Source organism: Coloeus monedula (assembly GCF_965178545.1).
Source record: "Coloeus monedula genome assembly, chromosome: 37".
Lineage (NCBI taxonomy): Eukaryota > Metazoa > Chordata > Aves > Passeriformes > Corvidae > Coloeus > Coloeus monedula.
This window is the reverse complement of record NC_138817.1, coordinates 1804974-1909782: the sequence shown is the minus strand read 5'-3', so window position 1 is coordinate 1909782 and position 104809 is coordinate 1804974. Positions and strand designations below refer to the sequence as shown.

Below are 104809 nucleotides of genomic sequence, written 5' to 3'. Positions count from 1 at the left end.
GCTGTCCGTCTGTCCGTCTGTCCACCTGTCCATCCATCCCTACTGTCCACCTGTCCATCCATCCACCTGTCCGTCTGTCCGTCTGTCTGTCTGTCCACCTGTCCGTCCCTGCTGTCCGTCTGTCTGTCTGTCCACCTGTCCATCCATCCCTACTGTCCACCTGTCCATCCATCCACCTATCCGTCTGTCCACCTGTCCACCTGTCCGTCTGTCCATCTGTCCGTCTGTCCGTCCCTGCTGTCCACCTGTCCGTCTGTCCGTCTGTCCGTCCGTCCGTCCCTGCTGTCCACCTGTCCGTCTGTCCGTCTGTCCGTCCGTCTGTCCGTCTGTCCACCTGTCCGTCTGTCCATCTGTCCGTCCCTGCTGTCCACCTGTCCGTCTGTCCACCTGTCCGTCTGTCCATCTGTCCGTCCCTGTTGTCCACCTGTCCGTCTGTCCATCTGTCCATCCATCCCTCCTTACTGTCCATCTGTCCATCCGTCCGTCCCTGCTGTCCACCTGTCCGTCTGTCCACCTGTCCATCCGTCCCTACTGTCCACCTGTCCATCCGTCCCTACTGTCCATCTGTCCATCCGTCCCTACTGTCCACCCATCCGCCTGTCCGTCCGTCCATCTGTCCATCTGTCCACCCATCCCTACTGTCCGTCTGTCCATCCCTACTGTCCACCCGTCCATCCCTCCATTCTCCCGTCCACGTGTCCATCTGTCCATCTGTCCACCCCTCCCCCTGTCCACCCGTCCCTCTGTCCATCCCATCCCCCACCCCCCCCGCGCTGCTGACCGGACACTGCGGCCGGACACGGGACGGTCACCGGCCCGCCCCTCCCCCACCCACTGACCCGGGACCCCTCCCCCCCCAACCGGGACCCCTCCCCCACCTGATCCAGATGTTCCCATCCCCCCCATCCAGATGTTCCCCCCACCTGATCCAGATGTCCCCCCCTCACCTGATCCAGATGTTCCCATCCCCCTCCCCCGCCTGATCCAGGTGTTCCCACCGCCCCTCGATCCAGATGTTGCCCCCTCACCTGATCCAGGTGTTCTGATCCCCCCCCACCTGATCCAGGTGTTCCCATCCCCCCTCGATCCAGATGTTGCCCCCTCACCTGATCCAGGTGTTCTGATCCCCCCTCACCTGATCCAGATGTTCCCACCCCCCCCACCTGATCCAGATGTTCCCATCCCCCCACCTGATCCAGATGTTCCCCTCCCCCACCTGATCCAGGTGTTCCCCCCCCACCTGATCCAGGTGTTCCCCCCTCACCTGATCCAGATGTTCCCATTCCCCCACCTGATCCAGATGTTCCCATCCCCCTCCCCCGCCTGATCCAGGTGTTCCGACCCCCCCTCGATCCAGATGTTGCCCCCTCACCTGATCCAGGTGTTCCCACCCCCCCTCACCTGATCCAGGTGTTCCCCCCTCACCTGATCCAGGTGTTCCCGCCCCCCCCATCCAGATGTTCCCCCTCACCTGATCCAGGTGTTCTGATCCCCCCCCCACCTGATCCAGGTGTTCTGATCCCCCCCCCACCTGATCCAGATGTTCCCCCCTCACCTGATCCAGGTGTTCCCCCCTCACCTGATCCAGGTGTTCCCATCCTCCTCCCTCACCTGATCCAGATGTTCCCCCCTCACCTGATCCAGATGTTCCCCCCTCACCTGATCCAGGTGTTCCCATCCCCCCTCACCTGATCCAGGTGTTCCCACCCCCCTCACCTGATCCAGATGTTCCCATCCCCCTCCCCCACCTGATCCAGGTGTTCCCACCGCCCCTCGATCCAGATGTTCCCCCCTCACCTGATCCAGATGTTCCCACCCCCCTCACCTGATCCAGATGTTCCCATCCCCCTCCCCCACCTGATCCAGGTGTTCCCACCCCCCCTCGATCCAGATGTTCCTCCCTCACCTGATCCAGGTGTTCCCACCCCCCCTCACCTGATCCAGGTGTTCCCCCCTCACCTGATCCAGGTGTTCCCGCCCCCCCCATCCAGATGTTCCCCCTCACCTGATCCAGGTGTTCTGATCCCCCCCCACCTGATCCAGGTGTTCCCCCCTCACCTGATCCAGGTGTTCCCCCCTCACCTGATCCAGGTGTTCCCGCCCCCCCCCATCCAGATGTTCCCCCCTCACCTGATCCAGATGTTCCCCCCTCACCTGATCCAGGTGTTCCCATCCTCCTCCCTCACCTGATCCAGATGTTCCCCCTCACCTGATCCAGGTGTTCCCACCCCCCCAAAGGGGCGTGGTTATGCAAACAACCCCCTCCCCAACCCCCCAATTTGCATAAAAGGGGCGTGACCACTCCGCCGAACCGATGACATCACCCCCGCCCGGCACCCCCCCCCCGAAGGGCGTGGCTATGCAAATCACGAGGCGTGACCACGCAAATCACGGGGCGTGGCCATGCAAATGAGGCGCGTTACCCAGCGTGCCCCGCGGCGCGGCGGAGGAGGCCGCTCGGGGCCATGGCGGCGGCCGCGCTGAGGGGACCCCGCTGGGCCCCGCTGGCCCTGGCGGCTCCCGGGGCTCCCCCGCCGCTCCCGGGGCTCCTCCCGGGGCTCCTCCGGAGGCTCCCGGGGCCACCCAGCCGGGCCATGGCCGGGCACAACCGCTGGTCCAAGGTGCGCAACGTGAAGGGCCCGCGGGACGCGGAGCGGAGCCGCCTCTTCCAGCGCCTGGCGCAGATGCTGAGGGCGGCCGCCAGAGGTGTCGCGACAGAGCGCGGTGTCGCGATAGGGGTGGGGAAGGGGGGCGGGGGGTGTAGAGGGCTGGTGGGGCGGCGCGGAGGAGCGGCGGGGCTGTCGCGATGTGGGGACACCGGAATGTCGCGATATGGGGACAGGCCGAGCCCACCCCTCCCCCAATCCCTCAGGATTTGGGGGTCCCCAGGGTGTCCCCAGGGTGTCCCTGATGTCCCCAGGGTGTCCCCAGGGTGTCCCCAGCCCATCCCAGGGTGTTCCCAGGGTGTCCCCAGGGTGTCCCCAGGGTGTCCCTGATGTCCCCAGGGTGTCCCCAGCCCATCCCAGGTGTCCCCAGGGTGTCCCCAGGATCCCCAGAGTGTCCCCAGGGTGTCCATGATGTCCTCAGGGTGTCCCCAGCCCATCCCAGGGTGTCCCCCGCTGTCCCCAGCCCCCCCAGATGTCCCCAGGGTGTCCCCAGGGTGTCCCCAGGTGTCCCCAGCCCATCCCAGGGTGTCCACAGGGTGTCCCCAGCTGTCCCCAGCCCATCCCAGGGTGTCCCCAGCCCATCCCAGGGTGTCCCCAGGGTGTCCCCAGCCCATCCCAGGGTGTCCCCAGGGTGTCCCCAGGTGTCCCCAGCCCATCCCAGGGTGTCCCCAGGTGTCCCCAGGGTGTCCCCAGGGTGTCCCCAGCCCCCCCAGATGTCCCCAGGGTGTCCCCAGCCCATCCCAGGGTGTCCCCAGGGTGTCCCCAGCTGTCCCCAGCCCATCCCAGAGTGTCCCCAGGGTGTCCCCAGGGTGTCCCCAGCCCATCCCAGGGTGTCCCCAGGGTGTCCCCAGCTGTCCCCAGGGTGTCCCCAGCCCATCCCAGGGTGTCCCCAGGGTGTCCCCAGGGTGTCCCTGATGTCCCCAGGGTGTCCCCAGCCCATCCCAGGGTGTCCCCAGGGTGTCTCTGATGTCCCCAGGGTGTCCCCAGCCCATCCCAGGGTGTCCCCAGGGTGTCCCCAGCTGTCCCCAGGGTGTCCCCAGCCCATCCCAGGGTGTCCCCAGGGTGTCCCCAGGGTGTCCCTGATGTCCCCAGGGTGTCCCCAGCCCATCCCAGGGTGTCCCCAGGGTGTCTCTGATGTCCCCAGGGTGTCCCCAGACCATCCCAGGGTGTCCCCAGGGTGTCCCCAGGGTGTCCCTGATGTCCCCAGGGTGTCCCCAGCCCATCCCAGGTGTCCCCAGGGTGTCCCCAGGATCCCCAGAGTGTCCCCAGGGTGTCCTCAGCCCATCCCAGGGTGTCCCCCGCTGTCCCCAGGGTGTCCCCAGGTGTCCCCAGGTGTCCCCAGGGTGTCCCCGGGATGTCCCCAGGTGTCCCCAGGGTGTCCCCGGGATGTCCCCAGGTGTCCCCAGCCCCCCCAGCGCCGCTGTCCCCGCAGAGGGGGGCCCGGACCCGGCTCTGAACGCGGCTCTGGCCGCAGCCGTCCAGCAGTGCCGCGCCCGCAACATGCCCAAGGCGTCCATCGAGGCTGCCCTGCGGCGGGCACAGGTGAGGGCACCTGGGGGAGGGGGCTGGGGACGCTTGGGGACACCTGGGAGGGGCTGGGGACGCTTGGGGACACCTGGGAAGGGGTTGGGGACACCTGGGATGGAGTTGGGGACACCTGGGATGGGTTGGGGACACTCTGGGAAGGGGTTGGGGACACCTGGGAAGGGGTTGGGGACACCTGGGATGGGTTGGGGACACCTGGGAAGGGGTTGGGGACACCTGGGAAGGGGTTGGGGACACCTGGGATGGGGTTGGGGACACTCTGGGATGGGTTGGGGACACCTGGGATGGGTTGGGGACACTCTGGGATGGGTTGGGGACCCCTGGGATGGGGTTGGAGACACCTGGGATGGGGTTGGGGACACTCTGGGAGGGGCTGGGGACGTTTGGGGACACCTGGGAAGGGGTTGGGGACCCCTGGGATGGGTTGGGGACACTCTGGGATGGGGTTGGGGACACCTGGGATGGGTTGGGGACACTCTGGGATGGGCTGGGGACACCTGGGATGGGTTGGGGACACCTGGGATGGGTTGGGGACACCTGGGATGGGTTGGGGACACCTGGGAAGGGGTTGGGGACACCTGGGATGGGTTGGGGACACTCTGGGATGGGGTTGGGGACACCTGGGATGGGGTTGGAGACCCCTGGGATGGGGTTGGGGACACTCTGGGATGGGGTTGGAGACCCCTGGGATGGGGTTGGAGACCCCTGGGATGGGGTTGGGGACACCTGGGAAGGGACTGGGGACACCTGGGATGGGTTGGGGACACCTGGGAAGGGGTTGGGGACACCTGGGATGGGTTGGGGACCCCTGGGATGGGTTGGGGACACTCTGGGATGGGGTTGGGGACCCCTGGGATGGGTTGGGGACACTCTGGGATGGGTTGGGGACACTCTGGGATGGGACTGGGGACGTTTGGGGACACTCTGGGATGGGTTGGGGACACTCTGGGAAGGGGTTGGGGACCCCTGGGATGGGGTTGGGGACACTCTGGGATGGGCTGGGGACACCTGGGATGGGTTGGGGACACCTGGGATGGGGTTGGGGACACCTGGGATGGGTTGGGGACACCTGGGATGGGGTTGGGGACACCTGGGATGGGGTTGGGGACATTTGGGGACACCTGGGATGGGTTGGGGACACCTGGGATGGGTTGGGGACACCTGGGAAGGGGTTGGGGACACCTGGGATGGGGTTGGGGACATTTGGGGACCCCCCTGGGGCCACTCGGGGTGGGTTGGGGACCCTCTGGGGACCCCCTGGGAGGGTTGGGGACCCCTGGGAAGGGGTTGGGGCCACTTGGGGACCCTCTGGGGCTACTCTGGGTGGGTTGGGGTCACTCTGGGGACACTTGGGGCCACTCTGGGGCCACTCTGGGAGGGTTGGGGACCCCCAGGAAGGGGTTGGGGACCCCCTGGGATGGGTTGGGGACCCTCTGGGATGGGGTTGGGGACATTTGGGGATCCCTGGGAGGGTTGGAGACACTCTGGGAAGGGGCTGTGGACCCTTGGGATGGGGTTGAGGACCCCTTGGGGCCACTCAGGGTGGGTTGGGGGCACTCTGGGGCCACCCTGGGAGGGTTGGGGACCCTCGGGAAGGGGTTGGGGACGCTCTGGGGCCACTTGGGGACCCTCTGGGGCCACTCAGGGTGGGTTGGGGCCACTCTGGGGACACTTGGGGCCACTCTGGGGCCACTCTGGGAGGGTTGGGGACCCCCTGGGATGGGGTTGGGGACATTTGGGGACCCCTGGGAGGGTTGGAGACACTCTGGGAAGGGGCTGTGGACCCTTGGGATGGGGTTGAGGACCCCTTGGGGCCACTCAGGGTGGGTTGGGGCCACTCTGGGGACACTTGGGGCCACTCTGGGGCCACTCTGGGAGGGTTGGGGACCCCCTGGGATGGGGTTGGGGACATTTGGGGACCCCCCTGGGGCCACTCGGGGTGGGTTGGGGACCCTCTGGGGACCCCCTGGGAGGGTTGGGGACCCCTGGGAAGGGATTGGGGCCACTTGGGGACCCTCTGGGGACCCCCTGGGATGGGTTGGGGCCACCTGGGGCCACTGGGGGCCCTGTGTGGCCACAGGAAGGCGCCGGGGGCTCGCGGCTGCTGCTGGGGGCTCGCGGCCCGGGGGGCTCGGAGCTGCTGCTGGACGTGGTCACCGGGGAGCCGCGGCGGTGCCAGCGCCAGCTCGGCCAGCTGCTGGGCCAGTGCGGGTCAGGGACGGTGCTGGGGACACAGAGGGGACAGTGCGGGTCAGGGACGGCGTGGGGACACTGCTGGGGACAGTGCGGGTCAGGGACGGTGCTGGGGACAGTGCTGGGGACAGTGCGGGTCAGGGACGGTGCTGGGGACAGTGCTGGGGACAGAGGGGACAGCGGTGTGGGGACAGTGCTGGGGACACTGCTGGGGACACTGCTGGGGACACTGCTGGGCCAGTGCGGGTCAGGGATGGTGCTGGGGACAGCGGGGACACAGTGGGGAGGGGACAGTGCTGGGGACAGCGGGGACAGAGGGGACAGCGGTGTGGGGACAGTGCTGGGGCCAGTGCGGGTCAGGGACGGTGCTGGGGACAGCGGGGTGGGGACAGCGGGATGGATCAGGGGACAGCGGGGTGGGGACACTGCTGGGGACACTGGGATGGGGACACTGCTGGGGACACTGGGATGGGGACACTGCTGGGGACACTGGGATGGGGTCACTGCTGGGGTCACTGGGATGGGGACACTGGGATGGGGTCACTGGGATGGGGACACTGCTGGGGACACTGGGATGGGGTCACTGCTGGGGTCACTGGGATGGGGACACTGGGATGGGGTCACTGGGATGGGGACACTGCTGGGGACACTGCTGGGGACACTGGGATGGGGACACTGCTGGGGACACTGGGATGAGGACACTGGGATGGGGTCACTGGGATGGGGACACTGCTGGGGTCACTGGGATGGGGTCACTGGGATGGGGTCACTGCTGGGGACACTGGGATGGGATCACTGGGATGGGGACAGTGCTGGGGACACTGGGATGGGGTTACTGGGATGGGGACACTGGGATGAGGACACTGGGATGGGGTCACTGGGATGGGGACACTGCTGGGGACACTGGGATGGGGACACTGGGATGGGGTCACTGGGATGGGGTCACTGCTGGGGTCACTGCTGGGGACACTGGGATGGGGACACTGGGATGGGGTCACTGGGATGGGGACACTGGGATGGGGTCACTGGGATGGGGTCACTGCTGGGGTCACTGCTGGGGACACTGGGGTGGCTCAGGGGACACCGGGGACGGGTCGGGGACACTCTGGGGACTCCCAGGAAGGGGCTGGGGACACCTGGGGACCCCCGGGATGGGTTGGGGACACGCAGGGGTCACTCTGGGGTCACTCTGGGGTCACTCAGGGTGGGTTGGGGTCACTTAGGGTGGGTTGGGGTCACTCAGGGGTCACTCAGGGGTCACTCGGGTCACTCAGGGTGGGTTGGGGACACTCTGGGGTCACTCAGGGGTCACTCAAGGTGGGTTGGGATCACTCAGGGGTCACTCGAGTCACTCAGGGTGGGTTGGGGTCACTCAGGGGTCACTCAGGGGTCACTCAGGGTCTGTGTCCGGCCTCCCGCAGGGGCTCTCTGGCCGAGGGTGTCCGGCACAGCTTTGAGGCCGTGGGCGTGGTGCGAGTGGCCGGCCAGGACGGGCGTGGCCGGGCCGTGTCCATGGAGGTGGCCCTGGAGCTGGCGCTGGTGGCCGGAGCCCGGGACGTGGCGGCCGAGGACGAGGCCGAGCTGAAGGTGGGAGCGGCCTGGGAGTGACCACAGCCCCCCCCCCCCCCCCCCCCGCTGGCCCTTGGGCCACTGCCGGGGGTCACTGACATCCCCGGCCACCACTGGCCACCCCTCGGCCACCCCCAATGACCTCTGACCACCCCAAATGATCCCTGGCCACCCCAATGACCCCTCGGCCATCCCCAGTGACCCCCAGCCACCCCAAGTGACCTCTGACCACCCCCAGTGACCCCTGGCCACCCCCAATGACCCCTGACCACCCCCAATGACCCCTGACCACCCCCAGTGACCTCTGACCACCCCAGTGACCCCTGACCACCCCAATGACCCCTGACCACCCCCAATGACCTCTGACCACCCCCAATGACCCCTGATCACCCCAAATGACTCCTGGCCATCCCCAATGACCCCTGACCACCCCAATGACCTCTGACCACCCCCAATGACCCCTGACCACCCCAATGACCTCTGACCATCTCCAGTGACCCCTGACCACCCCAAGTGACCTCTGACCACCCCCAGTGACCCCTGACCACCCCAAGTGACCTCTGACCACCCCCAATGACCCCTGACCACCCCCAATGACCCCTGACCACCCCAAGTGACCTCTGACCACCCCCAATGACCCCTGACCACCCCCAATGACCCCTGACCACCCCAAATGACCCCTGACCACCCCAATGACCCCTGACCACCCCAAATGACCCCTGACCACCCCCAATGACCCCTGACCACCCCAAGTGACCTCTGACCACCCCCAATGACCCCTGACCACCCCCAATGACCCCTGACCATCCCAAATGACCCCCGGCCACCCCAATGACCTCTGACCACCCCAAGTGACCCCTGACCACCCCAATGACCCCTGACCATCCCCAATGACCCCTGACCACCCCAAATGACCCCTGACCATCCCCAGTGACCTCTGACCACCCCAAATGACCCCTGGCCACCCCCAATGACCTCTGACCACCCCCAGTGACCCCTCGGCTACCCCAATGACCCCTGACCACCCCCAATGACCCCTGACCATCCCCAATGACCCCTGACCACCCCAAATGACCCCTGGCCACCCCAAGTGACCCCTGGCCACCCCCAGTGACCCCTGACCACCCCAATGACCCCTTGGCCACCCAAATGACCCCTGACCACCCCAATGACCCCTTGGCCACCCCAATGACCCCTGACCACCCCAATGACCCCTGACCACCCCAGTGACCTCTGACCACCCCCAATGACCCCTGACCACCCCAATGACCCCTGGCCATCCCCAATGACCCCTGACCACCCCCAATGACCCCTGACCACCTCCAATGACCCCTGACCACCCCAAATGACCCCTGACCACCCCCAATGACCCCTTGGCCACCCCAATGACCCCTGACCCCCCCCTCTCTGGCCTCTCCCCGCAGTTCCTGTGTGACCCCTCGTCCCTGGCGAGCGTCCGGCAGCAGCTGGAGGCCGCAGGGCTCCGGCCGCTCTCGGCCGCCGTCGAGTTCGTGCCGCGGGCGCTGCTGGCGCTGCCCGAGGGGCCGCGGGCTCAGGCCGAGCGGCTACTGCAGGCCCTGGGCGACTGCCCGGACGTCGTCCGGCTCTACCACAACATCCAGGAGGGGCCGGAGGGGGCCGAGGGTCAGTCCTCTCCGGCCACGGGTCACTCCCCTGACGGTCAATAAAGCCTCGGTTGGACGTGTCCCCGCCTGGCTCGGCCGCCTGGGTGGTCAAGTGGTCATCGGGGGGCGTTGGGAAAGGTCAGGGGTCACTGGGGGTGGTCAGTGATGGTCTGAGGGGCACTCGGAGTGGTCAGGGAATGTCCAAAGGTCACTGGGGGTGGTCAAGGATGGTCTGAGGGTCACTGGGGGTGGTCAGGGATGGTCTGAGGGTCACTGGGGGTGGTCAGGGATGGTCTGAGGGTCACTGGGAGTGGTCAGGGATGGTCTGAGGGTCATTGGGGTGGTCAGGGATGGTCTGAGGGGCACTTGGAGTGGTCAAGGATGGTCCAAGGGTCACTGGGAGTGGTCAGAGGGTCACTGGGGGTGGCCGAGGATGGTCTGAGGGGCACTGAGGGTGGTCAAGGATGGTCTGAGGGGCACTGGGGGTGGTCAGGGATGGTCCAAGGGTCACTGAGGGTGGTCAAGGATGGTCTGAGGGTCACTGGGGGTGGTCAGGGATGGTCTGAGGGGCACTCGGAGTGGTCAGGGATGGTCTGAGGGTCACTGGGGGTGGTCAGAGGGTCACTGGGGGTGGTCAGGGATGGTCCGAGGGTCACTGGGGGTGGTCAGTGATGGTCCGAGGGTCACTGGGGGTGGTTAAAAGCCACGCCGGTGCCGGGCAGGGTCATTTATTGGGGTTGGCCGCTGCTGTGGTCACTCGTCCGAGCCCGCGGGGCTGCCCAGGAAAAGGTCGGCGTAGCCGAAGGCCGGGGCGGCTCCTTCCTCCTCCTCCCCTTCCTCCTCTTCCTCCTCGTCCTCCTCCTCCTCTTCCTCCTCCTCCTCCTCGTTGTCCTCCTCCTCCTCCTCCTCCTCGTCCTCCCCTCGCCCCGAGGGCCGGCGCCGCTGGGCCGCCCGCTGCCCGCTGCCCGCTGGCCCCGTGGCTTCCTCGGCGCCTCTCGGGCCGGCCCCGTTGGGCCGGAGCTCCTCCCGCGCCGGCCGCGCCTCTTCGGCCGCTCGGACCCCGTTGGGCCTCGGCGCGGCGCCGTCCTGCGGCCGCGGTCCGGCCGGCCTGGGCCCGCTCGGCCACGTGGCATCGCCCGATCTCTGCCCGCTTGCCCACGTGGCATCGCCCGGCCTCTGCCCGCTCGGCCACGCTTCCTCCCTCGCCGCAGCCGCCCTGGGGCCGTCCTTGGCTGCGGCCTCTCGCTGCCCATCCCTGCCCGGCCTCGCTCTGCCCGCGGCCGTCCGGGCTCCGTCCCTGGCTCGCCGCGGCCTCCTCGGCGCCTCGGCGTTGTTGTTGGCGTCGTTGGCGTCGCTGGCGCGGAGCCGCAGCAGGCGGGCGAGCAGGAAGCGCCGCTCCTCGCGGGCCCGTAGCCACTTGGCCTCGAGCCGCGCCACCTCGTCGCAGAGCGCGCCGTTCTCCAGCACCAGCGCCCGCGCCGCGCGCCGCAGCCGCCGAAAACGCAGCCGGTACCGCTCGGCCGGACGCGCCCGCGCCGCCCTCGGCATCGTCCTGAGGAGGGGCACGGCGCTGGCGAGGCGGGGCTGGGGAGCGTGGACGGAGATCGGAGGGGAATCGGCCCAAATGGAGGCTGGAGCGAGCGAAATCGGCCCCAAATTGGCCTAAATTGAGCCCGGATTGACCCAAAATGAGCCTGGAGCGAGCGAAATCGGCCCCAAATTGGCCTAAATTGAGCCCGGATTGACCCAAAATGAGCTTGGAGCGAGCGAAATCGGCCCCAAATTGGCCTAAATTGAGCCCAGATTGACCCAAAATGAGCCTGGATTGACCTAAATTGAGCCCGGATTGACCAAAATCGGCCCAAATTGAGCTAAATTGACCCAAATTGACCTAAATTGACCCAAATTGAGCCCAGATTGACCCAAAATGAGCCTGGAGCGAGTGAAATCGGCCCCAAATTGGCCTAAATTGAGCCCGGATTGACCCAAAATGAGCCTGGAGCGAGCGAAATCGGCCCCAAATTGGCCTAAATTGAGCCCAGATTGACCCAAATTGACCCTAAATTGACCCAAAATGAGCCTGGATTGACTTAAATCGAGCCCGGATTGACCGAAATCGGCCCAAATTGACCCAAATTGACCTAAATTGAGCCCAGATTGACCCAAAATGAGCCTGGAGCGAGCGAAATCGGCCCCAAATTGGCCTAAATTGAGCCCAGATTGACCCAAAATGAGCCTGGATTGACTTAAGTCGAGCCCGGATTGACCAAAATCGGCCCAAATTGAGCTAAATTGACCCAAATTGACCTAAATTGACCCAAATTGAGCCCAGATTGACCCAAAATGAGCCTGGATTGACCTAAATCGAGCCCGGATTGACCAAAATCAGCCCAAATTGACCCTAAATTGACCCAAATTGAGCCCAGATTGACCCAAAATGAGCCTGGAGCGAGCGAAATCGGCCCCAAATTGGCCTAAATTGAGCCCAGATTGACCCAAAATGAGCCTGGAGCGAGCGAAATCGAGCCCGGATTGACCAAAATCAGCCCAAATTGACCCAAATTGACCCTAAATTGACCTAAATTGACCCAAATTGAGCCCAGATTGACCCAAAATGAGCCTGGAGCGAGCGAAATCGGCCCCAAATTGGCCTAAATTGAGCCCAGATTGACCCAAAATGAGCCTGGATTGACCTAAATCGAGCCCGGATTGACCAAAATCGGCCCAAATTGAGCTAAATTGACCCAAATTGGCCTAAATTGACCCAAATTGAGCCCAGATTGACCCAAAATGAGCCTGGAGCGAGCGAAATCGGCCCCAAATTGGCCTAAATTGAGCCCAGATTGACCCAAAATGAGCCTGGATTGACTTAAATCGAGCCCGGATTGACCAAAATCGGCCCAAATTGAGCTAAATTGACCCAAATTGACCTAAATTGACCCAAATTGAGCCCAGATTGACCCAAAATGAGCCTGGAGCGAGCGAAATCGGCCCCAAATTGGCCTAAATTGAGCCCAGATTGACCCAAAATGAGCCTGGATTGACTTAAATCGAGCCCGGATTGACCGAAATCGGCCCAAATTGACCCAAATTGACCTAAATTGACCCAAATTGAGCCCAGATTGACCGAAATCTGCCCAAATTGACCCAAATTGACCCTAAATTGACCCAAAATGAGCCTGGATTGACCTAAATCGAGCCCGGATTGACCGAAATCGGCCCAAATTGACCCAAATTGAGCCCAGATTGACCGAAATTGGCCCAAATTGACCCAAATTGACCCTAAATTGACCCAAATTGAGCCCAGATTGAGCCCAGATTGACTGAAATCGGCCCAAATTGACCCAAATTGATCTAAGTTGACCGAAATCGGCCCAAATTGACCCAAATCGAGCCTGGATTGACCTAAATCAGCCCAAATTGGCCCAAATTAACCCAAATCGGCCCAAATTGACCCAAACTGACCCGAATTGACCCAAACCGAGCCCGGTCTGACCCAAAGCAGCCTCGAGCTTGAGCCGCATCCGCCCCTTTTGGGGTGAAAAACGGGGAAAACGGGAAAAAGGCGCGCTCGGAACGATTTTGGGGGGAAAAGGGGGGAAATCGGGGCTGTGAGAGGGACCGGGACGAACGCGCCGGGCCCCGGCGAAGGGCGAAGCTCCCCTCCCCTCCCCCGTCGTGTTTTGGGGCGAAACGCGGCGATTTTGGGGCGAAACGCGGCGATTTTGGGGCAAAACGCGGCGATTTTGGGACTCACCGGGGCCGGAAGGGGAACGGATCGGACAGGAAGTGAGCGCGACGGAACGGAAAGGGGTGAGCACCGCCGGAAGTGAGTGCGCGCACCGGAAGTGGGCGGTGAAACCGGAAGTGGCCGTTCCGGCAGAAAGGAGCCGCCCGCTCCCGAAAAAACGGAATTTGGCCCCAAAAACGGGTCAAGGTTCCGGCACCGGGCGCCGGTTGCGTCAGGACGTTCCTTTTTGATGGCAAACCGCCTCTTTTTGGGTCCAAATACTCCCTTTTTGGTGCCGAACCGCCCGGGTTTTGTCCACCCAACTCTATGGTTGCTTCCGGCTCGGAGCCGCTCTAGCCCGCTGGGAGGACCGCCCCGCCCCCGTAACGCTCCGTCTCGATGGTTATTTCCGCTTCGGATCCGTCCAATAAACGCTCGGATTTGGGTTGATTCCCTTTTTTAACAAGAAAAACACCCGGAATTTCCGAAAAAAAACCCCCCACCCCGAACCGAGTTAAAAACCTGGAGACTCAAGCGAAGCCATGGGTCGGAAATGAGGGGAAATGAGGGGAAATGAGGGGAAATGAGGGAAAGGGCGAGGAGAGGCGGCGGCGGCGGCAGATTCGCCACGGCTCGCGGCGCCGCTCTTCCCTCGCCGCCCTCGGCGCGAGGAATTCCATCCCGAGCGATTCGTTCCGGGCTTTTTGCCGGCGGTTCGGGGCCGTTCCGGGCGTTTCTCGCGGCCCAGAGGAGAACGGGGGAAGCGCGTGTGCAAAGGGCGGCGCTCAGAAGCGATCCGCCTCAGCCCCGCCGTGGCTTCCGGGTTCGAGCCGCTCTGGCCCGCTCGGAGGACCGCGAGTTCCGTTATCCTTAAGGAGCCCTCGCGGCTCTATGGTCACTTCCGGTCCGTGCCGTTATCTCGCCGGATCAGCTCTATGGTTATTTCCGGCTCGGAGCCGCTCTGGCCACCTTGGAGGACCAACAGTCCCCATATCCTCCATGACCCCCTCTCAACTCTATGGTTGTTTCCCGGTGAGGGCCATTGGAGCCGCTCTGGCCCGCTTGGAGGACCGCGAGTTCCACTTTTCTAGGCCCAAACTGCCCCTTTTTGGGTGCAAATTCCACTTTTTTCGGGTCCAAATTCCCCTTTTTTGGGGTCCAAATCCCCCTTTTAGGCTGCAAATTCCATTTTTCCAGCCCAAACTTTCCTTTCCTCTCTCCAAACTCCTCCTTTTTTTTTTGCTCAAACCTCACATTTTCGGGGGCCAAACTCGCCCATTTTGGGCCCAAATTCCCTTTTTTGGTCAGAACTCCCCAGTTTTAGGATCTGAATTCCATTTTTTTGGCCTCAAACCGCCCCTTTTGGAATCAAACTCCCTCTTTTTTGGCCCAAACTCCCCCATTTTTGGACCAAATCCCCCTTTCCCCTCCAAATCCCAGCTTTCCAACCCAAATTCCCCTCTTTTTGTGCCAAACCTCCCCATTTTTCACCCAAAACTCCCCTCGTTTTATCTTTTTTTTGGTCCAAATCCCGGGTTTTTTCCTCCTCCAAAATTCCCTCTTTTTTTTTTTTCTTTCAATTTCTTTTTTGGTCCCAACTCCCAAATTTCACCCCAAATTCCCAATTTTTCACCCAAATTCCCAATTTTTCACCCCAAATTCCCGAATTTCAGCCCAATTTCCCCTTTTTCACCCCAAATTGCCTGTTTTCCACCCCAAATTCCCCAAATTTCACCCCAAATTCCAATTTTTCACCCAAATTCCCAAATTTTAACCCCAAATTCCCATTTTTAAATCCCAAATCCCCCAATTTCACCCCAAATTCCCAATTTTTAAGACCAAATTCCCAATTTTCCACCCCAAACTCCCCTTCTTAACCCCAAATTCCCCCTTTTTTACCCCAATTCCCCTTTTTAACCCCAATTTCCCCCTTTTCACCCCAAATTCCCGAATTTTCACCCAAATTCCCAATTTTTAACCCCAAATTTCGCCCCAAAATTCCCAGTTTTTCACCCCCAACTCCCACATTTTCCCCCCAAATCCCGAATTTTCACCCAAATTCCCAATTTTTCACCCCAAATTCCCCTTTTTTAACCCCAAAATCCCGAATTTTCCCCCCAAATTCCCGAATTTTCACCCAAATTCCCAATTTTCCCCCATATCCCCCAAATTTCGCCCCAAACTCCCCAAATTTCGCCCCAAATTCCCAATTTTTCACCCCAAATTCCCCTTTTTCCCCCCCAAAATCCCGAATTTTCCCCCCCAAATTCCCGAATTTTCACCCCAAATTTCGCCCCAAACTCCCAATTTTTCACCCAAAATTCCCCTTTCCCCCCCCCAAATTCCCGAATTTTCACCCCAAATTCCCAATTTTTCACCCCAAATCCCCCAAATTTCGCCCCAAATTCCCAATTTCACCCCAAACTCCCAATTTTTCACCCCAAAATTTCCTTTTTACCCCCCAAATCCCGAATTTTCACCCAAATTCCCGATTTTATCACCCCAAATCCCCCAAATTTCGCCCCAAATTCCCGAATTTTCCCCCCCAAATTCCCGATTTTCCCCCCCAAAATCCCAATTTTTCACCCCAAATCCCCCAAATTTCACCCCAAATTCCCAGTTTTCCTCCCAAATTCCCCTTTCCCCCCCAAATTCCCGAATTTTCACCCCAAATTCCCAATTTTTCACCCCAAATCCCCCAAATATCGCCCCAAAATCCCGATTTTTCACCCCAAATCCCCCAAATATCGCCCCAAATTCCCGACTTTTCCCCCCCAAATTCCCAATTTTTCACCCCAAATCCCCCAAATATCGCCCCAAATTCCCGATTTTTCACCCCAAATCCCCCAAATTTCGCCCCAAAATCCCGAGTTTTCACCCCAAATCCCCCAAATTTCGCCCCAAAATCCGGAATTTTTCACCCCAAATCCCCCAAATTTCGCCCCAAATTCCCGAATTTTCACCCAAATTCCCGATTTCCCCCCCCCAAAATCCCAATTTTTCACCCCAAATCCCCCAAATTTCACCCCAAATTCCCAGTTTTCCTCCCAAATTCCCCTTTCCCCCCCAAATTCCCGAATTTTCACCCCAAATTCCCAATTTTTCACCCCAAATCCCCCAAATATCGCCCCAAATTCCCGATTTTTCACCCCAAATCCCCCAAATATCGCCCCAAATTCCCGATTTTTCACCCCAAATCCCCCAAATTTCGCCCCAAATTCCCGGTTTTTCACCCCAAATCCCCCAAATTTCGCCCCAAATTCCCGATTTTTCACCCCAAATCCCCCAAATTTCGCCCCAAATTCCCGATTTTTCACCCCAAATCCCCCAAATTTCGCCCCAAATTCCCGATTTTTCACCCCAAATCCCCCAAATTTCGCCCCAAATTCCCGGTTTTTCACCCCAAATCCCCCAAATTTCGCCCCAAATTCCCGAATTTTCCACCCCAAATTCCCCTCCCCCCGCCCCTCCCCCCGCCCCTCCCCCCGCCCCTCCCCCACTTCCGGGTCCCGCCCCCAATCCCGGGAATTGGCGGGAAAAGGGGGGGGAGGGGCAGGAGCGGGGCCATGGAGGGACCCCCCGAGGGCGGCGCCCCCCAGGTAGGGGGGGGGGAGGGGGGGGAGGGGATTTGGGGGGAAATTCCCGCGGATTTGGGAAAGTTCGGAGCCTCTTCCGGGTGGGGGAGGGGCGGGGCCGGGCGGTTTTGGGGCGGTTTTGGGGCGGTTTTGGGGATTTTGGGGATTTTGGGGGGGGCCGAGCGGGGTTCGGGGGGGGCCCGGGGGGTTCCCAGTTCCCTCCCAGTGCTCCCAGTTCGATTTTCGGGGTTCCCAGTTCCCTCCCAGTGCTCCCAGTTCGATTTTCAGGGTTCCCAGTTCCCCCCCAGTGCTCCCAGTTCCCTCCCAGTGCTCCCAGTTCCCCCCCAGTGCTCCCAGTGGGATTTTCGGGGTTCCCAGTTCCCTCCCAGTGCTCCCAGTTCGATTTTCGGGGTTCCCAGTTCTCTCCCAGTGCTCCCAGTTCGATTTTCGGGGTTCCCAGTTCCCTCCCAGTGCTCCCAGTTCGATTTTCGGGGTTCCCAGTTCCCTCCCAGTGCTCCCAGTTCGATTTTCAGGGTTCCCAGTTCCCTCCCAGTGCTCCCAGTTCCCTCCCAGTGCTCCCAGTTCGATTTTCAGCGTTCCCAGTGCTCCCAGTTCCCTCCCAGTGCTCCCAGTTCGATTTTCGGGGTTCCCAGTTCCCTCCCAGTGCTCCCAGTTCCGCCCCAGTGCTCCCAGTGGGATTTTCGGGGTTCCCAGTTCCCTCCCAGTGCTCCCAGGTCCCCCCCAGTGCTCCCAGTGGGATTTTCGGGGTTCCCAGTTCCCTCCCAGTGCTCCCAGTTCCCTCCCAGTGCTCCCAGTTCGATTTTCAGGGTTCCCAGTTCCCTCCCAGTGCTCCCAGTTCCCTCCCAGTGCTCCCAGTTCGATTTTCGGGGTTCCCAGTTCCCTCCCAGTGCTCCCAGTTCCCTCCCATTGCTCCCAGTTCGATTTTCGGGGTTCCCAGTTCCCTCCCAGTGCTCCCAGTTCCCTCCCAGTGCTCCCAGTTCGATTTTCGGGGTTCCCAGTTCCCTCCCAGTGCTCCCAGTTCGATTTTCGGGGTTCCCAGTGCTCCCAGTTCCCTCCCAGTGCTCCCAGTTCGATTTTCAGGGTTCCCAGTTCCCTCCCAGTGCTCCCAGTGGGATTTTCGGGGTTCCCAGTTCCCCCCCAGTGCTCCCAGTTCCCTCCCAGTGCTCCCAGTTCGATTTTCGGGGTTCCCAGTTCCCTCCCAGTGCTCCCAGTTCCCTCCCAGTGCTCCCAGTTCGATTTTCAGGGTTCCCAGTGCTCCCAGTTCCCTCCCAGTGCTCCCAGTTCGATTTTCGGGGTTCCCAGTTCCCTCCCAGTGCTCCCAGTTCCCTCTCAGTGCTCCCAGTTCGATTTTCAGGGTTCCCAGTTCCCTCCCAGTGCTCCCAGTTCGATTTTCGGGGTTCCCAGTTCCCCCCCAGTGCTCCCAGTTCGATTTTCGGGGTTCCCAGTTCCCTCCCAGTGCTCCCAGTTCCCTCCCAGTGCTCCCAGTTCGATTTTCAGGGTTCCCAGTTCCCCCCCAGTGCTCCCAGTTCCCTCCCAGTGCTCCCAGTTCCCCCCCAGTGCTCCCAGTGGGATTTTCGGGGTTCCCAGTTCCCTCCCAGTGCTCCCAGTTCGATTTTCGGGGTTCCCAGTTCTCTCCCAGTGCTCCCAGTTCGATTTTCGGGGTTCCCAGTTCCCTCCCAGTGCTCCCAGTTCGATTTTCGGGGTTCCCAGTTCCCTCCCAGTGCTCCCAGTTCGATTTTCAGGGTTCCCAGTTCCCTCCCAGTGCTCCCAGTTCCCTCCCAGTGCTCCCAGTTCGATTTTCAGCGTTCCCAGTGCTCCCAGTTCCCTCCCAGTGCTCCCAGTTCGATTTTCGGGGTTCCCAGTTCCCTCCCAGTGCTCCCAGTTCCGCCCCAGTGCTCCCAGTGGGATTTTCGGGGTTCCCAGTTCCCTCCCAGTGCTCCCAGGTCCCCCCCAGTGCTCCCAGTGGGATTTTCGGGGTTCCCAGTTCCCTCCCAGTGCTCCCAGTTCCCTCCCAGTGCTCCCAGTTCGATTTTCAGGGTTCCCAGTTCCCTCCCAGTGCTCCCAGTTCCCTCCCAGTGCTCCCAGTTCGATTTTCGGGGTTCCCAGTTCCCTCCCAGTGCTCCCAGTTCCCTCCCATTGCTCCCAGTTCGATTTTCGGGGTTCCCAGTTCCCTCCCAGTGCTCCCAGTTCCCTCCCAGTGCTCCCAGTTCGATTTTCGGGGTTCCCAGTTCCCTCCCAGTGCTCCCAGTTCGATTTTCGGGGTTCCCAGTGCTCCCAGTTCCCTCCCAGTGCTCCCAGTTCGATTTTCAGGGTTCCCAGTTCCCTCCCAGTGCTCCCAGTGGGATTTTCGGGGTTCCCAGTTCCCCCCCAGTGCTCCCAGTTCCCTCCCAGTGCTCCCAGTTCGATTTTCGGGGTTCCCAGTTCCCTCCCAGTGCTCCCAGTTCCCTCCCAGTGCTCCCAGTTCGATTTTCAGGGTTCCCAGTGCTCCCAGTTCCCTCCCAGTGCTCCCAGTTCGATTTTCGGGGTTCCCAGTTCCCTCCCAGTGCTCCCAGTTCCCTCTCAGTGCTCCCAGTTCGATTTTCAGGGTTCCCAGTTCCCTCCCAGTGCTCCCAGTTCGATTTTCGGGGTTCCCAGTTCCCCCCCAGTGCTCCCAGTTCGATTTTCGGGGTTCCCAGTTCCCTCCCAGTGCTCCCAGTTCCCTCCCAGTGCTCCCAGTTCGATTTTCAGGGTTCCCAGTGCTCCCAGTTCCCTCCCAGTGCTCCCAGTTCGATTTTCGGGGTTCCCAGTTCCCTCCCAGTGCTCCCAGTTCCCTCTCAGTGCTCCCAGTTCGATTTTCAGGGTTCCCAGTTCCCTCCCAGTGCTCCCAGTTCGATTTTCGGGGTTCCCAGTTCCCCCCCAGTGCTCCCAGTTCGATTTTCGGGGTTCCCAGTTCCCCCCCAGTGCTCCCAGTTCCCCCCCAGTGCTCCCAGTTCGATTTTCGGGGTTCCCAGTTCCCTCCCAGTGCTCCCAGTTCCCTCCCAGTGCTCCCAGTTCGATTTTCGGGGTTCCCAATTCCCTCCCAGTGCTCCCAGTTCCCTCCCAGTGCTCCCAGTTCGATTTTGGGGGTTCCCAGTTCCCTCCCAGTGCTCCCAGTTCGATTTCGGGGGTTCCCAGTTCCCCCCCAATGCTCCCAGTTCCCTCCCAGTGCTCCCAGTTCGATTTTCGGGGTTCCCAGTTCCCCCCCAGTGCTCCCAGTTCCCTCCCAGTGCTCCCAGTTTGATTTTCGGGGTTCCCAGTTCCCTCCCAGTGCTCCCAGTTCCCTCCCAGTGCTCCCAGTTCGATTCTGGTGATTCCCAGTAGGATTTTCAGGGTTCCCAGTTCCTTCCCAGTTCCCTCCCAGTGCTCCCAGTTGGGTTCCCAGTGTTCCCAATGGGTTGTTCGGTGGTTCCCAGTTGGATCCCAGTTCCAGTCCCAGTTCAATCCCAGTTCAATCCCATTTCAATCCCAGTTCAATCCCAGTTCAGTCCCAGTTCAATCCCAGTTCAGTCCCAGTTCAGTCCCAGTTCAATCCCATTTCAGTCCCAGTTCAATCCCAGTTCAGTCCCAGTTCAATCCCATTTCAATCCCAGTTCAGTCCCAGTTCAGTCCCAGTTCAGTCCCAGTTCAATCCCAGTTCAATCCCAGTTCAGTCCCATTTCAATCCCAGTTCAATCCCATTTCAATCCCAGTTCAATCCCAGTTCAATCCCATTTCAATCCCAGTTCAGTCCCAGTTCAATCCCAGTTCAGTCCCATTTCAATCCCAGTTCAGTCCCAGTTCAATCCCAGTTCAGTCCCAGTTCAGTCCCAGTTCAATCCCATTTCAATCCCAGTTCAATCCCAGTTCAGTCCCAGTTCAATCCCAGTTCAGTCCCAGTGCTCCCAGTTCAATCCCAGTTCAGTCCCATTTCAATCCCAGTGCTCCCAGTTCAATCCCAGTTCAGTCCCAGTTCAGTCCCAGTTCAGTCCCAGTTCAGTCCCAGTTCAATCCCATTTCAATCCCAGTTCAGTCCCAGTTCAGTCCCAGTTCAGTCCCAGTTCAGTCCCATTTCAATCCCAGTTCAGTCCCAGTTCAGTCCCAGTTCAATCCCATTTCAATCCCAGTTCAGTCCCAGTTCAGTCCCAGTTCAATCCCAGTTCAGTCCCAGTTCAGTCCCAGTTCAGTCCCATTTCAATCCCAGTTCAGTCCCAGTTCAGTCCCAGTTCAGTCCCAGTGCTCCCAGTTCAATCCCATTTCAGTCCCAGTTCAATCCCAGTTCAGTCCCAGTTCAGTCCCAGTTCAGTCCCAGTACTCCCAGTCTGTCCCCAGGGCCTGGTTGCCGTGGTTACCGGCGGTTCCGGTTTCCTGGGCTCCCACCTGGCTCGGCTGCTGCTGGAGCGGCTCCCAGTGCTCCCAGTTCAGTCCCAGTTCAGTCCCAGTTCAGTCCCAGTTCAGTCCCAGTTCAGTCCCAGTTCAATCCCAGTTCAATCCCAGTTCAGTCCCATTTCAATCCCAGTTCAATCCCATTTCAATCCCAGTTCAATCCCAGTTCAATCCCAGTTCAGTCCCAGTTCAGTCCCAGTTCAGTCCCATTTCAATCCCAGTTCAATCCCAGTTCAGTCCCAGTTCAGTCCCAGTTCAGTCCCATTTCAGTCCCAGTTCAGTCCCAGTTCAATCCCAGTTCAATCCCAGTTCAATCCCATTTCAATCCCAGTTCAGTCCCAGTTCAGTCCCAGTTCAGTCCCAGTTCAGTCCCAGTTCAGTCCCATTTCAATCCCAGTTCAGTCCCAGTTCAGTCCCAGTTCACTCCCAGTTCAATCCCATTTCAATCCCAGTTCAATCCCAGTTCAGTCCCATTTCAGTCCCAGTTCAATCCCAGTTCAGTCCCCGTTCAATCCCAGTTCAATCCCAGTTCAGTCCCAGTTCAGTCCCAGTTCAGTCCCAGTTCAGTCCCAGTTCAGTCCCATTTCAATCCCAGTTCAGTCCCCGTTCAATCCCAGTTCAATCCCAGTTCAGTCCCAGTTCAGTCCCATTTCAGTCCCAGTTCAATCCCAGTTCAGTCCCCGTTCAATCCCAGTTCAATCCCAGTTCAGTCCCAGTTCAGTCCCAGTTCAGTCCCAGTACTCCCAGTCTGTCCCCAGGGCCTGGTTGCCGTGGTTACCGGCGGTTCCGGTTTCCTGGGCTCCCACCTGGCGCGGCTGCTCCTGGAGCGGCTCCCAGTGCTCCCAGTTCAGTCCCAGTTCAGTCCCAGTTCAGTCCCAGTACTCCCAGTCTGTCCCCAGGGCCTGGTTGCCGTGGTTACCGGCGGTTCCGGTTTCCTGGGCTCCCACCTGGCGCGGCTGCTGCTGGAGCGGCTCCCAGTGCTCCCAGTTCAGTCCCAGTTCAATCCGAGTTCAGTCCCAGTTCAGTCCCAGTTCAGTCCCAGTTCAGTCCCAGTTCAATCCCAGTTCAGTCCCATTTCAATCCCAGTTCAATCCCAGTTCAGTCCCATTTCAATCCCAGTTCAGCCCCAGTTCAATCCCATTTCAGTCCCAGTTCAATCCCAGTTCAATCCCATTTCAATCCCAGTTCAGTCCCAGTTCAATCCCAGTTCAATCCCAGTTCAATCCCAGTTCAGTCCCAGTTCAATCCCATTTCAATCCCAGTTCAATCCCAGTTCAATCCCATTTCAGTCCCATTTCAATCCCAGTTCAATCCCAGTTCAGTCCCAGTTCAATCCCATTTCAGTCCCAGTTCAGTCCCAGTTCAGTCCCAGTTCAGTCCCAGTACTCCCAGTCTGTCCCCAGGGCCTGGTTGCCGTGGTTACCGGCGGTTCCGGTTTCCTGGGCTCCCACCTGGCGCGGCTGCTGCTGGAGCGGCTCCCAGTGCTCCCAGTTCAGTCCCAGTTCAGTCCCAGTTCAGTCCCATTTCAATCCCAGTTCAGTCCCAGTTCAATCCCAGTTCAGTCCCAGTTCAGTCCCATTTCAATCCCATTTCAATCCCATTTCAATCCCATTTCAATCCCAGTTCAGTCCCAGTTCAATCCCAGTTCAGTCCCAGTTCAGTCCCAGTTCAGTCCCATTTCAATCCCAGTTCAGTCCCAGTTCAGTCCCAGTTCAATCCCAGTTCAATCCCAGTTCAGTCCCATTTCAATCCCAGTTCAATCCCATTTCAATCCCAGTTCAGTCCCAGTTCAGTCCCAGTTCAGTCCCAGTTCAGTCCCAGTTCAATCCCAGTTCAATCCCAGTTCAGTCCCATTTCAATCCCAGTTCAGTCCCAGTTCAGTCCCAGTTCAGTCCCAGTTCAGTCCCAGTACTCCCAGTCTGTCCCCAGGGCCTGGTTGCCGTGGTTACCGGCGGTTCCGGTTTCCTGGGCTCCCACCTGGCGCGGCTGCTGCTGGAGCGGCTCCCAGTGCTCCCAGTTCAGTCCCAGTTCAGTCCCAGTTCAGTCCCAGTTCAATCCCAGTTCAGTCCCATTTCAATCCCAGTTCAGTCCCCGTTCAATCCCAGTTCAATCCCAGTTCAGTCCCAGTTCAGTCCCAGTTCAATCCCAGTTCAGTCCCCGTTCAATCCCAGTTCAGTCCCAGTTCAGTCCCAGTTCAATCCCAGTTCAGTCCCAGTTCAGTCCCAGTTCAGTCCCAGTTCAATCCCAGTTCAGTCCCCGTTCAGTCCCATTTCAATCCCAGTTCAGTCCCAGTTCAATCCCAGTTCAGTCCCAGTTCAATCCCATTTCAATCCCAGTTCAATCCCATTTCAATCCCAGTTCAATCCCAGTTCAATCCCAGTTCAGTCCCATTTCAATCCCAGTTCAATCCCATTTCAATCCCAGTTCAGTCCCATTTCACTCCCAGTTCAGTCCCAGTTCAGTCCCAGTTCAGTCCCAGTACTCCCAGTCTGTCCCCAGGGCCTGGTTGCCGTGGTTACCGGCGGTTCCGGTTTCCTGGGCTCCCACCTGGCGCGGCTGCTCCTGGAGCGGCTCCCAGTGCTCCCAGTTCAGTCCCAGTTCAGTCCCAGTTCAATCCCAGTTCAGTCCCAGTTCAGTTCCAGTTCAGTCCCAGTTCAGTCCCATTTCAATCCCAGTTCAGTCCCAGTTCAGTCCCATTTCAATCCCATTTCAATCCCAGTTCAGTCCCAGTTCAGTCCCAGTTCAATCCCAGTTCAGTCCCAGTTCAGTCCCAGTTCAGTCCCATTTCAATCCCAGTTCAGTCCCAGTTCAGTCCCAGTTCAATCCCATTTCAATCCCAGTTCAATCCCATTTCAATCCCATTTCAATCCCAGTTCAGTCCCAGTTCAATCCCATTTCAGTCCCAGTTCAGTCCCATTTCAATCCCAGTTCAATCCCAGTTCAATCCCAGTTCAGTCCCAGTTCAGTCCCAGTTCAATCCCATTTCAATCCCAGTTCAATCCCAGTTCAGTCCCATTTCAGTCCCAGTTCAGTCCCAGTTCAGTCCCAGTTCAGTCCCAGTTCAGTCCCAGTTCAATCCCAGTTCAATCCCACTTCAATCCCATTTCAGTCCCAGTTCAGTCCCAGTTCAGTCCCATTTCAGTCCCAGTTCAGTCCCAGTTCAATCCCAGTTCAGTCCCAGTACTCCCAGTCTGTCCCCAGGGCCTGGTTGCCGTGGTTACCGGCGGTTCCGGTTTCCTGGGCTCCCACCTGGCTCGGCTGCTGCTGGAGCGGCTCCCAGTGCTCCCAGTTCAGTCCCAGTTCAGTCCCAGTTCAGTCCCAGTTCAGTCCCATTTCAGTCCCAGTTCAGTCCCAGTTCAGTCCCAGTTCAGCCCCAGTTCAATCCCAGTTCAATCCCATTTCAATCCCAGTTCAATCCCATTTCAGTCCCAGTTCAGTCCCAGTTCAGTCCCAGTACTCCCAGTCTGTCCCCAGGGCCTGGTTGCCGTGGTTACCGGCGGTTCCGGTTTCCTGGGCTCCCACCTGGCGCGGCTGCTGCTGGAGCGGCTCCCAGTGCTCCCAGTTCAGTCCCAGTTCAGTCCCAGTTCAATCCCAGTTCAGTCCCAGTTCAGTCCCAGTTCAGTCCCAGTTCAGTCCCAGTACTCCCAGTCTGTCCCCAGGGCCTGGTTGCCGTGGTTACCGGCGGTTCCGGTTTCCTGGGCTCCCACCTGGCGCGGCTGCTGCTGGAGCGGCTCCCAGTGCTCCCAGTTCAGTCCCAGTTCAGCCCCAGTTCAATCCCAGTTCAGTCCCATTTCAATCCCAGTTCAGTCCCATTTCAGTCCCAGTTCAATCCCAGTTCAATCCCAGTTCAGTCCCATTTCAATCCCAGTTCAATCCCATTTCAATCCCAGTTCAGTCCCAGTTCAGTCCCATTTCAATCCCAGTTCAGTCCCAGTTCAGTCCCAGTTCAGTCCCATTTCAATCCCAGTTCAGTCCCAGTTCAGTCCCAGTTCAGCCCCAGTTCAATCCCAGTTCAGTCCCATTTCAATCCCAGTTCAGTCCCAGTTCAGTCCCAGTTCAGTCCCAGTTCAGTCCCAGTTCAATCCCAGTTCAGTCCCAGTTCAGTCCCAGTTCAATCCCAGTTCAGTCCCAGTTCAATCCCAGTTCAATCCCAGTTCAGTCCCAGTTCAGTCCCAATTCAATCCCATTTCAATCCCAGTTCAATCCCAGTTCAGTCCCAGTTCAGTCCCAGTTCAATCCCAGTTCAGTCCCAGTTCAGTCCCAGTTCAGTCCCATTTCAATCCCAGTTCAGTCCCAGTTCAGTCCCAGTTCAATCCCAGTTCAGTCCCAGTTCAGTCCCAGTTCAGTCCCAGTTCAATCCCATTTCAATCCCAGTTCAGTCCCAGTTCAATCCCATTTCAATCCCAGTTCAATCCCAGTTCAGTCCCAGTTCAATCCCAGTTCAGTCCCATTTCAATCCCAGTTCAATCCCAGTTCAGTCCCATTTCAATCCCAGTTCAGTCCCAGTTCAGTCCCAGTTCAGTCCCAGTTCAGTCCCATTTCAATCCCAGTTCAGTCCCAGTTCAGTCCCAGTTCAATCCCAGTTCAATCCCATTTCAATCCCATTTCAATCCCAGTTCAGTCCCAGTTCAGTCCCAGTTCAGTCCCATTTCAATCCCAGTTCAGTCCCATTTCAATCCCAGTTCAGTCCCAGTTCAGTCCCAGTTCAGTCCCAGTTCAGTCCCATTTCAATCCCAGTTCAGTCCCAGTTCAGTCCCAGTTCAATCCCAGTTCAATCCCATTTCAATCCCATTTCAATCCCAGTTCAGTCCCAGTTCAGTCCCAGTTCAGTCCCATTTCAATCCCAGTTCAGTCCCATTTCAATCCCATTTCAGTCCCAGTTCAGTCCCATTTCAATCCCAGTTCAATCCCAGTTCAATCCCAGTTCAATCCCATTTCAGTCCCAGTTCAATCCCATTTCAGTCCCAGTTCAGTCCCAGTTCAGTCCCAGTTCAGTCCCAGTTCAGTCCCAGTACTCCCAGTCTGTCCCCAGGGCCTGGTTGCCGTGGTTACCGGCGGTTCCGGTTTCCTGGGCTCCCACCTGGCGCGGCTGCTCCTGGACCGGGAGCCGGAGCTTCGGGAGCTTCGTGTCCTCGACGTCCGCCCGGACCCGGCCGCGATCCCGGAGCGCCACCGTGAGCCCGGAATTCCCCAAATTCCCCAAATTCCCCAAATTCCCCCAAATTCCTGGCGTTCCCAAAATTCCCCAAATTCACGGAATTCCCAAAATTCCTGAAAATGCGCCCAAATTCCCCGGAATTCCTGAAATTTGGGGCTGTTCTGGGGGGGGGTGGGGGTGCGTTGGAGGGGCAGCGTGAGCCCGGAATTCCTGGAATTCCTGCAATTCCCCCAAAATTCACAGAATCGCCCAAATTCCCCTGAATTACCGAAATTCCCCAAATTCCCGAAATTCACGAAATTCCCCGGAATTCCTGAAATTTAGGGCTGTTCTGGGGGGGTTGGAGCTGCACTGTGAGCCCCGGAATTCCCCAAATTCCCCAAATTCCAAATTTTCCAAATATTCCCCAAATTCCTGAAATTCCAAAAATGCACGGAATTCCCCGGAATTCCCAACATTTGGTGCTGTTCGGGGGGGGGGGTTGGAGAGGCACCGTGAGCCCGGAATTCCCGAGATTCCTACAATTCCCCCAAATTCCCCCAAATTCCTGGCGTTCCCAAAATTCCCCAAATTCACGGAATTCCCAAAATTCCTGAAAATGCACCCAAATTCCCCAGAATTCCTGAAATTTGGGGCTGTTCTGGGGGGGGGGGTGCGTTGGAGGGGCAGTGTGAGCCCGGAATTCCTGGAATTCCTGGAATTCCCCCAAAATTCACAGAATCGCCCAAATTCCCCCGAATTACCGAAATTCCCCAAATTCCCAAAATTCACGAAATTCCCCAGAATTCCTGAAATTTAGGGCTGTTCTGGGGGGGTTGGAGCTGCACCGTGAGCCCCGGAATTCCCCAAATTCCCCAAATTTATGGAATTGCTGGAATTCCCCAAAACTGCCCAAAATTCATGGAATTCCCAAAATTCCTGAAATTCACAGAATTCCCCAGAATTCCCCAAATTAACGGAATTCCCAAAGATTCTCAAAATTCCCAAAATTGCCCGGAATTCCTGAAATTTGGGGCTGTTCTGGGGGGGGTTGGAGAAGCACCGTGAGCCCGGAATTCCTGGAATTCCCCAAATTCCCTAAAATTCCCCAAAATTCACAGAATTCCACAGAGTTCCCCGAATTCTTGAAATTCCGCGGAATTCCCCCAAATTCCCGAATTTCGCAGAATTCCCGACATTCCCGAAATTCCCCAAAATTCCTGGAATTCCCAAAATTTTTTGGGGACGTTTCCTGGGATTTTGGGGCCGTTTCCCGGGGGATTTTTGGGGCCGTTTCCCGGGATTTTGGGGCCATTTCCCGGTTTTTTTTGGGGCCGTTTCCCGGGGGATTTTTGGGGCCATTTCCCAGGTTTTTTTGGGGCCGTTTCCCGAGATTTTGGGGTCATTTCCTGGGATTTTGGGGCCGTTTCCCGGGTTTTTTTGGGGCCATTTCCCGGGGGATTTTTGGGGCCATTTCCCAGGGGTTTTTTGGGGCCGTTTCCCGGGTTTTTTTGGGGCCGTTTCCCGGGGGATTTCTGGGGCCATTTCCCGGGATTTTGGAGCCGTTTCCCGGGTTTTTTTGGGGCCATTTCCCGGGTTTTTTTGGAGCCGTTTCCCGGGTTTTTTTGGGGCCGTTTCCAGCCGGGATTTTGGGGCTGTTTCCCGGGTTTTTTTGGGGCCGTTTCCCAGGATTTTGGGGCCGTCTCCCAGGATTTTGGGGCCGTTTCCAGCCGGGGTTTTGGGGCCATTTCCCGGGTTTTTTTGGAGCCATTTCCAGCCGGGATTTTGGGGCCATTTCCTGGGATTTTGGGGCCATTTCCCAGGTTTTTTTGGGGCCATTTCCAGCCGGGATTTTGGGGCCATTTCCTGGGATTTTTGGGGCCGTTTCCCGGGATTTTGGAGCCGTTTCCTGGGGGATTTTTGGGGCCGTTTCCCGGGGGATTTTTGGGGCCGTTTCCCGGGGGATTTTTGGGGCCGTTTCCCGGGATTTTGGGGCCATTTCCCGTTTTTTTTTGGGGCCGTTTCCCGGGGGATTTTTGGGGCCATTTCCCAGGTTTTTTTGGGGCCGTTTCCCGAGATTTTGGGGTCATTTCCTGGGATTTTGGGGCCGTTTCCCGGGTTTTTTTGGGGACATTTCCCGGTTTTTTTTTGGGGCCATTTCCTGGGATTTTTGGAGCCATTTCCCGGGTTTTTTTGGGGCCGTTTCCCGGGAATTCCCCCCGTCTCCAGCCAGGGTTTTTTGGGGCCGTTTCCCGGGGGATTTCTGGGGCCATTTCCCGGGATTTTGGGGCCGTTTCCCGGGTTTTTTTGGGGCCATTTCCCGGGTTTTTTTGGAGCCGTTTCCCGGGGGATTTTTGGGGCCATTTCCCGGGGGATTTTTGGGGCCGTTTCCCGGGATTTTGGGGCCGTTTCCCGGGTTTTTTTGGGGCCATTTCCCGGGGGATTTTTGGGGCCATTTCCCGGGTTTTTTTGGGGCCATTTCCCGGGGGATTTTTGGGGCCATTTCCCGGGTTTTTTTGGGGCCGTTTCCCGGGGATTTTTGGGGCCGTTTCCCGGGGATTTTTGGGGCCATTTCCCGGGGATTTTTGGGGCCATTTCCCGGGTTTTTTTGGGGCCGTTTCCAGCCGGGATTTTGGGGCTGTTTCCCGGGTTTTTTTGGGGCCGTTTCCCAGGATTCTGGGGCCGTTTCCCAGGATTTTGGGGCCGTTTCCAGCCGGGGTTTTGGGGCCATTTCCCGGGTTTTTTTGGAGCCATTTCCAGCCGGGATTTTGGGGCCATTTCCTGGGATTTTGGGGCCATTTCCCAGGTTTTTTTGGGGCCATTTCCAGGCGGGATTTTGGGGCCATTTCCTGGGATTTTTGGGGCCATTTCCCGGGATTTTGGAGCCGTTTCCCGGGGGATTTTGGGGCTGTTTCCCGGGGGATTTTTGGGGCCGTTTCCCGGGGGATTTTTGGGGCCGTTTCCCGGCGGATTTTTGGAGCCATTTCCTGGGGTTTTTTGGGGCCGTTCCCGGGGGATTTTTGGGGCCGTTTCCCAGGATTTTGGGGCCGTTTCCAGCCGGGGTTTTGGAGCCATTTCCCGGGGGATTTCTGGGGCCATTTCCCGGGATTTTGGGGCCGTTTCCCGGGTTTTTTTGGGGCCATTTCCCGGGTTTTTTTGGAGCCGTTTCCCGGGGGATTTTTGGGGCCGTTTCCCGGGATTTTGGGGCCATTTCCCGGGATTTTGGAGCCGTTTCCCGGGGGATTTTTGGGGCCGTTTCCCGGGTTTTTTTGGAGCCGTTTCCCGGGGGATTTTGGGGCCGTTTCCCGGGATTTTGGGGCCGTTTCCCGGGGGTTTTTTGGGGTGACCCCGCTGTGCCCCCAGGCTCGCGGGTGCGGCTACTCCGGGGCGATGTTGGCGACCTGGGCGCGCTGCGGGCGGCGCTGGCCGGAGCCGCCGTCGTGTTCCACGCCGCCTCCCTCGTGGATGTCTGGGGCCGCAGCAGCCCCGAGGCCATCGCCAGGGTCAACGTGCTGGGTAAACTGGGAGGCACTGGGAGGGACTGGGACGGGACTGGGGATGGATTTGGGCGGTCTGGGATGGACTGGGAGGGACTGGGAAGAGACTGGGATGGACTGGGATGGACTGGGATGGACTGGGAGGCACTGGGAGGGACTGGGAGGGGCTGGGAAGGACTGGGAGGGGATTGGGATGGACTGGGAGGGCACTGGGAGGGGATTGGGGGGGACTGGGATGGACTGGGATGGACTGGGAGTGGACTGGGAGGGACTGGGAAGGACTGGGAGGGGATTGGGATGGACTGGGAGGGCACTGGGAGGGGATTGGGGGGGACTGGGATGGACTGGGATGGACTGGGAGGGCACTGGGAAGGACTGGGAGTGGACTGGGAGTGGACTGGGAGGGACTGGGATGGACTGGGATGGATTGGGGGGCACTGGGATGGACTGGGAGGGACTGGGTGGGACTGGGAGGGACTGGGATGGACTGGGAGGGGATTGGGAGGCACTGGGATGGACTGGGAAGGGACTGGGAAGGACTGGGAGGGGATTGGGAGGGATTGGGAGGGACTGGGATGGACTGGGAGGGGATTGGGGGGCACTGGGAGGGCACTGGGAAGGACTGGGAGTGGACTGGGAATGGACTGGGAGGGACTGGGAGGGGATTGGGGGGCACTGGGATGGACTGGGAAGGGACTGGGATGGACTGGGAGGGACTGGGATGGACTGGAAGGGACTGGGATGGACTGGGAAGGGACTGGGAGGGACTGGGAGGGACTGGGAGGGACTGGGAGGGACTGGGAGGGGATTGGGGGGGATTGGGAGGGGATTGGGAGGGACTGGGATGGACTGGGATGGACTGGGAGGGACTGGGAGGGGATTGGGGGGGACTGGGAGGGACTGGGAGGGGATTGAGGGGGACTGGGAGGGACTGGGATGAACTGGGAGGGGACTGGGAGGGACTGGGAGGGGATTGAGGGGGACTGGGAGGGACTGGGAGGGACTGGGATGGACTGGGAGGGGATTGGGGGGGACTGGGAGGGACTGGGAGGGGATTGAGGGGGACTGGGAGGGACTGGGATGAACTGGGAGGGGACTGGGAGGGACTGGGAGGGGATTGAGGGGGACTGGGAGGGACTGGGAGGGACTGGGAGGGCACTGGGAGGGGATTGGGGGGGACTGGGATGGACTGGGAGTGGACTGGGAGGGACTGGGAGGGACTGGGAGGGGATTGGGAGGCACTGGGATGGACTGGGAAGGGACTGGGAAGGACTGGGAGGGGATTGGGAGGGATTGGGAGGGACTGGGATGGACTGGGAGGGGATTGGGGGGCACTGGGAGGGCACTGGGAAGGGACTGGGATGGACTGGGATGGACTGGGAAGGGACTGGGAGGGGATTGGGGGGCACTGGGATGGACTGGGAAGGGACTGGGATGGACTGGGATGGACTGGGATGGACTGGAAGGGACTGGGATGGACTGGGAAGGGACTGGGAGGGACTGGGAGGGACTGGGACAAACTGGGACAAACTGGGAAGGGACTGGGAGGGGATTTTGGGGCTCTGAGGCTCTTTTTGGGGGCATTTTGGGGTCGGGATTTTTGGGGAGATTTTGGGGCTTTGGGGGTCGGGATTTTTCCGGGTGGGTTTTGGGGTCATTTTTGGGTCATTTGGGGAATTTTTGGGGTCATTTGGGGTCATTTTTGGGATCTTTATTTGGGGTATTTTTGGGGTCATTTGGGGTATTTTTGGGGTCATTTGGGGTATTTTTGGGATCTTTATTTGGGGTATTTTTGGGATCATTTGGGGTATTTTTGGGATCTTTATTTGGGGTATTTTTGGGACCATTATTTGGGTTATTTTTGGGATCATTTGGGGTCGTTTTTGGGATCATTTTTTGGGGTATTTTTGGGGTCATTTGGGGTATTTTTGGGACCATTATTTGGGGTATTTTTGGGATCATTTGGGGTCGTTTTTGGGATCATTTTTTGGGGTATTTTTGGGGTCATTTGGGGTATTTTTGGGACCATTATTTGGGGTATTTTTGGGATCATTTGGGGTATTTTTGGGATCTTTATTTGGGGTATTTTTGGGACCATTATTTGGGTTATTTTTGGGATCATTTGGGGTCGTTTTTGGGATCATTTTTTGGGGTATTTTTGGGGTCATTTGGGGTATTTTTGGGACCATTATTTGGGGTATTTTTGGGATCATTTGGGGTATTTTTGGGACCATTATTTGGGTTATTTTAGGGATCATTTGGGGTCGTTTTTGGGGTCATTTGGGGTGTTTTTGGGATCATTTTTTGGGGTATTTTTGGGGTCATTTGGGGTTATTTTTGGGATCTTTATTTGGGGTATTTTTGGGGTCATTTGGGGTATTTTTGGGACCATTATTTGGGTTATTTTTGGGGTCATTTGGGGTATTTTTGGGATCTTTATTTGGGGTATTTTTGGGGTCATTTGGGATATTTTTGGGATCATTTGGGGTATTTTTGGGGTCATTTGGGGTTATTTTTGGGACCATTATTTGGGGTATTTTGGGGGTCATTTGGGGTATTTTTGGGGTCATTTGGGGTTATTTTTGGGATCTTTATTTGGGGTATTTTTGGGGTCATTTGGGGTATTTTTGGGATCATTTTTTGGGGTATTTTTGGGGTCATTTTTAGGTATTTTTGGGGTCATTTGGGGTATTTTTGGGGCCCTTCTCAGGTACCAAGAACGTGATCAGGGGGTGCCAGGCCTGGGGGGTTCCGATCCTCGTCTACACCAGCAGCATGGAGGTCGTGGGGCCCAACACCCGCGGGGACCCTTTTGTCAGGTACCGACCCCAAAAACGCCCAAAATCACCCCAAAAACGGACTCGGCACCCCCAAAAACCCCCCCGGGACCCCCAAAAACCCCCCGGGACCCCCAAAAATCCGCAAAGTCACCCCAAAACCACACCCGGGATCCCCCCGGAAATTCCCTTTTGTCAGGTACCGACCCCCAAAATCGCCCGAAGTCACCCCAAAAATGAAGTCGGGACCCCCAAAATCCCCCCAAATACCTCAAAAAATCCCCCAAAACCCAAAAAATATCCCCAAAAAATCCCCCCCAAAAACCCCCAAAAAATCCCCCCCAAAACCCCCAAAAAACCAAAAAAAACCCCAAAAAAACCCAAAAAATCCCCAAAACATCCGCTAAAAAATCCCGCAAAAAAAAACCAAAAACCCCCGAAAGACCCCAAAAAATAATAAAAAAAAAACTCCTAAAAAACCAAAAAAACCCAAAAAACCATCCCAAAAACCCAAAAAAATCCCCCCAAAAAACCCCCCATAAAAACCCCCCCAAAACTCAAAAAAAAACCCAAAAAAATCCCCCCAAAAAACCCCAAAAAACCCAAAAACCCCAAAACACCCCAAAAATCATCCCGGGAACCCCTCCCCAAAATCCTCTCGGGAGCTCCTGACCCCAAAACACCCCAAAATCACCCCAAAATCACCCTGGAAATGGGGGAATTTCGGGAGGTTTTAGGGGGGATTTTGGGGGAAATTTTGGGGGATTTTTGGGGTTTTTTTTATTATTATTTTTGGGGAATTTTGGAGGGAATTTGGGGGGGTTTTTTTGGGATTTTTGGGGATTTTGGGGGGAATTTTTGGGGGGAATTTTGGGGGATTTTTGGAGGAATTTTGGTGGAATTTTGGGGGAATTTTGGGGGAATTTTGGTGGAATTCTGGTGGAATTTTGGTGGAATTTTGGTGGAATTTTGGGGGAATTTTGGGGGAATTTTGGTGGAATTCTGGTGGAATTTTGGTGGAATTTTGGGTGGAATTCTGGTGGAATTTTGGGTGGGATTTTGGGGGGAATTTTGGTGGCATTTTGGGGGGAATTTTGGGTGGGATTCTGGTGGAATTTTGGTGGAATTTTGGTGGAATTTTGGTGGAATTTTGGGGGAATTTTGGTGGAATTTTGGTGGAATTTTGGGGGAATTTTGGAGGAATTTTGGGGGGAATTCTGGTGGAATTCTGGTGGAATTTTGGGGGAATTTTGGGGGAATTTTGGGTGGAATTCTGGTGGAATTTTGTGGGAATTCTGGTGGAATTTTGGGTGGGATTCTGGTGGAATTTTGGGTGGAATTTTGGAGGAATTTTGGTGGAATTTTGGTGGAATTTTGGGGGGAATTTTGGTGGAATTTTGGGTGGAATTTTGGGGGAATTTTGGGGGAATTTTGGGGGAATTTTGGTGGAATTTGGGTGGAATTTTGGTGGAATTTTGGTGGAATTTTGGGTGGGATTTTGGTGGAATTTGGGTGGAATTTTGGAGGAATTTTGGGGGAATGTTGGTGGAATTTTGGGTGGAATTTGGGGGGAATTTTGGGGGAATTCTGGTGGAATTTTGGTGGAATTCTGGGTGGAATTTTGGGTGAAATTCTGGTGGAATTTTGGGTGGAATTTCAGGCTCTTCGGGGCAATTCCGGGACCCCCCAAATTTTGGGTGGGATTTTTAGGATTTTTACCATCCCCCTTGAGAATTTCAAGCTCCCCGGGTTGAATTTGGACTCCCCGAATCCCCGAAACTTGAGGAATCCGGGGAGGTTTTGGGGCGGGATTTCGGGGCAATTTCGGGGCAATTTCGAGCTCTTCGGGGCCATTTCGGGACCCCCCGAATTTTGGGGTCCCCCCTGAGGGTTTTGGGGTCGCAGGGGGGACGAGGACTCCCCGTACCCCACGCGCCACTCGGAGCCGTACCCCCTGAGCAAGGCGCAGGCCGAGCGCCTCGTCCTGGAGGCCAACGGGACCCCCGTGAGTGGCACCCCAAAAATTCGGGGGCATTTCGGGGGGATTTGGGGGGATTTTGGGGGGAAATTTGGGGATTTGGGGGGGAAATTTGGGGATTTGGGGGAGGGATTTGGGGATTTGGGGGGAAATTTGGGGATTTGGGGGAGGGATTTGGGGATTTTGGGGGGTCCTGGGGGGATTGTGGGGGAAATTTGGGGATTTGGGGGAGGGATTTGGGGATTTTGGGGGGAAATTTGGGGATTTTGGGGGGTTTGGGGGGATTTTGGGGAGGATTTGGGGATTTGGGGGAGGATTTGGGAAGGAATTTGGGGGATTTTGGGGGGTTTGGGGGGATTTTGGGGGAAATTTGGGGATTTTGGGGGGAAATTTGGGGATTTTGGGGGGGGATTTGGGGATTTTGGGGGGTCCCAGGGGGGGATTTTGGGAATTTTGGGGGGTTTGGGGGGGATTTGGGGATTTTGGGGGGTCCTGGGGGGATTTTGGGGGAAATTTGGGGATTTGGGGGGAAATTTGGGGATTTTGGGGAGGGATTTGGGGATTTTGGGGGGTCCTGGGGGGATTTTGGGGGAAATTTGGGGATTTTGGTGGGTTTGGGGGGAATTTGGGGATTTTGGGGTGGATTTGGGGATTTTGGGGAGGGATTTGGGGATTTTGGGGGGTGCTGGGGGGATTTTGGGGGGTCCTGGGGGGATTTTGGGGAGGATTTGGGGATTTTGGGGGGTCCTGGGGGGATTTGGGGGGAAATTTGGGGATTTGGGGGAGGGATTTGGGGATTTGGGGGGAAATTTGGGGATTTTGGGGGGTCCTGGGGGGATTTTGGGGGAAATTTGGGGATTTGGGGGAGGATTTGGGGATTTTGGGGAGGATTTGGGGATTTTGGGGAGGATTTGGGGAGGAATTTGGGGGATTTTGGGGGGTTTGGGGGGATTTTGGGGGAAATTTGGGGATTTGGGGGGAAATTTGGGGATTTTGGGGGGGGGATTTGGGGATTTTGGGGGGTCCCAGGGGGGGATTTTGGGAATTTTGGGGGGTTTGGGGGGGATTTTGGGGTGGATTTGGGGATTTGGGGGGAAATTTGGGGATTTTGGGGAGGGATTTGGGGATTTGGGGGGAAATTTGGGGATTTTGGGGTGGATTTGGGAATTTTGGGGTGGATTTGGGGATTTTGGGGGATCCTGGGGGGGAATTTTGGGGTGGATTTGGGGATTTTGGGGGGTCCTGGGGGGATTTTGGGAGAAATTTGGGGATTTTGGGGAGGGATTTGGGGATTTTGGGGGGTCCTGGGGGGATTTTGGGGGAAATTTGGGGATTTTGGGGAGGGATTTGGGGATTTTGGGGGAAATTTGGGGATTTTGGGGGAAATTTGGGGATTTTGGGGAGGGATTTGGGGATTTTGGGGGGTCCTGGGGGGGATTTTGGGGAGGATTTGGGGATTTTGGGGGGTCCCAGGGGGGGATTTTGGGAATTTTGGTGGGTTTGGGGGGGATTTTGGGGTGGATTTGGGGATTTGGGGGGAAATTTGGGGATTTTGGGGAGGGATTTGGGGATTTGGGGGGAAATTTGGGGATTTTGGGGTGGATTTGGGAATTTTGGGGTGGATTTGGGGATTTTGGGGGATCCTGGGGGGGAATTTTGGGGTGGATTTGGGGATTTTGGGGGGTCCTGGGGGGATTTTGGGAGAAATTTGGGGATTTTGGGGAGGGATTTGGGGATTTTGGGGGGTCCTGGGGGGATTTTGGGGGAAATTTGGGGATTTTGGGGAGGGATTTGGGGATTTTGGGGGGTCCTGGGGGGGATTTTGGGGAGGATTTGGGGATTTTGGGGAGGATTTGGGGATTTTGGGGGGTCCTGGGGGGGATTTTGGGGAGGATTTGGGGATTTTGGGGAGGATTTGGGGATTTTGGGGGGTCCTGGGGGGGATTTTGGGGAGGGATTTGGGGATTTTGGGGGGTCCTGGGGGGATTTTGGGGGAAATTTGGGGATTTTGGGGGGAATTTGGGGATTTGGGGGGAAATTTGGGGATTTTGGGGAGGGATTTGGGGATTTTGGGGGGTCCCAGGGGGGGATTTTGGGAATTTTGGGGGGTTTGGGGGGGATTTGGGGGTGGATTTGGGGATTTTGGGGGGTGCTGGGGGGATTTTGGGGAGGATTTGGGGAGGAATTTGGGGATTTTGGGGGAAATGTGGGGATTTTGGGGGGTGCTGGGGGGAATTTGGGGATTTTGGGGAGGATTTGGGGATTTTGGGGGGTGCTGGGGGGGATTTTGGGGAGGATTTGGGGATTTTGGGGAGGGATTTGGGGATTTTGGGGGGTCCTGGGGGGGATTTTGGGGAGGGATTTGGGGATTTGGGGGGAAATTTGGGGATTTTGGGGGGGATTTGGGGATTTTGGGGGGTCCTGGGGGGGGGATTTTGGGAATTTTGGGGGGTTTGGGGGGGATTTTGGGGTGGATTTGGGGATTTGGGGGGAAATTTGGGGATTTGGGGGAGGGATTTGGGGATTTGGGGGGAAATTTGGGGATTTTGGGGAGGATTTGGGAATTTTGGGGGGTCCTGGGGGGATTTTGGGGGAAATTTGGGGATTTTGGGGAGGGATTTGGGGATTTTGGGGGGTCCTGGGGGGGATTTTGGGGAGGATTTGGGGATTTTGGGGGGTCCTGGGGGGGAATTTTGGGGTGGATTTGGGGATTTTGGGGGGTCCCAGGGGGGGATTTTGGGAATTTTGGGGGGTTTGGGGGGGATTTTGGGGTGGATTTGGGGATTTTGGGGGGTCCTGGGGGGATTTTGGGAATTTTGGGGGTTTTGGGGGGGATTTTGGAATTTTGGGGGGATTGGGGGGAAATTTTGGGGGGAATTTGGGGATTTTGGGGAGGATTTGGGGATTTTGGGGGGTCCCGGGGGGGGGATTTTGGGAATTTTGGGGGTTTTGGGGGGGATTTTGGAATTTTGGGGGGATTGGGGGGAAATTTTGGGGGGAATTTGGGGATTTTGGGGAGGATTTGGGAATTTTGGGGGGTCCTGGGGGGGATTTTGGGGAGGATTTGGAGATTTTGGGAGGTTCAGGGGGGGAATTTTGGGGGGGGATTTGGGGATTTTAGGGGGATTCGAGGGGTCCCAGGTGGAATTTTGGGAGGGGTTGGGGTCCTGGGGTGGGTTTTGGGAATTTTGGGGGGATTTTGGGGGCAATTCTCGGGATTTTGGGTGGAATTCCCAGGATTTCGGGGTGAATCCCTCGAGATTTCGGGTGAAATACCCGGGATTTCGGGTGGAACCCTCGGGGTTTTGGGTAGAATCTCCGGCATTTTGGGGTGAATCTCTGGGATTTCAGGGTGGAATTTTTGGGATTTCAGGGTGAATTCTCGGGATTTTCGGGTGGAATTCCCAGGATTTTGGGTGGAATCCCCGGGGTTTCGGGGTGAATCTTTGGGATTTCGGGGTGGAATTTCTGGGATTTCAGGTGGAATGCTCAGGATTTTGGGTGGAATTCCCGGGATTTTGGGTGGAATTTTTGGGATTTCGGGCTAGAATCTCTGGGATTTTGGGGTGAATCCCTGGGATTTCAAGTACAACCCCCAGGATATTGGGGGGGAATCCCTGGGATTTTGGGTGGAACCCTCGGGGTTTTGGGTAGAATCTCCGGCATTTTGGGGTGAATCTCTGGGATTTCAGGGTGGAATTTTTGGGATTTCGGGTGAATTCTCGGGATTTTCGGGTGGAATTCCCAGGATTTCGGGTGGAATTTCTGGGATTTCGGGGTGAATCTTTGGGATTTTGGGGTGGAATGCTCGGGATTTTGGGTGGAATTCCCGGGATTTTGGGTGGAATTTTTGGGATTTCGGGCTAGAATCTCTGGGATTTTGGGGTGAATCCCTGGGATTTCAAGTACAACCCCCAGGATATTGGGGTGGAATCCCTGGGATTTTGGGTGGAACCCTCGGGATTTCGGGTGGAATCCCCGGGATTTCGGGGTGAATTTCTGGGATTTCGGGGTGGAATCCCTGGGATTTCGGGTGGAACCCTCGGGGTTTTGGGTAGAATCTCCGGCATTTTGGGGTGAATCTCTGGGATTTCAGGGTGGAATTTTTGGGATTTCGGGTGAATTCTCGGGATTTTCAGGTGGAATTCCCAGGATTTTGGGTGGAATCCCCGGGGTTTCGGGGTGAATCTTTGGGATTTCGGGGTGGAATTTCTGGGATTTCAGGTGGAATGCTCGGGATTTTGGGTGGAATTTTTGGGATTTTGGGTGGAATTCCCGGGATTTTGGGTGGAATTTTTGGGATTTCGGGCTAGAATCTCTGGGATTTCGGGGTGAATCCCTGGGATTTCAAGTACAACCCCCAGGATATTGGGGGGGAATCCCAGGGATTTTGGGTGGAACCCTCGGGGTTTTGGGTAGAATCTCCGGCATTTTGGGGTGAATCTCTGGGATTTCAGGGTGGAATTTTTGGGATTTCAGGGTGAATTCTCGGGATTTTCGGGTGGAATTCCCAGGATTTTGGGTGGAATCCCCGGGGTTTCGGGGTGAATCTTTGGGATTTCGGGGTGGAATTTCTGGGATTTCAGGTGGAATGCTCGGGATTTTGGGTGGAATTCCCGGGATTTTGGGTGGAATTCCCGGGATTTCGGGCTAGAATCTCTGGGATTTTGGGGTGAATCCCTGGGATTTCAAGTACAACCCCCAGGATATTGGGGGGGAATCCCTGGGATTTTGGGTGGAACCCTCGGGATTTCGGGTGGAATCCCCGGGATTTCGGGGTGAATTTCTGGGATTTCGGGGTGGAATCCCTGGGATTTTGGGTGGAATCCTCGGGGTTTTGGGTAGAATCCTCGGGGTTTTGGGTAGAATCTCCGGCATTTTGGGGTGGAATCCCTGGGATTTCGGGTGGAACCCTCGGGGTTTTGGGTGGAATCTCCGGCATTTTGGGGTGGAATCCCTGGGATTTCGGGTGGAACCCTCGGCATTTTGGGTGGAATCTCCGGCATTTTGGGGTGAAACCCCCGGAATTCCGGGCTCCCGCAGGTGGCCGGCGGCGGCCGTTTGGTGACGCTGTCCCTGCGCCCCACCGGGATTTTCGGGGAGCGCCACCCGCTCCTGGAGCTCTTCTACCGGCGGGGGAAGGGCCTGGGGGGGTGGGTGCCCCGGACCCTCCCCCCCCACGCTGAGCACGGGAGGGTCTACGCAGGTGAGGGGATGCACCTGGGGGAAAAATCCCCCCCCAAAATCCCCCCAAAATCCCTCCCATCCTCCCCAAAATAACCCCGGATTCTTCCCAAAATCCCCCCAAAAAATCCCCCCCGAAAATTCCTCTAAAATCCCCCCCAAAATCCCTCCCATCCTCCCCAAAGTGCCCCCGGATTTTTCCCAAAATCACCCCAAAAAATCCCCCCCAAAATCCCCCCAAAAATCACCCCAAATAACCCCCCAAAACCCCCAAAATGCCCCCCAAATTCCCCAAATCCCCCCCAACCCCCCAAAATCCCTTAAATCCTCCCAAACCCCCCAAATCCCCTCCTAATCCCCAAAAATCCCCCCAAAATCCCCCAAATCCCCCCAAAAATCCCCCAAACCCCCAAATCCCCCCCAATCCCCTTAAGCTCCCCCAATATTCCCCAAAAATTCCCCAAAATCCCCCCAATCCCCCAAAATCCCCCCAAAATCCCCCAACCCCCCCCAAATCCCCTCCAAATCCCCCCCAAATCTCCCCAAATCCCCCCAAACTCCCCCAACCCCCCCAAAATCCCCAAAATCCCCCCAAAATCCCCCCCAATCCCCTTAAGCTCCCCCAATTTTCCCCAAAAATCTCCCCAAAATCCCCAAATCCCCTCAAAATCCCCCCAATCCCCCAAAATCCCCCCAAACCCCTAAAATCCCCCAAATCCCCCCAAAATCCCCCCCAAATCCCCCCAAATCCCCTCCAAATCCCCCCAAACTCCCCCAACCCCCCCAAAATCCCCCAAATCCTCCCCCAAAATCCCCCAAATCCCCCCAAAATCCCCCCCAATCCCCTTAAGCTCCCCCAATTTTCCCCCACAATCTCCCCCAAATCCCCAAATCCCCTCAAAATCCCCCAAAATCCCCCCAAATCCCCCCAAAATCCCCCAAATCCCCCCAAAATCCCCCAAATCCCCCCAAAATCCCCCCCAAAATCCCCCAAAATCCCCTTAAGCTCCCCCAATTTTCCCCCAAAATCTCCCCCAAATCCCCAAATCCCCCCAAAATCCCCCAAATCCCCCTAAAATCCCCCAAATCCCCCCAAAATCCCCCTAAAATCCCCCAAATCCCCCCAAATCCCCCAAATCCCCCCAAATCCCCCCAAATCCCCCCCAAATCCCCCCAAAACCTCCCCCAATTTTCCCCCAAATCCCCCCAGATCCCCCTCAAATCCCCCAATTTTCCCCAAAATCCCCCCAAATCCCCCCCAAATCCCCCCGAAACCCCGCAGGCAACGTGGCCTGGATGCACGTCCTGGCGGCCCGCGCCGCTCGCCGCAGCCCGGCCTCGGTGGCCGGCGAGGTTTTCTTCTGCTACGACGCCTCTCCCTGCGTCCCCTACGAGGATTTCAACCTCCTGCTGCTGGGCCCGGCCGGGATCCGTTCCGGTGGCCCCCGGATCCCGCCGGCGCTGCTGGGAATGCTGGCCCGGCTCAACGGGGCCTTGCGGTGGCTACTGGGGGCTCTGGGCGCCGGTTTCGCTCCCCTGCTCAACCCCTACACCTGGGCCGTGGCTTGCACGGCTTTCACCGTCCGCACGGACAAGGCCGAGCGCTGCTTTGGCTACCGGCCGCTCTTCTCCTGGGAGGAGGCCCGCGAGCGCACGCTGGCCTGGGTGCGGCAGCTGGACGGGGCGTGAGGGGGGCGGAACGGGGAGGAAAAGGGGGGATTTGGGGTTGATCGCAATCCTGGGGGGATTTGGGGTCAGGATTTGGGGTTGATCGCAATCCTGGAGGGAATCCGGGCTGGGATTTGGGGTTGATCGCAATCCTGGAGGGAATCCAGGCCGGGATTTGGGGTTGATCGCAATCCTGGAGGGAATCCGGGCCGGGATTTGGGCTGATCCCAATCCTGGAGGGAATCCGGGCCGGGATTTGGGGCTGAGGTTGATGCAGGAGTGATTTGGGGTTGGGATTTGGGGCTGATCGCAATCCTGGAGGGAATCCGGGCCGGGATTTGGGGTTGATTGCAATCCTGGGGGGATTTGGGGTTGGGATTTGGGGCTGATCGCAATCCTGGAGGGAATCCGGGCCGGGATTTGGGGTTGATCGCAATCCTGGAGGGAATCCAGGCCGGGATTTGGGGCTGAGGTTGATGCAGGGGGGATTTGGGGTTGGGATTTGGGGTTGATCCCAATCCTGAAGGGAATCCAGGCCGGGATTTGGGGTTGATTGCAATCCTGGAGGGAATCCGGGCCGGGATTTGGGGTTGATCGCAATCCTGGAGGGAATCCAGGCCGGGATTTGGGGCTGAGGTTGATGCAGGGGGGATTTGGGGTTGGGATTTGGGGCTGATCCCGATCCTGGATGGAATCCAGGCCGGGATTTGGGGTTGATCGCAATCCTGGAGGGAATCCAGGCCGGGATTTAGGGCTGAGGTTGATGCAGGGGGGATTTGGGGTTGGGATTTGGGGTTGATCCTGATCCTGGAGGGAATCCGGGCTGGGATTTGGGGTTGATCGCAATCCTGGAGGGAATCCGGGCTGGGATTTGGGGTTGATCGCAATCCTGGAGGGAATCCGGGCCGGGATTTGGGGCTGAGGTTGATGCAGGGGGGATTTGGGGTTGGGATTTGGGGCTGATCGCAATCCTGGAGGGATTTGGGGTCGGGATTTGGGGCTGAGGTTGATCCTGGATGGAATCCGGGCTGGGATTTGGGGCTGTGGTTGATTCAGGGGGGATTTGGGGTCAGGATTTGGGGCTGATCCCGATCCTGAAGGGAATCCAGGCCGGGATTTGGGGTTGATCGCAATCCTGGAGGGAATCCAGGCCGGGATTTGGGGTTGATCGCAATCCTGGAGGGAATCCGGGCCGGGATTTGGGGTTGATCGCAATCCTGGAGGGAATCTGGGCCGGGATTTGGGGCTGAGGTTGATGCAGGGGGGATTTGGGGTTGGGATTTGGGGCTGAGGTTGATCCTGGATGGAATCCGGGCTGGGATTTGGGGCTGAGGTTGATGCAGGGGGGATTTGGGGTTGGGATTTGGGGTTGATCGCAATCCTGGAGGGAATCCGGGCCGGGATTTGGGGCTGATCGCAATCCTGGAGGGAATCCGGGCCGGGATTTGGGGTTGATCGCAATCCTGGGGGGATTTGGGGTCAGGATTTGGGGTTGATCGCAATCCTGGAGGGAATCCAGGCCGGGATTTAGGGCTGAGGTTGATGCAGGGGGGATTTGGGGTTGGGATTTGGGGTTGATCCTGATCCTGAAGGGAATCCAGGCCGGGATTTGGGGTTGATCGCAATCCTGGAGGGAATCCGGGCCGGGATTTGGGGCTGATCGCAATCCTGGAGGGAATCCAGGCCGGGATTTGGGGTTGATCGCAATCCTGGAGGGAATCCGGGCCGGGATTTGGGGTTGATCGCAATCCTGGAGGGAATCCGGGCCGGGATTTGGGGTTGAGGTTGATGCAGGAGTGATTTGGGGTTGGGATTTGGGGTTGACCGCAATCCTGGAGGGAATCCGGGCCGGGATTTGGGGTTGATCCCAATCCTGGAGGGAATCCAGGCCGGGATTTGGGGCTGAGGTTGATGCAGGAGTGATTGGGGGTCAGGATTTGGGGCTGAGGTTGATGCAGGGGGGATTTGGGGTCAGGATTTGGGCTGATCCCAATCCTGAAGGGAATCCAGGCCGGGATTTGGGGCTGAGGTTGATCCAGGAGTGATTTGGGGTCAGGATTTGGGGTTGATCCTGATCCTGGGGGGATTTGGGGTCAGGATTTAGGGCTGAGGTTGATGCAGGAGCAATTTGGGGTCGGGATTTGGGGTTGATCCTGATCCTGGAGGGAATCCAGGCCGGGATTTGGGGCTGAGGTTGATCCAAGGGGGATTTGGGGTTGGGATTTGGGGCTGATCCTGATCCTGGAGGGAATCCAGGCCAGGATTTAGGGCTGAGGTTGATCCAGGGGTGATTTTGGGGTCAGGATTTGCAGCTGATCCTGATCCTGGATGGAATCCGGGCCGGGATTTGGGGCTGAGGTTGATGCAGGGGGGATTTGGGGTCGGGATTTGGGGCTGATCCCAATCCTGGATGGAATCCAGGCCGGGATTTGGGGCTGATCTCAATCCTGGATGGAATCCAGGCCGGGATTTGGGGCTGAGGTTGATGCAGGGGGGATTTGGGGTCAGGATTTAGGGCTTATCCCAATCCTGGATGGAATCCAGGCCGGGATTTGGGGCTGATCTCAATCCTGGAGGGAATCCAGGCCGGGATTTGGGGCTGAGGTTGATGCAGGGGGGATTTGGGGTCGGGATTTGCGGCTGATCCTGATCCTGGAGGGAATCCAGGCCAGGCTTTGCATCTGATCCCAATCCTGAGGGAATCCAGGCCAGGATTTACCCCCAGTCCCAATCCCGGCCCTGCTCCGGGCCGGGCTTTGGCTCTGACGCTGATCCTGAGGCGAATCCGGGCCGGGTTTTACCTCTGCTCCCGATCCTGGGGAAAATCCAGGCCGGGCTTTGCTCCCGATCCCAATCCCAGCCCCGATCCAGGCCGGGCTTTCCTGCCCCCCCCCCAAAGAAAATCCGCGTTTTTCCCCCCAAATTCCAGCCGCGATCCAGGCCGGGATTTCCCCCATTCCCGATCCCATTCCCAAACCCGTTCCCGATCCCGTTCCCGATCCTGATCCCGTTCCCGATCCAGGCCGGGATTTCCCCCATTCCCGAACCCGTTCCCAATCCCAATCCCATTCCCGATCCAGGCCGGGATTTCCCCCATTCCCGATCCCATTCCCGATCCCATTCCCGATCCCGTTCGCGATCCTGATCCCGTTCCCGATCCAGGCCGGGATTTCCCCCATTCCCGATCCCGTTCCCGATCCCGTTCCCGATCCCGGCCGGGATTTCCCCCATTCCCGATCCCGTTCCCGATCCCGTTCCCGATCCCGGCCGGGATTTCCCCCATTCCCGATCCCGATCCCATTCCCGATCCCATTCCCGTTCCCGTTCCCGTTCCCGATCCCGGCCGGGATTTCCCCCATTCCCGATCCCGTTCCCGTTCCCGATCCCGTTCCCGATCCCGTTCCCGATCCCGGCCGGGATTTCCCCCATTCCCGATCCCGATCCCATTCCCGATCCCATTCCCGATCCCGTTCCCGTTCCCGATCCCGGCCGGGATTTCCCCCATTCCCGATCCCGTTCCCGATCCCGTTCCCGATCCAGGCCGGGATTTCCCCCATTCCCGTTCCCGTTCCCGATCCCGTTCCCGATCCAGGCCGGGATTTCCCCCATTCCCGATCCCGTTCCCGATCCCATTCCCATTCCCGTTCCCGATCCAGGCCGGGATTTCCCCCATTCCCATTCCCGATCCCATTCCCGATCCCGTTCCCGATCCAGGCCGGGATTTCCCCCGTTCCCGATCCCATTCCCGATCCCATTCCCGATCCCATTCCCGTTCCCGTTCCCGATCCAGGCCGGGTTTTCCCCCTCAATATTTCCAAATAAAAGCGGAAAAAATTCGGGACTTTTTGGGGGCTTTTTTGGGGTTATTTTCCCGGAACCTTTTCGCGCCGAGATTCGGGAATTTCGGGGCATTTCGGGGCATTTCGGGGCATTTCAGAGAATTTCAGACAATTTCGGGGAAATTTCGGTCGTTTTCGGGGAGGTTTTGTTTTTTTTTGGGGGGGGGGGGGGGCGGATAAAACCGGCCGGATTTGGGAATTTCCAATCCCGCTTTTTTCGGGAGCTGCGGGTTGGGGTGGGGGAGGGGCGGCACCTGCTGGGGGGGGGGGGGTGGGGGAGGGGAAGGGGGAGGGGGAGGAGCCCCCCCCCCGCAGCTGCCGCCCCTCCCCCCACGCCCCTCCCCCACCCCGGGGCTATTTTTGGGTCCCTTCTCCCTCCGGGGCCATTTTTGGGTAAAACCGGGCGCCCTCCGCCCCTCCCCCACCCCCGGCCCCTCCCCCCAGCACCCCGTGACCCCTCCCCCACCCCCCTCCCCGGCCCCTCCCCCACACCCCAAATCGCTGGAAAACGCCCCAAAATCGCCCTCGGCCCCTCCCCCACACCCCCTTTTTTTGGGGGGGGGCCCCTCCCCCCTCAAAGTGGGGGGAGGGGGGGGAGGGGTCAGGGTGGGGGAGGGGCGGCGGTGACCCCGTGGGGAGGACGCGACCTTTGACCCCTGGGGGGGAGGGGGAGGGGTGGGATGGGGGGGGGGTTTGGGGCATTTTGGGGTAAATTTGTAGGGAATTGGGGGTCATTTGGGGCCATTTTGGGGCCAATTTGGGGGAATTTGGGTCCATTTTTGGGTCCATTTTGAGTCCATTTCGGGTCCAATTTGGGGGAATTTGGGTCCATTTTTGGATCCATTTTGGGTCCATTTCAGGTCCATTTTCGGGTCTATTTTTGGGTCCATTTTGGGTCCATTTTTGGGTCCAGTTCGAGTCCATTTTGGGTCCAATTTGGGGGAATTTGGGTCCATTTTTGGGTCCATTTTTGGGTCCATTTCTGGGTCCATTTTGGGGGAATTTCTAGTCCATTTCGGGCCCATTTGGGTCCATTTTTGGGTTCATTTTGGGTCCATTTTGGGTCCATTTTCGGGTCTATTTTTGGGTCCATTTTGGGTCCATTTTTGGGTCCATTTTCGGGTCTATTTTTGGGTCCATTTTGGGTCCATTTTTGGGTCCAGTTCGAGTCCATTTTGGGTCCAATTTGGGGGAATTTGGGTCCATTTTTGGATCCATTTTGGGTCCATTTTTGGGTTCATTTTGGGTCCATTTCAGGTCCATTTTCGGGTCCTTTTTTGGGTCCATTTTGGGCCCATTTTAAGTCCATTTCGGGTCCAATTTGGGGGAATTTGGGTCCATTTTTGGGTCCATTTCGAGTCCATTTTTGGGTTCATTTCAGGTCCATTTTTGAGTCCATTTTTGGGTAAATTTTGGGTCCATTTTGGGTCCATTTTGGGTCCAATTTGGGTCCAATTTTGGGTCCATTTTGGCTCCATTTTTGGGTCCATTTTGAGTCCATTTTTGGGTAAATTTTGGGTCCATTTTGGCTCCATTTTGGGTCCAATTTGGGGGAATTTGTGTCCATTTTGGGTCCATTTCCAGGCCCATTTTGGGTCCATTTCAGGTCCATTTTGGGTCCGATTTGGGGGAATTTGGGTCCATTTTGGGTCCATTTTTGGGTCATTTTTCGGGTCCATTTCGAGTCCATTTTCAGGTCCGTTTTGGGTCCATTTCAGGTCCATTTTTGAGTCCATTTCGGGTCCATTTCAGGCCCATTTCGAGTCCATTTTGGGTCCATTTTGGGTCCATTTCGGGTCCATTTTCGGGCCCATTTTGGGCCCCTTTTGGCTCCATTTCGGCTCCATTTCGGGTCCATTTCAGGCCCATTTTGGGCCCCTTTCAGGCCCATTTCAGGTCCATTTCGGGCCCATTTCAGGTCCATTTCTGGTCCATTTTCAGGCCCATTTCGGGCCCATTTCAGGTCCATTTTGGGTCCATTTTGGGTCCATTTCAGGTCCATTTCAGGCCCATTTCGGGCCCATTTCAGGTCCATTTTCGGGCCCATTTCGGGCCCATTTCTGGTCCATTTTCAGGCCCATTTTGGGCCCATTTCAGGTCCATTTTCAGGCCCATTTTGGGCCCCTTTCGGCTCCATTTCTGGTCCATTTTCGGGCCCATTTCGGGTCCATTTCGGGCCCATTTCAGGTCCATTTCTGGTCCATTTTCAGGCCCATTTCGGGCCCATTTCAGGTCCATTTTGGGTCCATTTTGGGTCCATTTCAGGTCCATTTCAGGCCCATTTCGGGCCCATTTCGGGTCCATTTTCGGGCCCATTTTGGGCCCCTTTTGGCTCCATTTCGGCTCCATTTCGGCTCCATTTCGGGTCCATTTCAGGTCCATTTCAGGTCCATTTCAGGTCCATTTCTGGTCCATTTTCAGGCCCATTTTGGGCCCATTTCAGGTCCATTTTCAGGCCCATTTTGGGCCCCTTTCGGCTCCATTTCTGGTCCATTTTCAGGCCCATTTTGGGTCCATTTCAGGCCCATTTCGGGCCCATTTCAGGTCCGTTTTCAGGCCCATTTCGGGCCCCTTTCAGCTCCATTTCGGGTCCATTTCGAGGCAATTCGGGGCCATCCCGGGGGGGGGTCTCCCCCCACCCCCTCCCCCACCCCCTCCCGTCCATCACCACCCAAAATAACCCCGGCCTGGCCCGGGGGGGGGAGGGGGTGTCAGGGGACACCGCGCGGGTGACAAGTGACACCCGGAGGGGGGGGGGGGGGGGAGGGGACATTTAGGGGGAGGGGACACTGGGGGAGGGAGGGGTGGGGGAGGGGCGCGGGGGGGGGGGGTCTCACCCCCCCTTTTTAAGCCCCCGCGCTTGGAGCCCCCTCCCCCAAAACGCCTCGGGCGGCCCCGGGGGTGGCGTTTGGTGGCCCGGGGGTGGCGTTTGGTGGCCCCGGGGGGGGCGGTGGTCGCGCGGGGGGGGGGTCGCAGCCATGGAGAACGCCCACGCCAAGACGGCCGAGGAGTGCCTGGCGTTTTTTGGGGTCACCGAGGGGGTCGGGCTGAGCCCCGAGCAGGTCAAGAGGAACCTGGAGAAATACGGCCCCAATGGTGAGGGGGGGGAGGGGGGCCTGGGGGGGGGGTTGGGGGGGATTTGGGGGGGATTTGGGGGGGTTTGGGGGGGTTTGGGGTCAGTGCCAGGGGATTTGGGGGGGATTTGGGGGGATTTGGGGAGGTCTGGGGGAGTTTGGGGTGAATTCCAGGGGATTTGGGGGGGTTTGGGGTCAATTCCAGGGGATGTGGGGGGGATTTGGGGAGGTCTGGGGGAGTTTGGGGGGGTTTGGGGTCAGTGCCAGGAGATTTGGGGGGGATTTGGGGGGGATTTGGGGGGGTTTGGGGTCAATTCCAGGGGATTTGGGGGGGATTTAAGGGGGTCTGGGGGGGCTTGGGGGGGATTTGGGGGGGTCTGGGGTAAATTCCAGGAGATTTGGGGGGGATTTGGGGGAGTTTGGGGTCAATTTCAGGGGATTTAGGGGAGGTTTGGGGGGATTTGGGGAGGTCTGGGGGAGTTTGGGGTGAATTCCAGGGGATTTGGGGGGGTTTGGGGTCAATTCCAGGGGATTTGGGGGGGATTTAAGGGGGTCTGGGGGGGGTTGGGGGGGATCTGGGGGAGTTTGGGGGGGTTTGGGGTCAGTGCCAGGGGATTTGGGGGGAGTTGGGGGGGATTTGGGGGGGTTTGGGGGGCTTTGGGGCCAATTCCAGGGGATGTGGGGGGGATTTGGGGAGGTCTGGGGGAGTTTGGGGGGGTTTGGGGTCAGTGCCAGGGGATTTGGGGGAGATTTGGGGGGATTTGGGGGGGCTTGGGGAGGTCTGGGGGGCTTTGGGGCCAATTCCAGGGGATTTGGGGGGGATTTAAGGGGGTCTGGGGGGGATTTGGGGGGGATTTGGGGGGGTTTGGGGGGGTCTGGGGGAGTTTGGGGTGAATTCCAGGGGATTTGGGGGGATTTAAGGGGGTCTGGGGGGGCTTGGGGGGGATTTGGGGGGGTCTGGGGTGAATTCCAGGGTATCTGGGGGGGATTTGGGGCCATTTCGGGGGATTTGGGGGGGTTTGGGGGGGTTTGGGGTCAATTCCAGGGAATTTGAGGGGGATTTGGGGGGGATTTGGGGGGGTCTGGGGTAAATTCCAGGAGATTTGGGGGGGATTTGGCGGGGTCTGGGGTCAATTTCAGGGGATTTAGGGGAGGTTTGGGGGGTTTGGGGCCATTTCGGGGAATTTGGGGGGGTTGGGGGCCATTTTGGGGCATTTGGGGGAGTTTAGGGCCAATTCCAGGGGATTTGGGGAGGTTTTGGGGAAAACTGGGGGGGATTTGGGGCCGTTTCAGGGGCTTTGGGGGGATTTGGGGCCGTTTTGGGGGGATTTTGGGAGGGGTTTGGGGGCGATTTGGGGGATTTAGGGGCAATTTGGGGCCAAGTCAGGGGATTTGGGAGATTTTGGGGGGATTTGAGGGGGTTTGGGGGAAGTTGGAGGGGATTTGGGGCCGTTTTGGGGTGGATTTGGGGGATTTTGGGGGGGATTTGGGGCTATTCCTGGGGATTCAGGAGGAGTTGGGGGGGATTTGGGAGGTTTTGGGTCCAATTCCAGGGGATTTGGGGCCGTTTTGGGCGGATTTGAGGCCAGTTCAGGGGGATTTGGGGGATTTTGGGGGCATTTGGGAGGGGTTTGGGAAAACCTGGAGGGGTTTTGGGAAGGTTTGGGGGGGATTTGAGGGGGATTTGGGGGAATTTGGGGAATTTTGGGGGGGATTTAGAGGGGTTTGGGGGGATTTAGGAGGGGGTTTGGGATTTCTGGGAAGGGTTTGGGGAGGATTTGGGGAATTTTGGGGGGGATTTGGGGAATTTGGGGGGTTTGGGGGATTTTGGGGGCTCGGGGGGGTCCCCTCTAACGTGTCCCCTCCCCCCTCCAGAGCTGCCAGCAGAGGAAGGTGAGTGGCACTGTCCCCAAAATGACCCAAAATGACCCAAAATGACCCCAAATATCTAAAAAATGCTCCCAAAATGCCCCCAAATGTCCCCAAAATGACCCAAAATGCCCCCAAATTGACCCAAAATCACCCCAAATGTCGCCAAAATGACCCCAAATATCTGAAAAATGCCCCAAAATGCCCCAAAATGCCCCCAAAATGTCCCAAAATCACCCCAAATGTCCCCAAAATGACCCCAAATATCTGAAAAATGCCCCCAAATGATCCCAAATGTCCCCAAAATGCCCCAAAAAAGTCCCAAAATGACCCCAAATGTCCCCAAAATGCCCCAAAAAAGTCCCAGAATGTCCCCCAATGTTCCCAAAATGACCCCAAATATCTAAAAAATGCCCCAAAATGCCCCAAACTGTCCCCAAAATCACACCCAAAATGCCCAAAATGTCCCCAAATTGACCCAAAATGACCCCAAATGTCCCCAAAATGACCCAAAATGTCCCAAAAAAGTCCCAAAATGCCCCAAAATGTCCCCAAAACGACGCAAATCGCCCCCAAAAAGTCCCAAAATGTCTCGAATTGTCCCCAAAATGTCCCCAAACGCTCCCAAAATGACCCCAAATATCTAAAAAATGCCCCAAACTGTCCCCCCAAATCACCCCAAAATGCCCAAAATGTCCCCAAATTGACCCAAAATGACCCCAAATGTCCCCAAAATGACCCAAAATGCCCCAAAAAAGTCCCAAAATGTCCCCAAATGTTCCCAAAATGACCCCAAATATCTAAAAAATGCCCCAAAATGCCCCAAACTGTCCCCAAAATCACACCCAAAATGCCCAAAATGTCCCCAAATTGACCCAAAATGACCCCAAATGTCCCCAAAATGCCCCAAAAAAGTCCCAAAATGTCTCGAATTATCCCCAAAATGCCCCAAAATGCCCCAAAATGCCCCAAAATGACCCCAAATGTCCCCAAAACGTCTCCAAAACGACCCCAAATATCTAAAAAATGCCCCCAAATGCCCCCAAAACGACCCCAAAAAAGTCCCAAAAAGTCTCGAATCGTCCCCAAAAAGTCTCGGAGTGTCCCCAAAATGTCCCCAAAATGCCCCAAAATGCCCCAAACTGTCCCCAAAATGTCCCCAAATGCCCCGAAAAAGTCCCAAAATGTCCCCAAATGTTCCCAAAATGACCCCAAATATCTAAAAAATGCCCCAAAATGCCCCAAACTGTCCCCAAAATCACCCCAAAATGCCCAAAATGTCCCCAAGTTGACCCAAAATGACCCCAAATGTCCCCAAAATGCCCCAAAAAAGTCCTAAAATGACCCCAAATGTCCCCAAAATGACCCCAAATGTCTAAAAAATGCCCCAAACTGTCCCCAAAATCACCCAAAAATGCCCAAAATGTCCCCAAATTGACCCAAAATGACCCCAAATGTCCCCAAAATGCCCCAAAAAAGTCCCAAAATGTCTCGAATTATCCCCAAAATGCCCCAAAATGCCCCCAAAATGCCCCAAAATGACCCCAAATGTCCCCAAAACGTCCCCAAAACGACCCCAAATATCTAAAAAATGCCCCCAAATGTCCCCAAAACGACCCCCAAAAAGTCCCAAAAAGTCTCGAATCGTCCCCAAAGAGTCTCGGAGTGTCCCCAAAATGCCCCAAAATACCCCAAAATACCCCAAAATGCCCCAAACTGTCCCCAAAATGTCCCCAAATGTTCCCAAAATGACCCCAAATATCTAAAAAATGCCCCAAAATGCCCCAAACTGTCCCCAAAATCACCCCAAAATGCCCAAAATGTCCCCAAGTTGACCCAAAATGACCCCAAATGTCCCCAAAATGCCCCAAAAAAGTCCTAAAATGACCCCAAATGTCCCCAAAATGACCCCAAATGTCTAAAAAATGCCCCAAACTGTCCCCAAAATCACACCCAAAATGCCCAAAATGTCCCCAAATTGACCCAAAATGACCCCAAATGTCCCCAAAATGCCCCAAAAAAGTCCCAAAATGTCTCGAATTATCCCCAAAATGCCCCAAAATGCCCCAAAATGCCCCAAAATGTCCCCAAATGTCCCCAAAACGTCCCCAAAACGACCCCAAATATCTAAAAAATGCCCCCAAATGTCCCCAAAACGACCCCAAAAAAGTCCCAAAAAGTCTCGAATCGTCCCCAAAAAGTCTCGGAGTGTCCCCAAAATGCCCCCAAAATGCCCCAAAATGCCCCAAAATGGCCCAAAATGCCCCAAATCCAGGGAAATCCATCTGGGAGTTGGTGGTGGAACAGTTCGAGGATCTCCTGGTGCGGATTCTGCTCCTGGCGGCCTGCATCTCCTTCGTGAGTGGCGCCGATTTGGGGCATTTTGGGGCATTTTGGGGATTTTGAATGATTTTGGGGGATTTTGGGGGATTTTGAATGGTTTTGGGGGGATTTTGGGGGATTTTGAATGGTTTTGGGGGGATTTTGGGGGGATTTTGGGGGATTTGGGGGGGATTTTGGGGATTTTGGGGGGATTTTGGGGGGGATTTTGGGGGGATTTTGGGGGGTTTTGGGTGATTTTGGGGGGATTTTGGGGGATTTTGGGGGATTTTGGGGGGGATTTTGGGGGATTTTGGTGCATTTTGGGCGGATTTTGGTGCATTTGGGGGGGATTTTGGGGGATTTTAGGGGGGGATTTTGGGGGGATTTGGGGGGGATTTTGGGGGGATTTTGGGGGATTTGGGGGGATTTGGGGGGGATTTTGGAGGGATTTTGGGGGGATTTGGGGGGGATTTTGGGGGCATTTTGGGGGATTTTAGGGGGATTTGGGGGGGATTTTGGAGGGATTTTGGGGGGATTTGGGGGATTTTGGGGGATTTGGGGGGATTTGGGGGATTTTGGGGGGTTTTGGGGGGATTTTGGGGATTTTGGGGGATTTTAGGGGATTTTGGGGGGATTTGGGGGGATTTTGGGGGGATTTTGGGGGATTTTGGAGGGATTTTGGGGGGATTTGGGGGATTTTGGGGGATTTTGGGGGATTTTGGGGGATTTTGGGGGGATTTTGGGGGATTTTGGGGGATTTTTGGGGATTTTGGGGGGATTTTGGGGGATTTTAGGGGATTTTGGGGGGATTTTGGGGCATTTTGGGGGATTTTGGGGGATTTTGGGGGGATTTTAGGGGATTTTGGGGGGATTTTGGAGGGATTTTGGGGGATTTTGGGGGGATTTTGGGGGGATTTTGGGGGATTTGGGGGGATTTTGGGGGATTTTGGGGGATTTTGGGGGATTTGGGGGGGATTTTGGGGGATTTTGGGGGATTTGCGGGGATTTTGGAGGGATTTTGGGGGATTTTGGGGGGATTTTGGGGGGTTTTTGGGGGATTTTGGGGGGATTTTGGGGGATTTTGGGGGGATTTTGGGGGATTTTAGGGGGATTTTGGGGGGATTTTGGGGGATTTTAGGGGATTTTAGGGGATTTTAGGGGATTTTGGGGGGATTTGGGGGGATTTTGGGGGATTTTGGGGGATTTTGGGGGGATTTTGGGGGGATTTTGGGGCATTTTGGGGGATTTTGGGGGATTTTGGGTGATTTTGGGGGGATTTTGGGGGGTTTTGGGGGATTTGGGGGGATTTTGGGGGGATTTGGGGGATTTTGGGGGGATTTGGGGGGATTTTGGTGCATTTTGGGCGGATTTTGGTACATTTGGGGGGGATTTTGGGGGATTTTAGGGGGGGATTTTGGGGGGATTTGGGGGGGATTTTGGGGGGATTTTGGGGGATTTTAGGGGGGGATTTTGGGGGGATTTTGGGGGCATTTTGGGGGATTTTAGGGGGATTTGGGGGGGATTTTGGAGGGATTTTGGGGGGATTTGGGGGATTTTGGGGGATTTGGGGGGATTTGGGGGATTTTGGGGGGTTTGGGGGGGATTTTGGGGATTTTGGGGGATTTTAGGGGATTTTGGGGGGATTTGGGGGGATTTTGGGGGGATTTTGGGGGATTTTAGGGGATTTTGGGGGGATTTGGGGGATTTTGGGGGATTTTGGGGGGATTTTGGGGGGATTTGGGGGGGATTTTGGGGATTTTGGGGGATTTGGGGGGATTTTGGGGGATTTTGGGGGATTTGGGGGGGATTTTGGGGATTTTGGGGGGATTTTGGCGGGATTTTGGGGGATTTTAGGGGATTTTGTGGGGATTTGGGGGATTTTGGGGGATTTTGGGGGGATTTTGGGGGGATTTTGGGGGATTTGGGGGGATTTGGGGGATTTTGGGGGGATTTTGGGGGATTTGGGGGGATTTTGGGAGATTTTGGGGGATTTTGGGGGGATTTTGGGGGGTTTTGGGGGATTTTGGGGGGATTTTGGGGGGATTTTGGGGATTTTGGGGGGATTTTGGGGGATTTTGGGGGGATTTTGCGGGATTTTGGGGGATTTTGGGGCATTTTGGGGGATTTTGGGGGATTTGGGGGGATTTGGGGGATTTTGGGGGGATTTGGGGGGATTTTGGGTGATTTTGGGGGATTTTGGGGGATTTGGGGGGATTTTGGGGGATTTTGGGGGGATTTTGGGTGGATTTGGCGGGATTTTGGGGGGATTTTGGAGGGATTTGGGGGGATTTGGGGGATTTTGGGGGGATTTTGGGGGATTTTAGGGGATTTGGGGGGATTTTGGGGGATTTTGGGGGATTTTGGGGGATTTGGGGGATTTTGGGGGGATTTGGGGGGATTTTGGGTGATTTTGGGGGATTTTGGGGGATTTGGGGGGATTTTGGGGGATTTTGGGGAGATTTTGGGGGGATTTTGGGGGGGATTTTGGGGGGATTTTGGGGATTTTGGGGGATTTTGGGGGGATTTTGGGGGATTTTGGGGGGATTTTAGGGGATTTTGGGGGATTTTGGGGGGATTTTGGGGGGATTTTGGGGGGATTTTGGGGGATTTGGGGGGATTTTGGGGGATTTTGGGGGGATTTTGGGGGGATTTGGGGGATTTTGGGGGATTTTAGGGGATTTTGGGGGATTTGGGGCATTTTGGGGGGGATTCGGGTGGATTTTGGTGCATTTTGGGTGGGTTTGGGGCGGGTTTGGGCTCTGGGGACAATTCGGGTGGATTTTGGTGCATTTTGGGTGGATTTTGGTGCATTTGGGGCGGATTTGGGTGAAATTGGGGTGGATTTGGGTGCATTTTGGGGTGAATTCCGGTGGATTTGGGTGCATTTTGGGCGGATTTTGGTGCATTTGGGGCGGATTTTGGTGCATTTTGGGCGGATTTTGGTGCATTTTGGGCGGATTTTGGGCGGGTTTGGGCTCTGGGGACAATTCGGGTGGATTTGGGGGGATTTTGGGCGGATTTTGGTGCATTTTGGGTGCATTTTGGGTGCATTTTGGGCGGATTTTGGTGCATTTTGGGCGGGTTTGGGGCGGGTTTGGGCTCTGGGGACAATTCGGGTGGATTTGGGTGCATTTTGGGCGGATTTTGGTGCATTTGGGGCGGATTTTGGTGCATTTTGGGCGGATTTTGGTGCATTTGGGGCGGATTTGGGTGAAATTGGGGTGGATTTGGGGTGAATTCGGGTGGATTTTGGTGCATTTGGGGCGGGTTTGGGGCGGGTTTGGGCTCTGGGGACAATTCGGGTGGATTTGGGTGCATTTTGGGCGGATTTGGGTGCATTTTGGGTGGATTTTGGTGCATTTGGGGTGGATTTTGGTGCATTTGGGGTGGATTTTGGTGCATTTTGGGCAGATTTTGGTGCATTTTGGGCGGATTTGGGGCGGGTTTGGGCTCTGGGGAAAATTCGGGTGGATTTGGGTGCATTTTGGGCGGATTTGGGTGCATTTTGGGCGGATTTGGGTGCATTTTGGGCGGATTTTGGTGCATTTTGGGCGGATTTTGGTGCATTTTGGGCGGATTTTGGTGCATTTTGGGCGGGTTTGGGGCGGGTTTGGGGCTCTGGGGACAATTCGGGTGGATTTGGGTGCATTTTGGGCGGATTTGGGTGCATTTGGGGCGGATTTTGGTGCATTTTGGGTGGATTTGGGTGCATTTTGGGCGGATTTTGGTTCATTTTGGGCAGATTTTGGGCGGGTTTGGCCTCTGGGGACAATTCGGGTGGATTTGGGTGCATTTGGGCGGATTTGGGTGCATTTGGGGCGGGTTTGGGTGAAATTGGGGTGGATTTGGGGTGAATTCGGGTGGATTTTGGTGCATTTTGGGTGGGTTTGGGGCGGGTTTGGGCTCTGGGGACAATTCGGGTGGATTTGGGTGCATTTTGGGCGGATTTGGGTGCATTTGGGGCGGATTTTGGTGCATTTGGGGCGGATTTTGGTGCATTTGGGGCGGATTTTGGTGCATTTTGGGTGGATTTTGGGTGCATTTTGGGCGGATTTTGGTGCATTTTGGGCGGATTTGGGTGCATTTGGGGCGGATTTTGGTGCATTTTGGGTGGATTTGGGTGCATTTTGGGCGGATTTGGGTGCATTTTGGGCGGATTTGGGTGCATTTTGGGCGGGTTTGGGGCGGGTTTGGGCTCTGGGGACAATTCGGGTGGATTTGGGTGCATTTTGGGCGGATTTTGGTGCATTTGGGGCGGATTTTGGTGCATTTTGGGTGGATTTTGGTTGCATTTTGGGCGGATTTTGGTGCATTTTGGGCGGATTTTGGTGCATTTGGGGCGGATTTTGGTGCATTTGGGGCGGATTTTGGTGCATTTGGGGCGGATTTGGGTGAAATTGGGGTGGATTTGGGGTGAATTCGGGTGGATTTGGGTGCATTTTGGGTGGGTTTGGGGCGGGTTTGGGCTCTGGGGACAATTCGGGTGGATTTGGGTGCATTTTGGGCGGATTTTGGTGCATTTGGGGCGGATTTTGGTGCATTTGGGGCGGATTTGGGTGAAATTGGGGTGGATTTGGGGTGAATTCGGGTGGATTTTGGTGCATTTTGGGCAGATTTTGGGCGGGTTTGGGGCTCTGGGGACAATTCGGGTGGATTTGGGTGCATTTTGGGTGGATTTTGGTGCATTTGGGGTGGATTTTGGTGCATTTTGGGCGGATTTTGGTGCATTTTGGGCGGGTTTGGGGCGGGTTTGGGCTCTGGGGACAATTCGGGTGGATTTGGGTGCATTTTGGGCGGATTTTGGTGCATTTGGGGCGGATTTTGGTGCATTTGGGGCGGATTTTGGTGCATTTGAGGCGGATTTGGGTGAAATTGGGGTGGATTTGGGGTGAATTCGGGTGGATTTGGGTGCATTTTGGGTGGGTTTGGGGCGGGTTTGGGCTCTGGGGACAATTCGGGTGGATTTGGGTGCATTTTGGGTGGATTTTGGTGCATTTGGGGTGGATTTTGGTGCATTTTGGGCAGATTTTGGTGCATTTTGGGCGGGTTTGGGGCGGGTTTGGGCTCTGGGGACAATTCGGGTGGATTTGGGTGCATTTTGGGTGGATTTTGGTGCATTTTGGGCGGATTTTGGGCGGGTTTGGGCTCTGGGGACAATTCGGGTGGATTTGGGTGCATTTTGGGGTGGATTTTGGGTGCATTTGGGGCGGATTTGGGTGCATTTTGGGTGGATTTTGGTGCATTTTGGGCGGATTTGGGGCGGGTTTGGGCTCTGGGGACAATTCGGGTGGATTTGGGTGCATTTGGGGTGGATTTGGGTGCATTTTGGGTGGATTTGGGTGCATTTTGCCGCTGTCCCGCAGGTCCTGGCGTGGTTCGAGGAGGGCGAGGAAACCATCACGGCCTTCGTGGAGCCCTTCGTCATCCTCCTCATCCTCATCGCCAACGCCATCGTCGGCGTCTGGCAGGTGCGGCCAGCGGGGACCTGCGGGGACGTTTTGGGGACGTTTGGGGACATTTTGGGACATTTTGGGACATTTGGGGACATTTTGGGGATGTTTGGGGGACGTTTTGGGGACGTTTTGGGACATTTTGGGGAGGTTTGAGGACATTTTGGGGACGTTTGGGGACGTTTGGGGACATTTTGGGGATGTTTGGGACATTTGGGGACGTTTGGGGGACGTTTTGGGGACATTTTGGGACGTTTGGGGGACGTTTTGGGGACGTTTTGGGACATTTGGGGACATTTTGGGGACGTTTGGGGACGTTTTGGGACATTTTGGGATGTTTGGGGACGTTTTGGGACGTTTGGGGAGGTTTGGGGACATTTTGGGGATGTTTGGGGACATTTTGGGACGTTTGGGGGACGTTTTGGGGACGTTTTGGGACGTTTGGGGACATTTTGGGGATGTTTGGGACATTTGGGGACGTTTGGGGGACATTTTGGGGACATTTTGGGACATTTTGGGATGTTTGGGGACGTTTGGGGACATTTTGGGATGTTTGGGAGACATTTTGGGACATTTTGGGGACATTTTGGGACATTTTGGGATGTTTGGGGACGTTTGGGGACATTTTGGGATGTTTGGGAGACATTTTGGGATGTTTTGGGACATTTTGGGGACGTTTGGGGACAATTTTGGGGACATTTTGGGGACATTTTGGGGACATTTTCACAGCGGTCCGGGGACTCTTTCCTGTCATTTTTGGGGTGTTTGGGGTCATTTTTTGGGGCTGTTTTGGGTCATTTTTGGGCTGTTTTGGGTCGGTTTTGGGATGTTTGGGGTCGTTTTTGGGGCTCTTTTGGGTCGGTTTTGGGGCTGTTTTGGGTCGGTTTTGGGGCTGTTTTGGGTCATTTTTGGGGCTGTTTTGGAGTCGGTTTCGGGGCATGTTTTGGGTCGGTTTTGGGTCATTTTTGGGGCTGTTTTGTGGTGGGTTTTGGCGCATGTTTTGGGTCGGTTTTGGGGCTGTTTTGGGGTCGGTTTTGAGGCTGTTTTGGGTCATTTTTGGGGCTGTTTTGGACTCGTTTTTGGGGCTGTTTTGGGTCGGTTTTGGGGCTGTTTTGGGTCATTTTTGGGGCTGTTTTGTGGTGGGTTTTGGCGCATGTTTTGGGTCGGTTTTGGGGCTGTTTTGGGTCATTTTTGGGGCTGTTTTGGGTCATTTTTGGGGCTGTTTTGTGGTGGGTTTTGGGGCTGTTTTGGGTCGGTTTTGGGGCTGTTTTGTGGTCGGTTTTGAGGCTGTTTTGGGTCATTTTTGGGGCTGTTTTGGGTCGGTTTTGGGGATGTTTTGGGTCATTTTTGGGGCTGTTTTGGAGTCGGTTTCGGGGCATGTTTTGGGTCGGTTTTGGGTCATTTTTGGGGCTGTTTTGTAGTGGGTTTTGGCGCATGTTTTGGGTCGGTTTTGGGGCTGTTTTGTGGTCGGTTTTGGGGGCTGTTTTGTGGTCATTTTTGGGGTTCTTTGGGTCATTTTTGGGGCTGTTTTGTGGTGGGTTTTGGCGCATGTTTTGGGGCTGTTTTGGGTCGGTTTTGGGGCTGTTTTGGGGTCATTTTTGGGGCTGTTTTGGAGTCGGTTTTGGGGCTGTTTTGTGGTCGGTTTTGGGGCTGTTTTGGGTCGGTTTTTGGGGCTGTTTTGGGTCGGTTTTGAGGCTGTTTTGTGGTCGGTTTTGAGGCTGTTTTGTGGTCGGTTTTGAGGCTGTTTTGGGTCATTTTTGGGGTGTTTTGGGTCGGTTTGGGGGCTGTTTTGGGGTCATTTTTGGGGTGCTTTGGGTCATTTTTGGGGCTGTTTTGTGGTCGTTTTTGGGGCTGTTTTGTGGTGGGTTTTGGGGCTGTTTTGGGTCGGTTTTGGGGCTGTTTTGGGTCGGTTTTTGGGGCTGTTTTGGGTCGGTTTTGAGGCTGTTTTGGGTCATTTTTGGGGTGTTTTGGGTCGGTTTTGGGGCTGTTTTGGGTCGGTTTTGGGGCTGTTTTGTGGTCGGTTTTGGGGCTGTTTTGGGTCGGCTTTGGGTCATTTTTGGGGCTGTTTTGTGATGGGTTTTGGCGCATGTTTTGAGTCGGTTTTGGGTCGGTTTTGGGTCGTTTTTGGGGCTGTTTTGTGGTCATTTTTGGGGTGCTTTGGGTCATTTTTGGGGCTGTTTTGTGGTGGGTTTTGGGTCGGTTTTGGGGCTGTTTTGGGTCGGTTTTTGGGGCTGTTTTGTGGTCGGTTTTTGGGGCTGTTTTGTGGTCATTTTTGGGGTGCTTTGGGTCATTTTTGGGGTGTTTTGGGTCGGTTTTGGGTCGGTTTTGGGTCATTTTTGGGGCTGTTTTGTGGTGGGTTTTGGCGCATGTTTTGGGGCTGTTTTGGGTCGGTTTTTGGGGCTGTTTTGTGGTGGGTTTTGGCGCATGTTTTGGGTCGGTTTTTGGGGCTGTTTTGGGGTCTTTTTGGGGTTCTTTGGGTCATTTTTGGGGCTGTTTTGTGGTCGGTTTTGGATCATGTTTTGGGTCGGTTTTGGGGCTGTTTTGGGTCGGTTTTGGGGCTGTTTTGGGTCGGTTTTTGGGGCTGTTTTGTGGTCATTTTTGGGCTGTTTTGGGTCATTTTTGGGGCTGTTTTGGAGTCGGTTTCGGGGCATGTTTTGGGTCGGTTTTGGGGCTGTTTTGTGGTCGGTTTTGGGGGCTGTTTTGTGGTCATTTTTGGGGTTCTTTGGGTCATTTTTGGGGCTGTTTTGTGGTGGGTTTTGGCGCATGTTTTGGGGCTGTTTTGGGTCGGTTTTGGGGCTGTTTTGGGGTCATTTTTGGGGCTGTTTTGGAGTCGGTTTTGGGGCTGTTTTGTGGTCGGTTTTGGGGCTGTTTTGGGTCGGTTTTTGGGGCTGTTTTGGGTCGGTTTTGAGGCTGTTTTGTGGTCGGTTTTGAGGCTGTTTTGGGTCATTTTTGGGGTGCTTTGGGTCATTTTTGGGGCTGTTTTGTGGTCGGTTTTGGGGCTGTTTTGTGGTCATTTTTGGGCTGTTTTGGGTCATTTTTGGGGCTGTTTTGTAGTGGGTTTTGGCGCATGTTTTGGGTCGGTTTTGGGGCTGTTTTGGGTCATTTTTGGGGCTGTTTTGTGGTGGGTTTTGGCGCATGTTTTGGGTCGGTTTGGGGGCTGTTTTGGGTCGCTTTTGGGGGTGTTTTGGGGCCATCCGGTGTCGCCGGTGACGGCCCCAGGAGCGGAACGCCGAGAACGCCATCGAGGCGCTCAAGGAGTACGAGCCCGAGATGGGGAAGGTCTACAGGAGCGACCGCAAGGCCGTGCAGAGGATCAAGGCCCGAGACCTCGTGCCCGGCGACATCGCCGAGGTGGCAGGTGGGGACACGGGGGGGCACCCAGGGGTCATCCAGGGGTCACCCAGGGGTCACCCAGGGGCACCCAGGGGTCACAGGGACACCCAGGGGTCACAGGGACATTGGGGTCACCCAGGGGACACCCAGGGGTCACCCAGGGGTCACCCAGGGGCACCCAGGGGTCACAGGGACACCCAGGGGTCACAGGGACATTGGGGACACCCAGGGGACACCCAGGGGTCACAGGGACACCCAGGGGACACGGGGGGGCACCCAGGGGTCATCCAGGGGTCACAGGGACACCCAGGGGTCATGGGGACATCGGGGACACCCAGGGGACACCCAGGGGTCACAGGGACACCCAGGGGTCACAGGGACACCCAGGGGTCATGGGGACATCGGGGGGGCACCCAGGGGTCACCCAGGGGTCACAGGGACACCCAGGGGACACGGGGGGGCACCCAGGGGTCACCCAGGGGTCACAGGGACACCCAGGGGTCACGGGGACACCGGGGGGGGCACCCAGGGGTCATGGGGACACAGGGGGGCACCCAGGGGTCACAGGGACACCCAGGGGTCACAGGGACACCCAGGGGTCATGGGAAGATCAGGGACACCCAGGGGACACCCAGGGGGCACCCAGGGGTCACAGGGACACCCAGGGGTCACAGGGACACCCAGGGGTAATGGGAAGATCAGGGACACCCAGGGGACACCCAGGGGTCATCCAGGGGTCACAGGGACACCCAGGGGACACGGGGGGGCACCCAGGGGTCACCCAGGGGCACCCAGGGGTCACAGGGACACCCAGGGGTCACGGGGACATTGGGGACACCCAGGGGACACCCAGGGGTCACCCAGGGGTCACCCAGCGGTCATCCAGGGACACCCAGGGGTCACAGGGACACCCAGGGGTAATGGGAAGATCAGGGACACCCAGGGGACACCCAGGGGTCATCCAGGGACACCCAGGGGTCACAGGGACACCCAGGGGTCATGGGGACACGGGGGGGCACCCAGGGGTCACCCAGGGGTCACAGGGACATTGGGGACACCCAGGGGACACCCAGGGGTCACCCAGGGGTCACAGGGACACCCAGGGGTCACCCAGGGGTCACAGGGACACCCAGGGGTCATGGGGACACGGGGGGGCACCCAGGGGTCATCCAGGGGCACCCAGGGGTCACCCAGGGGTCACAGGGACATCGGGGTCACCCAGGGGTCACCCAGGGGTCACGGGGAGATCAGGGACACCCAGGAGACACCCAGGGGTCACGGGGGGGCACCCAGGGGTCACCCAGGGGTCACAGGGACATCAGGGACACCCAGGGGTCACCCAGGGGTCACAGGGACACCCAGGGGTCATGGGGACATCGGGGGGGCACCCAGGGGTCATCCAGGGACACCCAGGGGTCACAGGGACACCCAGGGGTCACAGGGACACCCAGGGGTCACCCAGGGGTCACCCAGGGGTCATGGGGATATCGGGGTCACCCAGGGGTCACCCAGGGGTCACAGGGACACCCAGGGGTCACGGGGACATTGGGGACACCCAGGGGACACCCAGGGGTCACCCAGGGGTCACAGGGACATTGGGGTCACCCAGGGGTCACAGGGACACCCAGGGGTCACGGGGACATCAGGGTCACCCAGGGGTCACCCAGGGGTCACCCAGGGGTCACGGGGACATTGGGGACACCCAGGGGACACCCAGGGGTCACCCAGGGGTCACAGGGACACCCAGGGGGCATTGGGGACATCGGGGGGGCACCCAGGGGTCACCCAGGGGTCACCCAGGGGTCACGGGGACATTGGGGACACCCAGAGGTCACCCAGGGGTCACAGGGACACCCAGGGGTCATGGGGACTCGGGGGGGCACCCAGGGGTCACCCAGGGGTCACCCAGGGGTCATGGGGACATCGGGGACACCCAGGGGACACCCAGGGGTCACCCAGGGGTCACGGGGACATTGGGGACACCCAGGGGTCACCCAAGGGTCACCCAGGGGTCACAGGGTCACCCAGGGGTCATGGGGACATCGGGGGGGCACCCAGGGGTCACCCAGGGGTCACCCAGGGGTCACGGGGACATTGGGGACACCCAGGGGTCACCCAGGGGTCACCCAGGGGTCATGGGGACACGGGGGGGCACCCAGGGGTCACCCAGGGGTCACCCAGGGGTCACAGGGACACCCAGGGGTCACAGGGACATCGGGGTCACCCAAGGGTCACCCAGGGGTCACAGGGACACCCAGAGGTCACCCAGGGGTCACCGAGAGGGTCTCGGGGACAGGGAGGGGACAAGGAGCCCCCAGCTCCCAGTAACTCCCAGTAACCCCTGGGAGCCCCTTTAACCTCTCCCAGTAACTCCCAGTTACCCCCAGTAACCCCCACAGCCCCTCCCAGTAACTCCCAGTAACTCCCAGTTACCCCCAGTAACCCCCACAGCCCCTCCCAGTCCCTCCCAGTAACTCCCAGTAACTCCCAGTTACCCCCAGTAACCCCCACAGCCCCTCCCAGTAACTCCCAGTAACTCCCAGTTACCCCCCAGTAACCCCCACAGCCCCTCCCAGTCCCTCCCAGTAACTCCCAGTAACCCCCAGTTACCCCCAGTAACCCCCACAGCTCCTCCCAGTCCCTCCCAGTAACTCCCAGTAACTCCCAGTTACCCCCAGTAACCCACTTGACCCTTCCCAGTCCCTCCCAGTCCCTCCCAGTGCTCCCAGTAACCCCCGCTGTGTCCCCAGTTGGGGACAAGGTCCCGGCCGACATCCGGATCATCTCCATCAAATCCACGACGCTGCGGGTGGACCAGTCCATCCTTACTGGTATGAACTGGGAGGGACTGGGAGGGGACTGGGAGGGGATTGGGAGGGACTGGGAGGGACTGGGAGGGGATTGGGAGGGAACTGGGAGGGGACTGGGAGGGACTGGGAGGGGATTGGGGGGGACTGGGATGAACTGGGATGAACTGGGATGGACTGAGATGAACTGGGAGGGACTGGGATGGACTGGGAGACCTTACTGGTCCATACTGGGGGGCACTGGGGCCATACTGGGAGCACTTGGAGGGGGGGATGTCACTGTGTCCCAAACTGGTTCAAACTGGTTTATATTGGTTTATACTGGTTCAGACTGGTTTCTACTGGTTCGAACTGGTCTCTACTGGTCTATACTGGTTTGTACCAGTTTATACTGGTTTATACCGATTTATACTGGTTTATACTGGTCTATACTGGTCCATACTGGTCTATACTGGTCCTTACTGGTTCATACTGGTTTATACTGGTTCATACTGGTTTATACTGGTTCAAACTGGCCTGTACTGGCCTGTACTGGTCCATACTGGTTTATACTGGTTTATACTGGTCCATACTGGTCCGTACTGCTCTGTACTGGTCCGTACTGGTCCGTACTGGTCTGTACTGGCCCATACTGGTCCGTACTGGTCCGTACTGGTCCGTGCTGGTCTGTACTGGTCTGTACTGGCCCATACTGGTCCGTACAGGTCCGTACTGGTCCGTATTGGTCCGTACTGGTCCGTACTGGTCCATATTGGTCCGTACTGGTCTGTACTGGTCCGTGCTGGTCTGTACTGGACTGTATTGGTCCGTACTGGTCCGTACTGGTCCATACTGGTCCGTACTGGTCCGTGCTGGTCCATACTGGTCCATACTGGTCCGTACTGGTCCGTACTGGTCCGTACTGGTCTGTACTGGTCCATACTGGTCCGTACTGGTCCGTACTGGTCTGTACTGGACTGTATTGGTCCGTACTGGTCCGTACTGGTCCATACAGGTCCGTACTGGTCCGTGCTGGTCTGTACTGGACTGTATTGGTCCGTGCTGGTCCGTACTGGTCCATACTGGTCCATACTGGTCCGTACTGGTCTGTATTGGTCCGTACTGGTCCGTGCTGGTCTGTACTGGACTGTATTGGTCCGTACTGGTCCGTACTGGTCCGTATTGGTCCGTACTGGTCCGTACTGGTCCATACTGGTCCGTACTGGTCCGTGCTGGTCTGTACTGGACTGTATTGGTCCGTACTGGTCCGTACTGGTCCGTGCTGGTCCGTACTGGTCCGTACTGGTCCGTACTGGTCCGTACTGGTTGACACTGGTGTCACTGGTGCAGGCGAGTCGGTGTCGGTGATCAAGCACACGGACCCGGTGCCTGACCCCCGCGCCGTCAACCAGGACAAGAAGAACATGCTCTTCTCGGTCAGTGACGTCATCGGCGTCACCCGTGTGACGTCATCAGTGTGTCCCCTGTGTCACCTCAGTGTCACCTGTGTGACGTCATCAGCCCCCCCCGTATGACATCATCAGCGTCTCCTGTATGACGTCATCAGTGTGTCCCCTGTGTCACCTGTGTGACATCACTGGCATGACATTATCAGTGTGATGTCATCAGTGTGACGTCATCAGTGTGACGTCATCGGTGTCACCTCCTGTGTCACCTCCTGTGTCACCCGTGTGACGTCATCAGTGTGACGTCATCAGTGTCCCCCTGTGTGCTTCAGATTTTGGGAGCCAAACCACAACTTTTGGGGGTCAAACCACAATTTTCGGGTGGTTTTGGTTTTCATTTGGTTTTTTTTGAGGTAAACCCCGCGATTTCGGGGTGAAAACCTCAGATTTTGGGGTCAAACCACAACTTTTGGGTAGTTTTGGTTTTCGTTTGGTTTTTTTTGATGTAGACCCCGCGATTTCGGGGTGAAAATCTCAGATTTTGGTTTCAAACCAAAATTTTGGTTTCAAACCACAATTTTTAGGGGTCAAACCACAACTTTTGGGGGTCAAACCACAATTTTCGGGTGGTTTTGGTTTTCATTTGGGTTTTTTTGAGGTAAACCCCGCGATTTCAGGGTGAAAACCTCAGATTTTGGGGTCAAACCACAACTTTTGGGGGTCAAACCACAACTTTTGGGTAGTTTTGGTTTTCGTTTGGTTTTTTTTGATGTAGACCCCGCGATTTCGGGGTGAAAATCTCAGATTTTGGGGTCAAACCACAATTTTGGGGGTCAAACCACAACTTTTGGGCATCAAACCACAACTTTGGGGTCAAACCACAATTTTTTGGGGATCAAACCACAACTTTTGGGGTCAAACCACAACTTTTGGGTAGTTTTGGTTTTCGTTTGGTTTTTTTTTGAGGTAAACCCCGCGATTTCAGGGTGAAAACCTCAGATTTTGGGATCAAACCACAATTTTGGGGGTCAAACCACAACTTTGGGGGTCAAACCACAACTTTTAGGGGTCAAACCACGATTTTCGGGTGGTTTCGGTCTTCGTTTGGTTTTTTTGAGGTAAAACCCCGCGATTTCGGGGTGAAAAACCTCCTTTTTTCCCCCCAATCACCGAATTTCGACGTTCCCGCCCAGGGCACGAACATCGGGGCGGGCAAGGCCGTGGGCATCGTGGTGGCCACGGGGGTCAACACGGAGATCGGCAAGATCCGGGACGAGATGGCGGCCACGGAGCAGGACAAGACCCCCCTGCAGCAGAAGCTGGACGAGTTCGGGGAGCAGCTGTCCAAGGTCATCTCGCTCATCTGCGTGGCCGTCTGGGCCATCAACATCGGCCACTTCAACGACCCCGTCCACGGCGGCTCCTGGATCCGCGGCGCCATCTACTACTTCAAGATCGCCGTCGCCCTGGCCGTGGCCGCCATCCCCGAAGGTCGGTGGGGTCGTTTAGGGGGTCTTGGAGATCATCCGTGGTCATTTTTGGGGTTCTAGAGACCACCCGTGGTCATTTTTGGGGTCTTGGAGATCATCCGTGGTCATCTATGGACCATCCGTGGTCATTTTTGGGGTTCTAGAGACCACCCGTGGTCATTTTTGGGGTCTTGGAGATCATCCGTGGTCATCTATGGACCATCCATGGTCATTTTTGGGGTCTTGGAGATCATCCGTGGTCATCTATGGACCACCCGTGGTCATTTTTGGGGTCTTGGAGATCATCCGTGGTCACCTATGGACCATCCGTGGTCATTTTTGGGGTTCTAGAGACCACCCGTGGTCATTTTTGGGGTTTTGAAGACCACACGTGGTCACCTATGGACCACCCGTGGTCATTTTTGGGGTCTTGGAGATCATCCGTGGTCATCTATGGACCACCCGTGGTCATTTGTGGGGTCTTGGAGATCATCCGTGGTCATTTATGGACCATCCGTGGTCATTTTTGGGGTTCTAGAGACCACCCGTGGTCATTTTTGGGGTTTTGAAGACCACACGTGGTCACCTATGGACCACCCGTGGTCATTTTTGGGGTCTTGGAGATCATCCGTGGTCATCTATGGACCACCCGTGGTCATTTTTGGGGTCTTGGAGATCATCCGTGGTCATCTATGGACCATCCGTGGTCATTTTTGGGGTTCTAGAGACCACCCGTGGTCATTTTTGGGGTTTTGAAGACCACACGTGGTCACCTATGGACCACCCGTGGTCATTTGTGGGGACTTGGAGATCACTCGTGGTCATCTATGGACCACCCGTGGTCATTTCTGGGGTTCTAGAGACCACCCGTGGTCATTTTTGGGGTCTTGGAGATCACCCGTGGTCATCTATGGACCATCCGTGGTCATTTGTGGGGTCTTGGAGATCATCCGTGGTCATCTATGGACCATCCGTGGTCATTTGTGGGGTCTTGGAGATCACCCGTGGTCACCTATGGACCACCCGTGGTCATTTGTGGGGTCTTGGAGATCATCCGTGGTCACCTATGGACCATCCGTGGTCACCTATGGACCACCCGTGGTCATTTTTGGGGTTCTAGAGACCACCCGTGGTCATTTGTGGGGTCTTGGAGATCATCCGTGGTCATCTATGGACCATCCGTGGTCATTTTTGGGGTCTTGGAGATCACCCGTGGTCACCTATGGACCATCCGTGGTCATTTTTGGGGTCTTGGAGATCACCCGTGGTCATCTATGGACCATCCGTGGTCATTTTGGGGTTCTAGAGACCACCCGTGGTCATTTGTGGGGTCTTGGAGACCATCCGTGGTCACCTATGGACCATCCGTGGTCATTTGTGGGGTCTTGGAGATCATCCGTGGTCATCTATGGACCATCCGTGGTCATTTTTGGGGTTCTAGAGACCACCCGTGGTCATTTTTGGGGTCTTGGAGATCATCCGTGGTCATCTATGGACCATCCGTGGTCATTTTTGGGGTCTTGGAGATCATCCGTGGTCACCTATGGACCACCCGTGGTCATTTGTGGGGTCTTGGAGATCATCCGTGGTCACCTATGGACCATCCGTGGTCACCTATGGACCACCCGTGGTCATTTTTGGGGTCTTGGAGACCATCCGTGGTCACCTATGGACCATCCGTGGTCATTTTTGGGGTCTTGGAGATCATCCGTGGTCACCTATGGACCACCCGTGGTCATTTGTGGGGTCTTGGAGACCATCCGTGGTCACCTATGGACCATCCGTGGTCATTTTTGGGGTCTTGGAGATCATCCGTGGTCACCTATGGACCACCCGTGGTCATTTATGGGGTTCTAGAGACCACCCGTGGTCATTTATGGGGTCTCGGAGATCATCCGTGGTCATCTATGGACCATCCGTGGTCATTTTTGGGGTCTTGGAGATCATCCGTGGTCATCTATGGACCATCCGTGGTCATTTTTGGGGTTCTAGAGACCACCCGTGGTCATTTGTGGGGTCTTGGAGATCATCCGTGGTCACCTATGGACCATCCGTGGTCATTTGTGGGGTCTTGGAGATCACCCGTGGTCACCTATGGACCACCCGTGGTCATTTGTGGGGTCTTGGAGATCATCCGTGGTCACCTATGGACCATCCGTGGTCACCTATGGACCACCCGTGGTCATTTTTGGGGTTCTAGAGACCACCCGTGGTCATTTGTGGGGTCTTGGAGATCATCCGTGGTCACCTATGGACCATCCGTGGTCATTTGTGGGGTCTTGGAGATCATCCGTGGTCATCTATGGACCATCCGTGGTCATTTTTGGGGTCTTGGAGATCACCCGTGGTCACCTATGGACCATCCGTGGTCATTTTTGGGGTTTTGAAGACCACACGTGGTCACCTATGGACCACCCGTGGTCATTTTTGGGGTCTTGGAGACCATCCGTGGTCACCTATGGACCATCCGTGGTCATTTTTGGGGTTCTAGAGACCACCCGTGGTCATTTTTGGGGTCTTGGAGATCATCCGTGGTCATCTATGGACCATCCATGGTCATTTTTGGGGTCTTGGAGATCATCCGTGGTCATCTATGGACCACCCGTGGTCATTTTTGGGGTCTTGGAAATCATCCGTGGTCATTTATGGACCATCCGTGGTCATTTTTGGGGTTCTAGAGACCACCCGTGGTCATTTTTGGGGTTTTGAAGACCACACGTGGTCACCTATGGACCACCCGTGGTCATTTTTGGGGTCTTGGAGATCATCCGTGGTCATCTATGGACCATCCGTGGTCATTTGTGGGGTCTTGGAGATCATCCGTGGTCATCTATGGACCATCCGTGGTCATTTTTGGGGTTCTAGAGACCACCCGTGGTCATTTTTGGGGTTTTGAAGACCACACGTGGTCACCTATGGACCACCCGTGGTCATTTTTGGGGTCTTGGAGATCATCCGTGGTCATCTATGGACCACCCGTGGTCATTTTTGGGGTCTTGGAGATCATCCGTGGTCATTTATGGACCATCCGTGGTCATTTTTGGGGTTCTAGAGACCACCCGTGGTCATTTTTGGGGTCTTGGAGATCATCCGTGGTCACCTATGGACCATCCGTGGTCATTTGTGGGGTCTTGGAGATCATCCGTGGTCACCTATGGACCACCCGTGGTCATTTGTGGGGTCTTGGAGATCATCCGTGGTCACCTATGGACCATCCGTGGTCACCTATGGACCACCCGTGGTCATTTTTGGGGTCTTGGAGATCATCCGTGGTCATCTATGGACCACCCGTGGTCATTTTTGGGGTCTTGGAGACCATCCGTGGTCATCTATGGACCATCCGTGGTCATTTGTGGGGTCTTGGAGATCATCCGTGGTCATCTATGGACCACCCGTGGTCATTTTGGGGTTCTAGAGACCACCCGTGGTCATTTGTGGGGTCTTGGAGATCATCCGTGGTCATCTATGGACCATCCGTGGTCATCTATGGACCACCCGTGGTCATTTATGGGGTTCTAGAGACCACCCGTGGTCATTTGCGGGGTCTTGAAGACCATCCGTGGTCACCTATGGACCACCCGTGGTCATTTGTGGAGTTTCGAAGACCACCCGTGGTCACTTATGAACCACCCGTGGCCATTTTTGGCCTTTTGAAGGCCATCCACGGCCACTTTTGAGAGCCTGCTGACCACCCCGGCCATCTCTTGACCATCCCAGCGCTCTGCTGACCGCTCTGGTGACCCCTCGATGTCCTCCCCCACCTCCCCCCCAGGTCTCCCCGCGGTCATCACCACGTGCCTGGCGCTGGGCACTCGCCGCATGGCCAAGAAGAACGCCATCGTCCGCAGCCTCCCGTCCGTGGAGACCTTGGGCTGCACCTCGGTCATCTGCTCCGACAAGACCGGCACGCTGACCACCAACCAGATGTCCGTCTGCAAGGTGGGACCCCAAAAGTCCTGGGGGGGGGAAAGTCCCGAAATTCCCGCCGAGAAGCCCAAAAATTCCCACGGGGAACCTCAAAATTCCTGCGGGAAACCTCGAATTTCCACGAGAACCCCAAAATTTCTCCAGGAAACCCCGAATTTGCACGAGAACCCCAAAATTCCTTCATGAACCTCAAAGTTCTTTCAGGAAACCCCAAATTTCCACGAGAAAGCCCAAATTTCCACGAGAACCCCAAAATTCCTTCATGAACCTCAAAGTTCCTTCAGGAAACCCCAAATTTCCATGAGAACCCCAAAATTCCTTCGGGAACCTCAAAATTCCTTCAGGAAACCCCAAATTTCCATGAGAACCCCAAAATTCCTTCAGGAACCTCAAAATTCCTCCGGGAAACCCCGAATTTGCACGAGAACCCCAAAATTCCTTCAGAAAACCCCAAATTTCTCCAGGAAACCCCAAATTTCCATGAGAACCCCAAAATTCCTTCGGGAACCTCAAAGTTCCTTCAGGAAACCCCAAATTTGCACGAGAACCCCAAAATTCCTTCAGGAACCTCAAAGTTCCTTCAGGAAACTCCAAATTTGCACGAGAACCCCAAAATTCCTTCAGGAAACCCCAAATTTCCCATGAGGAACCTCAACATTTCTCCAGGAAACCCCAAATTTGTCCATGGGGACCTCAAAATTCCTCCGGGAAACCCCAAATTTCCACGAGAACCCCAAAATTCCTTCAGGAACCTCAAAATTCCTTCAGGAAACCCCAAATTTGCACGAGAACCCCAAAATTCCTTCATGAACCTCAAAGTTCCTTCAGGAAACTCCAAATTTGCACGAGAACCCCGAAATTCCTTCAGGAAACCCCAAATTTCCCATGAGGAACCTCAACATTTCTCCAGGAAACCCCAAATTTGTCCATGGGGACCTCAAAATTCCTCCGGGAAACCCCAAATTTGCACGAGAACCCCAAAATTCCTTCGGGAACCTCAAAGTTCCTTCAGGAAACCCCAAATTTGCACGAGAACCCCAAAATTCCTTCATGAACCTCAAAGTTCCTTCAGGAAACTCCAAATTTGCACGAGAACCCCAAAATTCCTTCAGGAAACCCCAAATTTCCCATGAGGAACCTCAACATTTCTCCAGGAAACCCCAAATTTGTCCATGGGGACCTCAAAATTCCTCCGGGAAACCCCAAATTTCCACGAGAACCCCAAAATTCCTTCAGGAACCTCAAAGTTCCTTCAGGAAACCCCAAATTTCCATGAGAACACCAAAATTCCTCCAGAGGAACCCCGAATTTGCACGAGAGCCCCAAAATTCCTTCAGGAACCCCAAAATTCCTTCAGGAAACCCCAAATTTGCACGAGAACCCCAAAATTCCTTCAGGAACCTCAAAATTCCTCCTGGGAAACCCCGAATTTGCACGAGAACCCCCAAATTCCTTCAGGAACCCCAAAATTCCTTCAGGAAACTCCAAATGTCCACGAGAAACCCCAAATTTCCATGAGAGCCCCAAAATTCCTCCTGAGGAACCCCAAATTTTCACAAGAACCCCCAAATTCCTTCAGGAACCTCAAAATTCCTCCAGAAACTCAAAAAATTTCCACGAGAACCCCAAAATTTCTCCAGGAAACCCCAGATTTCCACGAGAACCCCAAAATTCCTTCAGGAACCTCAAAGTTCCTTCAGGAACCTCAAAATTCCTCCAGAAACAGAAAAATTTCCACGAGAACCCCAAAATTCCTCTAAGAAACCCCAAATTTCCAAAAGAACCCCAAAATTCCTCCAGGAAACCCCAAATTTCCACGAGAACCCCCAAATTCCTTCAAGAGGACCCCAAAATTCCTCCCGGGAACCCCCCAGGAACCTCCCCCGTGGTGTCCCCAACGTCCCCCAGGTCCCTTTGAACCCCCCCAGCTCCTCCCGGCCCCTTTCACCTCCCCGATGTCCCAAAATGTCCCCAAATGTCCCCAAATGTCCCCAAAACGTCCCCAAATGCCCCAAAATGTCCCCAAACGTCCCCAAACATCCCAAAATGTCCCCCAAAGTCCCAAAAAGTCCCAAATGTCCCCAAACGTCCCCAAATGCCCCAAAATGTCCCCAAACGTCCACAAATGTCCCAAAATGTCCCCAAACGTCCCCAAAATGTCCCCAAATGTCCCCAAATGTCCCCAAAGCTCCCCAAATGTCCCAAAATGTCCCAAATGTTCCAAAACGCCCCAAAATGTTCCCAAAACGTCCCCAAAACGTCCCCAAACGTCCCCAAAACATCCCCAAACGTCCCCAAGTGTCCCAAAATGTCCCCCAAAGTCCCAAATGTCCCCAAATGTCCCCAAAGGTCCCCAAATGTCCCAAAACGTCCCCAAAATGTCCCAAAACATCCCCAAATGTCCCCAAACGTCCCCAATGTCCCCAAATGTCCCAAACGTCCCCAAAACGCCCCAAAATGTCCCCAAACGTCCCCCAAATGTCCCCAGATGTCCCAAAGAAGTCCCAAAATGTCCCAAAACGTCCCAAACATCCCCAAATGTCCCAAAACGACCCAAAAAGTCCCCCAAACATCCCCAAATGTCCCCCAAAGTCCCGAAATGTCCCAAAACATCCCCAAAGGTCCCAAAACTGTCCCCAAACATCTCCAGATGTCCCCAAACGTCCCCAAACGTCCCCAAAATGTCCCCAAATGTCCCCAAATGTCCCCGAATTGTCCCCAAAACTGTCCCCAAACATCTCCAGATGTCCCCAAACGTCCCCAAAATGTCCCAAAATGTCCCAAAATGTCCCCAAACATCGCCGGATGTCCCCAAACGTCCCCAAATGTCCCCAAATGTCCCCGAATTGTCTCCAAAACTGTCCCCAAACATCTCCAGATGTCCCCAAACGTCCCCAAACTGTCTCAAAATGTCCCCAAAATGTCCCCAAACATCTCCGGATGTCCCCAAACGTCCCCAAATGTCCCCAAATGTCCCCGAATTGTCCCCAAAACTGTCCCCAAACATCTCCAGATGTCCCCAAACGTCCCCAAAACGTCCCCAAATGTCCCAAATGTCCCCGAATTGTCCCCAAAACTGTCCCCAAACATCTCCGGATGTCCCCAAACGTCCCCAAAACGTCCCCAAATGTCCCTGAATTGTCCCCAAAACTGTCCCCAAACATCTCCAGATGTCCCCAAACGTCCCCAAATGTCCCCGAATTGTCCCCAAAACTGTCCCCAAACATCTCCAGATGTCCCCAAACGTCCCCAAAATGTTCCAAAATGTCCCCAAAATGTCCCCAAAAATGTCCCCAAACATCGCCGGATGTCCCCAAACGTCCCCAAAACGTCCCCAAATGTCCCAAATGTCCCCAAACATCTCCGGATGTCCCCAAACGTCCCCCAAACGTCCCCAAATGTCCCCAAAAAATGTCCCCAAAAATGTCCCCAAACATCTCCAGATATCCCCAAACGTCCCCAAAACGTCCCCAAATGTCCCCGAATTGTCCCCAAAACTGTCCCCAAACATCTCCGGATGTCCCCAAACGTCCCCAAAATGTCCCAAAATGTCCCCAAAACTGTCCCCAAACATCTCCAGATGTCCCCAAACGTCCCCAAAATGTCCCAAAATGTCCCCAAATGTCCCCAAAAATGTCCCCAAACATCTCCAGATGTCCCCAAACGTCCCCAAAATGTCCCAAAATGTCCCCAAAAATGTCCCCAAACATCTCCAGATATCCCCAAACGTCCCCAAAACGTCCCCAAATGTCCCCGAATTGTCCCCAAAACTGTCCCCAAACATCTCCAGATGTCCCCAAACGTCCCCAAAACGTCCCCAAATGTCCCCGAATTGTCCCCAAAACTGTCCCCAAACATCTCCAGATGTCCCCAAACGTCCCCAAAATGTCCCAAAATGTCCCCAAAATGTCCCCAAACATTGCCGGATGTCCCCAAACGTCCCCAAAACGTCCCCAAATGTCCCAAATGTCCCCGAATTGTCCCCAAAACTGTCCCCAAACATCTCCAGATGTCCCCAAACGTCCCCAAAATGTCCCAAAATGTCCCCAAAACTGTCCCCAAACATCTCCAGATGTCCCCAAACGTCCCCAAAATGTCCCAAAATGTCCCCAAAATGTCCCCAAAAATGTCCCCAAACATCTCCGGATGTCCCCAAACGTCCCCAAATGTCCCCAAAAAATGTCCCCAAAAAATGTCCCCAAAAATGTCCCCAAACATCTCCAGATATCCCCAAACGTCCCCAAAACGTCCCCAAATGTCCCAAATGTCCCAAAATGTCCCCAAAACTGTCCCCAAACATCTCCAGATGTCCCCAAACGTCCCCAAAATGTCCCAAAATGTCCCCAAAATGTCCCAAAATGTCCCCAAACATCTCCGGATGTCCCCAAACGTCCCCAAAATGTCCCAAAATGTCCCCAAAACTGTCCCCAAACATCTCCAGATATCCCCAAACGTCCCCAAAACGTCCCCAAATGTCCCAAAATGTCCCCGAATTGTCCCCAAAACTGTCCCCAAACATCTCCAGATGTCCCCAAACGTCCCCAAAATGTCCCAAAATGTCCCCAAAAATGTCCCCAAACATCGCCGGATGTCCCCAAACGTCCCCAAAACGTCCCCAAATGTCCCAAATGTCCCCGAATTGTCCCCAAAACTGTCCCCAAACATCTCCGGATGTCCCCAAACGTCCCCAAAACGTCCCCAAATGTCCCCGAATTGTCCCCAAATGTCCCCAAACATCTCCGGATGTCCCCAAACGTCCCCAAAATGTCCCAAAATGTCCCCGAATTGTCCCCAAACATCTCCGGATGTCCCCAAACGTCCCCAAAACGTCCCCAAATGTCCCCAAATGTCCCTGAATTGTCCCCAAAACTGTCCCCAAACATCTCCAGATGTCCCCAAACGTCCCCAAAATGTCCCAAAATGTCCCCAAAATGTCCCCAAAAATGTCCCCAAACATCGCCGGATGTCCCCAAACGTCCCCAAAACGTCCCCAAATGTCCCCAAAAAATGTCCCCAAAAATGTCCCCAAACATCTCCAGATATCCCCAAACGTCCCCAAAATGTCCCAAAATGTCCCCGAATTGTCCCCAAAACTGTCCCCAAACATCTCCGGATGTCCCCAAACGTCCCCAAAATGTCCCAAAATGTCCCCAAACATCTCCAGATGTCCCCAAACGTCCCCAAAATGTCCCAAATTGTCCCCAAAATGTCCCCAAACATCTCCGGATGTCCCCAAACGTCCCCAAAACGTCCCCAAATGTCCCAAATGTCCCCGAATTGTCCCCAAAACTGTCCCCAAACATCTCCGGATGTCCCCAAACGTCCCCAAAACGTCCCAAAATGTCCCCAAAATGTCCCCAAACATCTCCAGATGTCCCCAAACGTCCCCAAAACGTCCCCAAATGTCCCCGAATTGTCCCCAAAACTGTCCCCAAACATCTCCGGATGTCCCCAAACGTCCCCAAAATGTCCCCAAATGTCCCCGAATTGTCCCCAAAACTGTCCCCAAACATCTCCGGATGTCCCCAAACGTCCCCAAACTGTCTCAAAATGTCCCCAAAATGTCCCCAAACATCTCCGGATGTCCCCAAACGTCCCCAAATGTCCCCAAATGTCCCCGAATTGTCCCCAAAACTGTCCCCAAACATCTCCAGATGTCCCCAAACGTCCCCAAAACGTCCCCAAATGTCCCAAATGTCCCCGAATTGTCCCCAAAAACGTCCCCAAATGTCCCAAATGTCCCCGAATTGTCCCCAAACGTCCCCAAATGTCCCAAATGTCCCCGAATTGTCCCCAAAAACGTCCCCGTTTGTCCCCAGATGTTCATCGTGGACAAGGTCGAGGGCGACCTTTGCTCCCTCAACGAATTCTCCATCACCGGCTCCACCTACGCCCCCGAGGGGGAAGTGTGAGTTTGGGGTCCCCAAATGTCACCGGGGGGTCCTCAAATGTCACCTGGGGGTCCCAAATGTCACCTGGGGGTCCCCAAATGTCACCTGAGGTCCCCAAATGTCACCGGGGGGTCCCAAATGTCACCTGAGGGCCCCAAATGTCACCGGGGGGCCCCAAATGTCACCTGAGGGTCCCAAAGTTCACCTGGGGGTCCCCAAATGTCACCTGGGGTCCCCAAAGTTCACCTGGGGTCCCCAAATGTCACCTGAGGACCCCAAATGTCACCTGAGGTCCCCAAATGTCACCTGGGGGTCCCCAAATGTCACCTGCGGGTCCCAAATGTCACCTGAGGGTCCCCAAATGTCACCTGGGGGTCCCAAATGTCACCAGGGGGGTCCCCAAAACCACCCCCGTGTCCACCCTGACCCCAATGTCCCCTCTGACCCCAGTGTCCACCCTGACCCTGATGTCCCTCAATGTCCCCTCTGACCCCAATGTCCCCTCTGACCCCGATGTCCCTCGATGTCTCCTCTGACCCCGATGTCCCTCAATGTCCACCCTGACCCCAATGTCCCCTCTGACCCCGATGTCCCTCAATGTCCCCTCTGACCCTGATGTCCCTCAATGTCCCCCCTGCCCCCAATGTCCCCTCTGACTCCTCTGTCCCCTGGATGTCCCCTCTGACCCCAATGTCCCCTCTGACCCCAATGTCCCCTCTGACCCTGATGTCCCTCAATGTCCACCCTGCCCCCAATGTCCCCTCTGACCCCAGTGTCCACCCTGACCCTGATGTCCCTCAATGTCCCCTCTGACCCCTCTGTCCACCCTGACCCTGATGTCCCTCAATGTCCCCTCTGACCCCGATGTCCACCCTGACCCTGATGTCCCTCAATGTCCACCCTGATGTCCCCCAATGTCCCCTCTGACCCCGATGTCCCTGGATGTCCCCCCTGACCCCGATGTCCCCTCTGACCCCGATGTCCCTCAATGTCCCCCCTGACCCCACTGTCCCCTGACGTCCCGGGTTGTCCCCAGGCTGAAGCAGGACCGCCCGGTCAAGGCCGGCCAGTACGACGGCCTGGTGGAGCTGGCCACCATCTGCGCCCTCTGCAACGACTCCTCGCTGGACTACAACGAGGTGACCACGCCGGCCCCTCCCCCCGCGGTGTCCCCACCCCCGCCCCCGGGTGACACCGGGTGACCCCCGCGGTGTCCCCGCGGTGTCCCCGCAGTCCAAGGGGGTCTACGAGAAGGTGGGCGAGGCCACCGAGACGGCGCTGACCTGCCTGGTGGAGAAGATGAACGTCTTCAACACCGACGTCAGGAACCTGTCCAAGGTGGAGCGCGCCAACGCCTGCAACTCCGTGAGTGTCACCTGCTGGGCCACCTGCTGGGTCACCTGCTGGGCCACCTGCTGGGCCACCTGCTGGGCCACCTGCTGGGTCATCTCCTGGGTCACCTGCTGGGCCACCTGCTGGGCCACCTGCTGGGTCACCTCCTGGGCCACCTGCTGGGTCATCTCCTGGGTCACCTGCTGGGCCACCTGCTGGGCCATCTCCTGGGTCACCTGGAGAACCTGGGGAACCTCCTGTCACCTCCTGGGTCATCTCTGTCACCTCCTGGGCCACCTCCTGGGCCACCTCCTGGGCCACCTCCTGGGTCACCTGGGTCACCTCTGGGGCCACCTCCTGGGTCACCTGGAGAACCTCCTGGGCCACCTCCTGGGTCACCTGGGCCACCTCCGGGGCCACCTCCTGGGTCACCTGGAGAACCTCCTGGGCCACCTCCTGGGTCACCTCCTGGGTCACCTGGGGAACCTCCTGGGCCACCTCCTGGGCCACCTCCTGGGCCACCTGGAGAACCTCCTGGGTCACCTCCTGGGCCACGTCCTGGGTCACCTGGGGAACCTGGGGAACCTCCTGTCACTTCCTGGGCCACCTCCTGGGCCACCTCGTGGGCCACCTCCTGGGTCATCTCCTGGGTCACCTGTGTCACCACCTGTCACCACCTGTGTCACCACCTGTCCCACCTGTGTCACCACCTGTGTCACCACCTGTGTCACCTGTCCCACCTGTGTCACCACCTGTGCCACCTGTCCCACCTGTGTCACCTGTGTCACCTGTGTCACCTGTGTCACCACCTGTGCCACCTGTGTCACCACCTGTGTCACCTCCTGTGTCACCTCCTGGGTCACCTGGGGAACCTGGGGAACTTCCTGTCACCTCCTGGGCCACCTGGAGAACCTCCTGGGCCACCTCCTGGGTCACCTGGGGAACCTGGCTCACCTCCTGGGCCACCTGGGCCACCTCCTGTGCCACCTCCTGGGTCATCTCCTGGGTCACCTGTGTCACCACCTGTCACCACCTGTGTCACCACCTGGGTCACCTGTCCCACCTGTCCCACCTGTGTCACCACCTGTGTCACCTGTGTCACCTGTGTCACCTGTGTCACCTCCTGGGTCACCTGGGGAACCTGGGGAACCTCCTGTCACCTCCTGGGCCACCTGTGTCACCACCTGGGCCACCTCCTGGGTCACCTGGGGAACCTCCTGGGCCACCTCCTGGGTCACCTCCTGGGCCACCTGGGGAACCTCCTGGGCCACCTCCTGGGTCACCTCCTGGGCCACCTCCTGGGCCACCTCCTGGGTCATCTCCTGGGTCACCTGTGTCACCACCTGCCACCACCTGTGTCACCACCTGTCACCACCTGTGTCACCACCTGTCCCACCTGTGTCACCACCTGTGTCACCACCTGTGTCACCTGTCCCACCTGTGTCACCACCTGTCCCACCTGTCCCACCTGTCCCACCTGTGTCACCCCCTGTGTCACCACCTGTGTCACCACCTGTGTCACCACCTGTGTCACCTGTGTCACCACCTGTCCCACCTGTGCCACCTGTGTCACCACCTGGGCCACCTGGAGAACCTCCTGGGCCACCTCCTGGGTCACCTGGGGAACCTGTGGAACCTCCTGTCACTTCCTGGGCCACCTCCTGGGCCACCTCCTGGGTCATCTCCTGGGTCACCTGTCCCACCTGTGTCACCTGTGTCACCACCTGTGTCACCTGTGTCACCTGTCCCACCTGTCCCACCTGTCCCACCTGTCCCCCCGGTGTCCCCCCAGGTGATCAAGCAGCTGATGAAGAAGGAGTTCACGCTGGAGTTCTCCCGGGACCGCAAGTCCATGTCCGTCTTCTGCTCGCCGGCCAAGGCCTCGCGCGCCGCCGTGGGCAACAAGATGTTCGTCAAGGTGGGCGGGGGGCACCTGGGGGCACCTGAGGGTCACCTGGGTCATCATTGTCACCTGAGGGGCACCTGGGTCACTTGAGGGTCACCTGGGGTCACCTGGGTGTCACCTGAGCGTCACCTGGGGTCACCTGGGTCATCATTGTCACCTGGGGGGCACCTGAGGGTCACCTGGGTCATCATTGTCACCTGGGGGGCACCTGGGTCACTTGAGGGTCACCTGGGGTCACCTGGGTGTCACCTGAGGGTCACCTGGGGTCACCTGGGTCATCATTGTCACCTGGGGGGCACCTGAGGGTCACCTGGGTCATCATTGTCACCTGGGGGGCACCTGGGTCACTTGAGGGTCACCTGGGGTCACCTGGGTGTCACCTGAGGGTCACCTGGGGTCACCTGGGTCATCATTGGCACCTGGGGTCACCTGGGTCACCTGAGGGTCACCTGGGGGTCACCTGAGGGTCACCTGGGTCATCATTGTCACCTGGGGGGCACCTGGGGTCACCTGGGTCATCATTGGCACCTGGGGGGCACCTGGGGTCACCTGGGGTCACCTGGGTCTCACCTGGGTCATCATTGTCACCTGGGGGTCACTGGGTGTCACCTGAGGGTCACCTGGGTCATCATTGTCACCTGTGTGATGTCATCTGTGACACCTGGGGGTCACCTGGGAGCACCTGGGTCATCATTGTCACCTGGGGGGCACCTGGGTCACTTGAGGGTCACCTGGGGTCACCTGGGTGTCACCTGAGGGTCACCTGGGGTCACCTGGGTCATCATTGGCACCTGGGGTCACCTGAGGGTCACCTGGGTCATCACTGTCACCTGGGTCGCTTCTGTCACCTCCTGTCACCCCCGTCACCTCCCTGTCCCACCACCCCGATGTCCCCGATGTCCCCAACCCCATCACCTCCCTGTCCCACCACCCCACCCCAATGTCCCCGATGTCCTCACCCCTCTCTGTCCCACCACCCTGATGTCCCCACCCTGTCACCTCCATGTCCCACCACCCCAATGTCCCCAGGTGTCCCACCACCCCACCCTGATGCCCCCGATGTCCCCGATGTCCCCGATGTCCCCCATGTCCCCAACTGCGTCACCTCCCTGTCCCACCACCCCACCCCGATGTCCCCCATGTCCCCAATGTCCCCAATGTCCCCAATGTCCCCCATGTCCCCGATGTCCCCATGTCCCCATCCCATCACCTCCATGTCCCACCACCCCACCCCGATGTCCCCAATGTCCCCAATGTCCCCAATGTCCCCAACCCCGTCACCTCCCTGTCCCACCACCCCGATGTCCCCCATGTCCCCAACTGCGTCACCTCCCTGTCCCACCACCCCACCCCAATGTCCCTGATGTCCCCCATGTCCCGATGTCCCCAATGTCCCCAATGTCTCCCATGTCCCCCATGTCCCCCATGTCCCCATGTCCCCATCCCATCACCTCCATGTCCCACCACCCCACCCCGATATCCCCAATGTCCCCAATGTCCCCAACCCCATCACCTCCCTGTCCCACCACCCCGATGTCCCCGATGTCCTCACCCCTCTCTGTCCCACCACCCCACCCCGATGTCCCCGATGTCACCAATGTCCCCGATGTCCTGATGTCCCCAATGTCCCCACCCCATCACCTCCCTGTCCCACCACCCCCATGTCCCCAATGTCCCCAACCCCATCACCTCCCTGTCCCACCACCCCCATGTCCCCAATGTCCCCAATGTCCCCAATGTCCCCAATGTCCCCAACCCCGTCACCTCCCTGTCCCACCACCCCCATGTCCCCAATGTCCCCAATGTCCCCAATGTCCCCAATGTCCCCACCCCATCACCTCCATGTCCAACCACCCCGATGTCCCCGATGTCCCCAATGTCCCCAACCCCATCACCTCCCTGTCCCACCACCCCAATGTCCCCGATGTCCCCAATGTCCCCAACCCCGTCACCTCCTTCCAGGGTGCCCCCGAGGGGGTCATCGACCGCTGCAGCTACGTCCGGGTGGGCACCGCGCGGGTGCCGCTGACGCCGGCGGCCAAGGAGAAGATCCAGAGCGTCATCAAGGAGTGGGGCACGGGCAGGGACACCCTGCGCTGCCTGGCCCTGGCCACCCGCGACACCCCCCCTAAGAAGGAGGACATGCTCCTCGAGGACTCCACCAAGTTCGCCGAGTACGAGGTCGGTGGCCCCCAGGTGGCCCCGAGGTGGCCCCGCGGCCGGTTTTGGGTGGTGGGATCTCGTTTTGGGTGGTGGGACCTTAGTTTGGGTGGTGGGACTTCATTCTGGGTGGTGGGGTCTCATTTTTGGGTGGTGGGATCTCGTTTTGGCTGGTGGGACCTTAGTTTGGGTGGTGGGACTTCATTCTGGGTGGTGGGATCTCGTTTAAGGTGGTGGGACCTCGTTTTGGATGGTGGGATCAAATTTTGGGTGATGGGACCTCGTTTTGGGTGGTGGGATCTCATTTTTGGGTGGTGGGATCTCATTTTGGGTGGTGGGACCTTAGTTTGGGTGGTGGGACCTCGTTTTGGGTGGTGGGATCAAATTTTGGGTGGTGGGATCTCATTTTTGGGTGGTGGGATCTCGTTTTGGGTGGTGGGACCTCGTTTTGGATGGTGGGATCAAATTTTGGGTGATGGGACCTCGTTTTGGGTGGTGGGATCTCATTTTTGGGTGGTGGGACCTCGTTTTGGGTGGTGGGACCTCGTTTTGGGTGGTGGGACCTCAGTTTGGGTGGTGGGATCTCATTTTGGGTTGTGGGACCTCATTTTGGGGGTTTCTTGGGGCTTTATGGACTTCCTTCTCCTCCACGACCTCCAAACCCCCATTTTTGGGCTTCCTTCTCCTCCATGACCTCCAAACCCCCATTTTTTGGGTTCCTTCTCCTCCACGACCTCCAAAATCCCATTTTTTGGGTTCCTTCTCCTCCACGACCTCCAAAATCCCATTTTTTGGGTTCCTTCTCCTCCACGACCTCCAAAATCCCATTTTTTTGGGTTCCTTCTCCTCCACGACCTCCAAACCCCCATTTTTGGGTTCCTTCTCCTCCATGACCTCCAAACCCCCATTTTTTGGGTTCCTTCTCCTCCACGACCTCCAAAATCCCATTTTTTGGGCTTCCTTCTCCTCCATGACCTCCAAACCCCCATTTTTTGGGTTCCTTCTCCTCCATGACCTCCAAACCCCCATTTTTTGGGTTCCTTCTCCTCCACGACCTCCAAAATCCCATTTTTGGGCTTCCTTCTCCTCCACGACCTCCAAACCCCCATTTTTGGACTTCCTTCTCCTCCACGACCTCCAAACCCCCATTTTTAGGGTTCCTTCTCCTCCACGACCTCCAAAATCCCATTTTTGGGCTTCCTTCTCCTCCACGACCTCCAAAATCCCATTTTTGGGCTTCCTTCTCCTCCACGACCTCCAAAATCCCATTTTTGGGCTTCCTTCTCCTCCACGACCTCCAAACCCCCATTTTTGGGCTTCCTTCTCCTCCACGACCTCCAAACCCCCATTTTTGGGTTCCTTCTCCTCCATGACCTCCAAACCCCCATTTTTGGGTTCCTTCTCCTCCATGACCTCCAAACCCCCATTTTTTGGGTTCCTTCTCCTCCATGACCTCCAAAATCCCATTTTTTGGACTTCCTTCTCCTCCACGACCTCCAAACCCCCATTTTTGGGCTTCCTTCTCCTCCATGACCTCCAAAATCCCATTTTTTTGGGTTCCTTCTCCTCCATGACCTCCAAACCCCCATTTTTTGGGCTTCCTTCTCCTCCACGACCTCCAAAATCCCATTTTTGGGCTTCCTTCTCCTCCATGACCTCCAAAATCCCATTTTTTGGGCTTCCTTCTCCTCCATGACCTCCAAACCCCCATTTTTTGGGCTTCCTTCTCCTCCACGACCTCCAAAATTCCATTTTTTGGGCTTCCTTCTCCTCCATGACCTCCAAACCCCCATTTTTGGGCTTCCTTCTCCTCCACGACCTCCAAACCCCCATTTTTAGGGTTCCTTCTCCTCCACGACCTCCAAAATCCCATTTTTGGGCTTCCTTCTCCTCCACGACCTCCAAACCCCCATTTTGGGGTTCCTTCTCCTCCACGACCTCCAAAATCCCATTTTTTGGGCTTCCTTCTCCTCCATGACCTCCAAACCCCCATTTTTGGGTTCCTTCTCCTCCATGACCTCCAAACCCCCATTTTTGGGTTCCTTCTCCTCCACGACCTCCAAACCCCCATTTTTTGGGTTCCTTCTCCTCCATGACCTCCAAACCCCCATTTTTGGGCTTCCTTCTCCTCCACGACCTCCAAACCCCCATTTTTGGGTTCCTTCTCCTCCACGACCTCCAAACCCCCATTTTTGGGTTCCTTCTCCTCCACGACCTCCAAACCCCCATTTTTTGGGTTCCTTCTCCTCCATGACCTCCAAACCCCCATTTTTGGGCTTCCTTCTCCTCCACGACCTCCAAACCCCCATTTTTGGGTTCCTTCTCCTCCATGACCTCCAAAGCCCCATTTTTTGGGCTTCCTTCTCCTCCACGACCTCCAAACCCACCCATTTTTTTGGGTTCCTTCTCCTCCACGACCTCCAAACCCACCCATTTTTTTGGGCTTCCTCCTCCACCACCACCCCCATCGCTTCCTTCCTCGGACCTCCCTGACCCCACACCTCCCTTTTTTCTTCTGCGTCCCCTCCCACCCCAGACGGACCTGACCTTCGTGGGCTGCGTGGGGATGCTGGACCCACCCCGCAAGGAGGTGATGGGCTCCATCCGGCTGTGCCGCGACGCCGGCATCCGCGTCATCATGATCACCGGCGACAACAAGGGCACGGCCATCGCCATCTGCCGCCGCATCGGCATCTTCGGCGAGGACGAGGAGGTGTCCGGCCGCGCCTACACCGGCCGCGAGTTCGACGACCTGCCGCTGTCCGAGCAGCGCGAGGCCTGCCGCCGCGCCTGCTGCTTCGCCCGCGTCGAGCCCACCCACAAGTCCAAGATCGTGGAGTTCCTGCAGTCCTTCGACGAGATCACCGCCATGGTGAGGAGGGAGAGGCTTTGGGGAAGGAAGCTCTTGGGTGACGTCGTTTTGGGGGTCCACCATGGATTGAGGAGGTTTTGGGGGTCCACCATGGATTGATGTGGTTTTGGGGTGAGGATTTATGGATTGACGTCATTTTGGGGGCCCACCATGGATTGAGGTGGTTTTGGGGTGAAGATTTATGGATTGACGTCATTTTGGGGGTCCACCATGGATTGAGGAGGTTTGGGGGTGAAGATTTATGGATTGAGGACGTTTTGGGAGTCCACCATGGATTGATGAAGTTTTGGGGTGAGGATTTATGGATTGAGGAGGTTTTGGGGTGAAGATTTATGGATTGAGGAGGTTTTGGGGGTCCACCATGGATTGATGTAATTTTGGGGGCCCACCATGGATTGAGGAGGTTTTGGGGTGAAGATTTATGGATTGAGGAGGTTTTGGGGGTCCACCATGGATTGATGTGGTTTTGGGGTGAGGATTTATGGATTGGGGAGGTTTTGGGGTGAAGATTTATGGATTGAGGAGGTTTTGGGGGCCCACCATGGATTGAGGAGGTTTTGGGGGCCCACCATGGATTGATGTGGTTTTGGGGTGAAGATTTATGGATTGAGGAGGTTTTGGGGGTCCACCATGGATTGATGAGGTTTTGGGGTGAGGATTTATGGATTGAGGAGGTTTTGGGGTGAAAATTCATGGATTGACGTCATTTTGGGGGTCCAGCATGGATTGAGGAGGTTTTGGGGTGAAGATTTATGGATTGAGGACGTTTTGGGGGTCCACCAAGGATAGATGTAATTTTGGGGGTCCACCAAGGATAGATGAAGTTTTGGGGTGAAGATTTATGGATTGAGGACGTTTTGGGGGTCCACCATGGATTGATGAGGTTTTGGGGTGACATCATTTTGGGGGTCAACTGCCATTGATTGATGAGGTTTTGGGAGTCCACCATGGATTGACGTCATTTTGGGGGTCCACCATGGATTGAGGGGGTTTTGGGGTGAGGATTTATGGATTGATGAGGCTTTGGGGGTCCACCATGGATTGATGAGGTTTTGGGGTCAGAAGTTCTTGATTTGATGGGGTTTGGGCTCAAAAGGTCTTGACTGACGTTATTTTGGGGTCCCACCACCATTTTGACCTCATTTTGGTGTCCCACCACCGTTTTGACATCGTTTTGGGTTCCCACCACCATTTTGACGCCATTTTGAGATTCCACCCCTGTTTTGACGTCATTTTGGGATCCCACCACCATGTTGACCTCATTTTGGGGTCCCACCACCATTTGGGTGTCATTCTGGGATCCCACCATCATTTTGACGTCATTTTGAGATCCCACCCCCATTTTAATGTCATTTTGGATTCCCACCACCATGTTGACCTCATTTTGGTGTCCCACCACCGTTTTGACATCGTTTTGGGGTCCCACCACCATTTGGGTGTCATTTTGGGCTTCCCACCGCCATTTTGACCTCATTTTGGGATCCCACCACCATTTGGGTGTCATTTTGGGGTTCCCACCACCATTTTGACCTCATTTTGGGGTCCCACCACCATGTTGACCTCATTTTGGTGTCCCACCACCGTTTTGACATCGTTTTGGGTTCCCACCACCATTTTGACGCCATTTTGAGATTCCACCCCTGTTTTGACGTCATTTTGGGATCCCACCACCATTTTGACCTCATTTTGGATTCCCACCACCATGTTGACCTCATTTTGGGGTCCCACCACCGTTTTGACATCGTTTTGGGGTCCCACCCCCATTTTAACGTCATTTTGAGATCCCACCCCCATTTTAACGTCATTTTGAGATCCCACCACCATTTTACCGTCATTTTGGGGTCCCACCCCCATTTTAACGTCATTTTGGGATCCCACCACCATTTGGGTGTCATTTTGAGATCCCACCCCCATTTTAACATCATTTTGAGATCCCACCACCATTTGGGTGTCATTTTGGGGTCCCACCCCCATTTTAACGTCATTTCGGGGTCCCACCACCAACCTGACGCCGTTCCCGACACCCCTCACGCCCTCCTTTTTTCGGAGTCCCACCGTAAAAGCGACGATCTCCGGACGCTCCGGCCCCGCCCCCGATGACTCTCGCGGTGTCCCCTCAGACCGGCGACGGCGTCAACGACGCGCCGGCGCTGAAGAAGGCCGAGATCGGCATCGCCATGGGCTCGGGCACGGCCGTGGCCAAGACGGCCTCGGAGATGGTCCTGGCCGATGACAACTTCTCCACCATCGTGGCAGCCGTGGAGGAGGGCAGGGCCATCTACAACAACATGAAGCAGTTCATCCGCTACCTCATCTCCTCCAACGTGGGCGAGGTCGTCTGGTGAGCGCCCAGTTCAGACCAGTTGGCACCAGTTGGCACCAGTTGGCACCAGCTGGGACCAGTTGGGACCGTTTGGGACCGTTTGGGACCAGTTGGGACCAGTTGGGACCAGTTGTTGGTGCCGGATCCTGTCGGTGGTTGTTGGACTGGCCCAGTTTTGGGTTTTCTGCCGGTTCATACCAGTTTGTCCCAGTTCAGCCCAGTTGAGCCCAGTCCATCCCAGTCCCTCCCAGTCCATCCCAGTCCATCCCAGTGCCCTTCCAGTGCATTCCCAGTCCATCCCAGTCCCATCCCAGTCCCTCCCAGTCCATCCCAGTCCCTCCCAGTCCATCCCAGTCCAGTCCCAGTCCCTCCCAGTCCACTCCCAGTCCCTCCCAGTCCCTCCCACTGCCCTCCCACTCCATCCCAGCACAGTCCCAGTGCCCTCCCAGTCCCTCCGAGTCCCTCCCAGTCCATCCCAGTCCATCCCAGTCCCATCCCAGTCCCTCCCAGTGCCTCCCACTCCATCCCAGTCCATCCCAGTCCACTCCCAGTCCAACCCAGTCCCTCCCAGTCCATCCCAGTCCATCCCAGTCCATCCCAGTCCCATCCCAGTCCATTCCCAGTCCCATCCCAGTCCATCCCAGTCCCTCCCAGTGCCTCCCACTCCATCCCAGTCCATCCCAGTCCATCCCAGTCCACTCCCAGTCCAACCCAGTCCCTCCCAGTCCATCCCAGTCCATCCCAGTCCATCCCAGTCCCATCCCAGTCCCTCCCAGTCCATCCCAGTCCATCCCAGTTCATCCCAGTCCCATCCCAGTCCCTCCCAGTCCCTCCCAGTGCATCCCACTCCATCCCAGTCCCATCCCAGTCCATCCCAGTCCATCCCAGTGCCCTCCCAGTCCATCCCAGTCCCTCCCAGTCCCTCCCAGTCCACTCCCAGTCCCTCCCAGTCCACTCCCAGTCCCTCCCAGTGCCCTCCCAGTGCCATCCCAGTCCCTCCCAGTGCCCTCCCACTCCATTCCAGCACAGTCCCAGTGCCCTCCCAGTCCCTCCGAGTCCCTCCCAGTCCATCCCAGTCCCTCCCACTCCATCCCAGTCCCTCCCAGTCCCATCCCAGTCCATTCCCAGTCCCATCCCAGTCCCTCCCAGTCCCTCCCAGTCCCCTCCCACTCCATTCCAGCACAGTCCCAATCCCTCCCAGTCCATCCCAGTCCCATCCCAGTCCCTCCCAGTCCATCCCAGTCCCTCCCACTCCATCCCAGTCCATCCCAGTCCCTCCCAGTCCCATCCCAGTCCATTCCCAGTCCCTCCCAGTCCCTCCCAGTCCATCCCAGTCCATCCCAGTCCCTCCCAGTCCCTCCCAGTCCCATCCCAGTCCCTCCCAGTCCATCCCACTCCATTCCAGTCCATCCCAGTGCCCTCCCAGTCCCATCCCAGTCCCTCCCAGTCCATCCCAGTCCCTCCCACTCCATCCCAGTCCATCCCAGTCCCTCCCAGTCCCCTCCCAGTCCATCCCAGTCCCTCCCACTCCATCCCAGTCCATCCCAGTCCATCCCAGTCCATCCCAGTTCATCCCAGTCCCATCCCAGTCCCTCCCAGTGCCCTCCCAGTCCATCCCACTCCATTCCAGTCCATCCCAGTGCCCTCCCAGTCCCATCCCAGTCCACTCCCAGTCCCATCCCAGTCCATCCCAGTCCATCCCAGTCCACTCCCAGTCCCTTCCCAGTCCCTCCCAGTCCCATCCCAGTCCATTCCCAGTCCCATCCCAGTCCCTCCCAGTCCATCCCAGTCCATCCCAGTTCATCCCAGTCCCATCCCAGTCCCTCCCAGTGCCCTCCCAGTCCATCCCACTCCATTCCAGTCCATCCCAGTGCCCTCCCAGTCCCATCCCAGTCCACTCCCAGTCCCATCCCAGTCCATCCCAGTCCCATCCCAGTCCATCCCTGTCCATCCCAGTCCACTCGCAGTCCCTTCCCAGTCCCTCCCAGTCCCTCCCAGTCCATCCCAGTCCATCCCAGTGCCCTCCCAGTCCCATCCCAGTCCATTCCCAGTCCCATCCCAGTCCATCCCACTCCATCCCAATCCCTCCCACTCCATCCCAGCCCAGTCCCAGTCCCTCCCAGTCCCTCCCAGTGCCTCCCAGTGCCCTCCCAGTCCCTCCCACTCCATCCCAGTCCATCCCAGTGCCCTCCCAGTCCCATCCCAGTCCATTCCCAGTCTCTCCCAGTCTCTCCCAGTGCCCTCCCAGTCCATCCCAGTCCCTCCCAGTCCATCCCAGTCCATTCCCAGTCCCATCCCAGTCCCTCCCAGTCCATCCCAGTCCATCCCAGTTCATCCCAGTCCCATCCCAGTCCCTCCCAGTGCCCTCCCAGTCCATCCCACTCCATTCCAGTCCATCCCAGTGCCCTCCCAGTCCCATCCCAGTCCACTCCCAGTCCCATCCCAGTCCATCCCTGTCCATCCCAGTCCACTCGCAGTCCCTTCCCAGTCCCTCCCAGTGCCCTCCCAGTCCCATCCCAGTCCATTCCCAGTCCCTCCCAGTCCCCTCCCAGTCCTCTCCCAGTCCATCCCAGTCCCTCCCAGTCCATCCCACTCCATCCCAGTGCCCTCCCAGTCCCTCCCAGCCCAGTCCCAATCCCTCCCAGTCCACTCCCACTCCATCCCAGTGCCCTCCCAGTCCATCCCAGTCCATCCCAGTCCCCTCCCTGACCCCCGCGCTCCCCTCCCAGCATCTTCCTGACGGCGGCGCTGGGGCTGCCCGAGGCGCTGATCCCGGTGCAGCTGCTCTGGGTCAACCTGGTCACGGACGGGCTCCCGGCCACCGCCCTGGGCTTCAACCCGCCCGACCTGGACATCATGGACAAGCCCCCCCGCAGCCCCAAGGAGCCCCTGATCTCCGGCTGGCTCTTCTTCCGCTACCTGGCCATCGGGGGTGAGACCACCGGCCATCCCAGGGGTCACCTCGGGGTCACCTCGAAGTCCCCGGAGACCTCCACGGGTCACCCAGAGGCCTCCGAGTTGGCCCCTCGTAGGTGGTTCCTCGGAGAACCTCGTGGGGTCACCTGGAGAACCTCATGGGACCCCCAAGGAAACACCTGGAGGTGTCTGGAGATGCCAGGGGTCACCAAGGTGGTCCCTCGTAGGTGGTTCCTTGGAGAACCTCGTGGGGTCACCTCGAGAACCTCATGGGACCCCCAAGGAAACTCCTGGAGGTCCCCGGAGACCCCAGGGGGTCACCAAGGTGGCTTCTCGTAGGTGGTTCCTCAGAGAACCTTGTGGGGGTCACCTGGAGAACCTCATGGGACCACGTGGAGACCCCCAAGGAAACTCCTGGAGGTCCCCGGAGATCTCAGGGGGTCACCAAGGTGGCTTCTCGTAGGTGGTTCCTCAGAGAACCTCATGGGACCCCCAAGGAAACTCCTGGAGGTCCCCGGAGATCCAGGGGGTCACCAAGGTGGTCCCTCGTAGGTGGTTCCTCAGAGAACCTCATGGGATCACCTGGAGAACCTCATGGGACCACGTGGAGACCCCCAAGGAAACTCCTGGAGGTCCCCGGAGACCCCAGGGGTCACCAAGGTGGCTCCTCATAGGTGGTTCCTCAGAGAACCTCATGGGACCCCCAAGGAAACACCTGGAGGTGTCCGGAGATCCCAGGGGTCACCAAGGTGGTCCCTCGTAGGTGGTTCCTTGGAGAACCTCATGGGGTCACCTGGAGAACCTCATGGGACCCCCAAGGAAACACCTGGAGGTGTCTGGAGATGCCAGGGGGTCACCAAGGTGGTCCCTCGTAGGTGGTTCCTCAGAGAACCTTGTGGGGGTCACCTGGAGAACCTCATGGGACCCCCAAGGAAACACCTGGAGGTGTCCAGAGATCCCAGGGGGTCACCAAGGTGGTCCCTCGTAGGTGGTTCCTCAGAGAACCTCATGGGGTCACCTCAAGAACCTCATGGGACCCCCAAGGAAACACCTGGAGGTGTCTGGAGATGCCAGGGGGTCACCAAGGTGGCTCCTCGTAGGTGGTTCCTCAGAGAACCTTGTGGGGGTCACCTGGAGAACCTCATGGGACCACGTGGAGACCCCCAAGGAAACTCCTGGAGGTCCCCGGAGACCCCAGGGGTCACCAAGGTGGCTCCTCATAGGTGGTTCCTCAGAGAACCTCATGGGACCCCCAAGGAAACACCTGGAGGTGTCTGGAGATGCCAGGGGTCACCAAGGTGGTCCCTCGTAGGTGGTTCCTCAGAGAACCTCGTGGGGTCACCTGGAGAACCTCATGGGACCCCCAAGGAAACACCTGGAGGTGTCTGGAGATGCCAGGGGTCACCAAGGTGGTCCCTCGTAGGTGGTTCCTCAGAGAACCTTGTGGGGGTCACCTGGAGAACCTCATGGGACCACGTGGAGACCCCCAAGGAAACTCCTGGAGGTCCCCGGAGATCCCAGGGGGTCACCAAGGTGGTCCCTCGTAGGTGGTTCCTCAGAGAACCTCATGGGGTCACCTCAAGAACCTCATGGGACCCCCAAGGAAACACCTGGAGGTGTCCGGAGATGCCAGGGGGTCACCAAGGTGGCTCCTCGTAGGTGGTTCCGTGAAGAACCTCATGGGGTCACCTCGAGAACCTCATGGGACCACGTGGAGACCCCAAAAAACCACCCAGAAAGGCCCCAAAAAAATCACCTCGAGACCCCCATGGAGAAGGTTCCTTGGAGAACCTCATGGGGTCACCTGGAGAATCCCCAAAAAATCCACCTGGAGAAGTCCAAAAACGACCTGCAGACCCCCACAGAGCTCTGGAGGTCACCAAGGGACCCCCATGGAGAAGGTTCCTCCGAGAACCTCACGGGGTCACCTGGAGAACCTCACAGAACCACCTGGAGACCCCCAAAACCCACCCAAAGACCCCCAAAAAACCACCTGGAGACCCCCATGGAGAAGGTTCCTCCAAGAACCTCACAGGGTCACCTGGAGAACCTCACAGAACCACCTGGAGACCCCCAAAACCCACCCAAAGACCCCCAAAAAACCACCTGGAGACCCCCATGGAGCAGGTTCCTCCGAGAACCTCACAGGGTCACCTGGAGAACTTCATGGAACCACCCGGAGACCTCCAAGGTGGCCCCTCGGAGACCCTCATGGTGGTCCCAGGTTGTCCCCAAGGTGTCCCCAACCCCCCGTTTCTCCCCCCCCCCCAGGCTACGTCGGGGCCGCCACGGTCGGAGCGGCCGCCTGGTGGTTCCTCTTCGCTGAGGATGGACCCAGCGTCAGCTACTACCAGCTGGTGAGTCCCCGAGTGTCCCCAAGGTGTCCCCGAGTGTCCCCAAGGTGTCCCCAAGGTGTCCCCAAGGTGTCCCCACCCACTGACCCCTGAGTGACTCCCCCATCTCCCCTCCCAGACCCCATTCAGGCCCCTCATGGAGGTGCCACCACCACCACCACCATGAAGGTCCTCGCGGTGTCCCTCAGCTCCCCAGGGTGCCCCGCCAGGGGTGTCCCCAAGGTGTCCCCAAGGGGTGACCCCGTGGTGACGCCGCGGTGACGCCTCTGTCCCCCAGACCCATTTCATGCAGTGCAGCGAGCACAACGCGGAGTTCGAGGGCCTCGACTGCGACGTCTTCGAGTCGCCGGTGCCGATGACGATGGCGCTGTCGGTGCTGGTGACCATCGAGATGTGCAACGCCCTCAACAGGTGAGGGGCGCTGGCACCGGCGGCACCGGCGGCGTTGTCACCGTCGGCATTGTCATTGTCACCTTTGTCGTGGTCATGGTCGTTGTCGTGGTCATGGTCGTTGTCATGGTCATGGTCATCATGGTCACCATTGAGATGTGCAATGCTCTCAAATGGTGAGGGACGCTGTCACCGGCGTCACCGGTGTCGTTGTCACCGTTGGCATTGTCATCATGGTCATCGTGGTCATTGTCATGGTCATGGTCATCATGGTCATTGTCATGGTCATCATGGTCGTTGTCATGGTCATGGTCATCATGGTCACCATCGAGATGTGCAACGCCCTCAAACGGTGAGGGACACTGTCACCAGTGTCACCATTGTCATTGTCACCGTTGGCATTGTCATCATGGTCATCGTGGTCATTGTCATGGTCATCATGGTCACCATTGAGATGTGCAATGCCCTCAGCAGGTGAGGGACGCTGTCACCGGCGTCACCGGTGTCGTTGTCACCGTCAGCATTGTCATTGTCATCGTTGTCATTGTCACCTTTGTCATGGTCATTGTCATGGTCATCATGGTCATTATGGTCATGGTCATGGTCATCATGGTCATTGTCATGGTCATCATGGTCACCATCGAGATGTGCAACGCCCTCAAACGGTGAGGGACACTGTCACCAGTGTCACCATTGTCATTGTCACCGTTGGCATTGTCATCATGGTCATCGTGGTCATTGTCATGGTCATGGTCATCATGGTCATCATGGTCATCATGGTCATGGTCATTGTCATGGTCATCATGGTCACCATTGAGATGTGCAACACCCTCAAACGGTGAGGGACGCTGTCACCGGCGTCACCGGTGTCGTTGTCACCGTCAGCATTGTCATTGTCATCGTTGTCATTGTCACCATTGTCATGGTCATGGTCATCGTGGTCATCATGGTCATGGTCATAATGGTCATTGTCATGGTCATCATGATCATCATGGTCATCATGGTCATGGTCATAATGGTCATTGTCATGGTCATGGTCATCATGGTCATGGCCATAATGGTCATTGTCATGGTCATGGTCATCACGGTCATCATGGTCATGGTCATAATGGTCATTGTCATGGTCATGGTCATCACGGTCATCATGGTCATGGCCATAATGGTCATTGTCACCATTGTCATGGTCATGGTCATCGTGGTCATCATGGTCATGGAGATGTGCAACCATGGAGATGTGCAATGCCCTCAGCAGGTGAGGGACACCTGGCAGTGTCATTGTCACCGTTGTCATCGTCATCATCGTCATGGTTGTCATCGTCGTGGTCATTGTCATTGTCATGGTCACGGTCATGGTCATCATGGTCATCACGGTCATCATGGTCACCACTGAGGCCCTCCAGGGGCCACCGTCCTCATCATCATCGTTGCCCCCTACCCTGCGGTGACCCCTCAGCGTCCTCCCGCCCTGCGTCCCCCCCAACATCCCGGTGACCCCGTGGTGACCCCGTGGTGACCCCGTGGTGACCCCGTGGTGACCCCGTGGTGACCCCGTGGTGACCCCGCTGTCCCCAGCCTGTCCGAGAACCAGTCCTTGGCCCGGATGCCGCCGTGGGTGAACATCTGGCTGGTGGGCTCCATCTGCCTCTCCATGTCCCTGCACTTCGTCATCCTCTACATCGACCCCCTGCCCGTAAGGGGACGCCGCGGGGTGGCCTTGGGCGTGGTGGCCTTGGGGGCATGGGCTTGGTGGTCGTGGGCTTGGTGGTCATTGGAGTTGGTGGTCATGGGGTTGGTGGTCATCGCCACTGGGGTTGGTGGTCATTGGAGTTGGAGTTGGTGGTCATCAGAGCTGGTGGTCATCGGCACGGGTTGGTGGTCATTGGGGTTGGTGGTCATTGACATTGCGGTTGGTGGTCATCAGAGCTGGTGGTCATGGACATTGGGGTTGGTGGTCATCAACACTGGGGTTGGTGGTCATCGACATTGGGGTTGGTGGTCATGGACATTGGGGTTGGTGGTCATCAGAGCTGGTGGTCATCAACATTGGGGTTGGTGGTCATTGACATTGGGGTTGGTGGTCATCGACATTGGGGTTGGTGGTCATGGGGTTGGTGGTCATTGACATTGGGGTTGGTGGTCATCAGAGTTGGTGGCCATCAATATTGGGGTTGGTGGTCATGGGGTTGGTGGTCATCGACACTGGGGTTGGTGGTCATCAGAGCTGGTGGTCATCGACATTGGGGTTGGTGGTCATCGACATTGGGGTTGGTGGTCATCAGAGCTGGTGGTCATCGACATGGGGGTTGGTGGTCATCGAAATTGGGGTTGGTGGTCATTGGAGTTGGTGGCCATCAATATTGGGGTTGGTGGTCATGGGGTTGGTGGTCATCGACATTGGGGTTGGTGGTCATTGAGTTGGTGGTCATCGACATTGGGGTTGGTGGTCATTGAGTTGGTGGTCATCGACATTGGGGTTGGTGGTCATGGGGTTGGTGGTCATTGACATTGGGGTTGGTGGTCATTGGAGCTGGTGGTCATCGACATTGGGGTTGGTGGTCATTGGAGCTGGTGGTCATGGACATTGGGGTTGATGGTCATGGGGTTGGTGGTCATTGACACTGGGGTTGGTGGTCATGGGGTTGGTGGTCATCGACACTGGGGTTGGTGGTCATGGGGTTGGTGGTCATTGACACTGGGGTTGGTGGTCATTGGAGCTGGTGGTCATCGACATTGGGGTTGGTGGTCATGGGGTTGGTGGTCATCGACATTGGGGTTGGTGGTCATGGGGTTGGTGGTCATCGACATTGGGGTTGGTGGTCATGGGGTTGGTGGTCATCGGAGCTGGTGGTCATCGACATTGCAGTTGGTGGTCGTGCGGTTGGTGGCCATCATCTTGATGACCACCAAGGCGGTGGCCTTGGGGATGTGGGGTTGGTGGTCACTGAGCTGATGGCCATAGGGCTGGTGGTCATTAGGCTGGTGGCCATGGGGACATTGTGTCCTTGACCACGGATTGTCGGCCATCGACGTGGTGACCGTGGGGCTGGTGGTCACTGGGATGGTGGCCGTGCGCTTGCCGGCCTGCCCGTCGCATCGATGACCACCAAGATGGCGGCCACGAGTCTGTTGACCTTGGCTTGAGTGCCCATCGGGTTGGATGACCACGGCGAGGCTTCAGTGCCCATGGGTGGGGTCTGGTGGCCCCGAGGTGGCCCTGGTGGCCCTGGGGGGGGTTCCAGCCATGTCCCCCGGTGTCCCCAGATGATCTTCAAGCTGACGCCGCTGTCGCTGACCCATTGGCTGATGGTCCTCAAGATCTCCTTCCCGGTCATTCTGCTGGACGAGGCCCTCAAGTTCATCGCCAGGAACTACCTGGAGGGTGAGGGGGGGGCCGGACCCCCCGGAGTGTCCCCGAGTGTCCCCAAATGGCCCCACGGCCCCGCCCCTGCCGGCTCTGTGGCCGCTGTGGCCACCTGTGTGGTCACCTCCACGCTCTGTGGTCCGTGGTCACTTGCGTGGTCACCTTGACCATCTCCAGGTGACCGTGACCTTGCCCATGTCCTCTCCATCATCTTCTGGTCACCTCTGTGGTCCATGGTCCGTGGTCACCTCTGTGGTCACCTCCTCCCTGTCCCCTCCATCATCTCCTGGTCACCTCCGTGGTCACCTCCATGGTCACCTCCATCCCCTCTCTGTCACCTCTGTGTCCCCTTGGCCACCTCCAGGGGACCTTGACCATCCCCGTGTCCCCTCCGCCGTCTCCTGGTCATCTGTGTGGTCATCTCCATGGTCCATGGTCACCTCTGTGGTCATCTCCTGGTCACCTCCATCCCTTCCCTGTCCCCTTGACCATCTCCATGGTCACCCCTGTGGTCATCTCCTGGTCACCTCCATCCCCTCCCTGTCCCCTTGACCATCTCCTGGTCACCTCTGTGGTCATCTCCATGGTCCATGGTCACCCCTGTGGTCATCTCCTGGTCACCTCCATCCCTTCCCTGTCCCCTTGACCATCTCCATCTCCATGGTCACCCCTGTGGTCATCTCCTGGTCATCTCCTCCCTATCCCATTGACCATCTCCATGGTCATCTCCTGGTCACCCCTGTGGTCATCTCCTGGTCACCTCCATCCCTTCCCTGTCCCCTTGACCATCTCCTGGTCACCCCTGTGGTCATCTCCTGGTCACCTCCATCCCCCCGATGTCCCCGATGTCCCCTCCCCCCTCTCATCTCCATCTTCTCCTCCCCAGCGTGACCCCGCCCGGCCCCGGCACCGCCCGCAGGTACCGAGGGGACAGCGCGGGCACCTCCTGGCACTGGCACTGTCATTGTCATTGTCACCTGTCATTGTCACCTGGCACTGTCATTGTCACTGTCATTGTCACTGTCACTGTCACCTGTCATTATTGTCATTGTCACTGTCATTGTCACTGTCACCTGGCATTGTCACTGTCATTGTCACTGTCATTGTCACTGTCACTGTCACTGTCATTGTCACTGTCACCTGGCACTGTCATTGTCACTGTCATTGTCACTGTCACTGTCATTGTCACTGTCATTGTCATTGTCATTGTCATTGTCACCTGGCACTGTCACCTGTCATTATTGTCATTGTCACTGTCATTGTCACTGTCATTGTCACTGTCATTGTCACTGTCACCTGGCACTGTCACCTGGCACTGTCACCTGGCATTGTCACCTGGCATTGTCACTGTCACTGTCACCTGGCACTGTCACCTGTCATTGTCACTGTCACCTGGCATTGTCACTGGCACCTGGCATTGTCACCTCCTGGCACTGTCACCTGTCATTGTCACTGTCACTATCACCTGGCACTGGCACTGTCATTGTCACTGTCACCTGTCATTGTCACTGGCACTGTCACCTGGCACTGTCACTGTCATTGTCACTGTCACCTGTCATTGTCACTGTCACTATCACCTGGCACTGTCACCTGGCACTGTCACCTGCCATTGTCACCTTCCATGTCACCTCCTGTCACCTCCTGGCACTGTCACTGTCATTGTCACTGTCACTGTCACCTGTCATTATTGTCATTGTCACTGTCATTGTCACCTGGCACTGTCACCTGGCACTGGCACTGTCACCTGGCACTGTCACCTGGCACTGTCACCTGTCATTGTCACTGTCACTGGCACCTGGCACTGTCACTGTCATTGTCACCGTCACCTCCTGGCACTGTCACCTGTCATTGTCACTGTCACTATCACCTGGCACTGGCACTGTCATTGTCACCTGGCACTGTCATTGTCACCTGGCACTGTCACCTGCCATTGTCACCTGCCATTGTCACCTTCCATGTCACCTCCTGTCACCTCCTGGCACTGTCACTGTCACTGTCATTGTCACTGTCATTGTCACCTGGCACTGGCACCTGGCACTGTCACTGTCACCTGGCATTGTCACTGTCACCTGGCATTGTCACTGTCACCTGGCACTGTCACCTGGCACTGTCACTGTCATTGTCACTGTCATTGTCACCTGTCATTGTCACCTGTCATTATCACTGGCACTGGCACTGTCACCTGGCACCTGGCATTGTCACCTGTCACTGTCACTGTCATTGTCACTGTCACCTGTCATTGTCACTGGCATTGTCACCTGTCACTGTCACCTGTCACTGTCACTGTCACCTGGCACTGTCACCTGGCACTGTCACCTGGCACTGTCATTGTCACCGTCATTGTCACCTGTCATTGTCACTGTCATTGTCACCTGGCACTGTCACCTATTGTCACCCCTGGCACTGTCATTGTCACTGTCACCTCCTGGCATTGTCACCTGGCATTGGCATTGTCACCTCCTGGCATTGTCACCTGTCACTGTCACCTGTCACTGTCAGCTGTCACCTTCCCTGTCACGCCCTGGCATCTCCTGTCACTGTCACCTTCCATGTCACCTCCTGGCATTGTCACCTCTCACTGTCACCTTCCCTGCCACCTCCTGGCACCTCCTGGCACTGTCACCCGGCATTGGCATTGTCACTGTCGCCTCTCACTGTCACCTGTCACCGCCACCTCCTGGCATTGTCACCTTCCATGTCACCTCCTGGCATTGTCACCTCTCACTGTCACCTTCCCTGGCACCTCCTGGCACCTCCTGGCATTGTCACCTTCCATGTCACCTCCTGGCACTTCCTGGCACTGTCACTGTCACCTGTCATTGTCCCCTCCCTGTCCCCTCCTGTCATTGTCACCTCCTGTCACTCACCTGTCCCCTCCCCCATCACTGCCACCTCCTGTCACCTCCTGTCACCTCCTGTCACCTCCTGTCATTGTCACCTGCCCATCACTGCCACCTCCTGTCACCTCCTGTTATTGTCACCTGTCATTGTCACCTCCTGTCACCTCCTGTCACTGTCACCTCCTGTCACTGTCACACCCTGTCACTGTCCCCTCCCTGACCCCTCCCTGTCACTGTCCCCTCTCCCATCACTGCCACCTCCTGTCCCCTCCTGTCCCCTCCCTGTCACCTCCCTGTCACCTCCTGTCACCTCCTGTCACCTCCACGTCACCATCACCTCCTGTCACCTCCTGTCACTGTCCCCTCCCCCATCACTGTCCCCTCCTGTCCCCTCCCTGCCACCTCCTGTCCCCTCCCTGTCACTGTCCCCTCTCCACTGCCACCTTCCCTGTCCCCTCCTGTCATTGTCACCCCTCTGTCACTCACCTGTCCCCTCCCCCATCACTGCCACCTCCTGTCACCTTCCATGTCACCATCACCTCCTGTCACCTCCTGTCACCTCCTGTCACCTCCTGTCACTGTCACACCCTGTCACTGTCCCCTCTCCACTGCCACCTCCCGTCACCTCCTGTCACCTCCACGTCACCATCACCTCCTGTCACCTCCCTGTCACCGTCACCTGTCATTGTCACCTCCTTGTCCCCTCCTGTCATTGTCACCTCCTGTCACTCACCTGTCCCCTCCCCCATCACTGCCACCTCCTGTCACCGATGTCACCATCACCTCCCTGTCCCCTCCCTGTCACCTCCACGTCACCATCACCTCCTGTCACTGTCCCCTCCCCATCACTGCCACCTCCTGTCACCTCCTGTCACCTCCTGTCACCTCCTGTCACTGTCACACCCTGTCACTGTCCCCTCCCTGACCCCTCCCTGTCACTGTCCCCTCTCCACTGCCACCTCCCGTCACCTCCCTGTCACCTCCACGTCACCATCACCTCCTGTCCCCTCCCTGTCACTGTCACCTGTCATTGTCACCTCCCTGTCCCCTCCTGTCATTGTCACCCCTCTGTCACTCACCTGTCCCCTCCCCATCACTGCCACCTCCTGTCACCTCCTGTCACCTCCTGTCACTGTCACACTCTGTCACTGTCCCCTCCCTGACCCCTCCCTGCCACTGTCCCCTCTCCACTGCCACCTCCTGTCACCTCCTGTCACCTCCTGTCACCTCCTGTCACTGTCACCTGTCATTGTCACCTCCTGTCACCTCCTGTCACTGTCCCCTCCCTGTCCCCTCCCTGTCACCTTCCGAGTCACCTCCCTGTCACCATCAGCTCCCTGTCCCCTCCCTGTCCCTGTCCCCTCCCCCATCACTGCCACCTCCTGTCACCTCCTGTCACCTCCTGTCACCTCCTGTCACTGTCCCCCTCCCCCATCACTGTCCCCTCCTGTCCCCTCCTGTCACCTCCCTGTCCCCTCCTGTCCCCTCCTGTCACCTCCTGTCACCTTTGATGTCACCATCACCTCCTGTCACCTCCTGTCACTGTCACCTGCCCATCACTGTCACCTCCTGTCCCCTCCCTGTCACTGTCCCCTGTCCTTGTCACCTCCTGTCACCTCCTGTCCCCTCCTGTCCCCTCCTGTCACCTCCCTGTCCCCTCCTGTCCCCTCCTGTCCCCTCCTGTCCCCTCCTGTCCCCTCCCTGTCCCCTCCTGTCACCTCCCTGTCCCCTCCCTGTCACCTCCTGTCCCCTCCTGTCCCCTCCTGTCACCTCCTGTCACCTCCATGTCACCTTTGATGTCACCATCACCTCCCTGTCCCCTCCTGTCCCCTCCTGTCACCTCCTGTCCCCTCCTGTCACCTCCCTGTCCCTTCCTGTCCCCTCCTGTCACCTCCCTGTCCCCTCCTGTCACCTCCTGTCCCCTCCTGTCCCCTCCTGTCCCCTCCCTGTCCCCTCCTGTCACCTCCTGTCACCTCCCTGTCCCCTCCTGTCCCCTCCTGTCCCCTCCTGTCCCCTCCCTGTCCCCTCCTGTCACCTCCTGTCACCTCCCTGTCACCTCCTGTCCCCTCCTGTCCCCTCCTGTCCCCTCCCTGTCACCTTTGATGTCACCATCACCTCCTGTCCCCTCCTGTCCCCGTCACACCCCATCATTGTCCCCTCCTCCCCCATCCCCCCCAATGTCCCCCGCAAGTGACACCGATGGGGGAGGGGAGGGAGGGGTGGGAACACCGCGATGACGTCACCCACCATGACGTCACACCCCCCCTTGCCGTGACGTCACCTGACCCTGTCCCCTCCCCCCGCAGCGGACGAGGGCCCCCGGAAGACGCGGAAGTGACGCCTTGGGGACACCTTGGGGACACCTTGGGGACACCCCGGGGACACCCCCACCCCCCCCCCGGGGGGGGCCCCCTCCCCCCCAAAAATCCGCCCCTCCCCCTTTTTTTTTTTTTCCCCACGCCCCTCCCCCACCCCCAAATTTTGGGGGGGGGGGGGGGGGGGGGGCCCGGGGGTGTTTTGGGGTCGCCCCCTGCAGCGGGGCCCCCCCAAAAACGCCGCGGGACCCCCCCCCCCCAAAAAAAAAAAATTGGGGGAGGGCGGGGGGGAGCCCCAAATTTGCCCCTCCCCCCCCCCCAACCTGGAGCCCCTCCCCCACTCCAAATCTGCCCCTCCCCCTCCCCCCCCCGGCGTCGCTTATTTATTGCCAATAAAGGGAATCGCCCCTCCCCCACCCCCCCGGAATCGCCGCCGTCGGAGGTTTTTTTTGGGGGGGGTGGGGGAGGGGCTGGAGCCCAAAATTGGTGTGAGAATTCCCAAAGTTCATAAAAAAAAATAAAGTAATAATAATAATAATAATAATAATAAAAATCCCTAAAATCCACCCTGGGATCCCCAAAAATCCAACCCAGGAATGTCCCAAATCCACCCCGGGATCCCAAAATCCACCCCGGGGACCCCAAAATCCACCCCGGAATGTCCCAAATCCACCCCGGGGATCCCAAAATCCACCCGAGGACCCCAAAATCCAACCCTGGGATCCCAAAATCCACCCTGGAATGTCCCAAATCCACCCCGGGACCCCAAAATCCACCCCAGGATCCCAAAATCCAACCTGGGATCCCCAAAAATCCAACCCAGGAATGTCCCAAATCCACCCCGGGATCCCAAAATCCACCCCGGGGATCCCCAAAAATCCAACCCCGGGATCCCAAAATCCACCCGGCGTCCCCAAAATCCAACCCCGGAATGTCCCAAATCCACCCCGGGATCCCAAAATCCACCCCGGGATCCCAAAATCCAACCTGGGACCCCAAAATCCAACCTGAGATCCCCAAAAATCCAACCCTGGGATCCCAAAATCCAACCCCGGAATGTCCCAAATCCGTCCGGGGACCCCAAAAATTCATCTCAGGATCCCAAAAATTCATTTTGGGACCCCGAAATCCACCCCGAGACCCCCCAAAATACACTCCAGGGGACCCCAAAATCCCCCCTGAGTCCCCAAAATTCATCCAAGAACTCCCAAAATTCACCTCGGGGACATCCCAAAATCCACCCCAGGATCCCAAAATCCACCCTGGGACCCCAAAATCCACCCCGGGACCCCAAAATTCATCTTGGCACCCCAAAATCCACCCCGGAATGTCCCAAATCCATCCTGGGACCCCAAAAATTCGTCTCAGGATCCCAAAATTCACCCCGCAGCCCCAAAATCCACCCTGGAATGTCCTAAATCCATCCCGGCACCCCAAAATTCATCTCGGCACCCCAAAATCCACCCCGGAATGTCCCAAATCCATCCTGGGACCCCAAAAATTCATCCAAGAACTCCCAAAATTCACCTCGGGGACACCCCAAAATCCACCCCAAGATCCCAAAATCCACCCCGGGACCCCAAAATTCATCTTGGCGCCCCAAAAATCCACCCTGGGTCCCCAAAAATCCACCCCGGGATGCCAAAATCCACCCTGAAATGTCCTAAATCCATCCCGGCACCCCAAAATTTATCTCGGCACCCCAAAATCCACCCCGGAATGTCCCAAATCCATCCTGGGACCCCAAAAATTCGTCTCAGGATCCCAAAATTCACCCTGGGACCCAAAATGCATCCCAGGACCCCAAAATCCACCCTGGAATGTCCTAAATCCATCCCGGCACCCCAAAATCCACCCCGGAATGTCCCAAATCCATCCTGGGACCCCAAAAATTCATCCAAGAACTCCCAAAATTCACCTCGGGGACACCCCAAAATCCACCCCAAGATCCCAAAATCCACCCCGGGACCCCAAAATTCATCTTGGCGCCCCAAAAATCCACCCTGGGTCCCCAAAAATCCACCCCAGGATCCCAAAATCCACCCTGAAATGTCCTAAATCCATCCCGGCACCCCAAAATTCATCTCGGCACCCCAAAATCCACCCCGGGATCCCAAAATCCAACCTGGGACCCCAAAATTCATCCAAGAACTCCCAAAATTCACCTCGGGGACACCCCAAAATCCACCCCAAGATCCCAAAATCCACCCCGGGATCCCAAAATTCATCTTGGCGCCCCAAAAATCCATCCTGGGACCCCAAAAATCCACCCCAGGATCCCAAAATCCAACCCTGGAATGTCCTAAATCCATCCTGGGACCCCAAAATTCATCTCGGCACCCCAAAATCCACCCCGGAATGTCCCAAATCCATCCTGGGACCCCAAAAATTCATCCAAGAACTCCCAAAATTCACCTCGGGGACACCCCAAAATCCACCCCAAGATCCCAAAATCCACCCCGGGACCCCAAAATTCATCTTGGCGCCCCAAAAATCCACCCTGGGTCCCCAAAAATCCACCCCAGGATCCCAAAATCCACCCTGAAATGTCCTAAATCCATCCCGGCACCCCAAAATTCATCTCGGCACCCCAAAATCCACCCCGGGATCCCAAAATCCAACCTGGGACCCCAAAATTCATCCAAGAACTCCCAAAATTCACCTCGGGGACACCCCAAAATCCACCCCAAGATCCCAAAATCCACCCCGGGATCCCAAAATTCATCTTGGCGCCCCAAAAATCCATCCTGGGACCCCAAAAATCCACCCCAGGATCCCAAAATCCAACCCTGGAATGTCCTAAATCCATCCTGGGACCCCAAAATTCATCTCGGCACCCCAAAATCCACCCCGGAATGTCCCAAATCCATCCTGGGACCCCAAAAATTCATCCAAGAACTCCCAAAATTCACCTCGGGGACACCCCAAAATCCACCCCAAGATCCCAAAATCCACCCCGAGACCCTAAAATTCACCTTGGCGCCCCAAAAATCCACCCCAGGATCCCAAAATCCACCCTGGAATGTCCTAAATCCATCCCGGCACCCCAAAATTCATCTTGGCGCCCCAAAAATCCACCCCGGAATGTCCCAAATCCATCCTGGGACCCCAAAAATTCGTCTCAGGATC

At 56.9% G+C, this 104809-nt stretch overlaps 6 protein-coding genes and 1 long non-coding RNA gene across 8 annotated transcripts; 6 read left to right on the top strand and 1 right to left on the bottom strand.

Moving 5' to 3' along the window:
- The first annotated feature begins 2424 nt into the window (after positions 1 to 2424).
- Positions 2425 to 9678, top strand: TACO1 (translational activator of cytochrome c oxidase I). Its single transcript, XM_082300159.1, has 5 exons — positions 2425 to 2706; positions 4099 to 4208; positions 6292 to 6422; positions 7826 to 7991; positions 9398 to 9678. The coding sequence occupies exons 1-5, from the start codon at positions 2466 to 2468 to the stop codon at positions 9659 to 9661; spliced, it is 912 nt and encodes a 303-aa protein (XP_082156285.1). The 5' UTR covers positions 2425 to 2465; the 3' UTR covers positions 9662 to 9678.
- Positions 9679 to 10351: 673 nt separating this feature from the next.
- LOC309584212 (uncharacterized protein) lies at positions 10352 to 13760 on the bottom strand (the record flags this gene model as incomplete). The annotated part of the gene is made up of 2 exons (XM_082300167.1): positions 13356 to 13760; positions 10352 to 11260 (listed from the first exon to the last, which is right to left on the bottom strand). The coding sequence occupies exon 2, from the start codon at positions 11144 to 11146 to the stop codon at positions 10352 to 10354; it is 795 nt and encodes a 264-aa protein (XP_082156293.1). The 5' UTR covers positions 11147 to 11260; positions 13356 to 13760.
- A 3093-nt stretch (positions 13761 to 16853) lies between these two features.
- On the top strand, positions 16854 to 42504 carry HSD3B7 (hydroxy-delta-5-steroid dehydrogenase, 3 beta- and steroid delta-isomerase 7). The gene is made up of 7 exons (XM_082300157.1): positions 16854 to 16927; positions 26337 to 26478; positions 29805 to 29957; positions 32649 to 32757; positions 34621 to 34720; positions 39737 to 39899; positions 41160 to 42504. The coding sequence occupies exons 1-7, from the start codon at positions 16895 to 16897 to the stop codon at positions 41564 to 41566; spliced, it is 1107 nt and encodes a 368-aa protein (XP_082156283.1). The 5' UTR covers positions 16854 to 16894; the 3' UTR covers positions 41567 to 42504.
- A 1526-nt stretch (positions 42505 to 44030) lies between these two features.
- LOC309584185 (uncharacterized protein) lies at positions 44031 to 48117 on the top strand (the record flags this gene model as incomplete). Its single annotated transcript, XM_082300129.1, has 3 exons — positions 44031 to 44048; positions 46105 to 46518; positions 47281 to 48117. 3 exons carry the CDS (start codon positions 44031 to 44033, stop codon positions 48115 to 48117), a joined length of 1269 nt encoding a protein of 422 aa, XP_082156255.1.
- Positions 48118 to 48329: 212 nt separating this feature from the next.
- Positions 48330 to 102107, top strand: LOC309584198 (sarcoplasmic/endoplasmic reticulum calcium ATPase 1). 2 transcript variants are annotated; one of them, XM_082300144.1, is made up of 23 exons: positions 48332 to 48480; positions 50334 to 50351; positions 52603 to 52685; positions 58013 to 58117; positions 61319 to 61457; positions 64183 to 64263; positions 65569 to 65654; positions 66818 to 67115; positions 70866 to 71032; positions 76840 to 76928; positions 77948 to 78050; positions 78145 to 78276; positions 80036 to 80161; positions 82112 to 82330; positions 84846 to 85181; positions 87302 to 87522; positions 90234 to 90436; positions 92692 to 92777; positions 93052 to 93185; positions 94737 to 94854; positions 96426 to 96543; positions 97412 to 97444; positions 101672 to 102107. In XM_082300144.1, the coding sequence occupies exons 1-22, from the start codon at positions 48363 to 48365 to the stop codon at positions 97414 to 97416; spliced, it is 2985 nt and encodes a 994-aa protein (XP_082156270.1). In that variant the 5' UTR covers positions 48332 to 48362; the 3' UTR covers positions 97417 to 97444; positions 101672 to 102107. The 2 variants fall into 2 exon arrangements, with proteins under 2 accessions (XP_082156269.1, XP_082156270.1); XM_082300143.1 differs by lacking the exons at positions 96426 to 96543; positions 97412 to 97444; positions 101672 to 102107 and adding an exon at positions 94992 to 95301 and having other exon boundaries at positions 48330 to 48480; positions 94737 to 94916.
- On the top strand, positions 90445 to 92501 carry LOC309584213. The gene is made up of 2 exons (XR_014227206.1): positions 90445 to 90647; positions 90760 to 92501. It is a non-coding gene; the product is annotated as an uncharacterized lncRNA (long non-coding RNA).
- On the top strand, positions 99300 to 101764 carry LOC309584205 (uncharacterized protein; the record flags this gene model as incomplete). Its single annotated transcript, XM_082300158.1, has 2 exons — positions 99300 to 99969; positions 100207 to 101764. The coding sequence occupies 2 exons, from the start codon at positions 99300 to 99302 to the stop codon at positions 101160 to 101162; spliced, it is 1626 nt and encodes a 541-aa protein (XP_082156284.1). The 3' UTR covers positions 101163 to 101764.
- Positions 102108 to 104809: the final 2702 nt, after the last annotated feature.

Excerpts from the sequence above, each read along its gene's own strand:
- TACO1 (XM_082300159.1), top strand. The coding sequence starts at position 2,466 with ATGGCGGCGGCCGCGCTGAGGGGACCCCGCTGGGCCCCGCTGGCCCTG. Across the intron at positions 6,423-7,825 it reads CAGCTGCTGGGCCAGTGCGG|GGGCTCTCTGGCCGAGGGTG; the intron begins GTCAGGGACGGT and ends GGCCTCCCGCAG. Across the intron at positions 7,992-9,397 it reads AGGACGAGGCCGAGCTGAAG|TTCCTGTGTGACCCCTCGTC; the intron begins GTGGGAGCGGCC and ends CTCTCCCCGCAG.
- HSD3B7 (XM_082300157.1), top strand. The coding sequence starts at position 16,895 with ATGGAGGGACCCCCCGAGGGCGGCGCCCCCCAG. Across the intron at positions 26,479-29,804 it reads CGCGATCCCGGAGCGCCACC|GCTCGCGGGTGCGGCTACTC; the intron begins GTGAGCCCGGAA and ends CTGTGCCCCCAG. Across the intron at positions 32,758-34,620 it reads CGCGGGGACCCTTTTGTCAG|GGGGGACGAGGACTCCCCGT; the intron begins GTACCGACCCCA and ends TTGGGGTCGCAG.
- LOC309584198 (XM_082300143.1), top strand. The coding sequence starts at position 48,363 with ATGGAGAACGCCCACGCCAAGACGGCCGAGGAGTGCCTGGCGTTTTTT. Across the intron at positions 80,162-82,111 it reads GCAACAAGATGTTCGTCAAG|GGTGCCCCCGAGGGGGTCAT; the intron begins GTGGGCGGGGGG and ends ACCTCCTTCCAG. Across the intron at positions 93,186-94,736 it reads ATGTGCAACGCCCTCAACAG|CCTGTCCGAGAACCAGTCCT; the intron begins GTGAGGGGCGCT and ends CGCTGTCCCCAG.